The sequence below is a fragment of the Quercus robur genome, chromosome 12 (assembly GCF_932294415.1).
Source record: "Quercus robur chromosome 12, dhQueRobu3.1, whole genome shotgun sequence".
NCBI classification, from domain to species: Eukaryota; Viridiplantae; Streptophyta; class Magnoliopsida; order Fagales; family Fagaceae; genus Quercus; species Quercus robur.
In genome coordinates this window covers 12,374,793-12,518,971 of record NC_065545.1, presented here as the reverse complement: position 1 = coordinate 12,518,971, position 144,179 = coordinate 12,374,793, and the positions used below count along the sequence as shown (strand labels likewise).

Genomic DNA, 144,179 nt, shown 5'->3' with positions numbered 1-144,179 from the left:
ACAAATGAATATAAACAAATTTTTTTCCATGTAGCTTGGTTCATTTATTACCCTAATTTAGGGTCCATTTGGGATAAATTATTTTCATCAACTGAAATTTTTTTTTTTTAAGTAATATGAATGAAAGTATTATATATGTTTGTGCTTAAAAGAAATGAAGTTTTAAAATACTGTCATAAGTCGACAGTGAAAATAACTACATTTTATTGGGAGTTTTAATGGAAAGGGAATAGAAAGTCCCTACCTGCATGAGATTTGCCTACCTTTAAATGACTCCACATTAATTACCTCATTTCTACTTACCTACCTACATGAGATTTGCCTACCTTTAATTTTTTTTTTTTTTTTTTTTTTTTTTTAAAGATGGGGTAAAAGCAGAACACACATGATTCGGTCCCAACCTGTTTCCATCCCTATTTTTTTTTTTTTTAATGAATGTCCCCGTCCCTTTTTTTTTCCAACAGTATTTTCTCAAAACTTTTAACCAAAGATTAATTACTGTTCACAACGGGTGGGCTCACAATGGGGTAAATCGCTGGCCCAAAGAGTTTTTTCAAAATACTAGTGTCCGGACTTGAACTAAAGAGCTCCTAGTTAAACCCAAGACAACCACTTTGAGATCGAGTACCGAACCACTCAACCAACCCCATTGGGTTGTCCCCATCCCTATGAACCAACAAGAAGCACACTTTCACATTAAAACAAAAAATAATGTACAAAATAGTAATAATAATAATGGGATACCTGCCCTTAACGGTTCGAACCTATCTTGGCATCCGTACAAGTTCAGATACTTAAAAAAAAAAACTTGTGAGTTCGTCACTTGCAGAGTTTCCTTATAAATATGCCACCATTTTTGACTTCCATACAGACCATACTTCTTTCTCTCTCTCGTAGCCGTAATTTTTGAAGTTATTAAAAAACATGGCTGACGATGCAGTATTAGACGCCATTACAAACGAAACCAATGAGGAAGTTTCTCAAGATCAAGAGCTCAAGGAGAGGAAATTGTCATGGCAAAAGTTACGCAGATATGACTCTTTGGACATCGAGTCCCGCAGCTTTCATGGTCCTCATCATGGCCATCACTCCAAGGTATTGACACCGCCACCACTTCCCAAAAATCTCCATATCCCACATCACACACATCAATTAGCAATTTTTCTTGCATGCCACAAGTATAGGAAGAAACACTTATTTTGTATTGTTTGACATATAAATTTTACATCTTTTGGGTTAACTTTTTTCCTTTTTTTTTTTTTGGTTTTGTTTAGGCTATGGATTGGTCAACGATCTTGCATCTAGCATTTCAAAGTATTGGAGTGGTGTACGGGGATGTTGGTACATCACCACTATACGTGTATAGCAGCACCTTCCCCAATGGTATCTCGCACAACGACGATATCCTAGGAGTACTTTCTTTGATCTTCTATACCATCACCTTAATTACTCTCATCAAGTACGTGTTGATTGTTTTAAGGGCTAACGATAATGGCGAAGGTATGATCCTACTATGAAAAAAGTTCTCTCCATGTTACAATATAAATTTTTGGGTGGTCTGATTAAAGATCACCCCCGAAAGAAATAAATTATTGTACCAAAATTTTGTTTTCTCGGAATATATTTATACTATTACCACAAAGTTTCTCCCAAAAAAAAACTATTACCACAAAATTTCTTGTTTCAAAACTCTTTCACAAAATGTTTAGGCTCGGGCTTTAAGAATTTCACAAAAAATATAACTCCATTTTTAAATAATTTTTGATAAAATTTCAAGTTGACTTTTATTCAATCTGATGCCAAATTAATCAAAAAAATTTAACACGCATGATTTATAAAGTTTAACTAGTTGTTGACATTCTCAAAAAACAAAAAAAAAAAAAAAAAAAAAAAAAGGTAGCTGTTGGGAGTAAACATGATGGTGAGACTCTAACTACTTAACTCAAAAGCTTAATAAACACGATGGTGAGACTTTAAGTTTAGTCTCAGTAATGTTATATTAATCACCAACTCTTTTTATTATTATTTAAGGTAAAATTTTATTTACATGTGTATATTTAACTGTATTAATTTTCATAGAAATAATAACCATTATTTTATTACTAATTATATAATGAAAATCAATTTCAGGTGGGACGTTTGCCTTATACTCTCTCTTATGCCGCTATGCCAAGGTTGGTTTTATTCCGAATCAACAAGCTGAGGACCATGAAGTGTCAAATTATGAGCTTGAAGTGCCAAATGGTCGTGTACGGATGGCATCGTGGCTCAAGTCTACGCTAGAGAACAGCAAATTTGCAAAGCAAATCTTATTGTTTGCCACAATGCTTGGAACTTCCATGTTGATTGGGGACGGTGTTCTTACTCCTTGTATCTCAGGTTTACACCTATACTTTCTAATTTTTTTCATTTCTACATTAGTACTTATGATTATACCATGCATACGGTGCTTTCATTTCTACAATTAGTTTATATTTACCATTCCTTTTACATATTATATTCGTAGATGGTTAGTAATAAAATAATTATGTATATATCTGTGATATGAGATAAATATTCTTGGTATCCTATCTACCATTACTAATTCATGTTGACTAGAACATTAAAAGTAATTTTTCCATGTATTGCAAAGGTGTTTTTTTTTTCCTTAAATTTTTTTCAATAGACTCAGAAATCGGTATTTTTTCCTGGTGATAAAATTATCAGATATGTTATATGCATGCAACAATGTCACATTTTTTTTTAAGTAAAAATATTCTTCTTTTATTTTTATATTGTTAAATTAATTAATGCAAAGCTAAAAGCATAATTTTAGAATATGTTCAAAAGATCAAAGTAGGAATATATAGATTCTCAAAAAAAAAAAAAAAAGTAGGAATATAAATATATATATATATATATATATTTATATATAAACCAAAGAAGAAAATACCGTGGTTCATCCATAATTATATATGCCTCCGTTCTTCATGCATATAGATAAGGTCCACCTTGTTTTTTTTTTTTTTTTTTGAAAATGGTCCACCTTGTTTTTAAGTTCTTGTAAGTTGAGCTGATTGTGATCAAATTAAATAATGCATTATTATACAGTTAACCATTATTTGTGATCAAATAATACATTATTAGTCCACGCGCAGGCACGGATTTCTTAGTGTAGTTATCGATTAGAGAGGGTCCCCCAAAAAAAAAAATACCAAATATATTGATTGGATGAGTTAAAAGAGAGGAAAAGGAACTGTTCCATTATCTTATACAGTCCTTTAAAAAATGGGGCAAAACCTGATTTCTCTAGAATTGACATCTTTATGCCTATTTTCTAAGAATAAAAATAAGAAGTAATGTCTATTATTTCAAGTAAAAAGAAGAAGAAGAAGAATTAATGATATAATGGTAAATTTATATATATAAGAAAGACACCTCAATTCTTTTCATTTCATTCAATTACTTTTTAAGTTATCATTTTTATTCGATATATTAATTCATTAAATTAATAACTCTCAAACACAGTATTATAGCCTTTTGCAACATGTACTTCACTTTTTGTTGTTTTACTCTCTATTTATTTGGCTTTTAAATGCAAATTACAATCTTCTCTTTTGCAATGTTTGTGATGGCAGTTTTATCGGCTGTGGGAGGAATCCAGATAGAATCAACTAAAGTAACACAAGGTAACCATTTGGTTATGTGGCACATCATAATTTCTTTATATTAGCCAATATATGTATATATAATTATATATACATATATAATTATATATAAAAATATTAATTATAAAATATAAAGTAGGTATTCCCAACAATTTTTCTCCAAAAAAAAAAAGACCTCGCAAATCAAAATGCCTTATGTATACCGTCCACACCTTACTATATTATATTATATAATTATAAAGAGTGTATAATTTGATGACTTCAATTTTTTATTTTTCTAAACAGACCTCAAGTTAAAAATAAAAATGATAGAAAGAAGAATAAAAATATAAATGAGGATAAACTGTCAAAGAAGAAATACCAAAAATAAATAAATAAAACCTTAAATGTAGGAAAGTGAGAAATGAACAAATAAGTTGGTAGAGTGAGGTTCTATCTTAAAATCAAACTATCCTTTTTTTTTTCTTTTTTTTTGGAGAGAAAAATCAAAACTATCCAAAACCACAAATGTAGTGGTGAAGAAGTCATAGTTATAATAAAATTAAAATTATATTAAGAAAACTTTAAATTTAAACGATTCATATAGTGAATAGGGAGTTAAGAACAGTTATAATAATTTGACGAAATAGACTTAATTTTATTATTAAAAAAAGTCTTTAAGTCCATGGAGCGCATGAGATAAGACTAATAATGATTATATTATTATTATTATCTCAAAAGCAAAAGATATGTTGTATATATGAGGCTAAATTTTTTAAAGTAGAAAAACGAAAAATAGAAATCTTAAATGTAAAATAAGAGAGAGAGAGAGAGAGAGAGAGAGAGAGGTTGTTATTTCAGACTATCCATAGCCAAAAATGTAGTGGTAAAGAAGTTTGTTATAACTTATAATAAGAAAAATAAATCTTTATTAAAAAAATTTTAATTTAAACCATTCATAATCACTTATACTTTTCTGATTAGAGCAATCAGTTCCGAGTAAATGGAGGGCAAGAGATGAGACTGATAATACTAATTTCTAAATTGCCAATCTCATGCAATTTTAAATTTGTCAATATCATTAAATTTGACAAGAAACTAATTTCTAATTTGTCAAATCAATATCACTAAGAACTTTATAACTTATTTGGTATTTTTTAGTGTTTTTAACTAGACATTCAGGGTTAAAATCCCTACTCTCCAAATTATCGGAGAAAAAAAAAATCAATTAAACATCATATGGAAATTGAAGAGTCTAAATTATCTAATTTTATGTCGAATGCCAATATGTATTAAGTTTAACAATCAATAATGTTCAACTCTACTTTCTCAAAAAAAAATTAAATAAATAATGTTCAACTCTGCAATAGCAATATTTTGATTGATATGTACGTGACAAGACATTTTATTAATAACTATTTATTTTGTCTTACACAGATATGGTTGTTTGGATATCAGTGGTTATATTGATCGTGCTTTTCGCGGTTCAAAGACTTGGAACTGATAAAGTAGGCTATACCTTTGCTCCGATAATTTGCATTTGGTTTACATTTATTGGCGGCATTGGCGTCTACAATTTCATCAAATATGACCCTACTGTAGCTAAGGCAATAAATCCATACTATATTATAGATTATTTTCGGAGGAATAAAAAAGATGCTTGGGTTTCCCTTGGTGGTGTTGTCCTTGCCATAACAGGTTGCAATTTCTTTCCTTTGTAAATTGTAATATATATTTTATATATATATACACACACATACATACATACATATATATACCTTCAATAAGCTGAAAAGTTGGTTAATGTAGTGCTACTTGTAAAATTATGCAGGAACTGAGGCTTTATTTGCTGATCTTGGTCACTTCTCAGTTCGATCCATTCAAATAAGCATGTGCTGTGTGACCTATCCAGCTCTTATATTGGCATACACTGGACAAGCATCCTTCCTTCGCAAGCACAATGATCTTGTTGCTACTGCCTTTTACAAATCCATACCAGGTAATTGCTAGCAACATATCCATGGCCATATTGACATTCTTTCTTCTCTTTCTCTCTCTATATACATTCATTGGCATTTGACATATATAGTTAACTAGTTCTGAGTGTGGTATTTATATATGATGCGCAGGACCTCTATATTGGCCAACGTTTGTGGTGGCTGTGTTAGCATCAATTATAGCAAGCCAAGCCATAATATCAGGGACTTTCTCTATAATACAACAATCCCTCTCTCTAGGGTGTTTCCCTCGAGTGAAAGTAATCCACACATCAACGAAGTATGAAGGACAAGTTTATGTACCTGAAGCTAATTACCTTCTTATGGTGGCTTGTGTAGCAGTCACTTTGGGTTTTAGGACAACAACTAACATTGGCAATGCCTATGGTAATCCACAACCTACATATATAATTTTTCCTTGTCTTTATTTATTTATCTTATTTTATTTTATTTTATTTTTTTGGTTGAAAAGCTTATTTGACATTTATTAAAGAGTTAGCAAAAAAACAGTTATACTTAGAAAAAGTAGACTTTGAAAAGTTATACATAAACAAATAAGTTAATAAACTAATAGAAAAAATAAAATAAATAAAATAATAGTCCAAACACAGCAATATAAGATTCAAATAGAGTCTCATATATATGAGTTGCAACTAAAGAGTTGTTAATTTACTTTGTGCAGGGATAGCAGTGGTTTTTGTAATGACCCTCACATCATGCTTGATAGTTCTAGTGATGATCATGATATGGAAAACCCACATACTTCTCATAATTCCATACATTCTTATCATTGGCAGTGTAGAGCTTGTATATTTAAGTTCAGTCCTCTACAAATTTGACCAAGGAGGATATCTTCCCCTTGCATTCGCAACAGTCCTAATGACTGTAATGTATACTTGGAACAGTGTTTTCAGGAGAAAGTACGATTATGAGCTTAAGCATAAGATTTCCCCAGAGACGTTAAAGGAAGTAGTTGCTAACACAAGCCTTTGTCGAATACCTGGACTTGCCCTGTTCTACTCAGAGCTTGTTCAAGGCATCCCACCAATTTTCAAGCACTATGTGGCGAATGTGCCCGCATTGCACACTGTCCTTGTTTTCATCTCCATCAAGTCACTTCCCATAAGCAAGGTTCCAGTGAAAGAGCGTTTCCTATTTCGCCAAGTAGAGCCTAAAGAGCTTAATGTGTTTCGCTGCGTTGTTAGATATGGATACACAGATGTGCAAAATGAGCAAGAGCCCTTTGAAAAGGTTTTGATAGAAAACTTGAAGTTCTTTATTGCAGAGAATTTATGGTTGTCCAAAAATGTGCAGAATAATAATGTTGAGAACGATGGAGATACACTGGATGAGAGGCATGTTGAAGAGGATCAATCAGAGGAATTTGAAAGACAGATTGAGACTGTGGACAAGGCATGGCATGCTGGTATTGTTCACTTCATTGGTGAGACTGATGTGGTTGCTGCAAAAGGAGCTAGTGTTGCAAAGAGAATTTTGATAGATTATGCTTACACTTTCATGAAAAGAAATTTAAGAGAGAGTGAAAAAGTGCTTGATATTCCTCACAAGCGCATGCTGAAAGTGGGTATGACTTATGAACTTTAATGGATTAGGATGTGAAAAATAATAATAGCAGTGTGAAAGAAACTTTCTTTTCTTTTCTAAATGTGAGAAGCAGCCAGTTATATATATCTAGTGTGCAAGCAAAAAATAAAAAGATTCACTACAACATATAGATCATGGCAAGTGTAATCAAATGGTTCTCCTGTAAATTAAGTGTGCGTATGGCTTTATTTGCTGATTCTTGTAAAAATTTTCTAGAAATAAATTTTGATGATTGTGTCCTTGTGTGGAACTTCTTTGTTTCTTTGTTACACACCAATAGTTTTTTTTTTTTTTTTTTTTTTTGAAATATACTTGCTTGGCCAATATTTCCAATTAAAAGTAAGACTTAACATTTATATGATACGTAAAAAAACGGAGGATTAGTCATGTATTCAGCTTTTCTCAAAGATTTTCATGTCAGATTAGGAAAATTATATTCAACTTATTTCAAATTTATGTTTTTTTTTCCTTATTTATCTATTCTTTCATTTCTCATACTTTCATTATGAGTATTGAGTTTATTAAGGGTACAAGTTAAAAATTAATAAATACTCAATTATAAATTATAATGCACATTTTTTAAAGAAGAAAAATTAATTGATGTACTAAGGCATTGGTTTATGAACTAATTTGAATCATCTTGATGTTTTGTTTTTTTAAGCAGTTTGTGGTTTTTTATTTTTATTTTTTTTAATTTAGCTTAAGACCGGCTTCCTCTTGGCATGAGCCTATGACTATAGTTATTAAATCTAATTAGGTTTAGATTTATGTATATTTTTGTAAGGCCAGAGAATTTGTGATCCCGGCCCACTTTACCTTAGGGCTCAAGGCCTGTGCCGAGGAAAGACGTTGCCGAGGACATGCAACGAAAGTCCAAATGGCCTCGAAATGTAGCTGAGGACGATCCTGTCCTCGGCATTCCAAAACCTAGAAGGAAAGAACGGCACACCATCAAAGGCAACCCCCAGAGTGCTCCCAAAAGAAAGAGCGGGTACAGTAGGACGTGCACAGGGGTACAGTGTAGGAGCGGTTCAAGGAAAAACTATCACCTCCGCATTGAATGCGCCAATAAACGTCCTGGCCGCATTAATGGAGAAAGGACCCCTAAACAGTATGGCTTCGGTTACTGCAACTAACAGAAGGTGGGAGAAGGCGGCTGATGGGACAAGCACTCAAGTAGTTACCGGCCTAATCAACAGATAGAAGGTTCAGGATCAACTGAGAGGGATTATATAATGTAAGAATCCCTCTATGAAAGGGGGGGAGGGAGAGAGAGGTGAGCAGCATTATGTAGTCTCTAGGACCATTGTAACCTAGCATAAAAGGAATAATAAGAACATTAAGCTCCTCGGACGGGGAGAAGGTCCAAGAACCGGAGCCACCCAGGCCGTGCCGAGGAGAGAGTTTTCTTGGATAAGCTCAGTTCACCTCTATGCGATCACCATGAACATCATGACTAACGACTATCTGTTCACCAAGGCCTAGCCTTCTAGTCCACTCTCTACAAATTCATTGTATTGGGCCCGTTGATCCAAGATCCCACTCACCGTTTAGTATTGGGCTAAAAAACGAGACCCTACAATTTTAAAATCTCACATATTTAATTTTAAATGAAACAAGTTTGACTAAAAAAAAAAATCATTATAGTGTAAAAGATTTTGCTAAAAAAATTATCAATTCATCATCTTTAAATGGATCTTAATCTCGTCAAATTTGAACAACTTTTGAACTATACTCAAATTATAACAAAATTCTATTGATAGAGGTCAACAATAAAATATAAATGGTGTCTTTTTTGAACCCCCAAAAAAAAACCAAAAACAAAGCTATAGTAATGTGGTCAAATAATAGGAACACATAGAGATTTTCTTTCTATTATATATATTCGACGGGGCAAGAAAAATTGTGATAAAATTATAGAGAATGGTTGAAATAAATGATAACGTGGATGCTCCGTACGAATTACGAAGATGATGATAGAATATAATATAGTGAAGCCCGTGTTTTAATTGCTTCTTGGCAAACGTGATTCCACCTAATAATACGTGTTCCCATAACTATTGTGAGCTATCGGGCTCTTTGACCGATTTAAGATATTTCCAGTCAAGGACGGTCATAGTTTTTTTATGCAAAAAGGAAAGGAAACAATAGGGTTCACTTTAAATTAACACTAGTCGCTAATTCGTACGATACACGGAATAGTTAAACAAAATTTATACACATTCATTTTTATTGGTATAATCATTTGAAAATAATTCTAACTAATACTCAAATGTAAGAGACACATTGACTTACTATTTAAAGTAGCATTCTGAAGAATTTACACATATTGTGTAACTAAGTCTTAATTTCTCATCAACAATAAAAACATGGAAAGAAAATAAAAATTACAACAATTAATTACATTATCTTTCATACTATACTTTGTAATTGTACGGAATTAAGTCAACTCAATTTAAGTAGTTGTAATAAAATTAGCTTCTACTATTCTCTATTCTATAGAGATATGAACCTATTGGATTTCTTAAACAATTACCGGTATTGCAATAAAATGATTTATTATTGAAAATAAGAAACAATGAAAATCTGTCTATAGCTTAAGAAACACAATATACTAAAATTAAAGAGATAAAATTTTCGGAGGATAAAATATTATAGATAATTTTAGAAACAGATTATACACTTAAAAGGGTTAGTAATTTATAGCACTTACCCCCCACTATTAGTATACAGACACCAAGTGCGGTCGTCATAACCCTTTGAAAGAACCTTCCCCAATTGGACCCTATCAAAAAAAAAAAAAACACCCAATTAACAAAATTGATCCAAAAGGGTCTAAAAAGCACACAAAATCAATTCAAAAAACAAAAATATGAGACAAAGTAATTACTTTCCGCTGCCAATGAAATCGTCTTTTGTATTGCTGTTCCAAACTGCAACACTTATCTCTCTAAGGCCTTCAATTAACGAAAACACAAACTTCTCTTGGAATACCGGAGTATTATGACCATCTATACACACACACACACACAAAACAAAATCAGCATAACTCACTATAACTCTATATAAGCCTCAAAAATATAAAAGAGAAATTAAAAGGGTTGAATTTGATATTTACGTTTGGAGATAGAGAGTTTGCAGAAACTGTAGCTTTATATTTCTTAACTTGAGAGAAGGGTAAGGTTGCTAGGGTTTTGAGGTGTTATAATGTTTTTATTTTTATTTTTTATTTTTTAAATATTATGCTGATATGAAAAATTGTGGTACCAATAGAGGTTTCGGTTTTATATATATATATATATATATATAGATTAACTAATCTAAGTGTGTGCTTAATGACTTTGGACTTTGTACAACGACTTAAATATGCAATGATGTAAAATGACTAAAATATTTTTCTTTGTATTTCACACTAAGGACATATTTGATATGTTGTAAAAGTTCATCATGTAATGAATGACATAGTTATTCGATTATATGGTATAAATTGAAAAATAAATAAACTCATAAAAATCACATGATGAAAGAAATATATGGCATAAGCGTAGAATATTCAAACATATATATATTTGTGTATCTTTATGCAACAATTTTATTTATTAATTTTTTTTTTTTTACCAAACATCACATTTCTAAAGTGGTAACTCTATAATTTGCTGACTAAAGGAGTTGTGAGTGTTCATGATATCATGATATGCTAAAGGTACTATATATATATATATATATATATGGCGTTGATTAGTTAAAAAAATTCAAATCATCTATTCTATATTTAGTTGATTAGTTGGACTGGACTTTTATATAGTTTAAAAATACTCCTAGATCTTACATTTAATAGTGACAAAATTTAGGGACAATCTAGTAAAATATATCTCTAACTTCATTTAAAACGCCTACAAAATAGGACACTCTCCTACTGATCCATGTTTTCAAGACAAACTTATTCAAAAATTATAAATAAAAAAATAAAAAAATAAAAAATAAAAAATAAAAAAAACTTCTCAGTCCACTTTGTATATTTCCTTCAAGACCACGTTCTAATTTAATTTTTCTGTTTTTTTTTTTTTTTTTGGTTTCCTTAATTCCTAATCTCACATTGTTGTATTTTTTTTTTTTTTTAATTTTAGTTTTCTTAATCCCTAATCTCACCTTTTTGTTTTTGTTTTACCTTCTCAAATCTCGTTTTCTTTATTTTGAATTTGAAAAAAAAAAAAAAATCCTACCATAAAACCATGACTATAACTTCTCATTTATATTCCTTAAATTTAGGTACTACCACATATCCTAATTGAAACACCACACGTTTTAATTTAAATTTAAATAAAAACAGTTTCAAAAATTTAGAACTACACCAATATATACTAGTCTCTGAGGCTCTTCTATTTTTTTGGTAAAAATTAATAATTTGCATTTATTATAATTTGATATTTCTACTTTTTCCAATCACAAAAAAATAATAATAATAATAATAATAATAAATAAAATAATGAGTACGTGGGGTGAGTTGTGTAGATTGGAGGAGTTTTAAAATTAACAAAAGAGTAATTCTATTTTGTAGGGAGTTAGTGAGTAAAAGTAGGAATTTAAATCAACGTAAAAGTAGGAGTTTATTAGAAGTAAGAAGACATTTCAACGTAAAAGTATGAATTTATTATTTTTGTCAATTTACTATTTCAACTCCATTTTTAAGTTTTAGGTTGGGGTATTTTTTTATAGTAAAAAAAACAATAACTAACTTTCTTTTGCCAATTTACTATTTTAACCCTATTTTTAAGTTGTTGATTAATTAATTTAAGGGTATTTTTGATAGGAAAAAAAAGCAATAACTAATTTTCTGAATCCTCTTAATATATACAGATAAATAAATAAATATATATATATATATATATATACTTCTTTTCTTTTAATACTATGCAATTTTGAAAAGAATTCTGCCTACATGCAGCAAATTGGTGCTATCCCACAAAGAAGATAAGGGTTCCATAGTTGGTTCATAATGATTTTTGGTAGGTATATTTTTTTTTGGTAACTTTCTATTCTTTTTTTTTTTCTTTTTCTTTTTTAATTTGTATAATAGTTTTTGTTGAATCCATGATTTTGCTGAAACGCCTTTCCAAGCCAAGAGGGCCAAGAGTTTCAAACATCTTGCTCATTTTGCACTAACAAGTAACAACAAGAATGAAAAAATAATAATAATAATTTGAAATGACATCGTTAAATGACAGCTTTAAGTTTTTTTTTTTTTTTTTTTTTTTTTTTTTTTTGGTTGTATCATCATCTGAAAATTGAAATAAATAGAAAATTATGACACTATACCAAAAAAAAAAAAAAATTAGAGCCTCATCGCACACGCAAATCGCATGTAATGAGACTAGTGAATACAATACTAGAATTAGAGCATCCACAGTAGCTGTGGCAAAATTATGTCATTTTACCACATTAAAGACTTACTTTATTATTTTACCACATCATTTTACAACATCACATTTATCAGATGTTTTATCATTCAATTCTATACATTAAAATAATATATACTACTCATTAAAATAATATATTATCTCAGCCACCAACAACAAACAAATACCAATCACCAAGCAACAACATCCACCAACCACCACTGCCGCGCCACAACAACACCGACCAGCCACCACCGGCACAACCACCACTTCACCACCACACATGCCCAGCAAGTTAGCAACCACCACCACCACCCCACCATCACACACCCAGCAAGGCAGAAACCACCAACAAAACAGGAAAAAAAAAAAAAAAAAAAAACCCAGCAAATACCAATCACCAAGCACAACCACCACCCAAATGCCAAACCACCACCGATTCAACACCGATTCAGCACCGATTCAAACAAACAAATAGCCATCGATTCAAACAAAGAGGAGAGGGCCATCACCCCCATAGCCCACCACCATCAGATCAACCCAAATTGCAGCAAAAAAAAAAAAAAAAAAAAAAAAAACCCACAACCAGAGAGAGGCAGAGTGGCTGAGCGTGAGATCGATGGCGGCCTCGGGGTGAGATCGGCGAGATCGAGCGTGGCTAAGCGTGGGTGAGATCGAGCGTAGCTGGAGCGTGGGTGAGATCGAGTGGCTAAAGTGAGATTGAGCGTGGCAGAGCGCGCTGTCATCGTCGGAGCTACGCCGTCGTCGCTGACGGTAAACATTCCGGACCAGTCGAAGAGAGAGGGAACCGGTACAGGGAGAAGAGAGAGGGAACCGAAGAGTGAGAGAGGAGAAAAGAAAAAATGAAGAAGAAAGAGGGAACCGGAGAGTGAGAGAGGAGAAAAGAAAAGGGAATATAAAATAATAAAACTTTTACAACATCTGTCCGTACCGTTGCAAATTTGCAATGGTACTGTAGCCATGTTGTATAATTTTTGAGATTTGGCACATCTTATAAAGCTTCATTTTTGTGTTTGGTGTGGCAAATGTGCCAAATATTTAGCATTTGGCACATTTGCCACACCTGTTGTGGGTGCTCTTAGTGGGGACATTATGAAAATGTTGATGTTAGAAAAATCTCCCCCCACCCCCCAAGAAAAACTTAGATACTTACTTATAAAGGTTTGGTAATCAAAACCTCCACATTTAAAATATAAAAAAAAAATGTAAAAACTATCATCAAATACTGTAATTTAGCCTAGAAAAAATCAACCCAGGGAATCAAATTTCCCCAAATCATTTCTCCCCATCTTGTAAGTCACTTTCTTGTGTATCATGATAGTGAGTAGTGATAATAAATTACAAAGGACCTGAATCACATTCTTTTTTGGGGACATAACCTTTTGCTTGGCTCAAAAAAAAAAATTTTTTTTTTTTAAAAGGTTAAATTCTTGTAAAAAATTAGCAATATTTTTGGTGCTTTTCGTGCTTATATAAGAACAATTTCTTTTCTGAAGGCTCAAGCTTATTCTTATGTGTCTTTCTAACTCGATAAAATGATTTCGTTGGGATCGAGATGATGTGGAGGGAATGACAATTGATACCTCTATCATTGGCGAAAGAAATCTTCAAAAAATGGACAACTTAGATGATTGTGAGTTCATTGATGATGAGTCCAACAATGAAGATGACAATGAAGTCAAGTACAGTGATGATGAGTAGTGTAATAGGATATTGTTGTTGTATGTGTAATTATGTTATAGAAAATTATTGAAATTGTAAATAGAATTTGTAAAGGTCTATTGCGTGCAAAGTTGGAGAATCTTGCATATATATGTGAAAACTGTGTTCCTCTTCATGTTGTTAAGAAATTAATAACAGTTTTAACATAAGTAATTATCACATGAAATTGTTATTTCTTCATGTTGTAAAGAAATAACAGTTTTAACATATATTATTAACGTTAAAATTGTTATTTCTTCATGTTGTTAGTATAATATTATCTTCATGTTGTTAAAATTGTTATTTCTTCATGTTGTTATTTGTTCATGTGATTGGTTGTTGGCTATAATTATCTTTATGTTTGTGTTATGAAGGTGTTGGACATAGTTATGGGGAAGAGGAAACGGCAATTGCCCCGCTTGTTTACGTTGGCGAAGGATCATCACATGGACGACAAAGGGTGGAGGCACAAGATGAGGAAGCTCATATTTCTTAGGAGGCAAGACCAGTTGCCTCTGATGACGATGAGACAAAGGCCCCTGGTACTTAACATGTCTTCGAATAAAAATCCTATTGATTTTTCTTTTCTTTTACTTTAACTTTTCTAGGCAGACTATGCTTTTAATAGTTCAATGTAGTGTGAAAATAGTTTACAATGATTGAATTTAGTTAAATAATATTTCTAGATATTTAACTAAAAGAAAGTAATAAAATACTCACAAGCAAGTTCATCATACTCATCCTTGCCCACAACATAGATGCTGACATCCTCAAGTATTGTGTAGACAATATAAACTGATTTGGTGCATAAAACAAAATTCCCAGCAAGTGAACTTAGTGAAACAATTTTCTAATAAACTCAGTCATAGAAATAGTATTTACATGTGCTGTGAAGGCTAAATTGTCCTTAAAGAACTAGAGAATGTGGTATTGTTATTCATTTGCATGTGGATACTTGCCTACTCCTACACTCTAATATTTATATTCAGTAGTATAAGATTTGTCATATGAGCATGATTTAGGCTTCTTTCACACAAAACTACCCAAGAATTTTACAAGACCAATTACACTTTGTCACATGAAGGTAATGGAGTGATCTTAGGTTGTTTTACTAAATAGGGGCACTATTCTGGTAAACTTAATACACCTTTGATGGTGAAACAACAAACTACCATTTACAATAAAGTTAGTGCAATTTGGATATATATCTACTTCAAATAGGGTTTGGTTAGAATTGACAACATAATCTTTATTTTTCTTATTTATTTTTATTCCTAATTTCTTTTAGGGTCAATATATATATATATATATATATATATATAGATTTTCATGGTGTGATATTTTTCATTACTTGTGAGAATTGATAATTCAGCCCTAATATTGGTGGTTTTGTATATACAGATGATTATGATCAATAAAGCCCAACAGCGGAAAATAGGCTTAAAAGATGTGGTCCTTCAAAGCTATCTGAGATATGGGCATTGGATGGATCCTGGAAGATCTCGTTGCCGTTAAATGATCAAGGGCAACCGATTGGTTCGGACGGTAAAACGTTCATTCGGTGGTTGGGAACTTTTTGTTACAATGGGTTATTATGCCCACTTGTCCCTACTAGGTGGCCAAAAGTCCCTAAAAATTATAAAAAGAATTGTTGGACGGAGATTGAGGTAATATGAAAATAAAGTATAAGTAACAGTCATTTACAGCCAGTTGTCGTAATTAAATGTCATATTCAATAGGATCCATGCTTGTGTTTTGCTAACTCCACTTTTGCATTTCAGAAACGGTATCTCATTGACCCTGATATTGTTAAACCACCTGATCAAATGGGATGGGCAATGTATATACTCAGGGTCCTCAGGAGAAATCGGAGGACTAAGTTGAAGAAGGTTCACATTAAATGCAGGGTGACAAAGGAACAACTATTGGCCAAGACACCGCCGAGGGTAATAGAGGACCAATGGGCGAAGATGGTTACCTATTGGTTTGATGAAAAAACTATGGTACTGCTACTTTATTCGTCTATCTCATTTTAGTCGTAAGTTAGTCAATGAAATCATGTTGGCCATGTTTCACTCTAATAGCCCCTCCTTTTAACCTAAATCTTCTAGTTATGTATAATATAATTAGTGTAGCTCAAAGCACTTTCTAGTAGATGTGATAGAGTTGTTTTGCCCTCATCAACAACATAAACTTAAGATTACTATTATTTAGAGATTGGTTGGGGACTATGACCACTACAAGGGTATGCAAGCTCATCATATTTATGCCAGGAGTCTTAATAAGAAATATATTTTAAAAAAAATTGTCATAGTAAACAAATGAAATAGCAATTTTATCCTAACTCACTTATCTTGCTACACTGGCTAATCTATGTAGCTTAGGCTGTGGGCAAAGGCTTACATACTCCTTAGTTCATTTTCTCTCATTTTTATGTTCTATTCCATGCTTGGGTTATGATGCATCTTGTAGGCCTTTAATACTAAAAACATGCTTTTTAACTAGTTTATGTTGGTACTTACAAGATCACAACGCAGTTCTTAACGTATTACTTAAATGCACACAATACATAATCACACCAATAAACCATCCAGATGAATGGGCATAACCAATTTAGGTAAACTAATAGCAAACAATGAACAAGTATATTCAAGTCACACACATGCTGCAGAACCGAATTGTATCAACTCCTATTTTAACACTGAGGATGAGGGTAATTAGAAACATAAATATATTATGAATGCACAATGACAAGCACAGAAGAGACAAAAACTTACATTAAGTAGTAAAATACATTAGTCAAGAGATGTTTAGTTTTCATATACTTTGACGGTAATGTGGTTGCAGACATTAAGTAACAAGAACAAGGTCGAGGTTTACAGAAGGAGATTATAACGTCTAGGGCTCAAAGTTTTGCACAAATTTCTAATAACATGGTAAGAAATGCATTACAAGTGCTATTGTATTCGTGTATCACATAAATTGATTTTATGCTTTTGAATCGCACTAAATATTGAAAATACTCTTTTACTTTCTTGTTGGTGGTAGATATAAACTTAGAATTCATGAACACCTTAGTCAATGCAAATGATAAACAACATGAAAAATCTGAGAGCAATTGTGTTTATTGTATGACATTTTGTTCATCATGTAGGCAAAAGCTAACGGGGCTCTAGTCGAGCACGCAGACGTGTATCTAAAAGTATACCGTAAGAGAGATGAGACTGCTGTTACTCCCCACGTGCAAGAGAACATAGTAAGCACAATTTGAATAGAATATTAGCTTGCCTTTTGTGTTTGTATTGTTTATGGTGTGTAATATGTTATTTGGTTCTTGTGGGAAAACGTACAAAATAGGATGGAAGAACTTTTGAGGCAAGAGGGCATGCAACTACAAGGAGAGCCTGGTAGTGGAGTTCTCTGGTCCAAAGACGATGCCTATGCTCAGGTGTTTGGTCCAGAGTGCCTAGACGTGTACGTGGGGTGGGATTTGGAATCACCTCATCTAGAAGAAGTGCCATGAATGCTTCATAGTTTACCTCAACTCCATCATTGCCAAGCAAAACAACCCAAAGGATTTCGGAGTTAGAGAACAACTCCTCTAGACTAACTGAGCAACTAGCCCAAGTACAAGAACAACTCTCCCTGTCAAAAGCAAGGCACCAAGAATCAAAAGTAAGGCACCAACAACAAATGGCCAAAGTGATGATGCGCATGAATGCAATGTTCGCCCAACTTAGCCAAGTTGCATATGATTTGGATATGTCTCAGGTACCAAATTGAAGGTGTATTTAGCAAAACTACTCTTTTTGCAATGCATTGTTATGTGATATTAATATGATGCCTTACATATATTCAGGGAGGCAGTGCTTGATGGGGACTCTCCATGGGAATGAAACTGTGAATCCTCTGGTAAAACAAATACAACTATTCATTATAATATATACAACTGTATTGGGAAAAAAATAAAAATGAAAATCAGATATACTTCTTCTTTGTTGGTTTTATTCCAATTTGAAGGTCCAGAATCAATATATATGAAGCAAGAAGTAGGGAAGTAGATGTATTATAAGACATAAAATCAAATTAGAAAATTTCAATCATGCCTTATTACACTTGCTAAATGTAGCTGATAGTTCCCAATGCAATTTACATTATTTATTTAATTTTTTTAAAGGAAGGATAATAATAGCAATGTGGTTAATTAGAACATGGTATACTCAACATCGAGTATTGTTCTCATTTTATTGTTGAAACTTGAAAGAATTTAAATTTGATGATTAGTGAGCTTAAATATGAAGGGACCTTACTGGAAGGTAGCTTTCCATCTAAGAAATTATAACATTTGTTGTTATACTTATAAAACGGCAGTGAATATGGATTATGTAAATGTATGTGTATATATGAATTTGAAGAGAGTGGAATCTATGATACTGTATAGAGTTTGGAAATATTTAAACCTTTAAAAGTGCAGCTAGTGAACTATGTCTCACTCTCAATCTTGTTTTAAGATGCCATGCTTTTAAATGGATACAAGCAAAAAGAATATGTTAACGAGCTCATATATGATAATGACTCTAAAAATTTAAGGGATGTTGACCTTGTTAATAGACTAACTGAGCAAAATAGTTGGTTATTTGTTTAGAGTTTGTTTGTTTTAGCTTAAAACGTTAGCTTATTTCCGATGTTCTCATTGTCACAGGTAATTGGCTGTACCATGATGCTTGTTGGGAACTGGCTGATGAAGTACCATGAAGCTTTCTGACAATTTTTTGTGATGTAAAAAATCCTTGAGGGATATGCATTTTGTGATGTAAAAATCTGTTGTTGGGAACTTGTTTCTAATTATTTGTTTATGTAATTAATCTTTTGGCAATGAACTTGTTTTGTTTATGTAATTAATCTTTTGGCAATTGGTTGGGAATTGTTAAGTGTTGGCAATTTGTTTTGTTGGTTCCAATTGTTTCCATCTGAGTGTTGGCAGGAATTACAGGTCTTATTTTAGGCAGGAATGTGTTTAGGAAGAAAAATATAAAATAAAACCTATAACCGTGTTTCGCAAAACGCGACTACAAGAAAACCCAATGTCGGGGTCTCTAGCCACGCAGCTCTATAGTTGCGTTTTCAAAAACGCAACTCAACCCCATATAGCCACGTTTTTACACATCCAAAGATGCCGGACCTATAGCTGCGTTTTGTTCAAAACGCAGCTATAGGCCTGGTTTGGGCTACGTTTTTTACCCCTATAGCTATGTTTTCCACACCTATAGTTGCGTTTTGTGGAAAACGCAGCTATAGGCCCGGTTTGGACTACGTTTTAGACAAAACATAGCTATTGCTCCTTAGCCTATACCGGGTCTATAGCCGCGTTTTCTATAAAACGCAGCTATAGGTCCCGCATCTGTGTGCATGTAAAAATGCGGCTATAGAGGCTAGAAAACACAGCTCTAGGTCCTGCAGGGGCTATAGTCGCACATGATAGGCTGCGTTTTTAGGGTCTATAGCTGCGTTTTTCAAACGCGACTGTAGCCCTCTTTTTTTTGTAGTAATGATAGGAACTCAAATATTTAAGCTCCCTTATAAGGACTATTAACTTCTTGTCCACATAATTTGTGGGAGTTTAACAATATATTTAGGGTAATCTTCGATCTATTTGGGAACAATAAAATACATGAGAATGTTTCCCCTTGTTTTTTCTTTTTTTTTCTTTTCTTTTTATTTTCCCATTCGATTGGCTTGTTTTTGGAGCTTCAGTGGGAGGTGCTATCTGTGTCCAATTTGACTAATTTCGTTGTCATTGGAAAGATTGTGAACTAAACTTTCAAGTGGTTTTGGCAGTTCATTGCTTAGACTTCTGGTGAGAGAGTTATGTGCCTCCAAAGTTGAGTGATTTGAGTGATTAGTATGAGAGATTAAAATATCCCATTTTTTTCGCTCAATTATTTTTAATCCAAGCCTTTAATGGATGAACCGGCTGGGAGTTCCACGTTGTAGAGGACGACCTTTACTTTGAGAAAGTGCTAGTTTTTCGGATCCATGTTTTGCAGTATGGGAAAATTACGCGCGAACATTGCTTCAAAATCATCAATTTCTCTCAAGATCCAAGTGGCAAAATATGTCAAGTGTTTTGTACATTTTCGCACGGTTTCAGTGATACATATCTTGCTTACCCATGGTTTGATTTCAGTCCATAAGTTGTTGTATCGAAATTTTTTATGTGCTCTTCGCGGTGGCAATAAATTTGTTCCGATCAACAATCAGATTTTTCAATTAAAATGCAATCAAAGTTTGTCATCTCTAGGGTTTAGCCTAAAATTGGTAAAGTTTACCATTTTTAAGTATTTTGAGCTAAAACGAATGTGCTTTGACCTCAATTAACCGCCTTTGGATTTTTAAAAGGCCTTTTTTCCGTTCAATTGACCCAAATTAATTCTTGATAAAATCCGTGATTAAATTAATTAATTTAAAATAGGGTTTTGATAGTCTTGAATTTTACTAAGGGATTTTGAAAATTCTAGTAGGGTCAAAATGGGGTGATGACAATATCACAGTGCTACTACTGCGGAGTTTAAATCTTCATGAGATTCTTGGAGTTGAAGGTTTTGGTTGTGAAGTGTGGATGCGTCATTGTTAGTGCGTCCATATAGTTTAAGAGTTTAGAGGTTCTGAAACTACAAAAGGTTGCTATAATAAATTCATCTATTGTCTTTGAAAAGTCTAGGTAGACATTTAACTTAAATTATAAAATATTCTCTTGATTATAATCGATTGCTTGTTGTTGGGGAATGTCTCTCATAGTGATTTTTATCTTGGATAGTCTTAAATGAGTTTTCCACTTTGTCATGATCATGTGTCTTGATTTGATTGTTTTGATTATTTATGTTATGGTTTTGCTGACCTGTGGTGATTAATATTGCTATTGTAGTCATATAATTGAATCAGTTAGAAATTAATCTCAATTAATTCGAGGCATAATATTCAACCAGGGTCTAAATGTGAATAACCTAACAGTATACACCACGTGGTTAAAATTATTAGACTTTAACCGAGAATACTAACAAGTAACAAAAGCTTCGATTTTTTTACAATCTTGATGCATGCCCTGGAGGTTAATTCTTTAAATTGAATGTCTAATAACTAAATTGAATTTCAAGTCAAAGTTACTATAATCAAGTCAAAAGCCTAAACGTGATATCTATAAACTCAAGGTAATTACTTGTGTGCTTACACATCTTTATTATTTTTATACCCCTGGTTTTCTTTTTTTGGCTAGAGAACACCTACTTGGTTTTCTCTAGCCGAAAAAAACAAAAAAGAACACCTACTTGTTATCCATTAGGTAATGCGTTCACGCCATTGATAGGACCTTGAGATCTACTCTTATATATTTGCTTAAGAATATCCGTATATGTGAATGGGGAATATATTACTCTCAAGAAATACTACTTTATAATAGTATAAACTAGTCGCTAACCCGTATTATGCATAAGAATCTACCTATTTGTGAGGTAAACTAAAATAATTTTATGAAAAATTTAAGAAACTCCACCATTGCATGATTTGCTCTTGTATAACTTTAATTTGTGTTACAATTTGATAAAAAGGTCATTGTTTGAACATGCAATGGCGTACAAAATATTTGTTAGACAATTTAAGATATTGCAAAAAAATAACTCAAAAATTCAGATATTAAAACTTCTGAATGACTAAAAAATATTAAAGAATCAGATGATTCTCTGTTTAGAAATTATTGAAACAAAATATATATATATATATATGACTAAACAATAGAGAAATATAAGAGAAAGATGGGTTACATTCAAAAGAATAATTTCAATTATTGTAAGCTTTTTTATCTTGTAAAAAGTGGTTAAAGAGAATTTGGTGGTTCATGTACGAAAATTACAATTTAAAAAATACATAAAAAACCATTATATATATATATTAACAAAGTAGAGGAGAAGAAAATAATATAAAAAGAACTCATACCTCAACTCGACTTTAAAATATATATATATATATATATATATTGGGGTTTGCTTTGCCTTTATAGTGTTCTTGATTAACCTCACAAATTTGGAGATAAATTATCAATGTTTGAATTTGAGTTTAAGTTGGACTTGTTAAAGAGATAGAGTTTCACTCCTTGTTAAGTTTGGATTAAATAAAAATAATTTTATTTAAATAAAATGATAATTTTATTTAAATATTGTGCTAACATAAAAAATTGTGAGAGTTTCAGAGGTTTCGGTTTTATATATATATAGATAATGTTCTCTCGTAATATTATTTTATTCTTAGGATATTTATAAGTTAAAATAATATTTTTATCCATTTAAAATTTTAAAACCCATGTACATTATTAGATCGTAAAAATTAAAATCTTAACTCTAAAATGAATTAAATGAAAAATACTTAAAATTGAGATATATTCTATTCCATTTTGTGTATTTGGTTATGCTTTGAATATTATTATTGGGCAGAATTTAGATACAATAACTTAGATGTAATATATTAGGTTCCTCAATTGAATTCGAACACCTAATTGTGTTGACCAATAAAATATAAACATTAGTATCATTTCCAATAACAATTAAATTTTATTCAGTTGTGTATGTGAATATAATTAAGGATTTAACGTACTGCATCTAAGATAGTATACTTTAATTATACCCATAATTATTAATCTTCTGAAAAATTTTATAATACTCACACTTTTTTATAACGATACATATCAGAGAGATTCATATGAGGGAGAAACGAAGGGGGAAAAAAGAATAGAATAGGAAGGGAATTAAGCAAGTCTGAAGTTTATAATAATATGTACGACATACGGATGGTTATGGCCTCCCACTAATTGATTATTAAGGACGGTTCCAAGGTATTTTAAAGTTCAAAGTTATGGCCTTCCTCCACATTCAGCTTGCTACTCCAGGTGAAAGCTTTCTCACTTCTGTCATCTCAGAATTAATAATTTTATCATTTCTTTTTTTAATGAGTTTTTTTTTTTTTTATTATTAACTCTCAATAATTAGTTTCGAAGAAAAAAAATCTCAATAATTGAGGTACATTAAAGGATGGAGTAGTAGCTTTCTCACTTCTGTCATCTCAGAATTAATAATTTTATCATTTCTTTTTTTAATGAGTTTTTTTTTTTATATTAACTCTCAATAATTAGTTTCGAAGAAAAAAAATCTCAATAATTGAGGTACATTAAAGGATGGAGTAGTAGACTGGTTTTGTTATAATCTATTGAAAAAAAAAAAAACTACGTTTTTTAATTGCATTGCAAATGGGGCCTGTCCTAGTTGCTTGCCTGTGATTTTGTTTATACGTACGCGTGTGTATGGTAATCTCTCTATAACATAATTTGAGTTTGTCTTGAAGTGTATATCAATGTTACAATTACAAGCTACCATTCTTGACTCTGCCAAGTTCATTTGCATATAAATATCCTCACTTTTAAGTTTTTAAGTACCAGCTCTCTTAACCAAACATACCTCTCTTAACTCTCTCTCTCTCTCTCTCTCACTTGGTAATATTTATAGATTGTCATAGACATGTCTGAAAATTTAGTAGAAGCCATTACTGAAGTAAGAAATGAGGAAGTTTCTCAAGAGGTTAAAGAGAGCAAAGTTTCATGGCAAAAGGATTTGGACATCGAGTCCCGCAACTTTCCTAGACCTCATCATGGCCATGACTCCAAGGTTTGCCGCCAGCAACTCTTCCCCCTATGCTCTTCTAATTATTTGTTTTGCTAATTTGATAGATACAATAAAAAAGAGAAGATTTGAACCCTGGCTGGAGATGCATGTCTCAGTTAAAGATACAAAAAAATATCAATTGAACTATAAAACTATTGGCTCTCAATTAAGTTTTCAAGATTGTAATGATTAAAAGTAGCTAGTAATAGTACATTAGTCATTGCTAAATATGTTTCAACTGTTTTTGCATAATTGGAAACTTTCTTCTTGCATGCATGGTAACTGGTAAGGAGGAGTATTTGACATTTTACATTTACTCCCATTTGTTTAGGCAGTAGAGTGGTCAGTGATCTTCCACCTAGCATTCCAAAGTATTGGAGTAGTGTATGGGGACATTGGTACATCACCTCTATATGTCTTTTCGAGCACCTTCCCCAATGGTATAAAGCACAACGACGACATCCTGGGAGTGCTTTCTTTGATCCTATATACCCTCACCTTACTTTCTCTCATCAAGTACGTGTTGATTGTCTTGAAGGCCAATGATAAGGGCGAAGGTATGATCCTTCTCTAAAAATGGTTCTTTTTCGTATCAAGGTCAAAACTATAAAGATAAATGAGTAAAATACAATTAACATCCCTGAGATTTGAGTTAATATCAAAATCAATTAAGTTCAAAACTTTTCAAAATTGACCAATTTAATCCCTAATCAACTTTGAGGTTTGAACTAATGTCAATTAAGTTTAAAACTTCTCAAAACTGACGTAATTCATTCTTAATCACCGAGAGAAAGAAGAGAAAAATGAGTAACAGTTTAGGATCCAAGTTGGGTTTAGGGACCAAATTGGTCAGTATTGAAAAGTCTTGGATCAGACTGGTATTAACCTCATAGGTGTTAACTATACTTTACCTTAATCTATATCTATTTATTAAAAATTTGCAAAACATGGTCCTAATTGTCACTTTATAAGACCATTCTCCTCACCCCTCTTCTCCTCCTATAAATGTTTACATCATCCAAATAAATGAGAGTGATATATATATATATATATATATATACACATTCTCCTTCCTCTTACTTAAACATCTAAATAATTAAGGGGAAAGGGTAACTACTTCCCTCCCCTCTCCTTCCCCCGAATATCCTCTACTCTTCTCTCCTTCCAAACTTTCAAACACACTCTTAAGTTTGTGTTAAACATTTCAATTACAGGAGGGACATTTGCCTTGTACTCTCTCTTATGCCGGTATGCCAAGTTGAGTTTCATCCCAAACCAACAGGCTGAGGATTATGAAGTGTCAAATTACCAGATCAAGTCGCCAAACCGTCGTGTACAGAGGGCATCGTGGCTCAAGTCTAAGCTAGAGAAGAGCAAGTTTCCCAGGCATTGCTTATTGATCGCCACAATGCTTGGGACTTCCATGCTTATAGGGGATGGTGTCCTCACTCCTTCAATCTCAGGTATGCACATTCACTTTCCATTAATCATTTATGCAATCTACATTAGTGCTTGTGATTAAGTGATGCATGTGGTATTTCTAAAATTATCTTATAGAACATGTGTATAATATATCTCTTAGATATATATGTATAATCTATTTTTGTTGATTCTACTTACATGTGAAAAAGAGTTTTCCATATTATTTTTGTTGATTATAAAAATGCAAGTACTTTACTTAGATATAATTTGTTTTTCTACTTCTGATTGTTTAGCTACTTTACATTGAAGTTTACCACCACTTTTGAACCGAAAACGGCTTAGACGTATTGCTTCTTTTTTAAAATATAAAATTAAAAAAATTAATTTTGATACAAAACAAAGACTTTAATTATACAAAACAAATTACAAGAGATCGCCAGCTAAAACTGTAACAACCGATTAGGGTTACATGACAAAAGGTATCTGACCATCAAAACTACATCCCCCCACCCACTTCTTTGTTTTCTCTTTTAAACGCTTGCATAAAAATTTTATTGCTTTTCCTTTTTTTTTTCTTTTTTTTTTTTCCCTTATTTGTTTAGGAAGCTAAGAACTCTATATATTTTTTCATGTGATAGTGTCATAAAGGAAATCTTATATGCGCTAAAAGTCTTATATCTCAACTGATATTTTTATATTCTCAACAGAAATATTTAAGGTTTAAATCATCTTTTCTTAACTATCAAATTATTGACAATAAATAAATAAAAATCTTGGGTGCACAAAATTGTCACATCATATGACTATTTTTTTCAATCAATAAGTAACTTCATCTTCATCTTTCTTCCTCTTACAAAGGGAATAAAAAAGACTTCATCTTTTATCATAAAACTATACAAGTTTCTATCCAAGTTTTGTAACGTGTAAAAGAAACAAATCAAGTCATTTTATAACGTGATTCATACCTCCCCTTTTCATGCATAAAAAATAAAAATAAATAATAAAAAAAAGGCCTCCTTGATTCTTACGTTCTTGTAAGTTTGGCAGGTTTTGATCAAATAGTTAACACAATACCAATTTCTCTTTCGTCCATTCAGTTTTTTTTTTTTTTTTTTTTTTCCGTTGGCCAGATAACATGTATCTATTAACAATCTGTGACTGTGTGTCTATTATTACTGCCATTGTCGATTCCATAGAGTTTTTTTATTTTTTTTTTTGAGATATCGATTCCATAGAGTTTGTTGCAACTTGCAATGGATTTTTGCCTTTCTAACTTTTCTTTTTCAAATTACAAATTAATCCTCTCTTATTTCTCTTTTCTAATGTTTGTGATGGCAGTTTTATCGGCTGTTGGTGGAATCCAGGTAGCCATACCAGCAATAACAGAAGGTACTCTTGTGACCATGCGGCACATCATAATTCTTTTATATTAGGAAAAAAAAAAAAAAAAACAAGTCAATGAAACAAATTATAATTACGATTCCATATTGAAAATGTTTTAAACCAGTTGGAAGAGAGAGAGAGAGAGCAATATAGAAGCCAAAAATAAAGATGATTTTAGATTGCACATTAATATAAACTGCCCATTTGATTACTTTTTCATGAGCAATAGTTTGTTAATAACTAGTCATTTTTTTTGTATACAGAGATGATTATTTGGATATCAGTAGTTATCTTGATCATCCTATTCATGGTTCAGAGATTTGGAACTGATAAAGTGGGGTATAGTTTTGCTCCAATACTTTGCATATGGTTTGCCTTTATTGCTGGCATTGGCCTCTACAATTTCATCAAATTTGATCCAACTGTTATTAAAGCCTTATATCCAAAGTACATCATAGATTATTTTCAAAGGAACAAAAAAGATGCTTGGATTTCCCTTGGTGGTGTTATCCTCACCATAACAGGTTGTAGTTTCTTTCCATTGTGATATATATATATATATATATATACACACCTTATAAAAAGTTTGTTAGTGTGTAATGTTACTTGTCAAAATATGCAGGAACTGAGGCTTTATTTGCTGATTTGGGTCACTTCACAGCTCTATCCATTCAAATTAGCATGTGCTTTGTGACCTATCCGGCTCTCCTTTTGGCATACATAGGACAAGCCTCCTTCCTCCGAAAGCACAGTGATCTTGTTGCTAATACCTTTCACAAGTCTATACCAGGTAAACCATACATGTCCATACACATTCTCTCCCTTTCTCTTTTGGCCTTCAATACTTGTTCACGCGGTGCTTAAAATATGATGCAGAATCTCTATTTTGGCCTATGTTTGTGGTGGCCGTATTAGCATCAATCATAGCAAGCCAATCCATAATTACTGGGACTTTCTCTATACTCCAACAATCTCTCTCATTAGGGTGTTTCCCTCGGGTGAAAGTAGTTCATACATCAGCTAAGTATGAAGGACAAGTTTATGTGCCTGAAGCCAATTACCTTCTTATGCTGGCTTGTGTAGCTATCACTTTGGGTTTTAGGACCACAACTAACATTGGCAACGCCTTTGGTAATCCCCATATCTACATATTCTTTTAGCCTTTCTTTAATCTAAGCTATGCATCCACAGAACAATGGCATTGAATGTCAAAATGGTCAAAAATGGGGAAATTTTAAATCTAGCTAGGAACATAATATTCTTCACAAAATTTTTTTTTTTAGAATTATTAAAATTACCCATTGTGATTGATACATGATAAAATGATGTCAATGGTGGACTAAAAGTTTTGTTACTCTAATTACAACAATTCATGTCAACCATTTAAAAAATAATTGTTAAATTCCCTATTCAAAATAATAATAATAACTACCATAAAGCGTTATTGAGTTTTTCCATCTCATTACTTACCCTTTGACATTTTCTAAGATTCAAATAGAGTATATATAAAAGATGTTAAACTGATACCAATTATGTTCATTGTGACATTAGTTTGCAAATTTTTGTAGTAAAATTGATAGTAATTTTAGGTTTTTTTTTTAAATAAAAGATATATATTGCAACTAATAATGAGTTGTTATTGCCTACAGGGTTAGCAGTGGTTTTTGTAATGGTCCTCACATCATTTTTTCTAGTTCTAGTAATGATCTTGATATGGAAATCCCACATAATTCTTGTTATTTCCTACGTTCTTACCATTGGTAGCGTGGAGCTTATCTTTTTAAGTTCAGTCTTCTACAAATTTGACCAAGGAGGATATCTTCCCCTGGCCTTTGCTGCAATCCTAATGACTGTAATGTATGTTTGGAACAACGTGTTCCAAAAAAAATACTATTATGAGCTTGAGCATAAAATTTCTATGGAGAAGTTGAAGGAAATAGTTGCTGATAACAGCTTTTGTCGAATTCCTGGGCTAGCCATGTTCTACTCAGAATTTGTTCAAGGCATTCCTCCAATCTTCAAACACTATGTGGAAAATGTACCAGCATTGCATTCAGTCCTTGTTTTCATCACCATCAAATCATTGCCCATAAGCAAGGTTCAGCTGGAAGAGCGTTTCCAATTTCATCGAGTAGAGCCTAAGGAACTTAATATCTTTCGTTGTGTTGTGAGATATGGATACACAGATGTGCATAATGAGAAAGAGCCATTTGAGAAGATTTTGATAGAAAGATTGAAGATGTTCATAAGAGATGATTTTTGGTTGTTTCAGAATATTGGTGAGAAGGATGGTGAAATACTTGATGATGGGTTGGTAAACAAAAAGAATGAAAAGGAGGATGTGAGGGAGGTTGAAGAAGATAAGCAAAAAGAGGCAGTGGAGAGAGAGATGGAGGTAGTGGACAAAGCATGTCATGCAGGTATAGTTCACTTAATTGGTGAGACAGAAGTTATTGCTAATAAAGAAGCCAATATAGGCAAGAGAATTATGATAGGTTATGCTTACAATTTCTTGAAGAAAAATTTGGGAGAGAGTGAGAAAGTGTTTGATGTTCCTCACAAGCGTATGATGAAAGTAGGCATGACTTACGAGCTTTGAAGCATAATTTGAAGGTAAAATTAAGGTGTCAACATTGTGGGCATAACTTTATGGATTTATAGAACAATGTAAAAGCGAGTGTGCATGTCACATGCACAAATATCGCTATATTTATATAGTAAAAATTGTTGTCAACTTGAACCTCATTAATCTTCTTTTAGGATAAAACCTTTTGCTCATAATAACCTACAAACTAAATACTCGTGGTACATTTTGTGCTTATATGTAAAAGTTTCTTCTTCTCAAAAAAAAAAAAGGTAAAAGTTTCTTGTTGAAAGCTCAAGCCTGTTCTTACAAGTTAGAACAACATAAATTTAATATCACTACGATTCAAAAATTGAGAGAGGAATTGTATTTATATGTGTAATTATATGATAAGATAATATATTCTTGATATTCACTATCATAGGACAAAAAATTTTCTCCAAACTAGTTTGGAGAGATAAAACTCTTCAAACTCTTCTTAAATTGCACTATGATATGAATTTTGAATTTTGAATTTATTGGATATGAATTTTGACAAATCCACTATTAAATTGCATTTTCTTATTAATTATATCATCTCTACTTGCAAAATTTAAAAAAGATCAAAGATATATAAATAACTATTTTATCAATCAAATATTTAAATTTCAAGTTTTTGTAGTTTTAAATAATGCATAAAAGATAAGTTATGGATGAATAGTAATTAACATCCAATTTTGAACAAAATTTGAAATACATGTTAAGAACATAAAAAATATACAATTAATTCAACTAGCTTGTAACTTGTGCTTATGTGCAGAAACATTGAACTATAATAGAAAAGGAAAAATTGAATAATTGTGTCAATCTTTTTGTAGGATTACTAAATTATTATTATTGAAAAATATTGATTAATAATAATATTGTTGGTGTTGTTAATATTTGAATAACAAATGTGAGACCTAACTTATATTTCATCAATCTTTCACTACCATTCAGATCTATGTATACAAAAATAAGATAAACATAAATTTGCTACTATACAAATCTATTTATTCCAAAATAAAAGAAACACAAAAAAAAGACCAAAAAACAAAAAAAAAAATCTAAGCCGATGGATCTTACTCCATAGACGTCTTCACTCCAAGAAGATTAGACTTCTTTAGTCTTCACTCCAAAAAGATTAGTAACGACTACTTCTTTTACTCCTTTCGAGTTTGTCTTTGGAGTCTCAAATAAAAATGTTAATGCATCAAAGAGTGTGAATAAACACATCCTTTAAATATTCAAAGAGTTCTACCACTTTTTCAGCAATATACTGAAAAAAATTTGTCAACCCATTGCAATAATATATTTATTTGAAATATAACAATGGAAATTGCTCTAGAGCTGCAACATTAACTTTGATGAATTGCAAACTAAGTCAAATTCTTAGCTGCTACATTAACAAATTGGTAACACAGTAGATATCCATTTCAACTTTAAAAAAAAAAACAAAAACAAAAACAAAACAAACAAAGAGTTACCCAACAGCCTAGAAAACAAAAAGGGTAATAATGATTTCAAGCATTTCCTTGTGAATTGAGGTTAGTTTGTATAATAAAAGAAAATGTTAGGATGTAGGAGTAAAAGTGTAAAACTATTAAAAGCATAGCCTGCATAGGTGGCGGCATGGGGCAAACAAATATTTCTATAGGCCTTCCAAACCTCTGCCTCTTTGGTGTCTCTCTCCACATGCTGAACCAAAAGTGGATATCTGTAATATAGGCCAAAAAAAGGAGTGAAGATTAAAAGTTGTTTCGTCTTTGTACCATCACAACAATAGGCGGTGATTGTTCCATTTTCTTCAACAACGGAACCACTTTGAAAACAACATAATTAGTAGCCAATAAATAATCGTAGAAAAAAAAAGTAAGACAGTGATGCAAAGGATATGGACAAAAATGGCAGATCAGAATAAGCACCTCCAATTTTCTCAGTGAGACTTAGTCGACTACGTGTTGTGCTAGCCTTGTGTAAAAGTTGAAAACAAATTGTTATTGTGCTGCCTTACCATACTATGGTTAAGGCTCTTGAATTTAGAATTATCTCATTTATAGGGTTGTTCTGTACAGATACACATGAAGAGTTTTGTATAAACATAAAGAGTTTGAAATTTAAATATATACAGAAGCTAATGAAGAGAGGACCCTTGGTTTTTGAATTCGATATAAGTACTTTGCAACAAAATTAAGAAAAATAACAGGATAAGTGGCATAAAATTGGACTTTCAATTTGGATTCTAATTGAATTTGGCACAAAAATTAAAAATTAGATAGCACGCGTGGCACAAAATTAAAAATCTAATTGAAATCTAATTAGATTTTCTATGAGCTTTACCTATTAATAGATATATGTATATATATATATATATATATTTATATATAGATTGTTAAATTTTCAAAATATATAATCATATTAAATTTTTAGAAGACCAAGGTTTATATATATCTCTATGGTACTTGTCAAACAAAAAATATGTTGGTTTGCCATGAATGTGCATGCGTTGGTTTGCCAAAAATATAGTTTTTTTTTTTTTAGATAGTTACAATATATTACAAGGCTCTTGGCTATTAAAATTACAATTATTAGTTTAATTTTCTTAGATAAATTGATCATAACAATTATTGAAAGAAAAAAAATTGTATATGTACAAGTAGTACATTGGAGTGCAATGATCAAATTATAGTATTAACAATGTCCTAAGAGCTGTGGTTAAGGTACATTAAATATTTTAGTAAATTATATACATATATCCAAAAAAAAAAAAACACACATAATCATAATAAATTTGGGCATACAAGCCAGTAAATCATTAATAAGTGTATTTTCTTCTTTAGCTTGTGTCCTTAGCACACTTGTTAACAAGATCCTTCATCATAAAAAGTGAATTGCATAAAGATTTATTAATATTATAGATAAATGATAGTTATGGACTTGTAATCCTCTTCCTATCAAATAATTGCATTTTAATAATCGATTAGTTAAGACAATCCCCATGCTATTCAAACTACATTTGCCATATATGATCGGATGGGTAATAGACTTCTCATCCTTGTTTTTTTTTTTTTTTTTTTTTTTAATAGAAGTATATTCTTTCTTTCTTTCTTTTTTTATTCTCAATGATTGAGATAAAATAAACTATAATAAAGATAAAATCTAAGCTTTACTAGCCTATTTGCATATGCCATCTTCTGTCCTAGTTGATTTTTTCCTCAGAATGGTTAATTGACTTTTTCCTTTTTTTTTTTTTTTTTTAAATGGAATGGATAGAGTTTATTCATATATTATATTCTCAATAATTGAGATACATAAATTATACCGATCTTTTACTAACTTCTATTATACAACATGCGGCCTTCTTGCACATGCTGCCATCTTTTGTCTTACTGGATTGCTTGCGCTTACTCGATGACAATAATTGTTAAATTCAATAATTTTTAAATTGATAATAATAATAATAATAACTAGTCGCTAACCCATGCGATGCACGGAATAGTTAAACAAAATTTATACACATTCACTTTTATTGGTACAATCATTTGAAAATAATTGTAACTAATACCCAAATATAAAAGACACATTGACTTACTATTTAAAGTAGTCTTCTGAAGAATTTACACATATTGTGCAACTGACTCTTAATTTCTCATCAACAATAAAAACATGGAAATTTAAAACATGGAAAGAAAATAAAAATTACAACAATTAATTCCATTATCTTTCATGCTATACTTTGTAATTGTACGAAATTAAGTCAACTCCTTTTAAGTAGTTGTAATAAAATTGGCTTCTACTATTCTCTATTCTATAGAGATATAAACATATTGGATTTCTCAAACAATTACCGGTATTGCAATAAAATGATTTATTATTAAAAATAAGAAACAAAGAAAATCTGTCTATAGCTTAAGAAATACAATATACTAAAATTAAAGAGAAAAAATTTTTGGAGGACAAAATATTATAGATAATTTTAGAAACAGATTATACACTTAAAAGGGTTAGTAATTTATAGCACTTACCCGGCCCCCCCACTATTAGTATACAGACACCAAATGCGGTCGTCGTAACCCTTTGAAAGAACCTTCCCCAATTGGACCCTATCAAAAAAAAAAAAAAAAACACCCAATTAACAAAATTGATCCAAAAGGGTCTAAAAAGCACACAAAATCAATTCAAAAAACAAAAATATGAGACAAAGTAATTACTTTCCGCTGCCAATGAAATCGTCTTTTGTATTGCTGTTTCAAATTGCAACACTTATCTCTCTAAGGCCTTCAATTAACGAAAACACAAACTTCTCTTGGAATACCGAAGTATTATGACCATCTATACACACACAAAAAAAAAAAAAAACAAAATCAGCATAACTCACTATTACTCTATATAAGCCTCAAAAATATAAAGAGAAATTAAAGGGGTTGAATTTTTACGTTTGGAGAGAGAGAGTTTGCAGAAACTGTGGCTTTATATTTCTTAAGTTGAGAGAGGCGTAAGGTTGCTAGGATTTTGAGGTGTTATAATGTTTTTGTTTTTATTTTTTATTTTTTATTTTTTAAATATTGTGCTGACGTGGAAGCAGAAACTGTGGCTTTATATTTCTTAACTTGAGAGAGGGGTAAGGTTGCTAGGGTTTTGAGGTGTTATAATGTTTTTATTTTTATTTTTTATTTTTTAAATATTGTGTTGACATGGAAAATTGTGGTGCCAGTAGAGGATTCGGTTTTATATATATATATATATATATATAATAATAATAATAAAAAAAAAAAAGTTTTTAAGGTAACTCAATAATTGAGTTTTTAAAAAAATCTTAACTCATTGTTAAAGGAGAAATTTATATGGGGAGGTTTGGGTGGCACTGGACCCGTGGGGATTGTGATACGTGTGTGCGTGTTTTGCTTGGTGCTTTGATTGACAATGGTGAGTTTATGGGATGTGGGTTATCCGTGTGTGTGTGTGTGTTTTACTTGGTTGTGGTTGTTGGTTGCTTAAGAGGAAGAGAGAGAGAGAGGGAGAAATAGTAAAAAAAGAATAAAAAATCATATTTAAATAAAGTTGGAAAACAAATAGAGTTTTGGATGTTAGATGTGTTATAAAATGGTATAGTATAATAGATAAAGTAACTTTTGAGATAGTAAAATATGATATTTTGGAGATACCGGATGTTAATGCTCTAAGAAGTAAAAAGTAAGAAGTCCCATTTCTAATATTATATTTTGTAAACATAATTAAATCTATGTTAGCGTAAACATTGACGTTTAAAAACAAAAAGTCCTTTCAACTTCCAAGACCATATTGAATGCCACAACGTTTACCAAAACTTAATAATATGTGCAATTGTAACATGTGAAATTGTAAGTCATGAATCATCATTTTACATAGGTCAAAATTTAAGTACAATACTTTAGGTGTTGTTTCTTATGTTCCTCTCTTAAGATTCAGTCATATAGCTACTTAAGTAAAAAATACACTTCCATCTCATAAGAAAAAATTCATTTGGCAAAATTTTAAAAGGAAAATTTAAGGAATAGCACTTAAGTACTGCACCTAAGTCTTATCATTTTATATAAACCTACCACTTTTTCTCCACTACTTACAATTACATGTTAAAAATATTGCAAGAATTGTGGCACGAAAGTTGGGTCGAGACACTCCACAGGCTTTGTAACAGCCCAGCCCATTAAAAAAAAAAAAAGCTATGGTCAGATTTTTTAGTTGCTTTCACACATGCCCACTTACCCCACTCACTTCCCCACCACACAAATATCATCTCACACTCACTCTCTTGGCCAGTCTCTCATTCTTGTTCTTCTTTTCTTTTTCTTTTTCACTCAACACAGCATATATACACACACTCCTCTCCCACCAGTACACTCCTCATTACTTCCACCATCTTTTCCGGCAAAGTTCTTCAGAAAGCTCTCTAAAAACCTCTTAAGCTCCTACATCTCATCTTATTTAAGGTATGAGCTTTTATACTTTTTGTGGGTTTTCATATTTTGCTAGAGGTTTTTGTAATCTAAGTTTTGGAATGATATTCTTGTGATAATGTTTATGGGTTTTGCTTTGGTGGACCTATTTGGGTGAATGGTTGTGGATTTTGTGCAATGGTAGCCATTTGAGATTTACCCATACTAAAGATTTGGGGTCTTTGATCTTCTAATGTGAAACAATTGATGAATCTAATTTTTATTGTGTATTTGGAGCTAGTGGAGGAGTTACATTTGGGGTTTGTAATGGTGGGTTTTGTTATATATGTTGTTGTTTTGTGGGCCTCTTGAAAATGACATGTATATTGAGGAAGAAATTCATAAAGTGTTAGGATCTCTTATGGTAAAGGAGAAGCTTGGAATGACATGATGATAAGTTTGCTTGATATTGTTTAGGTTCTAGTTAATCTTATTTGGAGCTTGGAGAATTAGGCCTTTTTGTGGGTTGCAAGGTAAGTAGCTTTTTAATGGGATATTTTTAAAAATAACCATGTTGCATAAAGCATTGTTTTTGGGTTAAACACATTTTGGGAAATTGTTTATGGAAACTATATTTTCCTAGAAAGCTTTATGTTGTAATTTTTAATGTAAGTGATTATTTGTGAAAATGGCATCATATTTGGTGATGTATATGGGGAAATGCATGATTTGTTGGCATAGAAAAGATAAGCATCTTTTATAAAATTCTTGGGAATGGATTTTATGAATTTATTGCATTATTTGCAAATTATAAAGGTGCTTTATCTTAGCTTGTATTATTTGGGAAATTCTCGCAAAATATTTATGACAAGAAATTGTTTTAGAGGACTTTGAGAATATTGTGGCTATTTGATTATTAAAATATTTTGTGAAACTACCTAGAAATGAACTGTGTATTTCAAATACTTTAACTGGTGAGCTTTTGATGTGGTTTTGTCGTTGTGCCATGATATTGGTGATTACCTTGTCTGTGTGATGACCCCGTCTGTGTGACAACCTTGTCATATCGCCTTGGGTGAGATTTTCGAATTTGAAATGATATTGGATATTTTATGGCTCACAATTAATAATATGTAGTTTCATAGTTACTTTGGGAAGCCTGGTGCTACAATATGTCTATCATTCTTGTCATGATGTTAAGGAAATTTATTTTGCAGTGTTCAAATGGAAATTCCCAAATTTTAGCATGTCTGTAAAATGTTCATTATCATGAAACTTGCATTTTTCCCACCCCCATTAATTATGCTACTTACTGGGCTCTATCTCATTCCATCATTTTACAAACTTTTTCAGAGTAGACAACTATTGTTTTGAGACAACTTTTTGGTGGCTAGCAGTAGTTAAACTAACTGCTGATGGAGGTTGAGTTTTGTGACGGAGATAATTGATGATGTATAACTTAGAGTAGGCTTGACCCAATTCTTTTGTATCTAATAGGGGTTATGCCTTTATTTCCACTAATTATGAGACAAGTTGATGATATATAATTATTTATTCAAACCTCCATTCTTTTGTGTTTATTGCATAGAGCTCTAACTTACTTTGGGAGTAAATTTAATGGAATTATTATGATAATTCTTGATGTTGGTACTTGATATGATTTTATTTGGATTGAATTGTCAAAAGGAACAAAATCTATAGGTACCTTTGAAATGTTTTTCTCATGCTTTGGACCCTTTCGGGTTTGGGGCGTGACAGGCTTTATCAAAAAAATAAAACTAAACAAAATCTATGTCTATGCTAGGACCCTTTCTCTTACCTTAAACTCTTCTAGCCCTTGGATCTCTTGTTGTTCCATGCAAGTTCAAAAAATTTTGTGGGTCCTTCAAAATTTTTTTTTTTTTTTTTTTTTTTTTTGGATAGAAAAACTTGCAATTTCATTAAACGTGGGTGGTACCCATAGAAATTACATCAAAATAAATCTGCTATACAATAATAGGGGGAGTGTCCTCCACCCAGATCGTACAATCTACAATATCTCTAGCATGCTTAGCCATTAAGTGAGCTGCTACATTGCTGTCCCGTTTAGTGAAGCTTGCCATCCACGAAGTGAAAGCTATTAGCCACATTCTCGACCCCGCTATGATCTGTTGAATGGAGACTAGAGCAAGTGTCTCATGTGTCAGGCCATGAAAGACAGTCTGCGAGTCTCCCTTAATTATGACCTACTTAAGTCCCAACTCCCATGCAAAGATGATCCCGCATTCCATTGCCTTTGCTTTAACTTCTAACGCACCCAGAGGATAGTGTAACTTCTTTGAAAGAGCACCCATGATCTGCCCTCTGTCATTTCGAGCAACTACTCCAATTCCACAACACCCGGTTTCCTTGAAAACTACACCATCAACATTGATCTTATACCAGTTGAGCGGTGGGGGCTTCTAAGGGACCGGCGCTTGAGCAGGTCGAGGACCAAGGGAATTTGTTGCTTGTTTATACTCCTCGATGTACCTGCGAGCATTGTTTACAATAACGGTTGCTGTTTTGGAGGTGCCACCATAGGTAACATCATTTCTATTCTTCCAAATGCCCCATGCAGCTGTTGCAAGGATTTCCAGTGCAGCATGATCATGTTTCTCCTTCAATAGCCAAAAAAGATCTATGAAGTCCCTTGGTTTCCATAGAGGTCTAGGGGGTTGTACTTCGAGAATGGTTCATACCTCTCTAGCGAGGTCACAGCCCCAGAAGATGTGCTCTGGCGTTTCAGTTGAGTCACACAGGGCATAGTCAACCTCTATTGGAACATGGCGGTCTCTGAATCTCATTTTTTATGGGAGGATATTTTTGCAAGCACGTCAAATGAAGCTTCTAATTTTATTTGGGCACTTCAGGCTCCAGATAGCCTTCCAATTTGTGGCCATAGGTGAGTTGTCAGAGCATTGGCCATTGTCTTGGCTAGTTAGAAGTCTTTGGGCAATACGGTAAGCACTTCGCACAGAAAATTCACCATTTGCGATGGCTGACCAAATCTGATGATCCTCCGTAGGAAGGGCACTAAGTGGAATGTTGAGTATTGTTTCGGCTTCATGGGGAAGAAAAGTGTTGCAAACTAGTTCTGTTTTCCATACATGCAAGTCATGGTCAATGAGGCATGAGACCAGCTAGCCATTAGCTTGGTGGAGTGCTCTTCTCAAACTGATAACTCTAAATGTTGTTGGGACGGGAATCCACTTATCCTCCAAAATTTGAGTTCGCATCCCATTTCCTATACTCCATCTAGCCCCTTCAAAAACAATCGACTTGGCTACCATGATACTTGGCCAGGCAAAGGAAGGTCTTTTGCCGAGTTAAGCATTAAGAAAGGTGGAGTTATCAAAGTATTTGGCCTTGAAGACTTGGTAGAACAGAGTGTTGTGGTTTTTCAAGAGGCGCCATGCTTGCTTTGCTAGAAAAGCTAAATTGAAGGCTTGCAAGTCCCTAAAGCCCATTCCCCCATCAGCTTTGGATATACAGAGTTTATCCCAAGCTACCCACGATATTTTCCTCTCCTCCTTCTTTTGCCCCCACCAAAATCGACTGATCATAGCCCCCATGTCCAAGCACAAAAAGTCCGGGAGCTTAAAACAACTCATCGTATAGGTAGGAGTGGCTTGTGCAACAGCTTTGATGAGTGTTTCTCTCCCTACACTCGACAACAATTTTCCCTTCAATCTAGCAATCTTTTTCCCAACCTGGTCTTTGATTCTGTTAAAAGCTATTTTCTTTTTTTTGCCGATTAATGAGGGAAGGCCCAAGTATTGTTCATGTTGTTTAATAATTTGGGCACTAAAAAGGTTCTTGATGGAGTCTTGAGTCTCGGGGCTGGTGTTTTTGCTAAAGAACAGGGAGATTTTTTCTCTATTCATTTGTTGGCCCGAGGCTATTTCATAGTTTTGTAATATCTCCCAAACCCGATTGCATTCGTTCATGGTGGCTTTACAGAAGACAAGGCTCTCATCAACGAAGAGCAAGTGGGAGATTGATGGTGTTTGCTTACAAACAACCACGCCTTTAATATTCCCCTATATTTGCTCTTTCTTCAACATTGTCGAGAGTGCCTCAGCGCATATAAGGAAGAGGTAGGGTGATATGGGATCACCTTGGCAAATTCCTCTTAATGGCCAGATCAATCCTTTTGGTTCTCCATTTATGAGGATGGAGTATGTGTTAGTTGTGACGCACATCATTATGAGAGAGATCCATCGTTCCTGAAAGCCCAGTTTACGCATAATCATTTCCAAACATGGCCATTGCATCCGATCAAATGCTTTGCTCATATCAAGTTTGATGGCCATTAGACCTCCTTTGCCTTTTCTCCGTTGATTAGTGTAGTGCATTGTCTCGAAAGCCACGAGTACATTATCTGTGATCAACCTGTCAGGGAGGAAAGCACTTTGGGAGGTACTGATAACTTTGGGCATCACCTTTTTAAGTCGGTTAGCCAAGACCTCTGAAACAATACGGGATAATACATTGCTAAGACTGATGGGATGATAATCCGTAATTTTTTGGGGGTTATTTTTCTTTGGGATGAGGCATATATGGGTGGCATTTATATCAGTAGGCATAATCCCAGATTTTAAGATATTGAGAACACATTCAATAGTATTTTGTCCTACAATATTCCAAAACTTTTGGTAAAAGATAGGGGCATACCATCCGGACCTGGAGACTTCATTGGGTGCATTTGCTGTATGGCGTGCCAAACCTCATCGGGTTGAAATTCCTTGGTTAGGATTGCATTCATTTCTACTGTTACTTTTGGTTCAAGGGCTTGCTCCACTGCATCAAACTGTGTGGGCTGATCAGACGTAAAGATGAATGTATAGTAATCTAAAGTGTTCCTTTCTATATCTTCGGCATCGTCCTTCCGTGCCCCCTGATCATCCACAAGTCCCTGAATGGCATTCTTCCTTTGACATTGGCTGGCCGTGGAGTGGAAGAACTTCGTATTCCTGTCGCCCTGTTGCATCCATAAGGATTGTGACCTATGCCACCACATATCATTCTCTTTGTCCAGGAGACTGTTTATCTCCTTGCGGAGGAGATGGATGTCCTCTACATGCTCATGAAGTATATCAAGGGATTCCAATTGTTGAAGCTTGTCTTTCTTTTCTTTCAGCTGCTTGTTGATGTGCCCAAAAACATTCTTGTTCCACCACTGGAGTTGTTGTTGGCAACTTTTAATTCATTCTTGAATTGTTGGGACCTCAACGGAGCTGTTTGGCATTGACCATGCAAGCTCTATGATTTCCTTACACTCCGCATCACGGAGACACATTGTTTCGAAACGGAAACGGGGCTTCTTTCTTCTATTTCTAGCAGTGGGATATAAGTGTAAGACTAAGGAGCAATGATCAGAAGCAGTCGTGGACCTGTGTTGCACCCGTGCTCCTGGGAATAAGCCTTTCCATTCAGAGTTCGCCACCATCCTATCTAGTCGAACCAAAGTTCTCTAGTCACCAAACCTTCCATTGCACCAAGTGAAGCTCGGGCCACTAAACCCAAGGTCATGAAGGGCGCATGCATCGAGAGTGTTGCGAAAAGCTTGCATTTGGTCAGCATTTCTCTCTGCCCCGCCACATTTTTCCTCCAAATGTGTAATCTCATTAAAGTCTCCGAAAACTATCCATGGTAGGTTGAGCTGCTCATTCAAACGTTCTAGAAGCTTCCAAGATATATGTCTTTTCTGGGTGTCCGTAGAAACCCGTTGCTCTCCATTTCAAATTTTTCGTTGAGTCTAAGATGATCACATCAATGTGGGAGTGTGAGTACTTATGAACGTCTACATTGCTTCCTTCCTTCCTTCCATAGTAGTGCAAGACCACCACTTTTGCCATCGCTTGGAACAATAATCCCTTGCGTGTATTCTAGCTTTGCCTAAACTCTTTTCATGAAGGAAGTATTTGCTTTCGTCTCCACAAGGAAGACCAGTAGGGGAGCTTCATCTCTCACCATTCTGGTGAGTGTACGAACTGCGTGAGAGTCCCCGAGCCCTCGATAGTTTCAAGATATGATATTCATTGAGCTAGGCGGGGCTACATCACAGCCTCCGCAATATCGCCATCCATGTTGTGTTCTCTTCCTACGTGTCGGCCCATCTCTTTTTCTTTTTGCAATGGTAATGGCTTGGATTGGGCTATTGTTCTCCTTCTCATTTTTCCTTTCAATAAGCTTCCAATATCTGGGTATTGGGCCGTTGGGTTCATCGATCCAGCCTTAAGTCATTATCATATATCATAGCTGTTGGCCCATTAGTGTGGCCCAAATTGCTAGCTTGGTTTTATGTACGCATCAAGGCCTTTAAAGGTAAATCAACATCATTATCATCCATCACCATTAGCTCCTCTGTTGTAGCTAGCATCCGATGCTCTTTACCTACCCCGATGTGTTTGACTTTCTTTGATCGGAGGAATAACCACTTTCAAGTTGCAGACAATCTTGCTTTTGCCCGGTAGCGGTGACAGTTCCTTTTGCAGGTGTTGATGCGAGCTTTGCTGCAGGTTCTGTGGCATTCGGCTCATGTGACCCCGCTGAGTGGGTCAGCGTGGTGTCAGAAGGTCTAGTGGGGTCCCTAGTCACGTGGGGCTCACCAACCACCCTTGCCTCTTGGGAGGGTTGCGCTCCTTCCGTCGTTCTATGGTGGTTTCCGTATTCCGGTGGTCAATGGGAGGAGTCCGACATATCCTTGTTGGAAGTACGCTTGAGTGGCTCGCCTCTAAGCAAAGCACCATACTGGGGCGCTGGCTTCTCTTATCCGATGGTGGGTGAGTTGCCCTCTTTGCATTCTTCCCCACTGAACGCTGTTGTCTGGGACATCAACATCCATGACCTCCCCTATTTTGCTGCCAATCTTCCACCTAGTCTCTTTTGTCCTACTTTTGAGGGGCAGGTTGTAAATCTAGATCCAAAAGGGACACCAACGGAGTTTGAGTTCTTTTGGTGCAACGTCATCGTCAAAGTCCTGAAGTAGGTCCAAGTTGTTGTCGTAGCTCCATGGACACATGTCCATTACTTTCTGCTTGTCTTTCTTATCTCCAAATTCCACGAGGAAGAGGTCCTCCTCAATGTCCGAGATGCGGACACTTTTGTTTGGTTTCCAGGCCAAGGCACTTTTGTTTGTGTGAGTATTTGCATGACAAGGCAGTGTTCGCCTAGCTCCTTTGCTGCCTTCGTGCTGTCACCTAAGATCGTATACGTGATTTCTTGTGGATTATTGTAGAAATGTCTGATAATATAGTAGAAGACACTCCGGACAGCACTGAAGTAAAGAAGGAAGTTTCTCAGAAGCTCAACAAGAAGAAACTGTCATTCCAAAAGTTGAGTATGCATGACTCCTTCGACATCGAATCTAGCTACTTTCCTAGTCGTCCTCACGGCCATGACTCTAGCTCTAAGGTCGGCTGTACCAGCAACTCAGCCACATTTTTCATCCCACAAAGTTAATTGATCTTAAAAAGATTTAATGTTCAAGTTAAAATTGGCTTTTTAACTAGTTTTAAAATTATGCATAAATTACACGATAATACTCTGTATTATCGTGTAATTTATGCATAATTTTAAAATTTTTAAAAATTTTAATTTAAATGTTTTATAAATAAGGGGATAATTAATTTATCATCTTAATATTTTGTCAACAAAAATTAATTGAGATTTTGAAACCTCAAAATTATAAAAATACAACAAATTTGTACTTTTTGTTCATTTATTGTACACGCTTATTAACGGAAAGTTGAAGCACCTCATAGTTAAGTGACTAAGATTCATGATGAGGAATCAAAAATTCAAGCAAGAAATTAACGAAAATTAGGTGTATGGACAAAACTGTTCCCTTTTTTAAATTTAAATAACAGAATTAGAAGGGATTAAAATAGAACAAACCTCATATTTGAGGGAACCAAAATGCAATTTACCCATTTCATTAGTATTTTCATAGTTAATTATCTTTTAATCTTTATATATAAGACTATATATTTTTATTTTTCAATTGACCCAACTGGCGTTTTCTTTTCGCTGAATAATTAACCTTACAATTGACCAATGTTCGATCCAAGTTTAACACTATATATATGGTTTTGCACTAGCAATATTTTTCTTGCATGGAAATTAACGAAGACAATTAATATTATTCATGATATTTGACATGAAAATCTTCTTGTTAGGCCGTTGATTGGTCAATGATCTTGCATGTAGCATTCCAAAGTATTGGAATAGTGTATGGAGACATTGGCACATCCCCACTCTACGTGTATTCAGGCATCTTCCCCAATGGTATCCAGCAGGAGGACGATATTCTGGCTGCACTGTCCTTGATCTTCTACGCTATCACCTTAATCCCTGTGATCAAGTACGTGTTCATTGTCTTAAGGGCCAACGATAATGGCGAAGGTCATTAATTAAGATTCTACCAATAGTAGAAATTCTATGTTCTTATTTCTTATGGTCACAATAGGTTCTGATTATGCCAAAATCGTCAGTCCTTATGAGTGCGTTCAAATGGAGCTGGGTCTTCGTCTAGGTCCCTGTGAATACAGTAAGATTGCTCCCTCAAGGTGGTCACCGGTGTGGTGCCTGCCACAATGTCTCTGATGCCAAAGTTAGTATCAGAAAGCTTTTTGGAGAATACAAAGAATATCAGATTTACTTGTGAGTACTTTTGGATGTGTGTATCTATGTACCTAGTTTGTAGCTATTTGAAGTGTATATATACAGCTTTGTGATTCTTAGTCGTTGAGGGCCTTGATTGTGGCTTTAGTGCCTTCTTTGTAACGCCTCAAGGCTCATGAATATAGGTTTTGTTGAGGCTCCAACGGTCTGCCAACTGTTTGGTAACTGCTCAAGGTATTGAATGCTCCCATTAATGGTTTCTCTATCCTCGTCCGTGTCACACCGAAGTGGACGAGTGTATTTGATGAGATCGTCCAGGTAAATTGAGTTCGTCAGTCCCATCAGCTGCCCCTCGGGTTCTGTGGTCGTCGTGATGTGTCATGACGACCATCAGAAGATGAAAAGTTTCTTGATCCGACACGGCTCTTGGGATTTCGCCCCACATTTAATGTGCAATGATGGCGCTACACATATCGTGGCCACGTGGCGTGTCCTGACCAGTGGAGTTAATGCTCCAATTGTGTGACTTTTGGGGTTTCCTGTTGAATTTCAATTTTTTGTGCCTTGGTTTAAACTTCCCCACTTTTCTCTTTCCCTTCACTTTCTCCAACTTCCAATTATTGTTCTGAGTTTCTTCTTCTCCAACTTTTTCCTGCGTTTTTCTTCAAGCCGATGCATTTTGTGGTTGAGTTTTCCGTGCTCTTTTGAGGTATGTTTTTCTTCTCCCCCTTCTTTATTTTTTTAGATACAGGTCATGCTCAATTTCTGATCTTTCTCTCCTTGTTTTGTGTTTGGTTTGGGGTTTTTGCTTTTAGGATCCATCTTTGTATCTGGTTTTTATGGTTAATAGCTCTAAGGTTAGGGTAGCCTGCCCCTCAGTTTCTTTCTTTTTTGCGCATTTAGGGGCTTCTTTGGGTACTTCCCGTGTTTTCCTCCCTTCGGTTGCAAATTTTATCTCTAAAGGTAGTTGTTTAGGTGTGGTGTTGGGTAGTTTATTCATGTTGCTTAGTCAATCAATCGACTAGTTTGAGGGTTTATTGAGTGAGTGGAGGGCAATGTCTGAGGTGACATCGAGCGAGTTAGAGACCGAGTTGTCGTCTAATGACAATCCTGTGGGGGTAGAAGTAGATACTGCGGTCTCCATTCCTCAGGAAGTTAGGGCTTTTCACGCCCTCGGGGAGGCGTGTGGTTTGGATGACGAGACGCTGTCTAGATTTAGGGATAGATTTCAATTCCTTGAGAAGATTAGGGTTCGTCTTCCTCAAGAGGAGGAGTGAGCTTGTCATTTTTCACCTGGGGAGGTATGCTTCTACAAGACTGCCTTCCAGTGTAGGCTTAGGCTCCCCATCCACCCTTTCATCATGGAGCTTCTAGATCGCTTCGGCATCGCTCTTGGGTAACTTATGCCCAATTCATGGAGAATAGTAGTCAGCTGTATGGAAATATGGCTAGCTACTACTGAAGGGGCTATGATCAGGGTGGACGAGCTGGTTTATTTATATCGTCTAAAGGAGTCTAAAGAGCATAGGTACTACGAACTAGTGCCTTGGGAGAGGAGGACCAGGATCGTCAGGGATCTACCCTCATCATTCAGGTACTGGAAGTCTCGCTTCTTTTTTGTGTCTGGGGATGACTGGGAGACTCCCTCTAGCGAGGTGTGGGGTGATCTCCCAAGGTTGCTTCGTCAATGGGAAACCCCGCGTCTAGGTGTGTCGTTGTTTCTTTCCGCACTTTGTTCTTCATTTGGTTTCGTTTATTCTGTCATTGCTAAATTTTTGGGCTCCTTATGCAGTTAAGAGATGACCTAATCTCAAGAGCAGATACAAGCAACGCGTTGAGGCTGCCATTGAATACGCGAAGTCCATTGACGATTTCAACAATTTGGTCGATCCTCGTACTTTGGCTCTGTATTGCCTTGGCCCGGAGCCTTCTACCTACGTCTTGCGTACCATTGAGAGAGAAGAGAAGAAAAGTAAGTATTTGGTTCGTTGCTGCCACCCTTTGTTGTTTTTTTTTTTTTTTTTTTTTTAACAAGTGTTTCTTCCTTCTTCTTTTTTTATGGAGATGACGACGAAATTCAACCAGGATATGTATGCTAAGATGAGATCCAAGAAAAATGAGCCACTGTCCAATCTTGGGAAAAAGACAGTGCGCATTACCGGGAAGGGCCCCCCTGTGACTTCATCTGCCCTCGTCAGTCCAAATGTTCCCGGCACCGAAACGACGAGGAAGGCTTCTCCTGCCACTTCAGTTGAAGAGATCCTCACTCCTATCTCAAAGAGGCCACATTTAACTAACAAGGAGAAAGCAGACTCCCATCCGTCCAGTGTTTGGGACAACGCTAGACTAGCCGTGGAGAGGGCGCATAAGGTCGTCACTACTGAGGACCTTAAGATTTTCTCGAGGGTGCCTTCCGATGAGATCGTGGTTCGTCATGTCCACAAAATCGTCCAGGTAGTGTACTTGTGTAATTTCAGTTTCTCTCTTTTTTTTTCTTTCTTTTTTTTGAAGGCTTTAATTTCCTTTTCAGGTCTTGGGGGAAAGTCATCATATCACCACAGAGTACCTCACTTAGGAGGCAAAGGTCGCGTCCGTGAGGTCTAGGATGGAGGCTCTAGAAGTGGAGAACTCCAAACTGAAGAAAGACCTAATTGTCGCCATGGACAAGGCCAACACCTTCAAGGAAAAGTTCAAGACCTTGAGCGACGACCTCAGGGCTGAGCGGCAGTTAACTCTGGAGAAGGATGAACAACTTCTAGCTGCCAAGGAGAAGCTTAAGACCATCGCTGCTAAAGCCGTTAAGGCTTTCCAGTAGACTAACGAGTACAACACTATGCTCTTCAGTTGGTATTTTAAAGGCTTTGAGCTCCTGAGGAGGCATTTCGTCAAGCACCCCACCGGAGTTGGTCTAGAAAATTTGGATCTGGAAGAGGTGGATAAAGAGATGGCTGCTGATGAAGCTTCCCAGTCCTCAGTTCCTAAAGGCGATGCTCCTGAGGGTGCTCCTACTGACGCTGCTATTAATGCATGAATCTGATACTTCTCTTTTGTAATCCCTTTTTTTAAGTGCCTAGTGTGTTTTTGGGCTTTTTAATTCTACTTTGAGAACAATATTCTAATTTTGAAAACAATCTTACCCCGTGTTTAGGGGCTTACAAATGCAATGATGGTTGCCCGTTGGGCTTTTACTTCTGTTTGTAATTTTATACTTACTTGTTTGCATTCTTGTCTCTATTTGCTTTATTTTCTTTGGTTATTTCTTCTTCGTCAGTAGCTTGTATCGCTGCTACTTAGTTAAACTTTTCGTTGAGACTTGCGCTTATTGCAGGAACGTTGTCTTGTTGGTAACTTACATCTGTCTTAGGCGGAATTTTGTTACTTGGATGATTTTATGCTTGATACCCCTTTAAGGGAAGTTGTCATTTTTATGACTTCGTCAGTAACTTACATATGTTTAGGCGAAATCTTGTCACTTAGCCAATTTTTTGTGACTTACACCAATTTAAGGGATCTTGTCGTTCTTATGGCTTCGTCAGTAACTTACATCTGTCTTGGCAGAATCTTGTTACTTAGCCAACCTTTTTTTTTTTTTTTTGTGACTTACACCTATTTAAGGGTCTTGTCATTCTTATGGCTTCATCAGTAACTTACATTCGTCTTAGCAGAATCTTATTACTTAGCCAATTTTTTGTGACTTACACTCATTTAAAGAATCTTATCATTCTTATGGCTTCGTCAATAACTTACATCCGTCTTGATGGAATCTTATTACTTAGTCAATTTTTTGTTTGTTCGCACTAAAAAAATGGTTGAATAGTTCTTTTATTGCTTTCAAGAATGAGTACAATCGGCTGTTACATCTATTGGTGGTATTTCTTCAAGTGCTTGATGTTCCATGGTCATGGAAGTCTCTATCCGTCTAGGGTCTCTAGGTGATAGCTGCCTTGGCGGGAGTAATGGACGACCCGGTAGGGTCTTTCCCCTGTGGGGCCGAGTTTTCCTTGGGCAGGGTTTTTGGTTGCTACGGTGACCTTGTGCAGGACGAGGTCCCCTATGTCGAGTCGTCTGAGCTTCACCCTCTTGTTGTAGTACTCGGCCATCTTCTGCTGGTATTTTGTCATTTTGTTAGAAGCTTTCTCTCTGACCTCGTCTAGACAGTGCAGGTTGACTCGTAGCTAATCGTCGTTGCTCTCCTCACGAAACATTTCTCGCCTGACACTGGTTACTCCCACCTTAACTGGGATTACCGCCTTGGTGCCATAAGTGAGTCTGAAGGAGGTTTCTTCTGTTGGAGTCCTTGCTATGGTCCTGTAAGCCCACAAAACATTGGGCAATTCTTCTGGCCAGGCCCCCTTTACGTTGTCTAACTTGGCTTTAATAATCTTGAGTAGCATCCGGTTAGTCACCTCTATCTGCCCATTTGCCTGTGGATGTCTCGGGGATGAGAACTGGCTTTTGATCCCTATGTTTGAACAGAAGTCCCTAAAGCTTTGGCTGTCAAACTGCCACCCATTGTCTGATATGATCGTCCGTGGGAACCCGAACCTGCAAATTATGTTCTTCCACACGAAGCACTAGATTCTTACTTCAGTAATGGTTGCTAGAGCTTCTACTTGGACCCATTTTGTGAAGTAATCAATAGCGACTAGCAGGAACTTTACTTGTCCTTTACCTTGGGGCAACAGACCAATGATGTCGATTCCCCATTGTGCAAAAGGCCAAGGTGAGGCTATTGTCGTCAGTTTCTCGTATCTGGCACTTGTCACACCTCTTGACAAGCTCCATTGCATCCACCTGCATGGTAGGCCAGAAGTAACCTATTCTAATAACCTTACTTACCAAGGATATGGGGCCTGCATGGTCGCCACAAACCCCTTCATGGATCTCTTTCAAGATATACTTGGCTTCTTCTTCGTCGACGCATTTCAAGTAAGGCATGGAGAAGCCTCTCTTATATAGGGTGTCATTTAGGATCGTGAATCTGGCTGCTCTCTTCCTGACCTTCCTGGCCTCCTCGACGTCCTGTGGGAGGCGTCCGTCTTGAAGGAAGGATATGATCGGTGTCATCCAGCTATTTGTGTTCTAGATTGCAAACGTAGGGACTTCTTCAGTGCTAGGGTGTTTCTGGATTTCCAAGTCTAAGCCCATACTTGTGGATCTTTCTTCTGACGAGGCCAGTTTCGCTATCTTGTCTACTATCATGTTCTGGCTTCTTGGGATCTTCTCGAACTCCACCCTATCGAACCCTTGTGTTAAGTGCTTCGTCAGCCTGAGGTATTTTTGCATTCTTTCCCCCTTCACTTCGTATTCCTCCTTTATTTGCCCTATTACCAGCTTCGAATCGCTCTGGAGGAGCAGGTTTTTAGCTCCCAGCGCTTTCCCGACTCTTAGCCCCGTTAGTATTCCTTCGTACTCGGCATCATTATTAGTGGCTGAGAATTTCAGTTGAACTCCGTATTTAAGCATTTCTCCGTCTGGGGTGGTGATGACGACCCCTACTCCCCCCCTCTTCTGGGCTGACGAACCATCGGTCTGTATCGTCCATTGTTCTGTCTCGTCCATGAGGCTATCTTTGTCTAGAAGGGTGAACTCGGTGATGAAGTCTGCCAGATCCTATGCCTTAATGGATGTCCTAGGGTGGTACTCAATGTCGAATTAACTAAGCGCGATTGTCCATTGGACCATTCTCCTAGCTACCTCGGGCTTGTTCATGGACTTCCTAATGGGTTGATCCGTCATTACCAGGATGGGGTTTGCCTGAAAGTACGGTCGCAGCTTGCGCGAAGCTACTATTAGTGCAAATGCAATCTTTTTGATCCTGGGATACCTGGCTTCTACTCCTTGGAAAGCTTGACTGACTTAGTAAATTGGGAGTTGTTTCTTGTCCTCTTCTCGAATCAGGGCTATGCTCATGGCAGTGGCTGATACTACCTAATACAAATATAGATTTTCCCCTTCCTTGGACGGACTTAGGAGGGGCGGGTTGCTCAGGTAGCGCTTGAGTTCTTGAAACGTTGCTTCGCATTCGTCAGTCCAGGTGAAGGCTTGCTTCAGTGTCTTGAAGAATGGCAAGCATTTGTCCGTTACTTTAGAGACGAACCTGTTGAGTGCTGCTATCCTTCTTGTGAGCTTCTGGATTTCTTTGACGATCTTGGGCAATGCCATATCGAGTATGGCTCGCACCTTCTCCGGGTTTGCTTCTATTCCCCTTTAGGACACCATGAATCCCAAGAACTTCCCCGAGGCTACTCTAAAGATGCACTTGCTGGGGTTCAATTTCATCTGGTACTGTCTGAGTGTGGCAAATGTTTCCTTGAGGTCGTCTAGATGGGCAAGCTCCTCCATGCTCTTGACGAGCATGTCATCCATGTACACTTCCATATTTCTCCTGATATGCTTGCTAAACATCTTGTTCACTAACCTCTAGTAGGTTGCTTCTGCATTTTTCAGTCTGAAGGGCATCACCTTATAGCAATAGAACTGCCCTTGACTCATGATGAAAGCAGTTTTCTCCTAGTCCTCTTCAGCCATTTTTATCTGGTTGTACCCTAAGAAAGCGTCCATGAACGTCAGTAACCTATGCCCGGCTGTAGAATCCCCCAGCTAGTCTATCCTTGGCAGAGGGAAACTATCCTTTGGGCAAGCTTTGTTCAGGTCCGTGAAGTCCACGCACATTCTCCATTTTCCATTTTCTTTCTTCACTAGGACGACGTTAGCAAGCTAATCTAGATAGTAAACCTCCCAAATAAAGCCTGCCGATAACAACTTGTTAACCTTGTCTGTAACTGCCTAATTCTGTTCTAGAGCAAAGACTCATCGTTTTTGCTGGACGGGCTTCATCTTCGGGTTCACACTTAGCTTATGTTGGATGACTTTTGGGGATATACCCGGCATGTCCTCATGACTCCATACGAAGACATCCAGGTTCTCTTTAAGGAACTAGACAAGTCTCGTCCTCATCTCGAGACTTAGTGTCGTCCCTATTCTGGTCATCTTTGCTGTCTCGCCTTCGACCAACTCTACTGTCTCCGGGGCTTCCACTTTATCTTCCTCCTTCTCCTCGATCATCCATGTATGGTTTTCTTTTACAGCTAACACTGTTTGGTAGCATTCCCTGGCCAATACTTGTTCCCCTTTCACCTCGCCCACGCCATTCTCTATTGGGAACTTTACCTTCAAGCAATAAGTAGACGTGGCTACTTTCCAGCAGTTAAGAGTGGGTCTCCCGATGATCACATTGTAAGATGAAGGGCAGTCTACCACCAAAAAGTCTAGCTGATGAGTCAACTGTCTTGGGTGAGTCCCCACTGTCACCGTCAACGTCACTATGCCTTTGGGATACACCCTATCACCACGGAAACTGACGAAGGGAGAGTCAAATGAGCGCAACCTTCCTGGATCTAATTTCAGCTGCTGGAAAGCGAAGAGGCAGATGATGTCTGTCGAGCTACCATTATCCACGAGGATTCTCCTAGTATTGAATCCTTCTATCACGACCATTATGACTAAAGGATCATCATGAGGTTGCTTCACCCCCCTAGCATCTTCTTCTGGGAAACACATGTCTTGGTCCGTCCATCTTTGTTTGAATGGAGGCATCCTGTGGACGATGTTCACCTGCCTTTGATACGCTTTCTTGAGGGATTTAAACGACCCACCCGTGGATGGGCCACCTGTGATCGTCTTGATCTCCCCGATCACATTTGGTAGGCGTTGGGACGTGTAATCCTCATCACTGGGTGAAAATTCACGCAGGTTCTTGTTATCACCTCTGAATCTACTAGATTCCCCCTTTTTCACATACTTCTGCAGTTTCTCTTTTGATATAAGCTCCTCTATCTGTTCCTTTAGGTCCCTGCAATCCTCTGTGTAGTGGCCGTGATCCTTGTGGAACCGGCAGTACTTCTTCTTGTCACGGACGTTGAGGGATGAATGTAATGGCCTTGGCCATTTGAGGTAGTGCTCATCCTTAATTTGCGCCAAAATTTTGTCAACAGGCATAACTAAAGGAGTGAATTTTACCGTTCGAGGAGTTTTTTCATCTTTCCTTTTACCCCCTTCATTGATCCAACGATCTGGACGCTCCCTTTTTTGTCTTCTACGATTGTCCTCCTTCCTTCCCTTGTCTCCCAACTTTTCTACGTCCTTTATGGCAGCTAATGCATCTTCAGCATTCATGTACTTCTGTGCCTTCAGGAGCATCTCTACCATTGTCTTAGGAGGATTCTTCGCGAGTGAGACCACGAACTCCCTAGACTTCAACCCCGCTTTAAAGGTCGTCAATTGCACCTTGTCGTCAACTTCGTCCACCTCCAAGGTCTCCCGAGTAAAGCGTTTCACGTACGACCTCAGGGTTTCTTTCTTCCCTTGCCTGATGGTGACTAAGTGGTTTGCTAGCCTCTTAGGACGTTGCCCCCCGACGAAATGGCGCAAAAAGGCATTGCTCAATTGTTCGAAACTGTCAATGGATGATGTTGGTAACTTTGTAAACCACTCCCTTACAACTCCTTTGAGAGTGGTGGGGAAGTTTTGGCGAAAGGGGTAAATGCCCATTTTGGCCGCCCAAATAATAACCAGTAAGAAGTTAACCACAACAACAATTTGTAAAAATATTGTATAATATTTTCTCAAAAAAAATGTTGTAAAATAGTTTGTGGTTGTAGCTCAATAATCAAGAATGCCCTTATTCTATGGTACCGAGCGACTTCTATATAATCTCTAAAACAAACAAAGGTTGTTCAATGTGCAAGCAATATAGTTTCGCCTTGAACCTAATACTGTTAGCTCAACAATAAAGTTGAAACTAGAAATTGATTTAATTTGTCAATGTCAAACAATATACATATCGAGATTTGTTGAGAAATAATTACAAAAATAAGTTGAGAGAATCCAAGTGAATCACATGAAGTTTCGAACAGTCTAAATCTATGTCAAATGCTAGTAAGTGTTAAAGGTTACTATTATTTTCCCACTCTGTCCTCATTTGCCAACCATATTGTTAGGTTCTAAAGACTTAGGATCTTATGTATTTAGAACTCTAATGTGTATTGTTGGCAAACCATGATCAAAACAAGATGTTTAGTCATGTTTAGACTTGCTCAAAGTTGGTTCATTTATGTAAAGTTGGATTTAAGTTGATGCAAATTTAATAAAGCATTTCGGCCTGGTTTGATCGATTGAAGCTTAGGCTCGATCAATCGAAATTTGGGCAGAATGCGTTTTCTATAGAATTCCAACTCAGCCCTAATTTATTTAAAACGTTTAGGGTTTTGTATTTTTGCCCTAGGTATATAAGGCAAACCCTAGTCACGTTTTAGTGTTGTTCATATGGTTGTTTATGTAAATCTCTTGTGAGATCTGTAAGGAGCTTTCCTTTACACAAACTTAGGATTATCAAGAAGAAGATTCGTTCAAGAACTTGATGATCATTCAGTTGCTGCCATAAGAACTTAAAGAAACACAAGCGGGTGTGCTTGTACTTGCTGGAGAATCCAAGAAAGAAGGAGTCCGTAGTTTCGGAGCTTGCACGTGGTCGTGTCAGTAAGTTTCTACTGGTGGGTAGTAATAGGATGTTAGTGATCTAAGTCTTGTTGAACAACTTCGATTCTTTCATAGTGGATTCAGGTTTACCTTGAGGATAGTTAGGTTAAATCCTCCCTAGGTTTTTACCGGTTTGGTTTCCTAGGTGATCATATCATTGTGTTTTTCATCTTTTCGCTGCTTTGCATGATATGATTGTTTGATTGTGATAACCTAGATTTGGAATTTGGACTAAGTAACAACTTAGCTAATTACCTAGGTTAATTTAATTGTGTTTTTAAGGGATCTAAAAACTATCACATATGTTGTACTTTGTTAATGAATAATTATTATATTCTTCCTTTAAAATAGAAATAATTTGCAAAATTGCATGTTAAGAGGCACTAATAACTAATTCTTTTTGATGAATACAGACATGACTGTTTTTGGATATCAGTAGTTATCTTGATCATGTTGTTCATGGTTCAAAGATTTGGAACTGACAAAGTGGGTTATACTTTTGCTCCGATAATTTGCATTTGGTTTATATCCATTGCTGGCATTGGTATCTACAATTTTTTCAAGTTTGATCCAACCGTACTTAAAGCTTTTATTCCAAAGTACATCATAGAGTACTTTCGAAGGAACAAAAAAGAAGCTTGGATTTCCCTTGGTGGCATTGTCTTTGCCATAACAGGGAGGACCGTAGGAACAAAATTTATTTATTGTGTATGCTATAGCATCTAGCTTTAAAATGTAAGTTATTATTGTAAGCTATTAAAATGTGGGCAAAATGGGTAAAATTGGCATTTGCCCCTAATTTTAAAATTATGCAGTAAAATGTTCCTGTTTTAAAACTATTTAGCAAAATCCTCCTGTTTTTTAAACTCAATTTTAACAAAATCAAGTTTTGTGTAAAACTCGATATCCTCAAAATTAAGTTTTGTGTATATTTTTAAGTGTAACTCGACATTGTTAATGTCAAGTTTGAGTTGTAACTCGATTTTGTTAAAATTGAGTTTCAAAAAGAAGGGCATTTTGTTAAATAATTTCAAAACATGAGCATTTTATTGTATAGTTGATAAATTAGGGACAAATGTCTCTTTCCCGTCAAAATGTAAGATATTAGCTGGAGAGGCCCAAATATGTACATAATGGGCCGGACATGATACCTTATGCCGACCAACAAACTAACGGGCCTCTACTAAGATTAATATCATCTCTGTGGTCAACCCTGGTTTTATTTTTATTTTTTTAAGAGAAATAGTCCAACCCTAAATTTTAAATTAAACTACTAGGTAGATAGAGACAATGGTTCCGTAAATTACTCAATGTACAGGATGAATTATATGTTCTTTTCAAATAAAACTATGAAAATATAGGTACCATAAAGGAAAACAAATTCTCTGTATCACTTTTTGAGTTCTACTTTATGTTCCACCAATCACAACTTATCATGTATTTATTTAACTTCTCTTAAAGAATAGCTAAAGTTTAAAATGTTACAAAAATAAATAAACATATGGTAAGTTGTGATTGGTGGAACATAAAGTGGTACAAAAAATTTGTATTCCGTACACGAGACCCATATTTATGTAAGAAACAAGTCTAATAAATTAAATGTATGGAATACATACACTTTTAAAAATAAAAAAAAAAATTAAAAAAAAATTTATATATAAGTAAAATAGTGGAAGAGGGGGGAAAACAGTGTCCAAACCACATATATGAGATATCACAAAAAATGTCATTAGCACTAAGCTATCACTTTGAACCCCAATAATACTTATATCTTTGACAAGAAGGGAAGTTTGTTAACATAATAGTTATGTGAAAAATATGCAGGAACTGAGGCTTTATTTGCTGATCTTGGTCACTTCACAATTCGATCCATTCAAATTTGGCATGTGCAGTGTGACCTATCCGGCTGTCATATTGGCATATATTGGACAAGCCTCCTTTCTTCGAAAGAACAGTGACCTTGTCTCTCAAACCTTTTACAAGTCTCTACCAAGTAAATGATACATATCCATTGCCATACTGTTTCTTCTGTGTGTGTGTGTTTTGGCCTTAGATATAGTTGTTGCATGCAGAACCTTTATATTGCCCCGTGTTTGTGGTGGCCATATTAGCAGCAATCATAGCAAGTCAAGCTATAATATCTGGGACTTTCTCTGTAATCCAACAATCCCTCTCACTAGGGTGTTTTCCTCGAGTGAAGGTAATTTCATACATCGACTAGGTATGAAGGACAAGTTTATGTACCTGAAGCCAATTACCTTCTAATGTTGGCTTGTGTAAGCCTCACCTTGGGTTTCAAGACCACAACTAACATTGGCAATGCATATGGTAATCCACAACTCCACATATTCTTTTAGCCTATGTTTAATCTAAGCTATACATTCTCAATATTGATTGTCACTAACCATTTGAATATGCTCAATATCGGAAATAAAATTTTAAGGTCAAATGTACTTTTTGTCTGTAAATTTTGATCTATGTTCAGTAATTTCATCCCTCAAATTTAAATGTTGAAATTTTTTCTCTAAAAACTTTTAAAGAGTCTATCTTGTGATCTTGTCATTCCCACTATTTATTGTTAAATGTATTCCAAGCCATTCATTTTTATAGGAATGAGAAACTTTAGGGACGAAATTGATACTTCTTTTAATTTGAGGGATTCAGTTGAACTTGAACCAAATTTTCAAGAACAAACAATATTTTTTGGCCAAGTTTAAGCATTACTAGCTTTTCCTTTTCCCTGGTCTTATCTTTCCTGAGAATCAAGTAGAGCCTAAAACATATAAATTCCACCTAATAAATTGTTGATCCTTTGCATGCAGGGCTAGCAGTGGTTTTTGTAATGACCCTCACATCGTGCTTCCTAGTTGTAGTCATGATCATGATATGGAAAACCCACATACTTCTCATAATTTCCTACATCCTTTTTTTGGTAAACAATTTCCTACATTCTTATCATTGGCACTGCAAATTTGTCCAAGGAGGATATCTTCCCCTAGCCTTTGCAGCGGTACTAATGAGTGTAATGTATGTTTGGAACAATGTGTTCCAAAAAAAGTATTATTATGAGCTTGAGAACAAAATTTATCCAGAGAAGTTAAAGGAAATAGTTGCAAACACAAACTTTTATCAAATACCTGGGCTTGCCTTGTTCTACTCAGAGCTAGTTCAGGGCATCCCACTAATCTTCAAGCACTATATAGAAAATGTGCCCGCAGTTCACTCAATCCTCATTTTTGTCTCCATCAAATCACTACCTATAAACAAGGTTCTGGTAAAAGAGCGTTTTCTTTTTCGTTGAGTAGAGCCTAGAGAGATTAATGTGTTTCGCTGTGCTGTGAGGTGTGGATATATAGATGTGAAGAACGACTTGGAGCCCTTTGAGAAGGTTTTGATAGAAAGATTGAAAGAGTTTATTAGTGATGACTTTAGGTTGTCCCAAAGAATGCTGAGTAATGCTAAAAAGGAAGGAGATGTACTGGATGGTTGATTGGAAAATGGAAAGAGTGGAAGTGGAGATGTGAGGGAGTTTGAAGAAGATAAAGGACAAGAGGTTATAGAGAAAGAGATTGAGGCTGTAGACAAGGCATGGCATGCTGGTATTGTCCACTTGATGGGTGAGACTGAAGTGGTTGCTAGTGAAGGAGCCAGTATGGGAAAGAGAATTATGATAAGTTATGCTCACAACTTCTAGAAGAGAAATCTAAGAGAAAGTAAGGAAGTGGTTGATATTCCTCACGAACGTATGCTGAAAGTGGGTATGACTTGTGTGCTTTAAAGAATAACTTGCAAGAAAGACAAATAAAAAAGTATTTCAATTTGTAGAAAAATGAAATAAGAGAAAGATCATGGTATGTGTGGAAAATGGAACATATGGCAGGGTTTGTTGCTAATACGTGTAAAATCTTTCAACGTATAAGTTTCATGGATCATGCTCTTGTGTGATAACTCTTTTATTGGTATTTCAACTAGTAGACTTCCTTTGAGCCCTCTACGTTTTGTTGGCATTTCAACTAGATCTTCCATGTCCAAAATGAGTTTTAGCTCAAGTTAATTATAGTTGCTTCTGCTATGAGCCTTATAGCGCAGTGGCATTCATTAATCTTCTATATAAGCAGAAATATAATTCAAAATCCTAGATGTAAGAAGAAAAAGAGAAAAGGTACACATATTCTATCATAAAAATAGGAGAGAAGTGGGGGGTTTAAATTCAAAAGTCTAAACCCATTAAGTGCGTATACAACTTACTCGTAAAAAATGATAATCATTTGCTCGTTTGGACGACCGTTTACTTTCGGCTCAAAACTTATAAAAGTGACAATCTTCCGTGGATTAGTGCTTATTTATAGACACTCTTCATTGAAATAAGACAGGTGCAACCAAGCAAGAGGAGTGCAATCATCAGAACACCAGGGATTTTCAAAATGTTGTGGATATGTGACTCAGACATGGAAGAATCTAACAGCCTCCTGGTCGCCATCATGGTTGCAACGAGCGAATTGGTGTTTTATCTTAAATTAAAGGCTTTAGTAGTTGTAACTCCTGCTTATAATGGGAATCGACTAATCAACAAAAGATAAAGTGGTCAAATTTGGTAAAAAGAATTATAAATGAAAGTTTGATACAAAATATGAATGACATAGATGTATATATTTTGGCCTTAAAAAAGGGAAATTATCCTTGAAGAGCAAAGAATAAAACATAAATTAATCTCTAAGCCATTACAAAAAGCAGCCCTTTTCTCTGACATCATTTACCTGTAAATTCTTGTCGTGCAGGTTAACTTGGCACCATAATGAGCATGTCATCTATAGACTTATTGTCATACAGATTAACTCAACACCATTATAAACAATAAACAATAGAAAAACACTGACAAAAAGTCTGATCAATTATCATTGACCAAATATAATTGAGGAGCTACAAAATTGGGATGATTGTTTCCTTTACTATCAGCAAAAACTCTCCAGTGCCCTTGTATATCTCTAGTGTGGTTTTGGTACATACCCATCAACTGCAAAGTTTCGGGTGGCGGCAGGAATAGCTAAGCGAATTCCATCAAGTTCAGGTTTTGCAATCACTTGACAACCCAAGCGAGATCTGCAAAATCCCAAACATGAAATTAGATCTAACTGCCCAAAAAGGGAAGAAGAAAAAAAAAATCTAGATTGAAGGTAAAGAAAAATTCTCATAGCAAGTTAATGGAACCAACGTTTCTGTAAGCCCAAAGGCCAGATCCAACATATCATTTTCCTCATCAGCAGGGTCTTCTAACTTATTGTAATACTCCATGTCCTACCATAAAATTTATTAGTTAGCCCCTCAAATTTGAGCTTAATAAAATGTTTGACCCAACACAGATTAAAGTCCAAAAGGATGATTGTTTAGAACATATAGCCAAAACATACCATCACAATCACATGACATGTTGAACAGGCAAGTGAGCCTTCACATGCTCCTGAAATGACATTAAAAACAGAGCATTAAATTTTGTAACAATGATCGAAGAAATACAAACTCATTGACATGGAAATTATTCATCCATCAATCTTGTACTATGGAAAGTAAAAACTTCAGCCCAGAAAGAAACACAAAGAGAAAGAGAGGTAGGGGTTGGAGGCAAGGGGGAAGTCCCATGTTTTAGTTTAAACAAGGTACATCTGGTAAGTACTCAATAACTATTAACTGTCAGCATGTCCTTCAAAGTTCAGCAACTGTTCTGAAGATGCCCAAGTTATAAGAAATTACTTTCATTAAAGCCTAGGAGAACAAAATTAGACAAATGTAATGATGCAAAACGCTGAACTAAATAAGTATCAGAATCCTTGCCTTCAAGCTCTATATCATTTTCATGAGCAGCTTCCAACATAGACATTCCAATCGGGACCTTAATGTGCTGCTCTTCCCCATCCTTGTCAACAAATGTGACGGATATCCTGCAAATTAAAGCATCCAGGTAAGAAATCTAAACCTGAAGTGGGGGAAAGGTTGAGGATAGAGCAACAATGTCTCATAGGATGCTGAACGCGTTATACTTATAGACACCAATAGCATACACTATCAATTAGAATACTCATCCTCATAATGGTTGACACTTGACAGCATAACATGCACATAAACATATACTTTGCTCTTAATATAAAGACACCCAACACAAGAACAGGGGACATCATATTTGCTACTAGGACCGTTGCTTATCTAATTCCCTCCTCTCCCTGCATAAGTGGAGCTACCTTTTCTCCTTTACTGGGTATTTTTCTATCCTATCATAATACCCTTTCCCTTAACAATAGTCAACCTGATAAGCTGAGTTGGAACGAGTCCATAAGTAGTAGGCCACAAGAATAATTCTAGAAACATCTGGAGCTATGCAAACAAGCCAAATCATGTGAGAAACTCTGGCACAGTACCCATGCTACAACTAGAATTACCTATTTTGGCTGCAAGCCAAAGTATTAATTTAATAATTCTTCACACATACAGATGCATCCAACACATGCCATAGCTTGCCCAGAGTAGTGCTACACGAAAAAAAAAAAAAAAAAAAAAAAAAAAAAAGGCTTTTCTTTGGAATAACTGATGCTGCTACTTTGCATAAGCTGCTTTTGTAGATCTATATCATCTTCACTCTTTTAGGGTCATATGGCGCTAAATTAATCAGCAGGGGTGTATAATACAAGTGACAATTATAAATTCCATGTTCTTACAATCCATATAAACAAAAAGAACTTACGTTTCTTCCTTTTCACTCCCTTTCTCTGATGCATTGGCAGTAGTAGTGGTAGAAAAATTACGATGCTTCAGAAATATGGAACCCTGGAACACCTTGGTTTCTATCTGTCGTTCAAACTGTTTTGAAAAATAAGGAAATCATGCAAGTTTCAATAAGAATACCTAGTAAAAAAAAATCTCATCTAAATTGTAAAGAACCTCATAACTTCACAATTTTTTCAACAACCATCTCAACCCATGTATAACTTGCACAATTATAGATTTATATATTATTCTCATATGTTGCTTACAACTTCCAATTTATTCAGCACATTCTAACATTTCCATACAATTTTATCATGCTATTGTGTAATTTCAACCCTGAATCTTTACCAAAAATATACTGCAGAGGATTGCTAAATCTTGTCATTTAACTGGATTCATAGATTTGTTACTACTTTTCCAGAGTAATTCAGATGCTAGATTATTCACTCAGCCAAATCTTAAATTTGAAAATTTGATTCACAGACAAGACTTTCAATCCTTTACAAAGAAAACTCTAGGATTGATCTAGTTTCCTGGCAAAAAAAGGGAAAGAGACTATCTAGTTAAAAATGATATCTAAGGCTGCATTGTTTCACCTAAAAATATTTTCTGGTAAATATTTTCCCCTAATTTCAGGTGTTTGGTGCAACTGAAAATTCTGGCCAACCGTCAACCTAAATAATTTGGGGCATTTTGGTGTAAAATGATTTAAGCCTCTATTTTCAGGCAAAACACTTTACACCTCACACAAATGACAAAACTCATCAGCCCCAACCTCCACGGCCCAAGCACCCTTTCTTGTTGCCACCGATCTCGCCCCAACCACTTTGTGGCCGCTGATCCCACCCACCCACCTTGCTGCCGCCGATCTCATTCCAACTGGTTGTTCTTACCTATCTGTATGCAACAAAGCCTTCCCTTCCTACCAAGCCATTGGTGGCCACAAAGCCAGCCATCGTAAATCCTCCATCAAGCCCACCACCACCACCAATAAAACCAACCCATCAACTTCCTAAACCTCTAGTAGGACCCACAAGTGTTCCATCTGCCATAAGACCTTCCCAACTGGCCAAGCCTTAGGCGGCCACTATGAAGGCAGCACCAGCAATAGCAAAAGTAACAACAACACCAACACCATCATCACCAGCAGAAATGTCACTTTCTCAGGAGGCAGTAGCTCCCACCAAAGCCACTGTGACTTTGACTTGAACCTGCCTTCCTTGCCTGACTTCTGGATCAACAAGAAAAGCACCACTATTCAGCTTTAGGTGGAAAAAGGGGTTGAGTCTCCTTTACCAACAAAGAAGCCATGTTTGTTCTTGATGAGTCAGGAAGATAATGGTTCCTTAACAAGAATGATTTCTAGATGAAATCAACCACAATGCTTCATTGGATTTTTTTTTTTTAGGTTTTTGATTGTTTTAGGCTTTTGTGTTAAATGAATTGTTTCTGTACAGTGAATTTTTTAATTGTTTGTGAAACATTTAATATCTCAGTTCTGTTCATCACTTATTATTTCTTTATTAAGTAAAACTAGGTTCTCAACTAGCTGCCATGTATATCTCTTCCTTGTTAGACATCTACTTGGGGGGAGAGGGAAGGCTTATTCAGGTGAGCCATCCTCCCTGGTATTCAATACAGGGCAAAGAAGAGGGGTTTAACTCTGCCAAGGCAAACTCTTTCCTTTTGTTTGATTTCTTGGAAGTCAACCTTCCCGTTCACTCCACCAAGAAAGGGCTAAGGCTCAGTGCAATCTGAAACGAATCCCGAAGACACTCTGCTCACTCTCCTTTATTGCATAAAAGGCATAATTTGCAGCCAAATTTCCTTAACGTTTGATCATTTTGATTGTCCCAGCTAGGATAAAAGTCCCAGTCAAGATCAGGCAACTAGCTCTTCCGACTCTTTCTCGCTTGCAGCTGTTAGTAATTTGGATTTTTTTTTTTTTGGAATTTGTTTATTATATTATATCTGTTTGGGATTAGAGAAAATGTGGGGAAGTAGTAGAAAATATGTTCCCTGAGCACTTTCCAGAAACTATTTTACAGTTAGACAATATTTTCGGGTGAAACAAATGGAGCCTATACATAAAACCAGAGGAGAAAGATTTCTACAATCAAGGTGATCCAAACACAAAGATAGAGACTTAAATCTTCCACAGGACAAAGCCATGGCATTGTAACCTAGATATGCGAGCAGATTCAAGTCTTTATACATACAAGTACAACTACAGACCTGTAGGCCTAAGTTACAATTAGAAGAAAAGCAAAGGACATGAGGAATAATAAGCTCATTAAAAAAAAAATCCATAACAATCACCAGCCTTCCATATTGTATGAGAAAAAACAACAATATCTGATAAAGGTAGAAAAAGGAAAGAAGCAAATGATCAACTACACTCTTGCTTGCCCTTTAGTCTTGACGGTTCAAATTCTAATGGGTATAAGAATCATTGATCACACCATTGTGTCCTCCAACTAAGTCATTATGTGGAGCCACAACTCGCTTCTGCTAATCAAGATAGATCCTAGAATATTCTATGACTAGCATTTGTTATGATGGCCTATCAAGGTATCGAGTACTTCAAGTACCTTTGTCTCAAACTCCATGGCCCGTCATTTAGATTAAGCATCCAAGATTAATCAAAATGTGAACAATGAGAGCTTCGCTAATTACAAGAGAAGTGAATACCACTCACATCTACAAGCAGCGAAGTCCTTGTTCAGTTAATATCCATTTAGACCAGTGAATTTATGTATTATCATTCTTCAAGCACTTTGGTTAATGATTCTACTCCCACTTTATGATCACTCAAGCAAATGGAAAGCACAAAAACGATATTACCTAAAAAGCAACAGATAATGCAAAAAATAAAAGTAGAAAACTCATCCTTTGCAACGAGAATGGTGATACATACCCACGGTTGCAAATATTGGCCATAAGGCCTTTGTATATATCCTGCTCTAGTTAAGGGTGTCAATTTCCCTGGAAAAATGCAAACATTCAGAATTAATGATAGTACGCATCTATGTCATGCATCGAGTAAAAAACACTTATAAGTTATAATCTCAAGTTATTCATGGTATATTGAATTGTAACTTTTTTTTTAATTGGTACATTATACGCACCCCAAGCTATGGACAGTGCCCAGGGAGTAAGGCTACCTACCAATCACCTCTCCTAAACCCCACAAAAACAAAAGATTTGTGCACTACCTATGACCTTTTTTAAGTTTCACACACCCAATGGGTCTTAAACCCATAACCTCACCTCCACCCAATACTTATAAACATGTCATTTGAGTTAGAGCTCATCAAAAAGACGTTAGATTTGATTCAGAAACATATTGACTGTGTTTGCCAACAGCTTTTTCTTTTAACTTTTTAGCATCCTTCCTTCAGTACATTTTTTAAAACCTCACTTTTTTCTACATTCAACTATCCGTCTAACCAGCTTTCGACAAATAAGCTTTCAGCAAAAAGCTGCATTGCATCCATACAGACACTTATTACAAGAAAGCAAAACAAGCAAGAAATTCAAAAAACATAAATACAAAATGGGTTTTTATGAAAACGGATGTGTCATTTGAAATTGAAACAAAACTCATTGGTTTCATATATATATATAGAGCTATACAGACAGAAGGTTTATTATCCTGTAATGAAATTGGACACACCAAAAAAAGTAATCATACCTCTTGAGAGTCCTCTGAGCATCAAAATTCCAGCTCTTGAAACTTTAGATACCAACATAATCACACTTCAAAAAAAACGCTGCCCCCAACTCTGAATAAGGAAATCAATGGAATAATAATGAAGATTCCAGTAATCAGATAATATATCAAAGTAGTGACATAAATTTCAAATTTGGAAAAACAAAGCCCAATTAGGATTGTTATAGAACACAAAATTGAAGGGCAAGGATGTAATATTAAAAGGAACAAATGAATTCATTAGAGACAGAAAGAAAGAAAGAAACACGACCAAAGTGTTAGGGAACGAAACAGTACCTCTGAGGTTGTCTCTGGTAACAGAAACTGATAGCGGAGGTGTTGAAATTTGGATCCGAGTCCGAGTCGATCTGGGTATTATAATTTAGACCTCAATTGGTTCGGCAGAGCTGAGAAAAGGTGGGCAGAAAGGATAGAAAATGACTGGATCGGTTCGGGTCGGGTCGGGTCGGATGAAAAGTCCTTACTTTTTATTATGATTTTTTTTTTTGAAATTATGGTTCAACCGGAAACCGGCACCAATCCGATTCGGTTATTCAATAAAACCGAAATTTAAGAAAAAAAGCAGGTTCATCACCGATTCAACCGGAAAAACCAGGAACCGAAATGATTGAACCGGTTTTGCTAAATCAGTGATATCTAGAATTGCAGAAAACTCTAATTTTTGTTCGGATTTGAGAGACCACGAACACAATACACACGGTATTGCTTGAATTTCTTGAAACAAGCTTCTTCTTCAAAAAGCTATGTTTTTTACAAACCGTGAGAGTCACATACACCTCTTGTTTTTTTTTTCTTTTTTTTTAAATCAATGAATGTCACTTACTTTTGATATTCTTTTAACTTTTTACTTTTTCTTTTCATTTCTTTTTTTGTCATTTTAGAAGTTCTTTACTTTTAGTTTTAGTTTTACTACGGTACAAGTAAAACCGTAAAACTTCTTGTCCTCAAAAACATAAATAAAAAAAAGTAAAGGTAATGTACAACTACTTGATAAAAGTAGCTTGAATTTAGCTTCTTTCTTCTTCTTTTTTCCTTATGTTAATTATGATTAGAAACAAATAATAGTTTTTAGTTAATTAAATAAATTAATTAAAATTCACTTAATTTTTCTTTAATATGAATTTATATTATATATAAATATATATATAACTTTTTTTCTTTTTATGATTACAATTAAACATATGCGATAATCAATTTTGAGAAAAGATAATTAAATCTAAATGAATAGTGTCACTAAATGCTATGTTTTTAGGATAATTTTGTAATGTTAATATGTTTACATTTTGCTATTTTTATTTTTTAAATATAAGATGTGAAAACTCACATAAAAATTTTGTATATTTTTTACCTACATATTATTAGTAATAAACTTATTATATTTTTATTTAAATAATTTAAAAATTATTAATTATTTATTTGTAGCATCATTGGCTCGACCATCAGTTCAATTCCAGTTGAATCATAAAATCGAAAACCACTTCTCTTTTCAGTTCTTTAACTGTTCCAATTTGACCATTGGTTCAACCCTAATTTTAGGGTTTTATCAAATCAAATTGGTGCTTGGTTCCCAATTAAACTAGTTCAATCAATCAATCCAGTCCAATTTTTAAAATCATTGTTGGAATATACTAAATAGCTTAGGATCTATGTTTAGGTCAATCTCGCAACTAAACAAATACCAACCCAATTACTAATCCAATTTATGTTATATGTACATGAGCGTCTAAATATATAAGTGCTATCTCAAACGGATCTAGTTAACCTAAATAAAGAGGCTAATAATTGTGTTCTCAATATTCTCACAAAATATGATTGTTATTTCAGTCTCGCAATCTTAAAATTGCCTAACAATAAGATAATGGTTCCTAGTAATATACCTTCAAGGTTTAATTAATGTAAAACAAAATTTCATTTCACAACAAAAAGAACACACTAAAGACTAGTAAATAATCTAAGCTTATTTCAAAGAAGAGTATTATCTAACTTTAGGCATTAGAAAGCTAATGGCCTATTATGCCCTCTTTACGGTCTTGCACCAAGGTTCTACCGTTCTACCCGGCCCCCACACTTACCTAGCATCAGAAGAAAAATTAGGCATCAAAGATATACAATTACAAACTATTGCATCAGAAATAATAATTGATTTCAAATATTAGGATATCATTTTAGATCTACCAAATAATAAATATATACCATAAAATGGAAATTAGTTGTTGCAAAGCAAAATGGATCTCCTAATGCCACTTTTTGGCCAAAAATTGATCAAATTATAATCTTACCAAAACTATATTTGATTATGGCGTATTTTAGAGGTTTTTTATTATTATTATTATTATTATTCACTAGTCAGAGAAAGAAAGATCTAAACCCTAAACACCTCTATTAAAAATATTAAGAAGTGTCAATTAAATTATAAGGCTCTTAGAGTAATTTAGAGGTCTATAATAAAATAAGAATGAAGTTTTTTTTTGGGACAAACGAGAGTGTCCAAACCTCTTCGAGTATCTAACTATTCCCTCAAGTGTATACGGTCCCCCATTTCACACGTACTAGATTATTACAATGAGGAATCCCATAAGGGTGACCCCAAGATACTGGCAAAAGTTTTCAAATCTAGGATCGCGTGAAGCATTAAAAACCACTAAACCAACCCCTTGCGATTTGAGGAATAAAGTTTTTAACAAAGTCTCTATGTTATACCAATTTGGACCATGTATTGACCCGTTTTAATTAAACAAAAGCAATGGTAATGAAATATTTTGAGATGAACTTGAAACTTTGTGATATATTTAGGGACAAGATATATAGTTTAGCAAAAAATATTGAATCATAAGCATTGCTCTTGTTTTATAGAGAAAATTGGATAAGTTGTGTAGTAGCAATTGAGATCACCAGCATGTTGTTTAATCTAGCAACTCTTTTTTTTTCTTATACAAAATGAATGGGTATAAAAATAGAAATTAATATATTGTAATCTATATATATATATATATATTAATAGCTAGAACTTAGAGAAAATCCAATTAGATTCTACAATTAAAGTCTAATTTTACATCATGTGTTCTAAATTATTTATTTTTAGAGAAAATTTTATTTCTTAATTTTGGAGTCAAATGGACCACGCATCATAAATATCCATTCAAGTGAGTTATTACGTATAAAAACCAAAAAGCCTAGAATTAATGAACATAAAAAAAAAAAAATTTAAAATTGATAATTTACATTTTCTACTTAATAATATTCTTACAAGACTTTTTAAAGAATTAAAAAATATATATATATATAAGTATGACTATCAATAATATTTAAATTATATATGTAAGAATTATACTGTGCATTTTAATGTGTATCTTTTAAATATATTCATGTATATACATGAGCTTACAAGTTAGTAAATAAATAATGTGTTCACTTTACAATGTTTCATCTTTACTAATTTAGTTAAGAGATGCGTTAATGATTTCTTTCATAAAATTGGGAAAAGATGACTATGTCTTATGTAATAGAGACATATCAATTAGTATATTTAAATAAACTATGTTTGTTATTCTTCAATTTTATTTTCAATTAAATAAAAGAAATTTATATTCATTTCTTGTATTTTTTTTTTCTATGATTTCTACCAAATACATGCAAAATTAGTGCTCTACTCTTTGAGCTACATCCATATGTTGACAGGTTTACATCAATAAAATTAGTAAACGCTTATTAGTACCTAATTAATAACACACTCTCTTGTGATTTATAAACATTTTTGTTGCTGCCTTGCTGGTAATAAAGGTACACTGGGAAGGTTTTTTTTTTCTTTAAGTGTACATTATGAAGTATGATCTTACTCTTTAAATTGAATGCCTATGATCGATGGCATTTCTTGGAATATAACCCAATTTTACGAGAGAAATCATTTTTTACAACCACAATCCACCTTGTCAGAAGAACTTTATAGAAGCTGCAGTAGCATTATAGAAACGTCTCTCTATTCCTCTTGGCACTTGAGAACTATTAAGGAAATTAACGTATTCATAAACATATATACAGATATTATTAGGTAACCTAACTTTGTACTATGCCTTTTTCTTTAATTTTCTAGCTTGAAATGTAGGTTAATTGCCACAGTTTTTTCTTTTTCTCTCTCCTTTTGTGTTGGTGTTCGGTATGATTAACATGTTCAAGTGGCTATCTATGATGCAGATTGCAGAAGCTTTGTAATGGCCAATGCTTGGGTTGGCCTTTGGTCAACTAGGAATTATTATACGACTTCAAGCACTCAAAAGTTCCAAAACTTTTCTTCAGAAATCTCCAAAATTCAGCCAAATTATGCAACATCAATTTCATCCCAAATTCATTGGGTGCTTGTGTGAATTCAAATTTAATCACCCACTAAGAGTTCAATTACGGCCGAATTTGAACACTACCATCTTATCTAACATTTCTAACTAGAAACTAGAAAATGCTGAGCATCATTCAAAGGGTCTAAAATTCTTTTCCCTGTCTGGCTAGTAGAAAAATGTTGTCCAATTAATGGATCATTTTGTGTTTAGGCAATGAATAAAGTAACCACCACGGAGGATCAGGAAATAACTAAGGAGAAATCTACTCTGCTAGTCAACATGACCGAATAAATAAAGTGTATTGGCTATTAACTTTTCTCTTGTTTCTTGGGGTCCCTGACTTGTAAAAAAGTCTACTGACTTCTTTCAAGATGTAACCTAGGAATCGAAAAAAGCTATGTTATTTCTTTTTTATTTTTGTTAGGTAAATAGGGTGAATTGGGGGTTCAAACAGACACCAAACACTATATAAGGTGCTGATACCACTGAGCTTACCATTGGAACCCAAAAAATAAAAATAAAAACCTTTTAACAAGTGCTTCAAAGACTAAAGTTAATATAGATTTAATATCTCACTAAATTATATTTTTATATATTTTTAAAAAGGATCTTTTGGACGAACTTCAATGCACTTGTCCAGAATATATTCATTAGTTTGCACATATAAATTTATTGTGGTTGTATATATATGATTTTTTAAATACTCATACATATTTTGACTTGAACATATGGTATCAAACATAATTTAATAGAATATAAATGCACCTTCCTTAGAATATTCATTCACAAGAGCTTTTTAAAAAAAATTGTTAACTAATGTCATAAGGGCATATGTTAAAAAATAAGAAATATCGAACTTTGAGTTGTAACTTGTAATGCACACTTTTTTGAAAGAAAAAAATACAGCTGTTAATAAATCATTGTTTTACAAACAATATATAAGGTGTTGATACCTCTAACCTAAAAATTGGAACCCAAAAAATAAAAAACCTTTTTAACAAGTGCTTCAAAGACTAAAGTTAATATAGATTTAATATCTCACTAAATTATATTTTTATATATTTTTAAAAATGATCTTTTGGACGAACTTCAATGCACTTGTCCAGAATATATTCATTAATTTGCACGTATAAATTTATTGTGGTTGTATATATGTGATTTTTTTAATACTCGTACATATTTTGACTTAAACGTATGGTATTAAACATAATTTAATAGAATATAAATGCACCTTCCTTAAAGCATTCATTCACAAGAGCCTTTTAAAAAAAAATTGTTAACTAATGTCATAAGGGCATATGTTAAAGAATAAGAAATATCAAACTCTGAGTTGTAACTTATAATGCACACTTTTTGAAAGAAAAAAATACAGCTGTTAATAAATCATTGTTTTACAAACACAAATTCAATTTAGTATAGTTGTAACTTGTATGTGCTTTTCTTGATGTATTTAATTATGAATATTGTGTTAAGATTTAAGTTGGCAAATTTCCTGACTTCGTAATATCAAGGCCCAAGATGATGTACTTTTCTTGATAAGGTATTTACAAGTACTTGAATTTTTGCAAAGGGATATTTCGTCGCACTGTCTCTTATACATCAAGTTGGATTTGATCCAAAATCAAAAGATAAACTAACACTGTGTGGTGTATAAACTATTAACTAATAGGGCCACTACTTATGATATGCATTGCCTGTGTATTGGCCAACGTGGTGTCCATATAGGCAGCAACTATAGCAAGGCAAGCCATATGAAAATTAAGCATACCTATCCAATTAAGCAACCTAGCCAATGACTTTCTCATAGATAAATGATAATCGTGATATGCAAATCTAAACTCTTATTGGCCTTGTGCAGTATATCCCACTCATTTTAAATCAGTATCTTCGAGATTACACTGCATAATTACCCGAATCCTTTAAGAGACAAATATTACTGGCCAATCTTCAATGCAACACACAAGCCCCACAACTATAGGCATATGTTAAGGTTTTCTACAACAAGCACTGGCTGAAGCCATGCCATGTATGTCTGAATTATCCAAAAAAAAAAAAAAACAGCCATGTATGTATCGCACACTTTCATAAACTCTGGATCCAGCACGTGTCCGATCAGGTGCATTGGAACATTTTCTAGTCACGCCTACCTGCTAGATGTCACATGGAGAACTCATCACTACCATGTGCTCTCTGTCACATCAAATGTTGTTTGGTTCAGTGGCATGAAGTGCGGTTAACTTGTTTATTATGTTTAATCATTCACCAATAGTAACATTCCTACTGTGGAATTCCGAGGCACTGGCCAGTACAAATCTTCGATCCTTGTTATTATAAAAGATACAAGGAATTCTAACATTTTTATTACTACAAAGTACAGCATTAAAGTATAACTTGTTCAATGGCATCTATCTTTTTCGTTCATTGTTATTTTACCGTATAAAAACTCGTATCTTTCTCTCATCTTTTGCAGTTATGATGACAAAGATAAAGCAGTAGAGTTTAATAGGACAGAAACCCTAGCTAGAAAGCCTAAAATTAGTATTACTCTTGCATTCTCTCTTCCTTTTCCTCTATGTGACAAAAAACCCGTGTATAAAACTTCTAAAAAAGCTTGACATTTAAGACCTCCACACTTGTGGGAATATGTGGAAAAACTTCAGTATGGCCTATCCATCATGGGGTTATTAACGACAAACTGACAGTGGTCCTTAGATTCGGGGTGTTCAAAGTAAACCCTAGCTTTTGGTAAATACATATATCCTTTGGGGTAAACCTGGAATTAGCATTTCTTAACTATAGGAGTATTGGATGTTGATTGATCACTTAATTAAGCTAGGATGATGACTAAACTTCTCTGCATTAGTTAGCATCTTAATTTGTTGTTGATTACTTGGTCTAGATGACAGAAGCTATAGGTTATGTCCTTGGTTCTACTTCTGGTCTAGAACTGAGTATAATTTCCAATTCATTCAATGAATAGTATAACTGTTCAAGACAAGTAAATCAAACCAAAATTGCAAAGATCAGAAATTGTGTTCCATCTTATTAAGTATCATCAATTAGACTGCATGATCAACCAGAAGAAAAGAAAAGGAAAAAAAAAAGGAATGAAATGAGATAACAATAAAATATTAATTATTGTTCTAAGATAAATGGTTAGTGGCACCCCAAACATTTAATCACTCATGGAATCATAATTCTAACTAGTTTGTTGAAAATCTAACTAATCTATTTAGAAGCCATAACCGATTCCAAAATTTTGACATTAAGGCTTTGGTTATTACTATTGTGGAATCTATCATATCTAAATTATACCAGAAAGATGCAACTAGAGCATTTATAAACCTCAAAATCGAAAAGAGAATCATATCAATGATGATTTTACAAACAAAAGTGCCAAAGGCCTTAATAATCTACCTTATATCAATCACAATTGAAATTTAATCCAATATGTCTTTCAATGTTCCAATTGTTGTTATTTGGGGCAAAATGGCCTAACATTTCTCCATGCATCGATCATGAACAACGCTCCTCTCAAATTATCCCATTCATCATAAAGCTTCTTCTTAAGTTTTGATTAAGAACAAAATCACATGAAACAAATCAACAATTTCGAGTAAGCAATCCAACAAACCCTAAATCCTACATATATTCCCAGATTACAAACCGATAAATATACTGTTGACATGTATATTTTCTTATAACATTTTCAGCATCAGAACTCATTATTTCAGGAAAAAAAAAAGATATGAGGATTAGCTTTATTCACATAATTCTTAAGCTAAAGTAGTGAATTAAAGACAACATCCAAGATTTAGTACCGCACACAAGTGGAAAAAAAGAAATTAAAAACCTAAAACCAACCCTCTCAAACCCTCCCCTCCAACTATATGATCATGTATACAACATCATCACCATCAAAATCTTAATTAATACAAGACTAGAAATTATTACCATGCTTCATATATTTCAAAATCGCCTCGACAGAGAGCTATTACTCCTATCAATCACATTGAACTTCAAGGGAGTAGTTGGAACTGCAGCTTTCCTTGGTGTTTCAACTCCATAGTCTGATGTTTCATTCTTTTCTTCATTGTTACTTCCCTTACTTTGCTGAGCTCTCTCTCCTTCCAACTCTCTATACCTTTGCAAATACCTTCTCAAAGGCTCAGCATAGTCATCAAAACCTAGAGTTGCCAAAGCCCAACAAATATCATCCCCATTCACTGTCTTGCGCTTCTCCTTATGACACTTGTCTGAAGCTTCTCCAGTAACAAAGCTTATGAACTCAGACACACATTCCTGCATGGTTTCTTTGGCTTCTTTGGAGATTTTTGCATTAGAAGGCAGGATCTGCTTCATGATCCGCCCCACATTAGCTATAGGTAGCAGCCGATCTTGCTCTTTAATGACACCATCTTCACCTGAGGAAGTACTAGCACCAGCAAAATGGTACTTAAACCCTTCCCTCTCTGAATTATTGCCCATGTTATCAACCATCTCTATAAAGAAGGGACTTTGATCCTGTCAAACACAGACACGTAATTCCCTCACTCTGCTTGCTATATAGAGGCATATGTGAATGTCTATGCGTATGTGCACCTTATATGTAGATGGTAAAGGTTCCACCTCATGAGAAATGTACTTTCCAAGTGTATAAGTTTAATTATTTGGTTCTCTAAACTAAATAAAATATTTTACAACTTATTAGGAAGTGAGATTACTCTAAGGGCATCTCAATAATTTGAGCTTAAACCAAATATTTACAAGGTTATTTGGTACTCTAAACTAAATCCTACCACCCTTTTAATTAGAAATTTATTTATGATGGATTAATTTGAGGGCTACAACTTTTTAATATATATATGAAGTGTTTGGAGATTTACCTTTTAGAGCTAGTTTGATTACTATTCTATTCAATTTATTTGATTTATGATTAATTTTTTAAGGGGAAAAAAAACACTTAACACAGTTGTACTTTTTGCCAGCTTATTTATTTTTTTAAAGTCAAATAAACTAATTAAAATAAGTTTTCTGAACCAACTCTTAAATGAGTATTCCGAAAATACTGAAATTCTCAAAGATGCAAATCACATTTGATTGGACACTTTGCTCGCTTATTTCTTTTTGAAGTCAAATAAACTAATGAAAATAAGTTTTCTCAACCAATTCTTAGATCGTTTCTGAACCAACTCTTAAATGAGTGTTCCAAAAATGCTGAAATTCTCAAAGATGCAAATCACATTTGATTGGACACTTTGCTAGCTTATTTCTTTTTGAAGCCAAATAAACTAATGAAAATAAGTTTTCTCAACCAATTCTTAGATCGTTTCTTAAAGACAGTTCGAAAAATACTAAAAGTCTAAAATTTTCAAAGATGCAAATCACATTTGATTGGACACATTCATCAAAGTAAAGAGAAATATACATTTTGATCAAATGTGAGATTAGACATTTTGGTTCATGGGAATTCACGTTGTTTAATGGAATGGAGCACAGGTGCACATGCATTATACTTAGATTGAAGACAAGCAACCCTATGAAATAATACCAACCCAAATTCTTTGAAGTAACAAATTAATGAAGGTATTGTTCATAAATAACTAAAAAGAAAGCATCTAATTGCAATTCTCCACACCTATATTTAATGTATGTGTATACGTATGGTCTTGGGATCTTAATGACCTTATGACGTAGATTGCTTTTCTTTTTCTTTTTTTTCTTTTTTTTTTTTTTTGGCTAAACTTCAATGTCATAGACATTGAAGTTTAGCACACAAAAAAAAAAAAAAAAAAAAAAGCAATCTACGTCATAAGGTCATTAAGATCTTATCAATTATATAGATGAACTGGTCCCCTACCCCCTTTCCCCGCCCAAATTTTGGTCCTAAATCTCTTCAATGTTCCCAATAAGTTTCAAATAAGTATGTTTAAAATAATGGTGATCAATTTGAATTTGTGGATGATATATATGCACGTGTTGTGGTTACAGTCCAGATGCAACCAAACTAGGACCTAAAAAGAGGTGCTTAAATATAATTTAAAGACCGTGTTGGATTACCTACTGGTTAGAGTTTATCATGAGATTATAGGCTCTATTTGGATACTGCCTATTGTTGAAAATTAAAAATTGAAAATATTATTACAAAATAATTTTTAAATGTATGAATAATACTATGGAACTCAGTTTTAAAGGTTTTTTTGTCGAATAAAGTACTCCTGTAAACAGTATACGGGACCCACTAAAAAGGCAAAACATAACTGAAAATTTAGTTCCAGCTATCCAAACGTATGCTATATGTCACTCTATACAACAGCAAATCATTTTAACTTCTTGTCAATATTTGTAATTGTCATGGTCGGGTCCTTGAACTGTGGACTTTGTTTTATATAATGCCCATTAAGAACCAATTGCGACTTACATGTTACACAGTGCTGACAAGTGGCTATTTGAATAGGGGCAAACTTTCTTATCTGGTTCAAATTTGTTTAGGGGTCATAATCTTGATCATTATGCTTGTTAAATCATCCCCCACACTCTATACTATGGATGTGACTTTGTTATTTGTTTTAAGGTAGGGTACTAAAGCGTCTATCCGAAGGTTTAATACTTTAATTTATCTATTGAAATTGTTGTTTTGTTTATGTAAACCAACTGTGATTATTAGACGCTCATATGTTTAAGACAAATTATCATGATTTCGTAGAAGGAAGATTCGTGAAATGAATGATAGTAAAAAATAAAAAGAGATAGGTGAATTACTCGTTACCATTTTAATAAAAAAGTTTGATTGGTCACTTAAAAAATTTATTAAGGACTTAAAAGGAGATCAACAACATTTAATTTTATTTTTATTTTATGAATTTATTTAATTACTCTAGACAAATCCAAAGCAAGAAACATGAAATACATTAGTGTTATTTAGTACTTATATATGTTGATGGACATCACCTAAGCTATGATTTGATTGTGACATGGCCTTTGAACGGCAAAGCATGTGCAGTAAACGACAAGAACTACACTTGTTAAAAGGAAAAGTCATTTGTGATGGTTTAAATTAGGCTAATTAGCTAACCTAGTATATCTTATTCTTTTTTTAATAATCGCTAACCTAGTTTATCTTAACCTATGCACTTGCTTTCATTTATATCAATTGCCCTAAGGATAGGAGCATAGCTTAATTCTTAGCCAAAGACAGATGTAAAGTTGCCAAAATTAGTATCAAAGGCATGAGAAAACTCAATAATTTGATGAAGTGAAGATCAAAAGCGACAATTAAGATGCTAAATTAGGCAATTCATATTATTATTTATGCAAAGAAGGGAAAGTGAATTTAAAAACCAATAAATAAACAGAAATGAAATAAGAGGCTGTCTTTCCTCCTCACAATATAGACAAAACTTGCATATACTTGCACAGTTGCACAAATGAAAACTGAACTTTTGATGCACTTTTTTTTTTGGTTACCTAACTTTGTTGATATATCAAACTATCAAACAAATTCCTAGACAAATAACCTATAATAAAAAATAATGAATAGTGAGAAAAGCAGAAAAGATAGTGAGCTAATATATTCCTGAAATTTCATATAGACACCTTTACATATTCCCAACTTCACCCCCAAAAAATGGAATATATCCCATCTCCAATTTTATATTAAACCACATCTTGATATATGTTCCAAGATTATTGCTAGTCACCAAAAGTTGCATTGGCCAATCTTCTACATCTTACCGTACTTCTTAGCATGAAACTACTATTTGGAGAACATGATATATGTGGTCCAATGTTCAGTAAATAAATGAAAAGTTTGTTCATCAGGGAGATGATGAACAAAAGTAGAGGAAAAACAATTAAAAAGACATAAGTATGGATCTCATAACCTCCCTTTTAATGCTTTTGTCTACTTAAAGCAGGTTTATAGAGAACTTTGTTGGTTTAAAAATCTAATTTGAGATGCTTTAAGCTCATATATCATGTTTCAGCCTTTAAAGTTATGCTATGGGTGTGTTTGGATACCGCTTATTTTACTTAAACTGAAAAATTATTGCTAAAAGTATTGTAAATAGAAGTAAAAGTTAGTTGAAATAATATAGCAATCCCATGAATAGTACCAAAAAGTACAGTGAGACCCATAAATAGTAGCAAAAATAAGCTGAATAGTGAAATAATTTTCATTTTTTATCCTAACCCAAATGCACACTATATATAAGCAGAAAATGGTTTTTATTTTTTCCTTTTTCTTGGTCACAACCCTAATAATGATGCATTAACCAGCAAAGTCTACCTGTGGTATCAATCATATAGGTCTGTTTAGCCCTTTCAAAAGAAAGATAGGTCACTCTTATAAATGGTGACTAATAATGTGATGTGCCTTTGTGACCGGAACAATTAGAGATAATGTGATTCTGCCATCGTTACCATCTGGGGTTGACTTAATTTACGGATTCTTTCCAACACAACTATGGTAATAAAAAAAATTGTCAATCACTAAGTGGATGTGGGCACTTAGTCACTAAAAGAAACTTGAAAAAAAATTCTTAAGAACATTTTACATTCTGTTGCTTTTCTCTTTTGGAGCTCACCTTCCTACTTTTGTCAAGATTCCCTCTCCATCCCACTATTTCTTGCTCTAGTGGGCATCTCAGCTGGCCTAGCCTATTCTAATCTTATGATCTAGGACTTTGGTAAAGTGGTTTATTTTTTACCAATCCTTAAAAGCTAAGAAGTAAATAATTGAAATCAACCTATACTATCATATGTTTCACTTTTTTTTCAGTGTTTTTTAACCCCTATTTAGCATAACAAAAGTAAATTTGCTTACTTTTATATTTCTATAGCAATTTACCTACTTTTTGAGTACATCCTTTTTGTTATTTGTTATGCCACATTTCCATCTGAACAAATATTACCGGATGATGCATATTTTAGGGAGATAATGTATATATATGGGAGTCTCCAAGTGATGATTTAATATAAGAAAGTGTTTGATGCGTTTCATTCATCATATAGACCTTCAAATATTGATTTCTTAATGAGTAGGTATATATCACTATAGTCAGATCATGTATGGTCTATAACATTATTTATATCTCTTTAATTTACATTGTCCTTTATTTTTTTTCTACATATAATAAACTTGTCACTTGTCAGAATTCATCGAAAGATACAAGAGATGATACAAGAGTTAAACAATAATAAATCTTTCTTCCCAATAAGCCAAAGGTAGATTCTCATTCAAAATATCACTCCTCTGTAAATCCATACATGACCTAACTCTTTTTTCTTTTTCTTTTTTCTTTTTCTTCTTTTGAGAAACATCCATACATGACCTAGCTAGAACTTAAAATATAACCAATTCAAAAAAAAAAAACAAAAAAACAAAACAAAACAAAACAATCAAACATTGGTACTAACAACTTTCATTTTCATCAAGACAAATTATTAATAAAACCAAAGATTTGGTCAAATATTTACACATAGCTAACAAGACCCATTACTAGCTTTATAAATTAGAATTAAAAATAAATTAGCAAAACTAGAAGTAAGAGAATTCAAAAGTAGTCATTTTAGGAGTGCTTTCGACCAACATAAACACTTTATAGTTAAATGACCTTAACCTCCACTAAAAAACTCCAAATTAAACGAGGAATATGGTTTGCATGCTAATCCCTGTAGAATTAATTATTATGAACTTATTTTTTAATATACCCCAAAAAATATATTCTACAACTCATTTGATGACCAATGTGATTATTGAGGACCAATGGTATTTCAATGGTACGATATACGTGATTGAATTATTAATGTGATTTAATACGGATAACATTTCCAAAGAGTGGCCACTCTTCTAATATATTTTCAATTTCTTCCAAATATTTTGATATTATGAAAAATTATTCAATTCTTTTGGAGTAAAGCGGTATGAGACTCCCTCCTCTTACATATGAAAGTTGCATGGTGGGCTTATAATGAGACTCATCATTCATGTGAGAAGAGAAAATACTGCGTGATTATACTCTAAAAGTATTAATAATTACTCTTGATATAACACCTCCTCCCTCAAAGCCCTTGTTTTGTTGCTTGGCCAGAAATCATCCAGCTCAACAATGAACTTTCTGTCAGTTCAAACAATGAGCCCTACCCGGCCCCCATAACATTCCATTTCTGGATGAAGGCAGCATATATGTCATGCAGTGGACACTAAACCATATCCTCAGCAGCCAGGGGCTTGACTTGGAAACTACAAGCAACAAAGCTAAACTGCAATTTCTGTCATATTAGCTAGGCCTAGAAGAACTCGTAAAATCGTGAAGGATTATGACGTTGTAAATATATCACAATATCATGTACTTGCGTAAGATAAGCCTTTTTGATCTCTTGCCGGTCATGAAAAAGAGATGCTTTGTGCCTTTCGGACCATTATTATGCAACTGAACCGAGAGAAAACTTGTATGGTGGCCCTTGGCTATGTTGGGCTAAGTCCTTTCTAAAGTGTCCAATACTTTCCCTGGGCCTCATTTATTGCCCTCCTCAAATGGATTGGGATGGGGGCCTCTTATATTCTCCATTGGTTCATGAAAGTAAGGCTAGTTGTCACTTTAAAGATTTTACTTATTTTTTATTTGAAGTAATTTTATAAAATTTCCCTTTTTTCCATGAATTTATGAATACTATTTAGTATTTACCCATAATTTTTTTTATCGGAATTTATCCATAAATTTTATATAGAAACTAAAATCATTACTAGCATGTGTTAATTAATTGCATTGAAAAAACATATTTCTAAAGCAATATCTAATGTGTTTTACTAATGAGATATGGTAATTATCACCCGTTAAAGATTCTGCGTACAGTGCACTTGGGCTTAAGAAGAGTCCTCCACTAGAACCCTTAACAGGTGTACGTGCCACTAAATATCCCCCTCAACATCCTATAAAAAATTTTAAAAAGCTACTAGGTTTTTTTTTTTTTTCCTTCTTCTTCTTGAAGCTTAAAAGGTGTATGTATGTGCCAAAATGGTTCTAGGCTTCTTTTGGTATACCAAGTAGGACAACTTCTCTGTTTTGTTTTCTACTAATGAAAAAGAATGATGCATTTGTTGGCTACTCATAATTAATCATTTTTTTCCAAGTATATGTGATATAATTTCTCAACGAATGTAAAAATATTGTCACAGAAAAATTTGCATGTAACTAGGTTAGGTTTTCGTAATTTATATTTTTTAAACTAATTTAAGGGAATTTCCTCCAAATTACTCTATAAAAGTCTTATATAGTAATTCTTTTTCTTTCTTTTTTTTTTTTAAAAAAAAAAATATGTTGTAATTCATATATACAAGTGTACTTTTTAATAGCGTCACCAATTAAAAAATTACATGACCTAGTCTATGTAATCATTAACAAAAAAAAAAATCACATAAATTAATAGATCATATAATAGAAAGCATATCCTAATGGGTTTTTTTTTTTTTTTTTTTTTTTAAGGATCTTGAATATCCATCTAAGGCAAAAGGCCTTGTAGCTAAATTGGCACTTCCTCATTTACAAAGTACTTGGGGGTCTAGGAAAGAAAAGATTCGAGTTGCAGGGTTAGCAACATGTTATAATTATTTCTAAAAAAAAAAAAATATCCATCTAAGGATTCGGGAGAAAACATAAAATAATATCCTTTGTTCTTCTTCTACATTAAATTTTGGAAGATGTGAAAATAAATGGTATGTGGCATTCAACTACTCATAAATACAGATCTCTCTCTCTCTCTCTCTCTCTCTCTCTCTCTCTCTCTCTCTCTCTCTCTCTCTCTCTCTCTCTCTCTCTCTCTATATATATATATATATATATGTGTGTGTGTGTGTGTGTGTGTGTATAGATACATTTAAGAATATACAGTTACTGTAGATATTTAGATATGGAGGATGTAAGGATTATCCAAGGTTTGCAAGCAACCAAATTGGGATGGCTAAAAAACAGTGGCTTTGGAAAATTCCCGCTAGACATGGGATCTTGATAGGCCAAGAATGTATTGGCCCCTTGTAATAAAGTAATCAATTAATTAGCCAAGTGAATTAATTAAGTTAATTAACATGCAATACACGTGGTAGCACAAACAAATCACCAACTAAGTTAAATGCAACGGAAAATAAAGTTGACACAGTAATTTGTTTACAAATGGAGAAAACCACCAAGGCAAAAACCCCACGATTTTAAGGTCACCACTATCGAGAATCCACTATTATCACAACAAACGGTTACAAGTAAAAGAATCTCAGTACCTTATACCAACCTATAGTTGAACCCTTACCCCAATACACAATTGAACTTGTTCTGTAGTGACAATCTCTCATTTTCAATGCACGGCTCCTAGTATGTGACTAACCAATTGATGCATGGATCTAAGTACGTGACTAACACACTAACTTGAGAAGGAACTTGGCTACAAAGTTCTTCAGTTCATCTAGACGATGAAGATCAAGAAGCTCCTTGGTAACAAAACCCTACGGCATACAAACGCAGCAACTTCCTTTACATCAAGTTGCATCAAGTGTGACGGCCCTTAAAATAATCCTTATATATGTTTAGGATTGTGAAAAAAGAAAGCTTAAACACATACACATGGATATGCGTGAAATCAGATATGAAAAACTGATTTTCATAAATCTCAATAGATAGGGTATCTGTCAAGCATCTGTCAAGCATCGGACTAAATTTGCCTTTTAAACCTCGATAGATACAATCTATTGAGTTAGCTATCAAGATTTAAAATACAACACTTCTTCACTTATTTCTTGGACAGATTTGCATGACTTTAACTCTTGACTTGAATAACATGTTTCTTGAAGACTTAAATCATCCTAGATTTATCCAATTACAAGTAAAGTGAGTTTTGTCAAAGGATAAGCCAATTCTAAATGACATATGTTCTTAACATGATTCACATATGTCCTAACAGACTCCATGATCCAGATTCCAAATAGATCAATGACCAAAGTGGATATTATAGGTATTGCACTGCTCCAATCCAGTTAAACCATTGTTTACCATTTTCACTGTATAATATTAGCCTTAAATCTTAAGAAAGGATGTAACTGGAAGAAGAAAAAAAGAAAAAAGAAAAAGAAAAGAAAGGTGTAGTCAATAAAGGACTAGGTTCCATCTTTTGCTTTTTAAGGTTCTATTTATTTTGGTGTAAAATATTTTTCTCATTTTTGGGTATTTGGATTAGTCAAACCAAAATCATTTGTTGCAGCGGATAAGTAAAAATAGTCTTTGAGGCTGAAATGTACCAAAATACTATTAAAACTTTCAAAATTACCAAATGCTCCTAAAACATTTATTTCCAATGGAAGTTAGTCTCAAACACATAGTTAGTGTCCGTTTGGAAATTGCTTATTTCTAGTAACTTATTTGCATGATGTGAAACAAAAAGTTAAAAGTTAGTTTATTTAAAAAAAAAAAAAAAAAAAAAACTAAAAATTAGATTATTTAAAACAAAGTTAAGACAAAAAATAATGTGAAGCCTAGAAACAGTATATAAAATAAGAATAAATAAACAAATCAACTTATAATCTAAAGTCACGCTTTCCCAAAATCATCAAATCACCCTCAAAAACCTCCAAAATGCCTTATAAAACCTTCAAAACAATCTAAATACTTTTGAAACCTATAAAATAACAAAAATATTTCCAAAAACTTTTAAAATGACTAAAATACTTTTCAAGTCTATAAAGTGATAAAATACCCCTAAAATTTAAAAAATTACTGAAATGCTTGCGAAACTACAAAATAACCAAAATACTACCAACTACCAACACTTTCAAAATGAGAAAATACATTCAAAACCTCCAATGTAACTAAATAACTATAAAACCACCAAAATGACAAATCACCCCTTCCACCAATCATTGAAATGACGAAATTAGCTCATGAAACCTCCAAAATGACCATGATATAAGTCTTGACTTTGTTGGATCAAATATCAAAAACCTTATTTGTAATTTTGTTATAATTACTCTTTTTTTTGTCCTAGGGCTAACCATTGTTTAGCCCATAATTTGGCTCAATGGATTTCTTTTTGTTAGACTTTGGAGATCCCAATCCATTAACTCTATCTCTTTTTGGATTCTTTGATGTTGATCTCTTTGATACAAACGGATAGGTTCCTCCTTGTCCGATGTTTATCCTCAATAAAATTATTATTACCTAAAAGAAAAAAGAAAAAATCTTTAACTATTATTATTGGATCATGAGAATAAATATTAAAAAAAAATGTCAATTAACATGCTGATATGAGTACAAAAGGACATGTTGGATGAGAATTTCAGTCCATTTTCCCAAAAGAATGACTTAAAACGAAACAAAATGATCCTTTACGTAACAAGAAAGTCACTCCTCGGTTTCTACTTTTAACCAAACAAAATTCAACATTATTGCTACAGGTACGTGTTGCAATTTCATTGTACAACTTATTATTGCATCATTTTCTCAACAATAAAATAAAATTACTATTTCATCAAAAAAATTATTATTGTTACATGTTATAATTTGATTGTACAACTTATATTAAATATACGTTAGCAGTACGTACACTAAAAATTCTACACTTCCATATTCTTTTGTTAAAATCAGAATAAGATATGTGATGAAATGGCCGACAAAATAATTAATTGTACGAATTTGGCTATTTTGAGGGGTTATATAAATTATATTTGGCTTCCAAAATGAAAAATTTACTCAACACTATTTGTGACAGTGAGCATGTAGTTATGACTTATGAGATATCAACAATTGTGTGTTTTATTATTTAGCATTTTCCTATTCAAATGATTGTGTTTATGTCACATTGTGTTTAGATTTTTTTCTCACCAATATTCAAAAACTCTATGTTTGCCTGTTTGGCATGATACTTTGACTATTTAGGGCCCGTTTGGTACATGTGTTTAAAAACTGAAAATTGTTGTTTGAAAACATTTGTGGAAATACGTGTGGGTGAAAAAGTGCGTTGAAATGCGTGAAATATTGTTTAAAAACTGAAAATGGTTGTTTAAAAACACAAACCAAACACCCCCTTACTGTTTCGGATTTTTTTTTTTTTTTAGAAACTACTGTTTCGGAACTAAAATTAAAAATAGTTGACTTTAGAATATGGGTGTGTTATCCATTACTTGTTTCATTTTAAAAGAGAAGTAATGTTCAAATCTTCTCTCTCCATCATTGTAACTATTATTGAAAAGAAAAAAAAAAAAAAAAAAAAAAAAAAAAAAAAAAAATACAACCTTTGGGTGTTATGGTGTTGTCGAGCTCCAATAAAAAGATTGTTTAGAGGTTTTGGGATGCAAAACTAAAGTACATTTTTTGTACTTTTAAAGTTTAGGATTATTTTCATTTTTTACTCTAATGAAAATTTATTGTAAAAATAAAATTGTATTTAGAATTGCTCATTCTATATAATTCTTAACTCCATTATTTTTATTGATAAATTTGAATCTAACATCTGCACTATAATAATTATTCTTTATTATCACCATACCAAAACATTTCATTAATTTTTTTGGTGCCCAAATTCTTTTTTTTTATTAATATACACATTAAAACTAAGATCACTTATTTGATCACAATGATCTTTATTAATTAATTTTTTAATAATTGAAACCCACATCAACTTCCAAGTTTTGCAACCAACACCTTATTGATATTATAAAAAATAAAAATAAAACCAAAATTCCAAAAAAGTCGGACAACAGAGAAAGAAAACACGTACAGAACGTGAGAGCAACATGGGCATTTTGGTAAAATTAAGAATCCATGAACGGGGTACCTACGAACGCGTGTGGTCTCACTCTCATGGTCATTAATCAAACCGAATAAGAAAGAAGCGTAGTTAATCTCTTTTCCTTTCTCTCTTTTTGTCTCTCTGCTTTTGTTTTTTTTTTTTCTTTCTTTCTTATTTAAACTCATTTTTCCTTTTATTTTTTTTTATTCCTCTCTGTCTTTCTTCTTAGCAAGTCATTCACAATTCAACTTCTCGTACCCATGAAAGCTCTCTCTACTCTCTGACACCAGGTAAAAAAATCTTAAAAATAGTAAAATACTCTCTTCCTCTTTCTCTCTCTATATCTATATTTTTCTTTGTTTTCTTTGTTTTTAATGTTTTCATTACTTTTGTTTTTTTTTTTTTTACAAAGTAGAAGTTGACAATCGAGGTCAATAAGAAAGACCCATTTACCCAAGTTCCATTTTTGCACGTGGGTTTCAACGTTCAAGTTCTGCCATGGAGGTTATCACTACTGTCACACATGTTTTCTTTCTTTCCCAATCATTTCTTGCATGCTTTTGCTTATGCTTTTATCCAATGTATTTCATGTATTTATCTTAGTACTTGGACACTTGGGCAGTGTTTATTATGTTGATTTTGATGGGATTAGTTGAGAATTATTACTAAACAATGAGAACTCGATGTTTGGTTGGTTTTATTTTTACTTCAATACTGTCAGTTAATTTGGTTGATATATAATGTGATGGTCGTATAGATAATTATATTATATATATAGGAGTAGTTAGGTTTCTTTAATCTTTTATTCTTGTATTATTAATAGTGTTATTTTGATTATTGAATATGGGTGAAGTGTTGATGCTGGGTTTCGAAATGGATATAGATATGGTTATTTCTGTTGATAATTTAATTGCAATTTTTTTTTTAATAAAGAATATGTAATCGTTATTTCTGTATTGGTGTTATGTAAAAATATTTACATTACATATGAGATTTAGCTGGGGTATTCCATCTGTTATAGATTAAGAATTATACTGGAATTTTTCTTGTTGATATTGTGTTCTATTATACCGCGATTTCTTGTAGATGATGGGAATCGATTATTTTTAATCTGGAGAAGCTATTGTTGGACAAATGGCATTAAATTAATCTTGTTCAATTATTTTGAAGTTTGAATTAGTAAATATTTTGTTTGATGAGTATATAACTTGGTTTATAGCATTTCAAGAGTTTGCTGACACTAGTTAGAGGGATTGGTCCTGTCCTCATAGATTCATGAGGAGCAAATGCAATTTATAGCAACCAAATTGTTGGGCCAAACCCCACAGTCTCAATTTTATTGTACCAGAGCAGCAATTCATCATGTATCATTTTTGAAAATGTAGTTACCTTCAGGATAGATGAACTAGCTCTTCTTTTTCAGTTATAGACTTTTAAAGCAGACGAGGTTAGAAAGTGCTTTTGTGTGTTCTACCTTAACAGGGTATCATATATAAGTTTTAATAAATATATAGGCATTTGGTGGACATTATATATATATATATGGTTTTGAGAAATGGAATTTATCTTTACATGGTTGGCATTTGAGTAATTTACTGTTCTGACTAAGGTATCTGTAACTGCCCAGTGCTAAAGGTTAGAACACAAAACATACTTGGAATAAAATTAGTGTATTTCCATCTTCATTAATTTGAAGTTATCATTTCCAAAGTGCTCAAACATGGTTTCTTACATTTCAATCGAATAATGAAATATTAATGTACATTGTGATTTTCTCAATTCAATTTGTCCTGCATTTCTTGCAGATGCTATGTATTCAGAAGGACACTAGTTTGGAAGGCATTGAAGACAAATCTGCTATGACAGAGTTATCACCTGTAGGTGATATTTTTGGAGAGCCACTTGAGCCTCCTCGCATTGGAGACCAGTATCAGGCAGAGATTCCCTCACTTATTGCAGAGTGTGATCGGTTGCAACTTATAAATGAACTGGCTGATTCAGAAGTTGTGGCGAGTCTGCAAAAGTCTTTTCCATTAGGACTACCCATTCCACTTATGTGGGAAAATTGTCAATTTGAAAACTTCAATAGAACTGCAGAATGTGAAAACAGAAAAAATATCCAGATTACTTCAAACAATGAAGATTCAAAACTGGACATGGAATCTCTGGCTACAGTTTTGGGCAACGGTAAATTTGTGGACAATTTTTCAGTTCTTCAAACAACAGTTAAAAGTGATTGCATGGATCAGGAAGAGAGAGGTTTGTGTCCTCTTCCTGGCTCTATTGGTGAATCTTGGAGGGATATTGAATGTGACAGTTTTCTCCTAGGTCTATATATCTTTGGGAAGAATCTTGTCCTTGTAAAGAGATTTGTTGAGAGTAAAAAGATGGAAGATATATTGTCTTTCTATTATGGAAAGTTTTATAGGTCTGATAGATATCACAGGTGGTCCGAATGCCAAAAGTTAAGAAGTAAACGATATATATGTGGGCAAAAGATATTTACAGGTTGGAGGCAACAGGAACTATTATCACGAATGTTCTCCCATGTGTCAGAGGAATGTCAAGATAAATTGCTGGAGGTATCTTTCTAACATTATTGTACACAACTTATCATATGTTCATTTGCTGGTTCACAATGTTCTTATAGAAATTAGTGTTTGTATCGATGATCTGAGATTGATCTTATAAAAGGGTTGCATATATTAATTTTGTTGACCAACCCCTGTGTCATATAGTTTTATGGACATACCCACTGTTCTTTCGATATATGGTTTTGGAATTCTGTTTATGCTCCTGGCATCGACCCCATTTTAAGTTTCTTGAGTGACTTATATTTCTTATTTATTCTTTAGTTTAAATAATTCTTTGAATGTGAGTGGTATAACTTTCGAATTGCCAGAGGTCAGATGGTACTTGTCACAAGCTTGAAATTCTTTATGGATGTTACTTGGACTAGCAAGATACTTGGGAGGACTTAATTCAATTTCAAATGCTTTTCCAACCATTTTATTCGTTATGTAACAAAAGAAACAGGTCCACAATAAACGTTTTTTCTTTATTTATTTCTTTTAAAAATAATAATAATAAAATCCTTGATTCTGTTGCTCCTCATCTGCCTGAGTTGCCTTCCTGTTTCTATCTAAAATAGTATTGGCCAAAATTAAAGTGTTTTCCCCCCTTAAAGAATCTATTGTTAGTTGCTGGACAATGTAAAGACATTTTGTAAGTATCTCTTGTAGGTGATTTATTTGTGTTTAGCAGGTAGTGTTGACGGTCTAGTAATATTCAGAAACCTATAATGAACCAGTTAGAGCATTGGTGTAACTCTTTACTAGGGCGATAGGAAGGCAAATGATGTCCTTGTAGACTAGACTTAGGTGAAGATATGCCTGCAAAGGAGACAATCGTGAACCGGGATTTCAATTTCTGAATCCAAATAGTTGGCACTGTCAACGTGGAAACAGAAATGGCACAAGGAAGAGAGTTATACATAAAGATTGCTTAGGTTTTGGAGAATGCATGCCCTTGGTTCAAATGGGGATAGGATTCATTAGCTCCTAAAAATTTGCCTCAATAGGAGGGTGTAATTTTATTGGAGCTCCTTATCCTTGTCATCTGATTTATAGGCCCCTTCATCCTTTGGGTGCACTTTAAGTCTACACGATGGTCTTTCTTATTACTTCTTGAAGAATTTTTATATTTTAGTGATATGGTTTGGCTCCTAATATTTCAAGCCAATTATTAACCAAATTTTCAAGATGAAAGAATCTTAGGTTCACATTCATTAGTTTATCTTGCTTGGATGATTGTCCAGTGGTCACCTATTGGGCTGCTTTTAATGTTTTAACTAAAAATAGCTGCTGAAATTGCACTGGGTTACCTCACTGTAGTAGCTACTGTGACTGAATTTCTGCAGCTAAATTTACTACATATTTGCTAACAACAAATATGTTATGTCCTGATTTCACACAAATTGTACTGCATTGTAGGTTTCTAGGACTTTTGAAGAGGAAAAATTTTCATTTGAAGAATATATATTCACTTTAAAGAATACTGTTGGTATCAAGATTTTTATAGAAGCAGTGGGTATTGGCAAAGGGAAGCAAGACCTCACTGGCAAAGCCATGGAGCCAATAAAGACCAATCATGTTTTCTCTTCACGTCCTGAGATACCGATTGGCAAAGCTTGCTCCTCTCTTTCAACTTCAGACATAATCAAATTTCTGAAAGGAGATTTCAGGTTGAGTAAAGCCAGATCCAGTGATCTCTTTTGGGAAGCTGTTTGGCCCCGTCTTTTAGCAAAAGGATGGCACTCTGAGCAGCCTGATGATCTTGGTGTTTGTGGTTTGAAGCCTTCTTTGGTGTTTCTTATTCCCGGTGTTAAGAAGTTTTCCAGAAGAAGACTTGTGAGAGGTAATCACTACTTTGATTCTGTTAGTGATGTATTGTACAAAGTGGCATCAGACCCTGGGCTTCTTGAGGTTGAAATTGAAGCAGCTGAAAGCAGTGGGCACAAGGAAGACAAATGCGAAGCAACTGGAAAACAGGATTTTGATGGTTTGTCAAATAAACAGCACCATTGTTACCTCCAGCCGCGAAATTCAAACTGTAATCGAGATCTCTTGAAGTTTACAATTGTGGATACCAGTATGATTCATGGAATAGAACAGCCTAACGTTAGAGAGCTGAGAAGTTTACCTGTTCAAACTAATAGTTTATCTTCCGCCTCGAGTCTTTCCAGTGAAACTGAACAAGATACATCAGAAGAGTCAGAGGATGAAGCAGAAGAAATTAATATCTCAAACCCAGCAGCAGATATGATTGAGAGGGAAGCATCTGTTGACTCGTCAGATCGTGCTAGAGTGCTTGATGCCCGTGATCCGACCATTGCAGTAATGCAAAATCATGAAAGTTCAAACACAACTCTGTTTAATGACAATCACCGGGGGAAGTCTATGAATTATCACTTCAGCCAGAAGATTAATTCTAGCTGTTCAGAATATCTAGCTCCCGTCCAGAAACAGCAGGACTTTAATCTTTATAACTATGGAGAATCAAACCATAGCATTGAAAATATCTCCACAGAAAGGATGCAAAATGAAGATCAGTCCCATTGCCAGTCAACTTTGCCTTGTGCATTTCCTGAGATGGCTTTTCTAATGTGTGCACAAAATTTATCTGCCAACAGTTCTCTGGCCAAAAGCAGCCCAGAAGGGAGCAATGCAGTGAGCGTCACTGAGAATTTCTTAGGTAGAGAAGAGTCTCCAGGAAATCCTCAACCTCGGACATTAATTGACTTGAACCTTCCTCATGTTTCACCAGATATAGGAACTCAGGAACCCTTCACCACGGACATGGTGCAATATAATGACAACTCATGTGCAAATAAGTCAGCGTCTCTATTGAAAACAAGTCAGCAGCCTGAGCCATCAAACATATCTGATGATGGGACTAGTACGGAACAACAGCCTACCATGAACAGCCAGAGGCAGAGTATGTCTCTATTGAAAACAGGTCAGCAGCCTGAGCCATCAAACATATCTGATGATGGGACTAGTACAGAACAACAGCCTACCATGAACAGCCAGAGGCAGAGTATGAGGAGCAGAGCATTGACCACAAAAGCATGGGAAGCTCTTGAATATGGTTTCTTCGATACAAAGAAGAAGAGAAAGCGTGGGGAAGCTTCACAAAATAACTCAATGTCAAGGTCTTCCCGACAAGTCCGTGGCAGGACTGCTCTTAGTTCAACTTTGGATGATAGTGCTGGTAATGGCATTCTAGAAACCAGGATAGAGGAGAATATGGTTGAGGTGTGCATTAGTAAAGTCAATGTGATTGATGATTCTCAGGTTTAACACACAAAGAAAGGGGCTGGCTTGTTTCTAAGAGGTTACAGAACCCCGCTCAGCATTAAAATGTTGGTCTCTTCTAATGTTTGTGTCTCCAGCAGTGACCTCGTGTAGGAGAGCATTATGGTTGAGGTGTGCAGTAGTAAAATCAATGAGATTGATGATTCTCAGGTTTAACACACAAAGAAAGGGGCTGGCTTGTTTCTAAGAGGTTACACAACCCCACACAGCACTAAAATGTTGGTCTCTTCTAATGTTTGTGTCACTTGCAGTGATCTCATGTAGGAAAGCATGAGATTCTATCATGCAAAGCATGCCTTAAAATTCTCTTTATTTCGGCTTCCACCTCAACAAAGTTTGCATTTATATCAAAGTAATAGTTCATTAAATTAGCCAATAGAGTAAATGTGTTGTAAAATAAATGAAATAAAAGGACAAGAGAAAGAAATATTAAAGTAAAATTATATCTGAATTACCTATTCTCTCTTGTGGTCATCCACCGCATCATATTATTTCTAACACTAAATGCATATCTCTTTTTACTTTCTTTCTCTCAATGTTTCTCTGTTGAGCTGAAGCACATATTTATAGGAGGGAAAGAAAAGGATGGATGCTTGCAACTTGAGGGACAAAATCCCTTCTCATTAAGAGCAAGAGATAATGGATCTGTTTGGATAAAACTTATTTTGCTGAAACTGAAAATTGAAAACTGAAAATACTGTAACAAAATAATTTTTAAATGTGTGAATAGTTCCATGGGACCCATTTTTAATGAAAAAATTGCTGAAAAGTGTAATTTGTGGGTCTGTGAACAGTGCACGGATGCACTGTTCACGGCGGAAAAGTTAATATTTGCGATTACTGTTCAATGAACAGTGCACGAACAGTAACCGCATTACTCCAAAACGCGTGAAAAAAAAAAAAAAAAAAAAACGAAAACACAACTTCACAAACGCAGACGCAGCTTCAGTGGAATCCAAACGAACACAATGTCTCCACTAGGGAACTAGGGTGGCTGGCTAGCAAGTCACCCATGTCAAACGGACACAATGTCTCCACTAGGGAACTAGGGTGGCTGGCTAGCAAGTCACCCATGTCGAAAACAAGCAATGGAGAGGGAGAAATATTTTAACAAAATCTATATATTAATTATCTATAATTGTGCATCAATTATTTATATTAAATGAATTTATATGATTATTTTTTATAAACTTTATATAAGAAACAATTTTTATTTGGAGTAATATTAATAATAATAACAATAATAATAATAACGATAATAGATTTAGAATATGACATTCTTCCTCATGTTTTGTTGCTTTGACAATAATTAACGTGCAAGCCATCTAAAATTGAATTTTTTTAATTCACTAAAATTAATCTTAACAATTCCAATTTCCTAACTCCTTTTCTTTGACATGATATATATATATATATATATATATAAAGAGAGAGAGAGAGAGAGAGAGAGAGAGAGGAATTGATTTAATTCGAGATAGTTACCCCCATAGAAAAATATTAAAAGCAATGAATTTTTTTATTCTTCAATATCTAAGGTCAAATTACAATTATGTATTTATAAGAGATTGGCTCTAATGTCATTGGCCACATGGCCTAAGATAATTGGCTAATTAATTAAACATGTGCTCCAAGAATTATGTTATGTGTTAAATGAGCTACATGTGCTCAAATTCTAACTAATTCATCAGTATCTCAACTAACTAACTAAATGATATGTTATGATTCTAGTGCCCCACATGGATTAAGTATTAGCTTAACCATGTGTATAAAACTGAAGGATATTTGCATTTTTATTTTATCAAAATAATGTTTGCATTCTTGAATAGATAAAAAAGATGTGCATCTATATTAGTCGTTTTATCATCCAATTTCAAATTTGTAACACATATGCTATGACCAAATCACTACACCACTTTGTCATTTTATTTTAATATTACACTTTATAAGAAGATTATTGAAATATTTTTTATGATACATTGATAGATGGGGTGGGGTGATTTTTGGTGGAAATACTAGAAGTATCAACCAATTGAGTTACAAATCACTTGGCAATAAAAATGATTGAAATATTAGAGGAAACTAATAACAAGTGGCACCACACATTGTGCAAGAATGCGGCTAGTATACCATAAAAATAGAGGAAGATCACAACAAGTTTTTTTTTTGTTTTTATCCAACTTGTTATAGCACCTAAGGTTGAGTACTCATTCCGTTATAAATAGTATAGCTTCTATCTTGTGATTCTGACTTACTGGCCGCACTAATGAATAAATTTACATGCCACTAAAATAATGAACAAATTTATATGTTGGATTTTCTAAATCCCTAATACAGGCCAAAATGGCAAAATACCCATTTCTCATAAACTTTCCAACAAAATGCCCCATGTTTGAAACTATTTAGAGATATATCCCTGTTTTGAAACTCGATTTTTAGAAAAATCGAGTTTCAAATGTAAAACTTGATTTTTGGACAATCAAGTTATTGCGAAATGAAACTAAAAAAAAAAAAAAAAAAATTGTGGAACTCGAGTTCCTTGAAAATATTCAAGTGGTACTCGAGTTCCATGAACTCAAGTTCTTTGAATGGAACTCAAGTTCCACAAATTTTTCTTTTTTAGTTTCATTTTGCCATAATTCGATTATCCTCGATTTTCTAAAAATCGAGTTTCAAAATAGGGGCATATATATCTCTAAATAATTTCAGACAAATGACATTTTGCTAAAAAGTTTGTGAAAAAATGGTAAAACCTCATTTTGGCCCACTAATACAAGCATTCAATTTTTTTTTTCTTTCAAAGAAGCTTAAAAATGGAGGTAACAATTGTGAACGAAGTTGTCTCAATTGATGGAAGAAATGATTTTGTGAGTCGTTAAAAAAATTCAAAATAGAGTGCATAAAGGAATCATTAAAGAATGGAAAAGATGCAACGCAATTGCTCACTGAATTGGTCATGGAGGATTTAATTTTATTCAGCATTACCAGTGGCAGCTCTATATTTTTTTCTAGGGATCAGTAGTGGCGAAACTAAGAATTTATCCTGAGAGCGAGTAAAAAATAAAATGATTAATTTTTTTTCCTGTATATACAACTTTAATATTATATACAATTATATAAAATAGTATTCTAAATACAATTTAGTATGCAATACAATTATATTGCACAATAGTTTTAAAAAGTTATTAATTGTTTAAATATCGAGAAAACAATAACCATTGAATGCACAAACAAATATAATTAAATAACTACTCATACTTTTTTTTGTTAAATTAATAACAACTTATTATATTTATATGTAATATCAATTAAATAAAAATATATGTGCTAAAGAAGAATAGTACCAGTAACACACCTAGGATTGGGATGAGAGTAAATGTGAAATTAAGAAAAAATATCTTCATTCTGCTGTCAATGACAAAGTAAGTCAGAGTCCTAAAAAGAAGTTTTTTTTTTTTTTTAACAAATAAGAAAATTTTGAAACATTTTTTTCTTTCCTATAAAAGTAAATATTTTAAAAGTAGTGCTACTGACAAAATAGTTTCACAAAATTTTCATAACAAAATCTAAATGGCAAGTTGTTAAAGGTAAATAAAAAAGTGACGTATTAGCAACTTTTAAAAAAAAAATTGTAAAAAAATTATGTTAGTTGTGGGTGCAAATAAAACTAGTTACAACTTGTCGCTTGACCTTTATTATAAAAACATTGTGAAAGTAACATTAATATAATCATATTCAAACTAAAATTTATTTTAATTGGATCGATTTAAACAAAATTTAGTGATAGACTCATAGCATGAAACATCGATCTACAGTCTCTTTCTCTCGGGCCCATTTGGTCTGGTTTTGGCCTCCCTATCCATTCCGCGCAGATACCATCAATGAGGGGATATTAATGGTGATGTTAATGAAAAATATTTTAACGCCAAATGGTTTATACTGGCGTAATAAAGGCTAAACATTGCCATTTTTATTTTTTGGGTGGTGCATTCAGTGATTTATTTAATGGACTTGATGTACTACACCCTATTCTCACATAAGGGTGAGTCTATTTTGAGTCGAAAGCATGGTGGATTCTAAAAGATTTGTTATATGGGACTAGGGTAATGTTAGAAATACTGAATGCAATGGTATTGTATTTCTCAAATCAAAGAATATACATCAGTGCCTTTATATAGGAGGCATATGTGTGCGGTACAAGTAAAGTATAGTACAAGTACAAGTGTGCTATACAAGTAACCTAGTTGGGCCTAAAGCCCATAACACAATATACGTTAACAGCCCCCTCAAACTCAAGGTGGATGTGAGACCAACTTGAGGTTGTCAACTAAATCACGAGTGCGTCCCTTAGGAAGTGACTTGGTGAAGATATCTGCAAGTTGATCTTTGGAGGAGATGGAGAAAAGCTGGAGAGCACCATGGACAAGATGATAACGGATAAAATGACAATCAATCTCGATGTGTTTAGTCCGTTCATGAAAGACATCATTGTGAGCAATATGAATGGCACTCTGGTTGTCACAATAAAGGGGAGTAGCAGAGGATGTGGACACACCTAAATCCTTAAGAAGCCATCGTAGCCAAAGGAGCTCAGATGTGGTATCAGAGCTACCTTCTTGTGACCATGGTTTTCTGTCTTTACGGTATATTTAAGAGCAATCTTTGTCTTCCTCGGTGTTTTTTTTTTTTTCGCTGCGTTCATCTTCTTTGGCTTCCTACTGCTACCGTCAAAACTCTCCGGTATAGTCAAGCCACCGTTAGAAGTCGCATCAACACTGCAAGACCATTGCCTTCCTCAAACTACCGTCACAGAGCCAAATTTCATTCAAGGGATCTTCTCAACCTTATCAAATCTCAAGATTTCATCAAGTTTCCATCTTGAGTTTGAGAGGGGGTGTTAAAGATATATTAGCCCATTAGTATAGGCCCAAACCTAATTCTACTTTGTGTGCAAGCCAAGTCTCCTACTTGTACTAGAAGTCTATTAGTTTAGGGTTTAGTCTACTATATATACACATGTTATAATTCATTGTAACACAGGGATTTGTACTACACTCTAATATATTATTAATGTAGCCCTTTAGGGTTTCCTCCGTGGATGTAAGCCGTTAGGTTGAACCACGTAACTCCCGTGTGTTACTGTATTCTATACTTTATGCTTTCGCTTCCGCATCTATATTAGCATATTCAACATGGTGTATCAATCCTAATATTTAACATGATATCAGAGCAGGAGATCCTAAGTTCGATCCTTGGCTTTACTATACCTCCCATTTAAAATATTAAATTCTCACTTGTTGGGCCCCCATTTATTAAGGAGAAGTTTAGGCCCACAAGTGAGGGGGAGTGTTAGATTTATGGTTAAGTGATTAAATTCACCATTTCCTAACAGCTTAAGCTTTTGGGACAATCGGTAATATTTAACAGGTAACACAGCAAAAGCATTATGGAAACATCTCAGACAAAACTAAAGGGCTAACTGGAAAAATAAAAATAATGCTCCCACCTCCCTTCTCTTTAGCTCCAGTACTACTGTGAAATCAAATTACCATCTTGCTTAATTCTCTTTTTTTCTGTTTTTTAAACCCCAACAAGCTGGATTTTGCAAGGTTTCCATTTTATCCAATCCCTAGGAAATTTGCTTGACTTTAAGGTCTTTTAGTCGGTGCCCTTGAAAGTTCCCTTTTTTGCTTAAAAAAGAAGAAAACAATGGAAAAGTCAAGAGCTACTTTTTAGTCATGTACTACAAGGTTCTTTTCTATAAAGGGTCGTTTGGTTTAGGGAAATAGATTTCATGAAAACTATTGTATTTTCGGACGTAGATGTTCGTCGGAGTTCTTTTTTTAATTGCCATGTAATAGTCCTTTTGGATTTTTTAGAATATTGCATTGTGGCATTTAATGAAATTAAATCATTATCAAGAATGATATCAATTTCTTCTTCTTCTTCCTTTTTTTGGGATAAGTTTTCAAGAATGATAACAAGTTTTATCCAAGTTTCCAAAAAGGCTTATACGCTATTTGATGGCAGAGAGATATATGGTGGCCAGCAGGTACTGAGTGGAGGAGCGTAGCCCATTTGTCGTAATTGACAGGTGGTGGTGATGGGCGTCGGTGGCCCACCTGAGATGGCTGGTGGGTGTGGGTGGTAGTTGGGTAACGTTATTTTGAATTCTAGAAAATGGATAAAGTTATATTAGACAGCTTGATGAAGTTTCATTAAAATTTTTGAAGTGTTTATTTTTCTATTTTGAAATGAGTAGATTGAATTTTATCACATCATCGTTAACTTAAATTGATATTAAAATTATGATAGTCAATTTTACATTGATTTAAAGTATACAAATCATGCTCCATATCCATCATTCAACAAGAGGGACTAATACAGTCTTTCATAATTTTGTTCACAAACTCTCTTATGTGGGTGATGGGCAATAAGTTTTCTATTAGTAATGCCCGCCAATCACAACTTTGCCAAGTTAGAGAGTTGGGAACAAAAAATTGAAAAAAATGTGTATGTATAAGTTAATGGTATTTTTTAGCGTCTTCCATGCTTGCGATTCAAATTCTATCCCTCACCTTCCTACTATCTATTTATTAAGTTTAAGCTAAAATGTTACTACCAAATCTCAAATAGAAACAAATTACAATTTTTTTTTTTATTCGATAGCTACAATAGAGAAAAAAGATTTAAACCATAGATGTCATGAAAACACCAAAAATATCAACCAATTAAACTACAAGACTCTTAGCTAGATTACAGTTTTAATACTATTCTCTTTTTCTTTTCTTTTCTTTTCTTTTTTTTTTTAAGAAGATTTTAATACTACTCTCTTAGGAGTATTGTATTTGCCTATTTTGATCAATTTAGCTATAGTCTAGCCAGGTTTATATTAAATCAGGGATGGAGCTAAGCTTGGACTTGGGAGGGCAATGCCCCCCCAAATTTTTTTTTTTTTTAAATATTAGTATATATATGAGTATTAATTTTAGCAATTTTGTTTTATAAAATTACACTTTACTCCCCTAACAATATCATTGATTCTTTTAAGAGTAATACTATAGTCAAAAAATTTTCTACAATATTTTTACAAAGTGTTGAGATAGCAAATTCTTATTGGTTCGTATCTGGGCCCACCACTTATATAATTTTTTTTACTTACCAATACCACTCACTACATCATTAATTTATAATAATAAAAAAGTTTGCATCTTTAACATTTTTCTCCTTTTAAAGGCCATAAAAAATTTATAAATCTAAAATCTAAAACAAAATGTACAAACCCAAAAAAAAATTAGTGCAACAACAAAAAATACCGATAGCAAAACTAAAAAAAATTAAGCCCAACCAACAAATTAATTTACCCAAAACAAACAACACGGTCCTTTAAAAAAATTTATTAAAATAATTTTTTCCTTATCCAGCAGCAAACACACACATCAAAGACCAAAAATAAATAAATAAATAACCCTCGGCATCTAAACAGCAAAGCTAGAGGCTGGAGTTACAGCACATAGCCAACAACAGAGCCGCCCCCCTAACTCCAAGTCATGGCTCTGTCCCTGCATTAGATCGAATTATATTTCTTCTAAACTACTATTTAAGGGGTTTCTCCTGTTTGGGATCCTTATTTTTTTTGTTCAAAAAAGCCCTACACCCCTACGTTTAAATAGAGATAAACTAAAGAATAATCCGGTAAAAATACAACTCTAATTCTTACTAAAACATTGTCTAAAAAATAGGATCACTCTCTTGTTAATTTTCAAATTACTTTATCCATTTATAAATTAGATTCTCAAAATAAAATTTATATATATAAAATAAAAACACAAGTTTTTTTTTTTTTTTTTGCTACAAAAAAGACTCATCACATGCACGAAACGCGTGTGATAAGACTAGTCTAATTTTATTCCTTTATTATTATAGCAAATGTGGAGCTAAAGAAGAGTAGGCTTCCATTGTTGACGGACCATTCCCAACCGTCCTTGTTATCACAATAAAACTACGTAAATAAGTATTATAAACCACTAATCTTTTTTATCAATAAATTATTTTTTTTAGATGGGATTAACAATAATAAATTGATTATATATAATATGGGTATTGTGGACCATATTGAAATGCACTAGCCCATTAATTATTATTATAATTACTCAAATACAATAATTTACAAAAACGATGTGCATAAAATCAATATTAATAAATCAATCATTTGACACCAACAAATCGACCAATAACACAATTGATGGATAACTATACAATGCTAAAATTATCTTATCCTCAATTTCTTTTCATTATCAAAACATGTCTTTGTCAAAGACAATAGACTATCCGTTTGTATTTTTCTTCCATTCACATATCTTTTTCATGAGACAAACTAATAAAAAAGAGTATAAGCCATGGCTGTCTTGTATGTTGGTTTTATCCATGGGGTTACTTTGCTTATGTCAATTAGCAACTTGATCAGTCTAAAGAATCTAAACTATGAATTAATTAGTACGCAGCATATTCCTATCCAAAAAAAAAAAAAATTAGTACACAGCATACAAATGCTACCAAGGACGTCTTCTATTTGGTTTTATCATAAATATATACAAAAGAAATTCGGACAAACACCAACGATGTTGAAATTTTTTGTCTTTAAATTGTTGTGTTAATGTAAGCTTCATCAAATATATCGATCTTAATTCATCGGTGATTACTAAGCAATTTTTGTCGTCATTAGTATTTTGTGATTTAAAAAAAAAGAGAATTTGCATGCAAATTAAATGGTTTAAGAATTATTTTTGACTGCAAATTTGAATTTATCACATGTATGATATTCTAACTTTTGTCACCTTGTTTCCCATTTTATGGCCGGGCTCCAACATAAAATATGTATAATATATCAGCATGACCATTTTCTTATGTGTGTCCAAGACTTCAGAAATACTGAAAATTTCTTTAAGAGAAGGTGTTTAACATAAAAATAATAATAATAATAATAATAATAATAATCAAAATAATGTTTAAGTTGTTTTGCATTATATTTTAGAATCACATAGCATGGTAAGCTAAACTTTTCATAAATATCACACTCCCCACTCTAGTTTATTAAAATATATCATTTATGAAGCAAGAACCATGCATAATACAACAACAAAGTCTTGATTTTAAAATCTTGCAACCATACAAGATGTTGCATGATAGTGTTACCTTGAGAAATGTTTTTACACACACCATATACACGTTACGATTTTTGTGCAAAAGTAGCATGCAATGTAATAGACGTGCGTGTAACAGGCATTGTTGTGTTATTATTGTCTTAAAATTGATGTTGAAATTGAGCAATAGATTGTGACGGATGTCTTTCTTTTTTTATACAAATTCTTTAGAATTTAAAATAAAGTCGCAAATAATTGCTCAATTCTAAGTAGGCATGATATGGATTACAGTTCCTCAGTTGTTGGTCACTCGGTTGTCTTTTAGCTAACAACTCCGCTATAAATGTTAACTTTACCAAGTCATAATTCTCCACAGTAAGAATTCTTAGATAATTATAAGGTGATCATTGACAAATCACATGCCATATGTATGAAACGTACTAGATTGTAGCATAATTTTGCTGGACACAGTTGAATAAATAAATGCTTAAGAGTATACTTAGCTAATGTCTTTATTCATTAATATGGATTTGAGCCTAGAAAACAAAGCAGCAACATCTTTTATGTCATTAATTTATTAGTTTGTAAACATCTAAATAACGACATCGACTTGTTTGGTTCCCTTAGATCGTTTGTGACAAATAAGACAATAAGATTCGGCTCCATTGAACAGATAAATGCCACGTCTAGTGTCACGATAAGATTTTTCTTTTTCTTTTTTGAACCCAAGATTTTTCTGATTTTTGTAAATATGATGAATTTTCTTGCTGTAGTGCATGATGATAAATAATGGTATCCAGATAATGGCTAGTTTCAGTTTCTTTTTCTTTTTCTTAATTAAAAAAGCATGAAAATTGAAGAAATAAAAATTGAGATAATTTGAAAACTGACCCTTTATTTAGCAGTATATAGAAGATAAGACTAAAGACTCTTCTACTGGCCCAAAGTCAACATGAATAGATGCGTATTAAAATTTGAAGCCGACAATACAAAATGAATTTTAATAAAATGAGAAAAGAAACTACCTCTTTTTTTTATGTTATTTGGGATTAATGGAAGCGCATGCACATGAAGAATAAAATAAATCAATCATACACAAGACAACAATATTTAATGTTGTTGTAATTTGGGATTAACAAATGCGCATGCACATGAACAATAAAATAAACTAATTATACAAGATAAGTCAACAATATTTGACATGCATGGTTCAGTCAATTCCATGCCTATGTCCATACACCTTACAAGTTCTTGTGAGGTAAGGGACAATAACTAGAATTCAAGTCTCCATAACGACGTTTCACACACATATACTTAGATTTTGAAAAAATATGATTTCTATCTCATTAAAAAAAAAAAAAATCATTATCAAAGACATTGAATGGAACCACTTTCAATCAAACCTCACAACCTCTCATAAATACAAACTTCACACATACAAACTTACAATCACAAAACTCTAATGCACCCGATAGCATACTCACACAATAACGAACTCATTGGCTCACACACACGGAAATCCTTTAACTCGAAAAATACTACCACACCAGTCCTCATACAAGAGGATTGCTTTGGGCAGTGCCCTCACATGGGACTAAAGCAACTAAACCCTTTAATAATATATATTTATAAGGCTCTAGTTCTCTTCCTTAATGACAAGAAATACATAATTACTTATTTAAAAAGGGAAACTATTTCCTTCCATATTAAGGAAAATCATTTTCTTCTATATGAGTGAAAACCATTTCCTTCCGCTAAGGAGAATTAAATCAAATCCAAATAGTAATTTCTATACCATTTCCAAGAAATTTCGGCACTCAAATTTCATCAAACAATTTTCCTTCTATTTCGTGATACCACCCCCCCCCCCCCCCCCCCTCCCCCTTAATCCAAGCAATCTTTTTTAAGACAACTATCATTTCCATGACAAAGGTCAAATCTACGCGTGCATCTTGAACAAAAATTCTTACATACTTCATACATCACCTTCTCACCAAGATCAACCTTAAGTTCTAATACCAGTTTTTTGTAATTTGGAGCTAGCAAGGTGCATGCTCACAAATAATAAAATAAAACGATTATACAAGATAATAATATTAACGTGATTTGACCAACTCCACTATCAACGATATGGATTACAATGACTCTCAATCAAATCTCACTAAGCAAACTCATAGACTCTCACAAACAATACTAACAAATGTCAAACCCAAGATTCCAATTAAATGGTATTAAAGCCGATAATTTGACAAAGAAAGTATTCATTAGCGACTCCCACTAAGTAGAATGAGGAATACTCTCATGTTAGGTCAACCTATGGTTAAGTAAAGGATCTACAAATGGTGAGTCAAGGTGATTTTGCAGGTTGGTGGCTTCCATAGTTATAAAAGTAAGACTCCACATGTTCACTCTACCCATGGTTGAGTAAAAGCAATTTATTGGTGAGCATTAGACTTATAATGTGTAGCACTTTGATTAATTGTTAATAAATAAATAAATAAACAAGGCTCCCATGGTTGAGTAAAGGTACTATATTGGTGAGCATTAGACTTAATAGTAATGAGTGGCACCTAGATTTTTAAGAACAGGTCTTTCATTTGAGGGGGAAAGTACTTAAAAGTATAATCACAAGTGGCTAGGTAGAAAGCTTACAAATAAAATGGATTTTTTTTTCTTTTTTCTTTTTTTTTGGGAAAAATTCACATGTGAATAATGTAGTTAGTTAAACATAGTAAAGTCTCACATTTGATAAGAATAAATGGTTAATATAACATAATTAGGCTCAAAACCTTATCCTTATGATTATTATTATTATTATCATTATTATTATTATTATTATTTTGGTCTAGTGATGTCACAAAATGTTATATGAATCCCTCACAAAGTTTTCAAGGTGTTAATGTTTAACTCTTGCAAACTCAAAATCTCAATAATTTTGAATAATTATAATAATAAAGCTGAAGCACTTTTTTATCAAACTCCTAATCCCACAGTTAATTATCTTGCAATGGGTTGATTCTATACCTTCACCTTGGAAAGGAAAAGTAATACCGTTCTGCTAGAAAGGCTGGAGACAGTTAATGGTTATATATATATATATATATATATATAGTTATAATATACTGCTATTCCTGCAACTCAAACTCCACCCCTAAACTCCAAACACTTTGTGCATGACAATGTATCAATTAAGAGATTAATTAATTTAGTTCTACTATTCTAGATTTATTGCATTTTAAAAAAACCAACATTTTATGACTTTTATTTTCATTTTTTTGGTTAGGTAAACAAAGTAATTTATTTAGTAAAGTTAGAAGTCCACTTTGTTGGGGCCATGGATTGGACAAAGCAACACAAGACTGCAAATAATATTCAACATACTGTAGAAATTGATTTAGCTTTCCTTAAAAAATATTTCCTTGATTAATTGCAAATGCAGCTCTTTGACTTCATATTTGCTTTTTTCCTCTTCAATCCCATATCATGGAGTAAAGACACAACACAAGGTTCAAGACTCTTAGGGGCGTTTGGTAATATTGTTCTAATAACGTTGTTTGTATTTTTTAGAAATATGTATGGGTGAAAAAATATGTAAAAATACATATAATGTTTAAAAATTGAAAACATGTATTTAAACACGTGTACCAAACGAGCCCTTATTTTTTCTTTTTTTTTCTTTTTTGAACTTCACTATGTTCAAGACTTTAAGTAATAAAGAAGAAGAAAGAAGAAGTATAATTATTAAATATATATATATATATATAAATAAATAAATAAACTTCTCTTTGGCTCTCCAACAGATTTATAACCAAACCCTTATTGTATAACAGATGCTAATTAAGAAATTAAGAAATAATTTACAAGACAAAAAAAAAAAAAAAAAAAAAAAAAAAAAAAAAAAAAGAGAGAGAGTGAAATGGAGTGGCTATTATAATAATAACCAAAAATTTAGGGGCAATTGCGAAGCAATTGTCTCTTATGCATACTATATATATTTATATAAGGCCAAAGAAGACCAGGTTCCAATGTCAGTGTTATGGCAGCAAAAATCTCCCTTCTTCACCTGAAATGAAGGAGAATTCCCTGGTTTTTGTCTTCCTCTCATGAAAGCCAATTCCCTATTTTGTGTTCATAAAAAAAAAAAAAAAGCCCTTCCTTTTCTTTTAGTGAGAGCACCAACAACAAGAAATGAAGAAAGAAACAATAACAGCTTAGAAAGAAACAAAAAACAAAAGGAACAGAAAGACAAATTAATATCTAGAACTATATCAATCTTTTTCTCTCTTTCAAATGTCAAATGCTACAGGTGATGAAGGGAGCTTCTCTTCAGGAAATACCGGGGAAGAAGTTGTTCGAGAAAAGCAGCAACAACAGCTACAAAATCATCTCCATGGCTCAAGCTCAGGACCTTCTGGTGCCAACAGTAATAGCTCTACCTCCCAACAGCAACCACCAGCCAAGAAGAAAAGGAATCTTCCAGGAACTCCAGGCAAATTCCATCACCCCCACAAACCTTAGTCATGTTTTTAAAGCTAATATCTAGTTCCTTAGTTTGAATTAAGCTAGTTCTAAAATTGAAACATGCATTTACAAGTGCTTTTAGTAGTTAGGTAAGTGCTTACAAAATAGGTAGGTGCTTAAACATAAGGTGCAGATTTGTTACTTAATTATGCATGTTTCAGTATACTTAAGCATTCATGTTAGGTGTGTTTGATTCAGCTCAAGAGAATAAAAGAAAAGGGTTTATTCTTCATGAGGTTACCTTTCAAAAATATTAAAGCTGATTTTTTATTTATGAAAAGAATAAAATAAAAGTTCAATTATTGCCTTGAGATTACAATAATTGCTGACAACTGTTTACTTGATTGCGCTTTTTATTTCTCTCTTTTTGTTTCCAACTGTGATGGGCTGTTATGGGTTCATGAAATTATACTGTACATGGAATAAAATTGAAATTCCCAACTTTTACTAATATGGATCACTCTTGTACTTCTTTAAGTGAGTATTTCTAACAACATTCTACTTTGGATGAATTCGAAAAGGCTATACTAATTATTTAATTTTGATGGTTTAATTTAGATCCAAATGCTGAAGTTATTGCTCTATCACCAACGACACTAATGGCAACAAACAGGTTTGTGTGTGAGATATGCAACAAAGGGTTCCAAAGGGACCAAAACCTTCAATTGCACAGGAGAGGTCACAATCTTCCATGGAAGCTCAGGCAGAGGACAAGCACCGAGGTCAAGAAAAGAGTCTACACATGCCCTGAGCCATCATGTGTCCACCACAACCCGGCTCGAGCATTAGGAGACCTTACTGGCATTAAAAAGCACTTTAGCCGTAAACATGGAGAAAAGAAATGGAAATGTGACAAATGCTCAAAGAAATATGCTGTGCAATCCGATTGGAAGGCTCATCAAAAGACCTGTGGTACTAGAGAATACAAATGTGATTGTGGAACCATCTTTTCCAGGTTCACATTCAATATTTTCTTGAAGTACACACATTAAACGTATACTGCATGTGCATGAAATGTTAGGATGTCAAATAAGTACAAGACTGAGTATATATGGTATAGGAAATCAAATGAATTTCTTATGTAGTTTTTGCATGTTAATTTCTTAGCTTGTTGAGAAAACTGCCACAAGATTAATTTTTCTGGTACATATATATGTGGCTATGTTCACTAATTAGGTTAAAGTATCATAGTTTCATGTAGCTTCCCATATAAAGGAGATTTGGAAATGGCCGACAATTTGATTGACTTTTTTACGTACCCTTTTTTGTGCTTCTTTTTATGAGCTTTTTCCCCTCTTGCTTTTTAGTTTTTTAACTTCAAAGTTTTTATCTTTCTTCTCATACAAATATAATTGTCTATTACACTTTAGTAGTTCAAATTATGATATTTAAATAAACAACAAAAACCTAATGCAAACCCACTTGTTAATTCATGTGTGTGCAGGAGAGATAGCTTTATCACCCACAGAGCTTTCTGTGATGCATTAGCAGAAGAAAACAACAAAGTAAACCTGGGACTGATGAACAACAATATTGGGTCAAACTTAGACACCCAAATGCCTGAGCTGATGTCATCTATGCCTATCAACACCACAACAAACACATCCATTGGAACATCTGAATTCAACAACTTTGACCCCAAGAACCCACTCAAATCCCTCCCCCAAGAACCAGTCCCAATTCCATTTAAGTCCATGAACATGGGAGGTTTGTTATCAACAAGCTCAGGTACTCTCTTTGGTGGTCCAAAGACTTCCTCTTCATCAAGCCTACATCTCAGTTCCAACAGCTCCTCTGGCTTAAATTATCTCCAAGACAATAAAAATGGGTGCCAAATCTCTGGGACCGCTCACATGTCAGCAACAGCTTTGTTACAGAAAGCAGCACAAATGGGTGCCACTGCAAGCAATAATACTATAAACTCACCCATGATGCAAAACAGCCTAGTTAGTGCCAGCATGGCTGTTAATCATGACCAAATTTCTTCTATTAGACCACCATACTCATCAAGTGCCATTCAACGGCATAATATTAATGCCTCATATGATAACTTCCAACCACAGCCTGGTCAATCAAACATGGTTGGGATCAATGGTGGAGCATTCATCAACCAGGAGCCATTGCAGAAAGTCCCACAAGAAATCTCACAACTCTTTGATAGTACTACTACTACTAGTACTGGTGGTGGCTCTACAATTAATGATATGGCTATGTTTAGCCAAATGATAATGAACCAAGGATTCATGATGAAGAACACAGAACAAGCGAACAGTACTAGTTCTAGGTTGATTCATGGAAAAGCCATTGTTGAACTGAGCCAGACAGAGCCATCAAGTTTTAGAGGAAGTGATAGGACTACAGTTGATTTCATGGGGATTTGCGGGTCAAGGCCTGTGAATATGCATGGACAACAGCAGCAACGACAACAAAGGTTGGAATTGGAGGCAATAAGCCAGCAAAGGTTTCCAATTATGAATCCCTTCCAGCAACAATTCACACATGGGGATTCAGGAATTGAAAAGTCTTTTTGGGATGTTTGAACAATATATATAGGTTTTTATGGTTGTGGATCTGCATGTGGATGGAAAAAACATGTTCTTACACATATCAAGGATGGCCACGATGGAATAAATATCCTTCGGTCTTATTGTTCCACTTTATACTCTACTAATTACTGTAAACCGTGTGTCTGATTTTTTAGAATATAAAGTGGAATACTAAGAATGGGACAAAAGATTTTAATTTGACCATGATGCACCATGAAGGGTGATGATGGGCTAAAGTGGTTTCTATATCTAATTTAGCCATTATGAAACACGAGCTTGGTTTTGGAATTCAAGTGGTTCTCATGCAAGATCCATTTGGATTACTCTTCTCTTTAATCTTGAATTATGCCTGTTTGGAAGACTTAAAAAAAAAAAAAAAAAAAAAAAAAAAAAAAAATTATTAAGAATTTGGATTTTCCTTAAGTGTGTGTATGGGAGCAACTATGCGAAAAAGAGTGAGCTTTAGTGGGCATCTAGAATGATCTTCACAAGAATGTATTGTTTAAAATATGAAAAATTTGGAGGATTAATTGAAGCACAGCCAAACTTCATTATATGACAAGCACATTTGAACCTTACTTGAATCTTTTTTGTAAGTACATGGGCTTGTTCTTTTTTTATTCATGCATGGAAAAATGCCATGGTCCATTTCAAAAATGGGCCTGTTCTTTTTTAACAAAAATCTTTTGTTTATCTTTCTTCGCTTAACCTTAGCCAATATAATTAAGCTAGGCATATGCTTCCAAACAACCTCTAAGAAAAATCAAGCATTTACGTGTCAATAAGTTTGAAACCTAAAACAACAATTTTAACTTAAATATTTTCTTATATTTATATATAAATTAAATAAATGTTATTTACATTTCTATATTATAATTTTTTTTTTAAAATCCACCCTTACCAATTTTTATTAATTTAAAAATCACCCATTAAATTTTTGTTATATTTTATTTATTACTGGTAACAAATTTATCTATAAATCCTTTTTTAGATTCAATTGATTTTTTATTCTTTTTTTTTTTTTTTTGAGAAACAAGACATCAATTTTTATTAAATAATCAAGGCTGTTAAGTCAGCTTGTACAAACTGGAGAATATCTGATATTACATTTTCCATCCAGACATTTGAACTTGGGCTCAAACTTGCCCGCCTAGCCAAACTGTGGGCTACAATGTTTCCTTGGCGACATACATGGGAAAAACTAATGTTCGTAAAAGCAAGAGCTAGTTGTTGTGCATCCTGAATCAAAAGCCCATGAAGAGCAAGGGAGGGGCTAGGGTTTGAGAGGTCCTTGCAAATGGTTTCTGAGTCTCCCTCTATAATAGCTCGGGTGATGCCTAACTCCATCGCAAATTCATATTCTCTAGTTGACATTTATAATTAAAAATATTTACAAGAAACATTATCTAAAATAGAAAATCTTAATATGACTATAATAAAATAAATGTAATAACATAGAACAATAGAATCTAATTTATCGAAAGTACTATTATTGTTTCACTTAACAATAGAATTACCTAATAACCTCAAACTTCATAAGACAAGCTAGATCCACATCAATTCAAATTGATAATAGAATTTTTCACATCAATTTTACATAAAAAGTATTATATAAAATGTAAAATAAATTAATTTTGTTAAATGTGAACGTGAAAATAAATTTAGAGATAAGATTGAAAAAGCAATTTTTGGAAAAGATCTCTAACTTCGCAAGAGACTCATCCATGACTTTCATAATCTGATAAAGATCCCTCCTTGCTCCAGTCATGCTGTTCAAAGGAGGTGGTGTCCACCTGCACCGGATTACTGGAAAGTAAATTTCGATGGAGCAATGTTTGGAGAGTTTGATGAGGCTGGCATAGGTGTGGTCATTCGAAACTCCAATGGCGAAGTGAGGGCTACTTTGTTCGAGAAGATCAAGAAGCCACCTACTGTGGAAATCCTAGAGCTACTAGCTGCCAAGCGAGCAGTATTATTTTCCCTTGAAACTGGTACTATGAAAACAGTGGTTGAAGGGGATGCTGAGACAGTGATCAGGGCACTTCAGTATGGTGGCTGGGAGAGAGCTCAAGGGGGTCACCTAATAAAAGATATTTCTGCTATAAAAAACTCTTTTCAAAGTATTTCCTTCTCTAATATTGGTCGGCAAGGCAATGCAGTTGCTCATGCCTTAGCCCAGAGAGCAAGACATTCATTTCCTTTTTCTGTCTGGATGGAGCATGTTCCACGTGACATTGTTTCTTTTCTTTCATTTGATTTTCATATTCCTTAATTAATAAAGCAGCAGCACGTTTCCTTCTCAAAAAAATAAAATAAAAAGTAAAATAAATTAATTTCATTAAATGTGAACGTGAAAATAAATTTAGAGATAAGATTGAAAAAGCAATTTTTGTGGTGATGGATTTTCTATATATATATATATATAGAGAGAGAGAGAGAGAGAGAATCATGAAAAATATATTTCGCTTAAGGTCACTAAATAAATATAACAATGGACTATAGGACCAAGATGATGAGCTTTCTTTCATTTGGTAACCTTAGACCATTACTTAAAAATGATCTAATAGAAGAGTCAATATGGTGCCAATAGCCTTTAAATCAACTAACATTTCCCTTCTTGGTAAGAGAGCATGTCTAAAGACTAGAGTTAAGCCCTCTCAACAACCTTACCTATTAACCAAAAAAAAAAAAAAAAAAAGGTATTTCAGGTGCAATTTAGACCATATGCTATATCGTGACACATTAATATGCTAGAGACAAAAATAGCAAAGGAAATCACATAAGTCCATCCTTATTAATTTAAAATAAAAGAAGATATTTTAGTACTTAAGTTTTTTTTTTTTTTTTTTTTTTTTTTAAAGGTACAATTTGAAGTATGTTTTGTGCTCTAGAGGTGTAGAACTAGATTAAAAAGGAATCAAGGTACTATCAAGTACTAACAAGTGGGCATTCAAAAAAAAAATACTAACAAGTAGGATGACAAGACCTTTATAGCTCAACTGACACTTTTTAATGTTTTTAATTGGGATATTCAAGATTTGAAATCTCCTTCTCTTATTACTATTGAATTTTTTTTTTTAATTGACACGTGTGCTTGAAGCTAAAATGCGGACACCATGGCAAAAGTGAGATATATATATATATATATATATATAATAATAATAGTAGTAGGTCTTGCAATCGGAGGCCTTGAGTGGGTTAGGAGAGAGGCCCATAATTCTATAAGTTCGTTATGGCCCTCTGAGTAGAGTAGCCTGTGGCCACCCTACAAAAGAATTTAAAAAGCCCATAATGAAGCCCAGGGGTAGTTTTGTAATTCACTATAGAAAGTTGGCCGCTTTGCGCCACCATACCCATCGCAAAACTTAAAACCCTAACCCTAATTCAGAAAATCAGCTCCTATATATACTCACCTCAAAACCCCACTTTCAATTTGCCTACCAATCCCCTCTCTCCCTCTCTCACTCTCTCTCTCTCTCTCTCTTTCTCTGTGTTCTATATTTTTTTGATTCACAATTTCATGTTTTTATATGTTTTCGGTTAGGGAATTATCACTGTTTGGATTAGGAAAATGTGGAAAAAGGGGGGCAGTGATGTTGAAAAAACTACCTATTTTCTGAGGGGAAATACCCCTTTGATTATAAAATTTTACCAATGGATCCTTCTGAGCCCCCTGGCCTCACTCTTTCCTATTTTTGTTTCGATTTTTTTTTTTTTTTTTTTAAATCTTAAAAGCAAAAGCTTTTTATATTTTGGTTTTTGGTATTTTGTTAAAATCTGATTCGGAGCTACTGACGTGATGAGATTGTTTTCGGAAGATATTGATGTCGACTAAATACAATTCAGACTACAATTATCTGATCAATGGCTCTCTCTCCTGCTTTTCTTTTTTTTCTTTTATTTGTTTTCAATTTTTTTAAACTTTTTGTATTTCAATGATATTTTCTTTATCATGATATACACAATTGTACACCTCAATCGTTTGAAAGGGCCAGAATTATTATTTTTAATTTTTAATTTTAATGGAAAATTACGTTGAAATTTTGATACTGTTTAGAAGGGGTTTGATGATTTTTTTTAATCGAGTTATATCGCAAATGTTTTTTATTCTTTCTTAGGATGCGATAAGGGTTTTTTTTTTTTTTTTTTATCTCTCAAAAATTAGCAATATAATTCTATAGCTTCTATCTCATTATGCTAGAAAAGCATGCTTTGCCTCTCTGATTTGGGGAATAAGAGGATAAAGCTTGTAGTTAATAATAAATCTATCTGGAACAAGCCGAGTAGAAGACAAAGGTTTTGTCTGCGAGTGAAATCTATGGGCTGCTAATGCAAATGGTAAAACAGATCGAGAGACAGGAATTTTCTATTTTGTGTTTGAACTATATCTTAGAGATTAAACATTAAAGGTGGAAGATTAATTGTAAATTATAATTTGTCGGGAAACCAATTGAAAAACATGATTATTGAATATTTTAGGCGTTATGCTACAGAAAAAACCAGTAATCTATGACTTTGTAGCGGACTGAGGTTTCTTTTTGAATCAAAATTAGAGGATTGGAGAATGAAATATGATAATTGCTAAAGTAGTAAAAAGTAAACAAACAAATAAAAAAAAGTGTAGAAGATTAAAGGGAGAAAAGTCTCAAAATTTAGTGGATTGGAGAATGTAAGTTGATTATTGCTAATTAAAGTGGTAAAAAGTAAACTAAAGAATGTAGAAGATTAAAAAGAGACTAGATCAAGAACTAGTTACTGTCATACCTCAAATTAGATTTCAAAGCCTGGCTTTATACATCTTTAATATCGAGAAAGAAAAGAATGCATAGAAAAATAGTGAATTGCACCACGCTCATGAGTTAAAACTAGACGGATAAAACTTTTTCCTTGTGAATTTTTTTTTTTTTTTTTTTTTTTGTATTTTTATGATCAAGTAATTTTATTTACTAAATGTACAAGATGATTCAGCTTTTAGCTTTTTTGTACAATTTTTTAAAACACTTTTAACAAAAAAATTAGATAAACCAACGAGTGAATTGTGTGTATATGAAATTTATGAATGAAAAACTCGAACCCATCAAGCAGAAAATGCACAATTTGAACAAAACTTGTCATTACATGTATCCAAAAATTTAAAATTTCATTTTAACCTGTTAAAAATGGACTTTTAACAAGCTTGGAGATGAACAAATCTCACAACGTCCCCTCAGTACAGGAATTGAATCTCTACAGTATGTAAAATTGCCTCAGCAGGGCAAAATATTTATCAAAATAAACAATTCCAAATAAACTAAATCTCTCTGGATTGTCACGCCTCATTTTGGCATAATTTTCTTCCCCACTATAGTCTATACCCCTTTTGTCCTGAGGAATAGATGTCTATAATAGTATGTTAGTGCTTCAGCATTCTTATTTATTACTTGTCCCTAACTAATTTAGGTTAGATATTGTGTCTTTTTTCCACTTTGTGACACTCTTGCCATTCAAAGGTTCAACTGTGGAATTGGATGCCCCAAACGTAGCTGAATGCTTACATGAATGATATTTGAGGCTGCCTTCAAAATCTCATTCTCTGCTTCTTCTGCCATCTCCTTTGCATCCCTGGGATTAAGGAAAAGTAATGATCAAATATTTTGGAGTGTGTGACTATAACATCATTTTGAAGAAAGTCAATAAGGTTGGATTACCACAAGCTTTACCGTATCAACATTTCTGGTGGCATAGAGACCTCAATTTGGAGTAAAAGCTTGCCTTGCAACAAGTGGTGAGTTACGCGCTCAACAACCATTTTCTGAAACCCAGTCACAATTGTCATTTTCATGTAACATATTTGGTGTAACTGCTAGTGCAGCTGTCTTTTACTAGTACTTTTCCCCACTAAAGCACATTCGATATAGTGCAACAAATAGAACCCAATTATCATTTAATGCTCATAAGTCATAACATAACCCTGATTTACTCTACGATCTCGACACCAACTTCCAACTATGTAACCATGGGTTTTGGAAACACCCTGCACCAAAGCCTCTAGCTCAGACATGGGTTGAAGCAGCATCAGTGCATCACTATATGTTGCACCTATAAGTGGGCATGAGACTCGAAAACCATTCAAAGAAAGTTCAAATTGTACTATTCATGTTCAATATGACTCAAACTATATAAAAATGTTGTCAGCTCTTTTTGAAAGCAAACAATGGAGCTAAACAAAAGTAAAGGGCCACCTGATAGTTTTTAGCTTAATTTACTAACTTCATAGACGTAGAACATGCTAGTATGAAATGCTCAAAAACCACAGAGAGTGGAGCCCATAGGTCTCCAATGAATTCATCTATCATCACATCATTACAAAGTACAGCATAGTTGACAAGAAACTTATAAAATGACTCCAATAAGAAATGTACCTCAGGAAACCTTGACAAGATGACATTGGAAACAACTGCTTCAATGTCTTTATCCTCTGCAGGAATATTTATATTTTGCATGGTTCCCTTAGAACTTTCTTGCTGGTCAGCTATACTCGCAGAGATTTGTGAAATTGCAGGATCTACAAGGAATTAGAACAAGTGATGAGGACATAACATGACAGTAAAAAGATATATGAGAATCAAAAAAAAAAAAAAAAATGATAAAATGACAAATTTTTATTAGCCAGATATGCAAGCATACTTAAATAGATATTACGTCTTCTTCAATGTAGTTGTCTACCTTGATTGGTTGTGGCATATGGCGGATCAAACATTAGACGTTGCTCTTAATTAGCTGTGGATTTGCATCTTTTCTCTATTGTTTCTGGTTGTTATATGATATTTACAGTATGGCCAACATAAAAATGAGAAGAGGAACTAGAGTACTAATTCTATTTTCTATACAATAAAAATAAAAATTTTGACCATGATGCAATCACCACCAATGACCTCTATAATCATTTGGCATATAAAGAGAGGGGGAAAAACACTTGGGTGACCACCAAGCTAGAATACATCTCCGAATAAGAACGATCAGTTGGGTGACATTAACATCCATCTATTCTTCGTTCCAAAATCTCATTGCCACTGCAGAACTTACAGACCACTGACACCAGCCTCTATAGTTTGTCTGGAAGAATTTAGGAAAAAGAAAAAACCAATCAGTATACCTATGTGTATGAAAACTTCAGCTACTTCAGGGTGGGATTTGTGAATGTGATGACGAACATTTTCACCAATGTAATGTCCAGCACTAACACTACAAAGAGGGTCAACCTGCAAGCAAAAGTAGCACTTAATATGATTGCCAATATCATACATGTAGTTTTGTGTTCAAACATCCAGCTTTATAAACCATAAAGCATGAAAGATTGTAATAATTAGGAGAACCAACCTCAATATGTACATCAAGATACAGATATGAACCAGCCCTCCTTCCCCTCATCCGATGGCATCCCTATAAACAATGTAAGCACATATTCAGAAAAGCATGATCCTAACTGAACATATCAACAGAAATGGGCAAACTGATGGCAAAGTAAGTTCAATAAGTAAAAGAAATTAATCCTCAATAGGTATGGTAGGAATTCTAGAGGCCATTCCAATTCAAACTGTGATCAATATTAATAGTATTATGTTGGAAAAAAAATAATCTCCAGTACCATTCCTTGGAACTTGTAGTCAGCTTGTAAGAGTTCGATTACTCCTCAGAACTTCATACAATTTTTTATACATACAACTTCAAACAAAGAGTTAAGCAATTATTTCACATGTGTGTTCAAAGAGTTCTGAAGTGACATCTAAACAACAAGGCTTTTATTTGCTCTAAAATATCATAGATTTCCATATGTTTCATTATATTTTGAACAAACTATTACAGAGAATCCTCAACGAGAGAGAGAGCAGAGAGATCCATTCAAACATTATTATAACCATCCGGCCACCATTACATTGCACCAACCAGTTCATTGAACCAAGCTAGGGACAAAGTAGACATAGTAAGGGTGCCTAGTGACAATTCAAATTGTTTTATCATCCAATTAGGCTCAATCTAAATTCAGATAGATTTGAAAGTTTCATAAGCAAATAGAGGAAGCTAATCCAATATGATGTGAACACTTACTAAAGAATCAATCATATTCTAACCTCAAACATATGTAGTAATACAAAATGCCCACCAGTAAAAGTGTAACCACAAATCAGGTAACAAACAACTAATTTGGCAAGTAGTGGTGCTCTATAATAAAAATAATAATAATAAAACCCACAAATATATAATTATAGCCCATACAAAACAAATAACCAAATTAAGGTTAAAGATCAAGGAATACCAACAACTTTTCCAGCAACTGTATAAATCATATTTGAAACTTACCTTGACACCCTCAGTTTGAAGTATTGTTTGTTTAATAGAATCCAAATGTTCCCCTGGGATTGCAGCATCCACCAGCTCCAAAACACTAAAAGTTGGACCAAAAGAACTCATCACATTCATGCTGAACTTATTAAAAGTATATTTTCTTATACTTAGTCAAGCACAGTATATACCTTCTTTCAACATTTAAAGACAATTGGGCATTTGATAAAACAGCATACTAAAGTGGGATTATAAGTTACAAATCTTAACAGTGAGTGAAATGGTTTACCAGCCATTTACGCCTCTCAAATGATTTCCATAAATTGCAAGAAAACTGAAGAGAGGAGATTGTATGGCCAGCTACAATTATCTGAATACTTTCAAGAGATACAGCCAAAATTTGTCCAATTAAAAAGGCTTCACATAAGCATGATGAATCTAACCCTATGGGAAACAATGCAACCATTCAAAAGTTTTGACAAAAAGATACAGATGCAGAGATTCGAGGTTTTAAACATATCTTGGCTGCTAAATAATGTTTCCTAATAATTAACAAGTATGACCTCTTCCAACTAAAGTTTGACAGTCCAAATAGCACACTGAAAGTCCATAGCAAGAAACAATGTGAAAAGCGCAGATATTGCCATAGTAAAATTAAAAACAAACCTCTGATACCCAGCTTCAAGCCCAGCTTTTAGGATCATGCCTGAGACAATAACTCCAGCTAGGGGATCTAGAAATTTAACTCCAAGAATAGAACCTCCTAAGGTTGAGATAAATAATACTAGGTTAGTGAATTTCACAAGATTGAACAGCACCAGTTTTCCAAGAAAATTTTGTAAAGACCACAACAATTTTTGGAGACAGAAGACAAAATAGTGTGCATGTACTGTATCGCTTGTCATTTCTCCAAATTCCAATCTACCACAGATGGATTTTGATAAGCATGTCAGAAGATCCATTTTGAACAATATATATTTAAACAAAAGAAAAAATATAATAAACAAGTAACTCTCCCTCGATATTGAACCCAAAAGAGAGCAGGATTGGCACAAAACATCACAGGATAGCATCAGCAAACACACCATATTGAAACAGAGGAAGTGATATGAAAAGTGTAAGAACCAAGTACGAGACTAATGGGCCTTAGATTACTTGGGCTCACAATTTATTTGTAGTGGGTTTGAGGATTTCCTACTTTGGGTCGTTCTCGGCAGAGAGACTCAAAGCAACACTCAGTTTATTCTTTCTCACTTGATGGTTTTCTCTCAATTTCTCTGAACCCCTTCTTCTCCCCAATTTCTTCTATTTATAGCCAAGGTTAGTGGGAAGATTATGATTACAGCCACCGTTAGTGCTACTAAGGGTCCAATATTATCTGGTTAAAGTGGATGTTTAGGTGAGAGGGCGGTGCAGCATTTATGACCTTGGAACTTGGTTCCTGCTTGATGGATTATGTTCGGCAACTCAGTTTCCCGTGCATATCATGACTTTCCCGGACACGGCCAATTCGCTTGCCCGGGAAAGTTAAACCGATCGTCTGTTGGAACTCAGACCCCAAAACTTGTTTTCACGTTAAGGCAGTGTCAAGAAGGGCGTAGGGTAATTGGACCTTTCCGCTGGGCCTGCATCCAAAACCGGTAAGGGCCTGGGCCCAGGACCTGTATGGGCTTGGGCTTAATGCCGGTATGGGCTTTGGGGTCTCGGTGCCGTACAAAAAGGTTAACTTCATTAACTTTTTTTTATTAGTGGGTCAACTTCATTAGCTGCCTAAGCAATACAGAGATTAAATACATTAATAATCTCTCTGAATTTTCCTTTCAAAATAATCGCTCATGCTTTCTTTGAAGACATATAACCTACATCTGTGACAGTTTCTATCAGAAATACCAATATCTATCATGCGTTATGGTATTACATGCCTCAACAAATTGCAGCCCCTTCCAAGTTTCAATCACTGAAACAGATTTTCTCCACATTACAAAAATTAGATTCTGATATTGTACGGTACTGATCAAATTTTTTTTTGTGCACTTATGACGGATGGAATATAGAAATATCAAGCAGCACCAGTGACCTTTAATCAAGTCCCCTTTAGTTGTAGTATTGTTACCATCAACTATAAAAGGTTTTCACTCATGTATTAAGGGACCAATATGATACACTTAAGGCGAAACATTAAGCCACTTATACAAAACAGCAGTGTCTCCTATTGTACAACACACACAATAAACACATTTTGCAACAACTATTGACCTCAATTGAACTCAATTATGTGTTGTCCAAACTACTGCTGTAGGTATTGAAGAGTTGTAAAGATATTAAACTAATCAGCTACAGAACAATTAGCAAAATATCAGATTTATACTTTACTAATACCAAACGGAATATTCATTAGAAGAGGCAGTGCTCCTTACCAACGCCAATGAGAGCAACTACTGATGAAACAGCGTCTGCACGATGATGCCAGGCATTTGCTTTCATCAGCCCACTGCCTTGTCTTTCTCCAGCCCGTTTTGTTATCCAATAAAGCCTATGGGAATAACATTGACAAAAATATAAAACAAAGTCAATGAATAATTTTGAAACACACAAACAGAGAGATTTATCAACAAAAAAACGCACACACACACAAACAGAGAGAAATTCCATAAAGTTAGAAATGAACAGTCAACACATAGATGTGACGTTAACACCTAGAAAGACAAAGAACCAGTTGATATAATTCAAAAGAGGGATCACTAATTGCACCAACGTTAAGTGATACATTTCAACTTGAAGCTCAATGAGGGCGATGACAAGGCAAACAAGGTGTCAAAGATGCAAATTGATTAAGGAATTAACAGCTTTTATTTTAAAAGAAAATGTGGTCATGAAAAGTGACAAATAGAAAAAACAAAGTTCATCTAAACAGCCTAAATGGTTTTGTTAAGGCTTTCATTGATATAGGAACCCATCCAAATAATTATAACATTAAGAAAATGTCCAATGGAACTAAATATATTTTGTTAAAATAAAGAAAATGTGCAAGAAATTGTTCAAAAATTAATAGATATCAACAACTTTGGTACCCTTCTTTTACACAAATGGATACAATAGTCATATTCAAAGCCAGGATGGGATGATCCATTTCAACTCCATGGTGGTGTCCACTATGAAGATGGCCATGCACATGCTCATGTGAAAATGACTGATCAACTATTTCAGGATGTGATGACAGCATTCCCTGCATAATTGAATCAAGATTTCATTTCAAACTCTAAAATTTTCCACAATTAAAATTATTTAAAGTCCCTTTTAACTCCTATAGAGATTTATGTTTAAGTCGCAGAGGACCTAAATTTGAATCAAAGTGAGAAGAGAGAGGAAAAGCAGTCATACTAGCAAAATCTCTAAAGCATGCCATGCAATGCCACCAGCAGTTAACAAAAGCATACAAGAGATTCCAAGGCTTCCTAGAGTCTCAAATTTACCATGTCCTGAAAGAAAAGTAAGGAAGAAAAACTATTGTATAATTGCGGAAGCATTGCCAAGAGAAAAGGTCTCTATCATATTTTACTACATGCATAACTACCAATAGCAAATGGCAATAAAACATTTTGCTATATATACATAAATTGAGATTAATGGAGTAGCGTGTAGGTACAAATCAAGAGTGACCATATGGGTGTTCTTTGTCTTTTGGAGCCTTTGCAACTTTATATGACCATAGAGCGATGCCACTAAGAACCTGCAAGATAAGAAGATATGATGATGGTTACCAAAAAGTAAATGAAGTAAATGTCATTATCTTGAAATAGACATTAAGATACAAAGAGACAATCATGCATAAATTTTCTTCGAAACAACTAACAACTAATTGAGGAAATAAAATTTGCACATTAGTTATGCAAAATCAAGCTGCTCGTTAACATGATGTAATGATACAAAATACGATGAAGACAATATAAGAACATCATAATGGATACACAAAGAATGAAGCAAACAATCAAGAAATTACATTTTTCATGAAATTTGCAATCTTTCAAGATCCTAGCATACTCTAATTTTAATGTAAAATAAACATTAGCAATTACCATGTCCATGCTTACTACTCATCTCTAATACATTGAAACATTGATCATCAATTTATGGTGAGGGACCTAGATAGAAAAAAGCACATAGGAAATTAAATGTGATTCTCCATTGCCTCAAAGAATTGTAAACCTATTCACAATGCCTTTTAACTCCAATGAATATGATCTAACACCAAATAATATAGGCAATAAACTTAAGCTCGGCTAAACAATGTTAAGGCCACACTTAAGCCACATGGTTTTGCAAGATCAACACCTACTTTGGCAACAATCTCAAAATAACAGTGGACATGCACCCGAGTGTTAGTACAGTTGTCTATATGAATAGTTAAACCTTACCATTAAATGGTCCCTTTGTTAACGTGTAAAACTATTTGAGATAAGTGATATCTACCATTACTTATTTAGGTTTTCTGTCAATTTGATCCCTGCCCTGGAGCTTGAACTTGTGTAATTTGGTCTCTGAAGTTTGTATTTATTATCAATGCAACTTTTCCTTCCAAATTCATTAACCTTGCACCATTAAATGTCAAGTCACATGCACATGGGTTGAAAATTTTACCGAAACTTCTCATTAAAAATAATATAATAAAAAACTTTGGAGAAAATGGCAAACTTCCCCATTTTCTCAATACACACACATATATATACATATATCATGGAATTTCACTAAGACAATGTCATTTTCAATTTCAACTCAAATGCATATCACTTCTTCTTTTTTTCTTTTTCCTTTTGAAATGGTTAGAAATACTTACACAATATATATGCTGCGACCCCAGCAGCTCAAACCCCCAACCCCCCCCCCCCCCCCCCTCTTCCCCAAGCATTACTTGGCGAGGTACAACTCACCCAACTGGGGTTTCAAACTTTTTTTTTTAATAAGATATGTCACTTCATGTTTAACAAAAGCAAGGTTAATATCTTTTAGAAGGAAAAGCTCCATTGATAAGTAAATACGAACTTCAGGAACCAAATTGAAAACAAACCCACACTTGATGGTGGTAGCAACGGTGGTGTAGTGGCAATGGAGGTGTAGCTGATGGTAGTGTCAGAAATGGCATGATGGTGGTGTGGTAGCAGTGGTGGTGGCACTGACAGCACAAATGAATGAAGGGAGTGGTGAAACTTGTTTTCCAGTTCTTAAAAGCCCCCAAAAGAAAAAAGAAAAAAAAAAATAGCCCTTTATATGTTATTTTCTTTTAAGGATCCATAGCCGGCTGCAAAAATTTGGGATTACGGCTCGTTGTTGTTGCACCAAACATTTTAACATTTTCTGAAAAATGATATCCATCAAAACAAACACAATGTTAAAGATAATTGAAAACTAGCAATGCTATTAACATTGGCCTCCTTTTTTTTTCTTGGTCAAATTGTTTGTTTCTAAAGTGGAAACTACGAAAACTACAAAACAAAAAAAGATCTTCTGTATTTACCCGCTCATACAAACATTCCATTATGCAATAATATAAATCACCCACTTTTTTTTATTTTCAATATTAAGTTGCACAACATACACAATTCCATAGCTCCCGCAATTCACCACAACAAACAACATGAGAAAGCAACAAGATATAATAATAATATCAACCATTCAACACAAAAACAAAACATGGGCAAGCTTTAAACTTTAAAGTTTACCACATCGGAAACAGAATGTGCAGCATCAGCAATAATGGCAGTGCTACCAGAAAGATAGCCAGTGAAGGCTTTTCCAGTAGCCAAACCAATGTCAGCAGCTAGACCCAACCGGAATATACTCTCACCCTCCTTCCCATATTGTTGGTTTTGCTCCTCCTGATCATGGCCATGGTGGGAATGGCCCAGATGCCACCTTTTGGGGATTTTGTAAACTGGGTGATTGTATCTGTGGTTTTCAGAGTCAGAGTCAGAGAGAGTTTGGAGATGGGAATTCAGAGTTTGGAAAATTATGGGGTTTGGGTGGAATTTCTTGTTCTTGTGGGTATTGGTGTGTGACAGTTTTGAGATTGAAGTTCTGTATATGGATTTGAGATTGTGGAATCTAAAACCCATTTTTTTGAGTTTTGTGTCTGAATATTTGGTGAAATAATTTAAATCTTCAAAGGATTGTGGAAATGATGAAGAAGAAGAAGGCGGGTATCTGACTGAAACACCGTCTGAGATTCTTGAGGAAGTAAAATAATATTATAAATTAAAGAAAGTGAATAAATAATTGAAACAATATTAAATTGGGCAGTGTTCATTGTAAAGTGTGTGTAATACTAAAATGACATTAATTTAGAATTTTTTTTTATTTTTTTATGAAATTTTTACAACTTTTTATTATTATTTTTTTTAATAAAAGTAGTATTAAAACTTTCTTAAAATAACTTATTACCAATTACTTCAACTTTTCTCTCTCCCACGTAGGAGTGCTCTCTCGCTCGAGTGTTCTTTTTTCTCTCGAGTGCTTTTTCTCTTTCCTCTATAGGAGCGATCTCTAAGGCCCTAATTTGGAGCTTCTAATTCTGATTAGGTGGCCTCAAAATCATTGGAAAGGTTTTGAAATCACACGGTAATATCCAAAGTCATAGAGCAAGAGCTAATAGAAGTCTTGAAGAAAATGCAACTAACGAAAGAAGAAGAGTTGCAAATCTCAATCTCAGAAGAAGGTAAGCACAAGTAATAAAGGAGTGCTCTCAAAGCCTGATGGGGAAGCTTTTGACAAACAGAAAGCAAAACTTACGTGCTCTAAAGAACACTTTAAGGATTGCTTGGAAAATAGGCCAGGATTTGAAGATCGTGGAAGTTGGAAATGATATCCTTCAATTCAAGTTTGTCGATGAATATCAACTAAGGTGGGTCGAAACAAATGGGCCATGGAACTTTGAAAATAATCTCTTATTTCTCAAAAGATGGGAGAGGGGAATGACGGCAAACAATATCTCTTTTACCCACTCCCCTTTTTGGGTACAAATTTGGGGTTTGCCTTTTGATATGATGACAGAGAAGATAGGAAAGGAGATAGGCAGCAATTTGGGGATCTTTATGGTAGTGGATACAAGATCATGGATGTCAGATCAAGCAAAATTCATAAGAATAAAGGTGAATCTTCCACTGGAAAAACCCTTAAGAAGGTGTGGAAAAGTAGCTAGCCCAGAGGGGAGAGTTTCTGCATCCAATTTTGGTATGAGAGGTTGCTGATTTTCTACTTTAGGTGTGGAGTAATTGGGCATGACGAGAGACACTGCAAAAAAAGTGGCCAACCAAATCAAACTCTGCAATATGGTGAATGGTTAAGGGCTCAAGGAGGAAGCAAAGCTAGATTGTCAAAAGAAGAACAAAGAAGAAATCCAATAAACCAAGAAGATTATGACATGGCAATGCAAGAAAGGATGCCAGTAGGGGCGGAAGACAGTGGCTATTCTACTTCCCGGACGATGCACACTCCGGGGAAAATCTTGGAAATGAAAAAAGAGGAAGTCTTGTCTCAGTGATGTTAGAGAAAGGTGAGCATGCCACGCAAGAGGTATGTCAAATTCAAACTCCAAATAGTAGAAATGATGGGATAGGAGCAAGGAAAATAGGGGAAAATATCCAATGTAAAAAGGGGAAGGAAAAAAAATCAAAATATAGGGCCAGCCCATAGCTGTATGTCAACAATAGGAAGTGAAATTGGGGTAAGTGGGGTAATACATATGGGCCGAGAAGAAACACAAAATAAGGAGTTCTAGGAAGTCACTAGCCCAGATAGAATGGACTTTGGGCTTAGTATAAAGAAGGAAAATAATGATGAGGAATATAAAGTCGAGAAAAAGAAGGGTAATTTGAAGAAGCTAGCCCGTAGTCAAAACAAAGAAAATGAAATAGGAAGGGATGTAGCTAGTAGTATAGTAGGTGTAAAGCAGACTCTATGGGCAGATGAGGAAGAGGCAGATGCAGGAAGGCAGAAAAAGCTTTGTGGTAGTGAATCAATCCCCCTTAATCTATCGGCAGTGTCTGCAAAGCAACACCGCCGGGAGCCATGAATACCTTAAGCTGGAACTGCCGAGGGCTAGGGAACCCCCTGTCAGTTAGAGTGTTGCGTGATCTTGTGCAATGATGGTGCCCTAAACTGGTATTCTTGATGGAGACAAAAGCTGGAATGAGAAGGATGGGGAGAATAATGGCGAAGGTAGGTTTATTAAATGGAGTAATTGTTCCTAGCTAGGGAAGAAGTGGTGGAATAGCCATGTTATGGGAAAGTGATCTAAATGTGTAGCTTAAAAGTTATACTAGGTACCACATAGACGCAATAGTGACTGATCCTATATCTGGTTTTAAATGGAGAATCACAAGTTTCTACGGCAACCCGGATACAAATCAGAGGAAGGAGTCTTGAGAGTTACTACAATCCCTAAATTCTTAATTTCAGATGCCATGGGTCTGTATAAGGGATTTTAATGAAATCTTATCAAGCTTCAAGAAATGGGGAGGCCTAGAGAGACCCCAACTGCAGATGGAAGGTTTTAGAAGAGTAGTTAATGTATATGGCTTTCTAGACCTTGGGTATGAGGGACCAGATTTTACTTGGTGTAACCAAAGGTCAGCTAGGGAAATAATTTGATTAAGACTTGATAGGGTGCTGACTACAACAAAATGAAAAGATCAATACAGAGATGCTTGGGTCCTCCATGTAACAGATTCAACTTCAGATCACTGCGCTCTAGTTCTAACAAACCAAAGGAATATCCAAGGAAGGGGAAAGAGGAGATTCCATTTTGAGGCAGCATGGGTTAGACACGATAAATGCAAGGAGATAATTCAAGATACTTGGAAGAATCATTCAGGTTTTCAAATGGCTAGTGAACTTGCTGAAGGCCTGAGAGTTTGCGCTGCGGGTTTGACAAGAGGGAACAATTCTGACCTTAGGCATGATGTACGAATGATAAATGAGAAGAGAAAGCAGTTGCAAGTACTAGTCCAAGTTGACAGGGATGGAAATAGGTGAGAAGAAATTAATGCACTAAGGAAGGAAATCAATGAAATGCTAGATAATGAAGAAATCAAGTGGAATCAAAGATCCAGAGTCCAATGGCTGACCCTTGGTGATAGAAACACAAAATATTTTTACCACAAAGCATCTCAGAGAAGGAAGAAGAAGGAAATCGGGGGCTTACTGGATGGAGAAGGGAATTGGTGCAAAGAGAAAACAAACATTGCAAACATTGTTGTGAGTTACTTCAAAGAGTTGTACTCTACCTCGTTCCCAACTAGAGCGATGGAAGTAGCAGATCTGATACCGAGAAGGATTACTAGGGAGATGAATGGAGACCTAACAAAAGAATTTCAAAAGGAGGAGGTTATTCAAGCCATCAGACAAATGCACCCAACAAAAGCGCCAGGCCCTGACAGTATGTCTGCCATCGTTTATCAAAAGTATTAGGATTTTATTGAGGAAGATGTAATAAAAACTGTCCTTAATATTCTTAACTTCAATGCCCCCATAATTGAGTTAAACAAGACAAACATAGCCCTCATTCCTAAAATAAATAATCCAACAAAGATAAGTGAATTCCGACCAATAAGCCTCTATAATGTTTCATACAAAATCGTGTCAAAGGTTCTTGCAAATAGATTGAAACCCCTCCTCTCCACTATCATTTTTAAAAATCAAAGTGCTTTTGTCCCAAGTAGGCTCATAACTGACAATGTCCCGGTTGCTTTTGAAATCATGCATTATCTAAAGAAAAAAAAAAAAAAAGGATGGCAAAAAGGGGTATATGACAATTAAATTAGACATGAGTAAAGCCTACGATAGAGTGGAATGGTTTTTTCTTAAAAATGCTATGACAAAAATGGGCTTTGATAATAAATGGATTAAATTGATTATGAGCTATATAAATTTTGTATCCTATTTTGTTCTCATAAATGGTGTGGCCCATGGATGTATAACTCCCACGAAGGGACTGCGTCAAGGCGATCCCTTATCTCCCTATGTGTTTCTTTTAGGCGTAAATGCACTTTTAGTCCTTACATTTTGACTTTTTTTCCATTTTAGTCCCTACATTTTATTTTTTCCACTTTTAGTCCCTAAAACCAATTAACGCCCTTCATTTTAGTCCTTAAAGCCCTATTCCATCACCAATTAACAGGGAAACTAACGGGATCAATAATTTTTTTTTTTTTTTTTTTACACGCTGGTGAATAAAATAAGGAAGAAATCAGATGATGCCAAGCAATAACTCACGTGAGTTATTACGTGAAGCACTTACCTTCCACTAGAGCGTAGGTAATGAAATGAATCACACAGCAGTTGACACACCCGCCCCACACGTGTGTACTCACCTACCTCTGGCGCGCAGGTAATAACCTTTCCCAAATCATACTTAATCCCTAGTGAAGTGAAGCTCTCTACCTCTGCCAAAACAGCCATCATCATCAACCTAAAGAAAAATCCCACTCCTCTCTCAAACCACCATCATCATCAACCTAAAGAAAAATCCCACTTCTTTCTCAAAGCCCATCTCTGAAAAATCCCACTTAATACCCACACTTTTCATGGAGTGGAGAAAATGAAAGCTGGGAGACCTCTGTCTTTGTGAAAAGGTCTTTTCTCTGTCCTTATTTATAGCTTTACAAGAAGCTTGTTGGCTTTTTCCTAGTAAGGGCCACAATGTTTTTGTATATTTTGGCTTTTTGACTGTTTGTTGGTCCTTGTCTATATGTGTTTGTTTGTGGTTTACATTGTAGTCCATGTGTTTCCCATGTATGACAAAAGTACTTTCTCTGTTCCTTTTAGTATGGCAAAATTATTGAAGTAAGTGTTGTATTGTTACTTAAATATTTGATTAAGTGTTGTGATCACCTAATACTTTATTAAGTATTGTGTTATCTACATGAAGAATAGAATATTTTATTAGGTATGAGTGTTATTTTGTTAAATATGATATATATTTTGTTCTAAATAATATATATTTTGTTCTGTAGCTAGCATTGTTTAATTGGTTTTGGTGTTATGTTGCATGCAGAATGGATGAGCTATTTAGTATATATGTGCATCATGGTGGCCATTTTACTGAGAATGGCCGAAAATATGTGGAAGGTGCAGTAGATATAGTTGATAATTGTGACCCTGACAGGTGATCCAAGGTTGCGATAGAAAGTATATGTAGGGACTTTAGGTACACATCTGTTAGCAGGCTGTGGTATAAAATGCATAGAGTGGACCAAGAACTAGCAGACTTCCATTTGATTGTTGATGATAGTGATGCCATGTACCTGACAGAATTAGTGAGGAGTCATCAAGATATTCATGTGTATGTAGAGCACCGAATACATGACCCTATATTAATTGATGAAGGACAGGTTGCTGGTGAGGGTGTGCAGCCATTGGCATTGGAGCAAGACTTTACAGGTTATTATGACAATGATGATGGCAGTGAAGATGATGGGGATGATTTTTACAATTTTTATGATAGTGATGACATGTATGCTAATGATCAAACTTTTAACAATGAGGATGAGCTTGAGGTTAATGCTGATGTTCCTACTGAGGTGGCTGCTTTTTAAGTGGGTTCAAGGAGAGTAGGTAAAGAACCTATCATTGAGCACCCACCTGAGGTCGTTCATATAAGTGATAGCAGTGATAGTGTGGGAAGTGATGGTGGGGGAAGTGATGGTGGGGGAAGTGGCCTAGAAGATGATGTAGAGTTGAACCATGATGTTAGGGACTTTGTTAAAAATAGTAGTGACAGTTGGGATGGTAAGGATGATGCTGAAGTTAATGAACCAGGCCAAATGGGTGTTGGTGTAATGAACTCTAATTATGAGAGTGAGGAATTGCACAGTCTTGTGGAATCATCATCTGATGATGAGCTTGGGTATGATAGTGATGATAAGTCTGAGGATGATAATAAGACACATGTGGGAGATGAAAGGGAACAGAAAAAAGAGCAAGTGAGGAAGTTCCCTGTGTTTGAGCTAGTGGTTAAGGCTGAGCATATTTATTTTGAGAAAGATATGTTGTATACTACATCTAAGCAATTCAAGGAAGCTATAACAGATTATGCAGTTTCTGATGGATGGGGGATCAGATTTGTTAAAAATGATCTGCAAAAGGTAAGAGCTATCTGCCAAAAAGGGTGCAAGTTTGTTGCCTATCTAACAAAGGTGCCAAGGGAGAGGAGCTACCAACTAATGACATTGACATTGGAACACACCTGCTCTAGAAGTTATAAGAATTCTAGGTGTACTTCATCATACATTGGGAATAAGTTGATGAAGAAGGTGAAAAGATAGCCTAATATCAAGCTAAAAGACATCCAAGAGGCTGTCCATGACAAATATACCCTAAACATAAGTGTAGGAAAAGCAGGTAGTGTTAGGGATAAGGCTCGAGAATATGTTGATGGGGCTTATACACAACAGTACAACCAGCTGTGGGAGTACTGTGAGGAATTAAGGAGGGTTAGTCCTAGTAGTACTATACTTATGAAGGTATATACCTTCCATGATGGTAATTTAGCAACTGAGATGGATTTAGTGTGTGAGGTGCCTTATTTTGAGAGGTTATACATATGTTTGGAGGGCTGGAAGAATGGGTTTTTGTCTGGATGCGGGCCATTCATTGGTTTGGATGCCTGCCATTTAAAGAACAAGTCAGGGGGACAATTGATTACTGTAGTATGTAGAAATCCTAATGAGGAGTATTTCCCACTTGCATATGCAGTGGTAGAGGCTGAAACCAAGGACTCTTGGACTTGGTTCATCAATCTGTTGCTTGCAAACATAGGTCAAGATAGGAGATGGGTGTTTATGTCAAACTAGCAGAAAATGTGTAGTTTATTCTCCATTTGGTTGTTATTTTCTTCATTTACTCATTGTATCTATCTCTAAGACATATTTTCCTTTGATACTATTTGTGACAGGGGTTAGTGCAAACTTTCATTGATAACTGGCCACAGTATGGACATAGGATTTGCTGCAGGCACCTCTACAACAACTTCAGGAAGAACCATCCTGGTGTTCTGATTAGAGAATTGTTTTGGAGGGCAGCCAAGGCAACTTATAAAGAAGAGTTTGATAGGGTGATGGATGAGCTAAAGGGCATTGATGTTGGTGCACACAGTTGGTTGGATGCTCATTCAACAACAAAATGGGCCAAACACATATTTAGTGAGGATGCCTTGACTGACACTATAGTAAACAATATGTGTGAGAGTTTCAACAGTAGGATTCTTAAATTCAGGTCTAAGCCTATAATTAGCATGGTATGAGTCTTTATGATCACCTACAGTTAATTAGGTTCATTGTTTGGTACTGTTTTTAGCAGGTTTTGCAATTAATATCTAATGTTTCATTGTACTTGTATGTGCTTGCAGCTTGAGTGTATCAGGCTAGATCTCATGACTAAGTTTCAAGACAACAAAGAGAAGATTCTAAGAGTAGAGTCAGATATTTGTGCCAAGATTTTGAAGAGGTTGCACAAGGAAAAACTAGTAATAGGTGGTTAGCTTGTTGGGCAAGGCAGACCCAGTTTGAAGTAAAAAATGGTCTGCAAAGTTTCACTGTTGACTTGGCCATAGCACACTACAGTTGTAGGAAGTGGGATATAAGTGGCATACCTTGTGCTCATGCAATCACCTGCATATTTTTCAACAGATAAGGTGCTGAGCAATATGTTCACCCATGTTACCATGTCTCTACATACAAGGCCTGCTATGAACCAATCATAACACCAATCAATGGACAGAATATGTGGAGACCTAGTGGTGTGACCCTAGTTCAACCTCCCATCAAAAAAAGACCACCTGGCAAACCTAAGAAGAAGAAAGTAAGGGAACTTAATGAGCCAACAAGGAGAGCTGGCATCTCTAAGCAATGCAAGACTTGTGGTAAGTTAGGGCATAATAAAAGAAGTTGCAAGGGTGAGATTGGAGGGAACTCCTCACTGCTAGGCACCACAAACAGAACCAGTGCATCTAATAAGATAATATATGGACATGTGTGTGAAATACAATTATAGATGAGCTTGTCATAGTAATTTATTAGATTGGCCCCAAAAACAAAACCAAAAAAAAAAAAAATTAAACAATAAAATGAAGAATTAGATTTACATTATCATTTAAATTTTACAGTAAACTCATGCTTAGGTGACCTGCTCTCTCTCTAGCTGGTTGGTTTCTCACCTAACCTTGGTTGATTTTACTTTACATATGTGCTTTTTCATGACTCTCATTGGCCATTGCATGCCTTGAGACTTGTTCATAACACATCTGATATGTTTGTTAGAGAATGGCTTGTTTTGCTAGCCATTTCTTAAAACAGATTTTTCTAATCCTATGAACACGCACAGCATTAATCCAACTATTAATTGCTTTTCAAGTACATCTAATAATATGTGTGAATTTCCTGTTTGTAGGCCAGCATGCATAGCTTCAACTCCACTCCAGGTGCACCACCTCAGTCCAGCATGCATAGCCGAGCCACTCCAAGTGCAGCATACCAGTCCAGCAAGCCCAACTTCAGGCCAGGTGCACCATCTCAGGCCAAAACAAGCTCAGCCACTCAATTTGCACCATCTTAGACCAGGATACACCAATCCAATCCAAATGTAACACCTCATGCCAGGACCAAAAGCATATTCATCCACTCATATACACAGTAACACAGCTCCACTAAAGCTGCCCCACACCAGTTAGGCAGCACCACACAGAATCTAGGTGCACATCAGAACTCCAGCAACAGCAACCCAAAGCCAAGGCAAAAAAAGACAAGGGTGGTCACATCAGAGACTCTAAAGGCTTCTAAGAATGCATCCAGATACATGAAAGCAATCAGACATGGTGAGAGTCAATCATCTGTACATGGTCCAAGGAAGTGAAGAGAGCACAAGTTCATTTTTCCTTTGCTTGTTTTGTGTATTTATGGTGATAGGATTAACTATGGAACAATGTCCTTTGTTTTGTAGAAAGTGATAATTGTGACTGTGTTTTGAAATTTGTAGAATTGTGACTGTGTTTTGATATTTGTAGTATTGCATTAAGTGTTTGTATTGGTTTGACTGTGTTTGCTGTAAGTGTTTGTAGAACTGTGACTGTGTTTTGATATTTTGTACTTTGACTATTTGACTAATTTGTGACTTGTGAGTGGTTTTTTAATTTTGCTGAATGTGACTTGTGAGTTGTGAGCATATTTTATTTGCAGCGGAAATTTGTATTGCAGAAATCTAGATTGCAGCAGCAATTTGTATTGCAGAAATCTAGATTGCGGTAGAAATTTGCAAAAATTTGTATTGCAGCAGAAATCTGTATTGCAGCAGATAGTGTGCCTTTGTCAATCTGTGCCTTTGTCAATCTGTCAATCAAGCTCAAAAAGTTTGGTTCAAAATTGGTTTTTGGTTGACTAGGATTTTTTTTGTCAATCTGTCAATATGCTGTAGATTGGCTAGTGTGTGTAAACAATGTACTTCAAAGGATTCAGTAAGATCCCTTTTGATCTGAGTCATGCCTAATGTGTGGGGTAATATTATATGAGAATTAATGGAGTTAGCTGTAAAGTTAACTCGGTCATGCCTAATAGATCTTTTAAGTAGATCTTTTAAGTAAACCTCAGTTACATGCAAGTAGGACATGTTTAATAGATCTTTTTTAAGATGTGACTGAACTTCAGAAGAGGGAATTATATGACTAAAAAGTCAACATAATTTTAGACCAGTTAAGAAATTAAAAGTTTGTACATTGTTAATAATATGACTATAGTCCCTAGTTTAATAAGGTTTATATAAATCCGAATGCCTAGGTATGCAGAAGACAATCATTTAATATTGGTAACACGTAGAATTTATGAACTTTTAAGTAGCCTGTCTATGCCAACATGCCTTGAATTGTCATCATTTACTCTCTTTGACTTTGAAATTGAGACTTACTATAAAATTTCATATTCACATCTCTTTTTTCAAATTGGTAATTTAACTTTGTATTTTTTATTTTATTAAATTGAAACCAGTATGAATACAGTTCATAAACACATTCCAGTAGCCCCATATTGATGAATACTAAACAAATGTTAAGCACACAAAAATTCCAAATCATTCAATGTGGCAAAAAAGTTACAAAGGAGAGACTGGATCATTATTAATATTTTACCATTGAACAACACAGTTAGAAAACAGGGGTATTCATTTCATTCCAGGAATGGTACAAAAAAAAAAAAAAAAAAAAAAAAAAAAAAAACCAGCAGGTGTTTCCATGCTAACTGCCTAACCAAAAAATTTACACACTACCAGCCCTATGCATTAGCAATTACAGGATATTGAAACTCTCCTATCTATGTAACATGCTAACCAAACATAAACACTTCCACACTTCCCAATTGCTGCCTAATCAAACTTCCACTACCTGTCTAACTACCCATACAATTAAAGAGACAAATCCCACATATCACCAATAAGAATGCCAAAGCCACAGTGTAAAACTTCTCTCTCTTGTAGCATCTTACAACCTCGGCCTCTAGTCTGATAATCCGTTGCCTTTGCTCTGGGATGAGCACCTTACCACGTTCACATATCTCATCATCACGCCATTGGCAGAATTTACACTTTCGCCCAACCTGAAATGCAAACCAATTTCTTCATCCATCAAGCTACTTAATGACCAATAAGGACTGTATAATTAACATGAAATTGAAAAAAACATTGTTGTTTATATATAACCATAGCAATCCAATTTTTAAGAAAACATTAACATTGAAGATCAATAAACTAACCTAACCAACAAAAGAAAAATATTCCCCAGTTAATTCTATGTACATTACCATACTGATGATAATTCTCCACTTGCACACTGGTTTCCTCTTTATAAGTACAAACATACCATTAAATTCTCCACTTGCTTAAAAATTTGGCATGTTGCCAACCCAGGTAAACATATAAAGTAATTAGTCTTATCAGCAGAACCATTATCATACAATTGCCAATCTCTTACATAAATAAACAGTGTGATTCCTTGAATTTTTCCTAGCAATTAGCTATCAAGATACAGTTACAACATCTACTGTTAGAAAACTCACAGATAGATCAACACAATTCCCCACCATTTTTTACACCACCAAACAGCTTAGTAAAACAAGAAAAGAAAAAACCTAAAATTATTGCTTCCAAACCTAAGAAAATGAACTAAATGCAAAACACGAAAACCTCAATGAAACCCCAATGCAAAAAACAATTCCTCCCTTTCTCTTAACCCTAATGAAATAAAAATAAAAACACGAAAACCCCATGATTCAAAATCAATTTTCCTAGATTTTCCCTCGTTTTCTCAAAAAATAATAGACATTGGAAAAAAAAAAAACCAAAAACAAAGAAGAGGAAGAAAACCTCATCTCACTAAAACAGCATAACATCAATAACCCACCAACAGTAACAAAGCTTGAACTACCCAGTAGAAAAAACATGATTAATTAAAAAAATACTCAAACATTGAAATACCCAATAGTTTATACAGACATAAAACCTTCTGCCAGGGTTGTCTGGTGTCCACGAAACGACTAACACTGGTTTTTCACCACAATAGCACCTAAATGGAGCTCTCCTCCTCAAGCTTGAACTAGTTGAAGAACTTGCTACCATCTGATCAGGGACTTCGAAATGGTTGAAGATCTTGAGATGGTTAATGATGATGGTGGTTTGAGAGAGAAGTGGGATTTTTCCTTAAGTTGATGATGATGGCTGTTTCGGCAGAGGCAGAGAGCTTCACTTCACTAGGGATTAAGTCTGATTTGGGAAAGGTTATTACCTGCGCGCCAGAGGTAGGTGAGTACACACGTGTGGGGTGGGACGTATCAACTGCTGTGTGATTCATTTCATTACCTGCGCGTCAGTGGAAGGTAAGTGCAGGTAAGTGCTTCACGTGATAACTCACGTGAGTTATTGCTAGGCATCATCTGATTTCTTCCTTATTTTGTTCACCAGCGTGTAAAAAAAATATATATATATTTTATTGATCCCGTCAGTTTCCCCGTTAATTGGTGACGGAATGGGGCTTCAAGGACTAAAACAAAGGGCGTTAATTGGTTTTAGGGACTAAAAGTGGAAAAAATAAAATATAGGGATTAAAATGGGAAAAAGTCAAAATATAGAGACTAAAAGTGCATTTACGCCTTTCTTTTATGTACAGAAGGGCTAACCGCTTTGATTGTGGAGGTAGAAAGGAGAAAGAAGACTTCTGGCATTTCTATCTGTAGGGGAAGCCCAACAATAACCCACCTCTTATTTGTCGACGATAGTGTAATCTACTGTAAAGCAATAGAGCAAGAAAGCAGAGAACTATGTGAAATTCTGCATAAATATGAGGAGGTAACAGACCAAAAAATGAACACAGAAAAATCCTCAGCCTTTTTTAGTAAGAATACAAATGAGGAGACAAGAGAAAGGGTGAAGGAAACACTGGGCTTAATGTAGAATGCACAACTAGGAAAATACTTGGGTCTACCTTCGATGATTGGAAGATCAAATAAACATATATTCAATGAAGTCAGGGAGAGAGTGGGGAAAAAGATGACTAGCTGGAAAGAGAAATCATTATCGATAGGAGGAAGAGAAATCCTTATAAAAGTTGTTGCTCAGGCAGTACCCACATACACAATAGGCTGTTTCCTACTTCCCAAAGGTCTTTGTGAAGATATTGAGGGGATGATGCAAAATTTCTGGTGGGGCAGAAGAATCAAGAATAAAAAATGGCATGGTTAGCTGGTCAAGAATGTGCAAATCAAAATTAAAGGGCGGAATGGGATTCTGTGATCTTTATGCTTTCAACTTGGCTATGCTGGCAAAGCAGGTTTGGAGGATGTTAAAAAATCCCGCATCGCTAATGGCGCGCATGTACAAAGCAAGGAACTTCCCCAATAGGGATATCTTAAATGTAAGCATAGGCAGCAACCCATCTTATGCTTGGAGAAGCATTCACAAGAGCATAGAGATTATTCAGCAAGGAACAAGATGGAGAGTGGGAAATCGAAAGACAATCCATATATGGGATGATAGATGGTTGCCAACACCAACAACTTATAAAGTCATTTCCCCAAGGAAAGATTTTGGAGACTTTCCTATGGTTTCGGCCTTAATTGACCAAGACACGAGAAGATGGAAAAAGGACACTCTAGACAGAATTTTTCTTGCCTTTGAGGTGGAAAATATTCTCAGCATCCCAATCCCTCACTACCCACAGGAGGACCAATTAATATGGGTGGGAAATAAAAAATGAATCTTCACAATGAAAAGTGCATATTTTTTTGCTAGGGAAATAGTAGAGAAGCCTGAAAGAGGTGAATCCTTAGTGGGAGACATATGTGCTCCCCTTTGGAAAAAGATGTGGCACCTAAACATCTTGGCCAGAGTGAGAATTTTTGCCTAGAAACTATGCATAAAGGCCATCCCATCAATGCTAAATATTTGCAATAGGGGAATTCAAGTGGATCCTACTTGCCCTATTTGCAATGGGGAACCTAAGACAACTGAGCATGCAATCATCTACTGTGAAGCTGCTAAAAGAGTTTGGAGCAAATGGAATGAATGCCCAATCTATTTGAATGAAAGCAACAAGGAGATAATGGATTTGGCCTTATATTTGTTAGAAAAAGGAACTCAGAGGGACATGGAGATCTTCTTTGGTGTAGCCTGGATGATATGGTACAATAGAAATCAAGTTGTTCATGAGGGAAATGGTGTTTTTGAGGATCACATTTGGGAGACAGCAATCCAAATGATAAAGGATTTCAAGCAGACTAGAAACTGGGATATAAACAATCCTCAGAGAAATGAGAAAGCATGGACACCCCCCTGTGGGTTTCTTCAAAATAAACGTGGATGGGGCTGTTCCCTCTATTGAAGGCCACTTCGGTGTGGGAGTTATAATCAGAGATTGGGAAGAAAGGTGGTGGCAGCAAAATGCATTCCTCTATCGGGACGAATGGCTATGGAGGAAACAAAAGCCATAGCTATGGAACAATGAATCATCCTAACAAAAAATCTGGGCTTGGAAAAAACCATTTTCGAAGGGGATTCAATGCAGACGATTCAAGCTATTGAGGCTAAGGAAGTGAGAAGTGTGGTTGGTCATATTGTGAGAGGTATTCTGCAAAATCTTCCTAGCTTCTAGGAGGCAAAAGTCAGACATATTGGTAGTGATGGCAACAAAATAGCCCACGAACTTGCACAACTTGCAAAACAATCTACTGAGGAACATGTCTAGACTTCAATTATTCCTGATTGGATAGAAGACATGGCTAGAGCTGAAGGAACAATTTAAAAGTAGTCTAAGTTGTGGTCTAGGTTGTTGCTGTGTACCTCCTTTTGCTATGCTCTATTATGTAGCTTGTGCTCTGTTTTTCAGTGTAACTTCACTTGACTGCTTTGATTGAAAGTTTTAGTTTGGTTTCAAAAAAAAAAAAAAAACAACAATTACTTTAACAGCATTTGTTAACATAACCTAAAACAGTGTATGCACACACTATTAGGAATTTTTTCATCAACTCATTAAGCTGAACTTAGTTATTGAGTAGGGCAGTGAATTCTAACTTTTTCCTTTTTCTTTTTTTTTGGTGAAAATTATAACCTTATTTTTTAAAATAATGTGGATTTTCTTTTTCATAGGATAACAATTAAATTTTTGGTGCCCTGATTGCCAATTCTTTTTATTTTTTTAATAGGAATTCCATTTTAAATCCTTTATTAGATGACAATAAATTTTATTAACTAAAATAGTTAGAAGCACAATCATTTTCATTTCTTTAATAAAGGGAAGATCATATTTCTTCTTCTTTTTTTCACCTGTTAAAGGTGATTTTTTTTTATATAGATATGATGATATTTTAACTTATAATGTCATATTTATGATAATTATTTTTTATCATTCAACCAAAATATCAATTGATATTTAATATCTGTAATGTTAGGACCAAAACTTGCTCATATGGCAAGTCATAAGTAGTGAAATTGTGAACACACATGGACCCACCATTTGTACTCTACCACTCATAACTTGCAACATTAGCAAGTTTAGCAAAAATTATAGTTCTAACATTACTCTTTTAATATAGGCGAATCTCAAGACAACTTTCTCAAGATAAAACTTTCCCAGTTCACAAAATGTATGAATATTCTGTCCATTTATGCATGGGCTCAAGCTTTTCAATGACAGCTTTAACCAGAGCTATAATCATAAAATGTTGAAATTACAACTCTTGACCTGGCTCACAAGGTAACGGAACCCATAATTTTTATTTTTATTTTTAATGCTGAAAATCAAAGCAAAATAGTAAATCAAATACGAATATGATCAATTTTTTTTTTTTTTTTAATTGTACTTTTGGAAACCAAAGTTTTTGAGATGTGTCAACTCTTTATATCAACAAGCCCAGTTTTCCAATTTAAGTTCGGGGTCAAATAAGCCCAGCCCAAGCTTTACTCGCTTATTATATCGGAGGGAGAAGAAAATATGAAATGTTGGAAGGCCTTTAGATGCTTTAACCATTTAATAATCAATAAATTATGAACATCTTGGATCCCTGCATTGCAATGGCGTAAACAAAATCTACTTCATTCTAACATTGTCCTCATCCCAAAACCCATTCCAAGCCTGAAACTTCCAACTCCACCTCCACTATTCACAAATCCAACTCTATATCAGAATATAGCCAGTCAGGTAAGTTTAATAAGACCAAGATGGAATTTAAGTACAAACTCAATGCCTCCTGTCACGCCATTTTCTGTCTCCATACCTATTATGGTCCCGGTATCCAGAAAAGTTCCCCCGTTGTCTAGACCGGTCGGGCCTATTATTCCATCCGGGGTTCATTCTGGGTTCCGGGAAATTCCTTCCCATCATGTAGTCTGTACTTCTAGTAGGACTATTATCTGGACTCCATGACTCATATTGTTCTTGAGCCACATATTCATTTCTGTCCAAAAAAGGACCCGGCTGCAACACAGGCTGCCTAGATCCTCCACCCAATGAATTATAGTTATTTTGATTAGCTTGAGAATGATAATTTGGAGGCAGACCCTGGCTAGCTCTCCAAGAATCAGAGACAGGGTCCATTTTTCCAATTGGTGGCCTAGAAGGGTATAAAGGTGCAGGTGGCTGAGGCTCAGACAAAATGGTTGATCGATGCAGTGATTGGGAGTGTGTTTGTGACCGTGTTGGCTGTGGCGGGAAGGAAGCATGTGCTCTCCCGGGTGTATTCAGTGTGACAGATACAGGTGCTGGTTTTATATTACTTATGCTTTCAATCTGCAGTGCAGAAGGTGCAGCTGTAGTCGAAAAGTTATGCAAGGGAGTGCCCATGGAGGAAGAATTCCTCGAGGTTAAAACCATTTCCGATGCTGGTGTTGGTCTTGCTGGGTGCAGAGAAGGCAATTGCCTTCCAGGTATGTTGGCAGTTGTTTGAGGTAGTGAATAAGTATGCATTGCTGCTGCAAATTGTTGGGCCATTGATGAGGACTGTTGGGGTGGAATGAGATTAGCTTCTGTAGCTTGAGGCAGCATCAAGCTGGTGGTAGCCACTCCTGGCGAAGTGTAGGCAACTCTGTTAGCTACTGAGCTTGGCTGCATAAATGGATTCTTGGCAACTTCAGGTCTCCATCCACTCTGCAATATTATTGGGGACAAAAGATTTAATAAATTAGATAGCGAGAATTTAAATTCCTAAAATTTAAATATATAAAAAAATGAACCAGTAGCAATAACTGTATTATATATTTTTTTTTTTTATTACTAAGGTTTTTTTATTAACAATAAATTATTATTTACTAATTATTAGCACGAGATCCTATGAATTCGATAATACACAGGGATTTACCATTGCAGGAAAATTTCGATGCCAGAAATGAATGAACTTTGTTCCTATTTTAGACTACACATCAAATTCCAACCGGCAAAGACATTTTTGGATGTACATAAATATCCATATAAACTCAGTTCAGATGGTTTATGGGGAATATTTCATGAAATGTATCCCAAACATGGGGTCCACAGATATGGACCCACACTCGTAAATTGGGATGAATCTTATCCCCACTCTCCACACCAACTGGTCGTGCCCACTAAAAGCATGAAATTTCATTTCATTATTGGTCTGATTGATGCCTTTACAAGAGGCAGCACTATTTGCTCACAATGGCACTGACAAAGTTGAGAGCAAATAGTGTCACCCTTGCTAATTTAGCAATAATTATTAATTACGTGAGATATCTGCCAAAAGTTGGAGCATGAGCCCGGGTGACCCACCGTTCCAGAATTGCTCGAAGGAGTTGGAGATGGAAGTGAAACTTCGACCTTCTCCTCCACTCTTCCACTATTAAAACTGCCCACTAAACCAGCCCCGCCAGCCTTGATCATATCAAGCAATTTCACAGTTTCTTCACTTGATAAATTGCCAGCATGGCCAGAAGTCAAAGCAAATACCAATTCAGGGTTTTTTAGCAGCACTGCAAGCAACTCTAAATCTGGTTCGGCTGTACTTGAAACTTGACTCGAAGGGGTTGCCAAAGAAACAGCATTGTTTACAACTTGATTAGTAGCAACCTGTGTTTCCAAACTGTCAGCATCGGGCGGCTGTTCAATTGGTACCTGAGGGGTCAATGTATCATCATAGTCCATTTCAACGTCCCACGGTTCCTTGGGGTTAGATGGTATTTCCTGGACTGCTTGGTAGATAGTTTCTTTCTCACGGCGGTTTCTGTTTTTCTGGACTTCAACCTCTTTGCTATTCTCACCACCACCAACACTCCAATGATCATTGAGTCTTATTTCTGCAGAAAGGAAAAGGACACAAAAGGCTGAATTTTGCAGAAAAGGTTATTGAAACACAAAAAACAATCCCGAAGTTAAAAAATAATTCACACGAAGCCTGGAGAGGATGAGAAAAACCAAGATAATTTCCAAATAGTAAAAAGTACTGCGTTCATGATTACTGCACAATATATACGTGGAGAAAACTTGGAGTTAATTAACTGGCCGTTGTCTTCTATAACGGGTAGGAGAAAAAACAATAAAACAAAATGAAGATAATGGTAAAAGTATTGCGTTTATGATTACACCACAAAATATAGCGGAAAATCTTGGGACTTTATTAACTGGGCGTTGTCTTCTATAATGGGCAGAAGGAAAAACAATAAAACAAAGTGAAGATTAGATTAAAAGATTATTGACGTCTATAATGGACTGCTTTGCACCTGTAAAGGTTGTGCATCCAGAAAGCTTATGCGGCCATTCCCTTTAAAGGTCATAATTTTAGCTAGGGGTGATGTTAGGAATATATTACAAATTTTACTCCATATATCTTACAAACTGATGTTTCCCCAAAAAAAGAAAAAAAAAACCCTTGTCTCACAAATCACAATAACTAATTCAAAAACTCATCATATATTATCTTGTTGAAGTGGCAACAATAACATTTATCACAAATCACATTCATTGCAACATTAGTTTGTAAATATTTTGTAGTAAAATTTGTATGAACAAGGCTAATAGTGATTGATCCAGGTGTCATATTGCCAATGGCCTAAAGGATATTAACAAATCAGAAATTGCCAGCTAGATTAAAAAGTTACTGTTAAATTTTTTTTAGATAATTAACTAGCCAATTGTTAGTGAAAGCAAGCCATTTAAGTTAATTGTAATTAGACATGATTAACATCTGAAAACTGGTAACAATTTACAATTAAGTGGGATGAATCTTATACTAACATCTGAAGACATCCATACCAAGGTACCAACCCCTCTAATCATTAATTGATGCCTACTATAAATTAAAAGGCTTAGAAGATTTTGCGGCCCTATATACCGCAAACATGTACATTTAGTCTCACAGTCAATGACATCCCACAATTTGGCTTCAACTACAAGACAAAGAAAAACCACTATGGACCTTAGACATCGTTTCAACCACAATTAAAACCCAGATCAGTGCTCAAATTTGCAAGAAGTTGAAAACCACACTCATCATTGAGCAGAAAAGTGATGGGACATTCAAAACACTGCATGGGAAAGGAATGATTCAATTTCAAATTCCTGGTTTTTAACTATTTACCTCAATGGTAAAACACAAGCTGTCACTAAAATCATCAGATAAATAAAAGAGGAAGGGGGGACCTCATCTGAAGATGCGAAATAAGCTTGTAAAGTCTCTATAAACTCAGTTATATGCTAGGACAAAGAGAATGGAACAATTTTATTTTCATTACGTGCGCATACAATTTTACAAATTTATGCCACCAGCCAAGACATCTTCTCCACTAGAGAACTTCCCAGCAATGATACCATTGAAGCAACGGCATGCTCCCAATAGAGTTTGCTCCATCACAAGGATTTGCAGCCGTGCATAATTTACCGAGTACTTACATCAGCAGAGGCAGAATTTTTACCCCAGTTGAAATATTTAAATGATACTCATGCTGAAAGTCTAAGGGAATGGAGAAAATTTAAAGACCATATTCAACTACTACACATGTCACATAAGAACGTCTTTTGCCCAACAATCCAATAAATTTTTTGATGATTTATAAAATCCTCAGAAGATACACTGGTTTAATTGGGTTAATTAGTTCTGATCCATTGTCGAGCAAGGTCATTATGATTCAGGAAGCAATCCGTGAAGTCCAAGGTACAATAGCACATGTATTTAAAAGGAAAAGTCTAAGCCATAGTGTAGACAAAAGTACAGGGAAAAAATAAGCCAAGAATTTAATATTCTGACACACATGAACAAAATAAAAAATAAAAATAGGAGGGTCAGGGGTGCCCAAAATTTTCAAACTTGTGCGCATTTGCCATCAACTTTTTCTTTTAGGTTTTTTAGCTTATTTACTTGTGTAAACATTTTAAAACCTCCATTTTTCTAGGTACAGATATACTTTAACCAACTTTCAGCAAAGTATCCTGCCCCAAAATGGTCCCAATACTTTAATTTCATTAATATCAAGAGACTGTTGAGGTATATTTTTCTTTCTAAAATTACTTGAGAAAAACGTAGGAACAAGAAAGAAAGTGTATACAACTGAAACAAGGCTTAAGTTTAATGAGAAGTGCTTCATCCCCAACATTTTCACAACACTTTCACAATAAATCATAGGTGGTAAGTTGTTATTAGTTTTAATTTGAACTCTACCCCTGAAATTACATTTTTGCCCACCAATAATAACTTGTAACAACTTGTCACTTAAAATTTGTTGTGAAAATGTTGTGGACGTCGTATTTCTCAAGTTTAATACAGAAAATAGCACAGTTTGTGATTCTGATCCTATTCATAAAATTTTAAAAAAATTAAATTTAAATAAATAAATAAAATTTTTTTTGAAGCAAATGAAAGCAGTTGCAGGGGGTACTGGGAAAAAATAACATCTGCAGTTGAAAATGAGCATATGAATCTCCCTCCAGTGAAAATTGTGGGAGCACTTAAGATATTCCTCTGTATTGTATAAGATTTGGGGAACTTCTCAAAATGGTCAGGTAATTTCGCTGTCAAGAGATATTCTTTCTACACAAATTATTGGCAAATAGCAAAAAAGAACCAACAAGAACTAAAAGCAGATGTACCTGGTGGTGTCTGCCATTGGATTTGAACCCTCCTGCACTTCTCCCATAAGGGCTCCTTTGAATCCATTCTCGACTTTGGATCAAGAGGAGCTTCCACCTTATTAGAAATTTTAGACGGGAGGATGACAGGTTTCTTTTGTTCCTCAATATTAGGCCGAACGGGAACTTTATATACTGGATTTAAAGTGCTGGCCTGAGTGGTTGAAGGTTTGTTCAAACCTTCAGTTTTTGATTCTTTACTTTCATTTGTAGAACCATTTTTCCCATACTTACTCTGCATAAATTGAGCACGCATCTTTGCCTTTTGGATATCATCAGCAGACATTGGACGCCCTTGATTCACAGGTGCTGATCTTGTGGCCTGTGTGCTTCTGCCTGCCATTTTTTGGCCTGGCTGTTCCACCAACTGAACTTTTCTGCGTTCTCTGGTTTCTGTTACCAGCTAAGGATATAAACTCTAATTCTTCCATAAATCTAAAAACTGCATATGCAACATTCAAGTGCTTCTCTCACTTTTTCTTTTTTAATTTTTTTGGGGGGTGAGATTAAGACAGAAACATTACAGAATACAAGAAAAAGCTTAGAGGATTATTTCCAGTCTTTTAATTTAGGATATTGATTACGGTCAAATCGCAGGGGTAAGATTGATTTCTCAAATTTTGAAACATCAAATGAAATATAGTCACAGTTTGTCAAGCATCACAACCATCTGGCAAGTTGAAATAAATAGAGGCAGCTTCTTCAAGTGTCATAGGGAAGAAATCGAGAGGAAAGGGGAAACATTTCTTTTCTTAACCAATTTAGATGAAATTATTAAATGAATCCCCATATTGGCCTTTGCAGCCAAGTGAACCCTCCTTTTGTAGGTGGAGATGAGTTGCATCATTATAGGTATTGGGGATTGTGAACTAGGGGTTGTGAGGGAATCAGTAGCCAATAATTTAGCAATCCAATCCACCACCTCTTCTCCAACATGAACTGATTAAACGGTAATCACTTTCATCAAATTGAGGTTACTACAGATTGGTATAGAACTAAAATTGCTACTTTATACTTTTGTGCTGCTTGGATATAGGAAGGTAACTCAAAAACAAAAATTACACAAGAATAAAATTTTTGAACTTGATTTTCTGTTTTTCCTTCAAAAACTTCCAAACTAGATTTTGTCCAAATGATAAATGTGAATCCCTCTTTCCCTTTAAAGAGTTGAACTGCAAAACATTTATTGGCAATACCATAAGATTTGACAATAAATAATCAATTTCACAATCTAAATGTCCACCTTTTTTTTGGAGAAGAGAGAGAGAGGGGTGAGGGGGGTTCACAAACTAGAAGGCTAAAAATAAACAGCCAACAAACCATACTTGAAAATTCAAGAAAGGTGACAGCATTGTGCAAGATAATCATACCACTCCTGTCAATATTCTGTATTTATAAGAGGGTTATACTTACATGAAAGAATTAGCATTTGAATCAAATGCACCTTGTGATTGCCAAAATTTGACAGATTAATAACCAGCTATTACCTAAAACTTCTAAAACCAAGAAAATTATATAACAACCCTTCTTATCAACATAACTTTAGTTAATTCACATTCTTTTGAGAGTATACATGTACTCACAAAAAGGAGAAATCTCCAAGAATGTAGATAACTGGTGTACTAGCAATTATATAAACATTATTACTTCTCCAAAACAAAAACTAACAATTATATAAACAAGTTCTACAAGGGCTTCAAATGTCAAGGTTTCATCAGAAGTTGAATATATCTTTAGAGATGAAGTTTGGACATAATTGGTGAGGAAGCCAAGAGTCTTGTAGCTCAACTAGCACTTCCTAGTATTTCCAACATCAAGGTTTCATCAAAACTTAAATAAAACATCTTTGGAGAAGAAGTTTGGAGATAATTGGTGAGGAAACCAAGTGCCTTGTAGCTCAACTAGCACTCCCTAGTATTTCCAACGAAGACGTCCAAGATTTCAAATCCCCATCCCCCATTGTAACTATCAAAAAACATAATTGGTGAGGAATAGTGTAGGTGGTGCATATATGGACCAGACAGTCACTGAACCAGTGTATATGGACCAAGAGTTTCAAATGTTAGTAAATAAAATTATCCAAGGTTTTTTTGGCAAATCCTCCAACCATCAAAGGAGAAATAAATAACATATAATCAATAGCAGAAAATGTATTCAAATTACATTTCCACCAGATTAATATGCCCTTGATTAATCCCTGTTGCCAATATTATAGATGACACAATAATACAAACATTTCGATTAAGAATGCACCAAGATAAGTATTACTAGATATCCTCGTGTTTGGGGACAACTTAGATTAAAAGTCAATACTAATGAGAGAATTCATTCCTAAACTGATGAGTTTCTTTGTCCACCATTCTTTTATAAGCCTTCAAAAGCTGTAAAAAGTCCTTTTTTTTAATTAAAATATTGAAGGAAAAAAATCGAAAAGAAAACAAAATAACAATCCAAAGGATACGGGAAGAAACACCTAGGATCTGCTTCCTATTTGAATCATCTGAAGATGCCGTTAACAGTTTCAGTGCTTGTGGAGGATCCAATTTCCTGAAAGAAAATTTAAGCTTAATACCTCCAAACTACCCAAATATAAGTTAAAGAGAGGAAGAGAGGGGGGGGGGGGGGGGGGGGGGGTGGTGCAACCAGCTAAATTACATCAGAATGGAAAATATATCTGCACCTTAAATTCTCTGAATTTCCGTACAAAGGAGCAAGAATGTCTTCCTGTACAGCAAGAAGGGAAAATTTGAAACACCACACAACATCAACCCTCTTTTAGCATATACATATAATAAATTTTGTGAAGTGCTTACAGGAATTTTCATATTGGAGTGCCATGATTCTTCCTCCATAATATCCCCAATACTGCCAAAAAAAAATTTAGTGCCATTATTGGATACTGATTTCACAAATCTTGCAAGTGTAGGAGGTAAAGACATGCACTTGCCTCTGCTTCAGCATCATGTCATTTTGTA

At 34.5% G+C, this 144,179-nt stretch overlaps 10 protein-coding genes, 1 long non-coding RNA gene, 2 other non-coding genes and 1 pseudogene across 18 annotated transcripts in view; 8 read left to right on the top strand and 6 right to left on the bottom strand.

Moving 5' to 3' along the window:
• Positions 1-864: 864 nt before the first annotated feature.
• Positions 865-7,478, top strand: LOC126708822 (potassium transporter 5-like). The gene is made up of 8 exons (XM_050408784.1): positions 865-1,095; positions 1,275-1,500; positions 2,131-2,379; positions 3,618-3,668; positions 5,064-5,324; positions 5,458-5,625; positions 5,756-6,010; positions 6,306-7,478. Exons 1-8 carry the CDS (start codon positions 925-927, stop codon positions 7,226-7,228), a joined length of 2,304 nt encoding a protein of 767 aa, XP_050264741.1. The 5' UTR covers positions 865-924; the 3' UTR covers positions 7,229-7,478.
• Positions 7,479-23,827: 16,349 nt separating this feature from the next.
• LOC126708821 (potassium transporter 5-like) lies at positions 23,828-29,600 on the top strand. Of its 2 annotated transcripts, XM_050408782.1 has the most exons (8): positions 23,828-24,053; positions 24,382-24,607; positions 25,265-25,513; positions 26,811-26,861; positions 27,119-27,379; positions 27,478-27,645; positions 27,732-27,986; positions 28,505-29,600. In XM_050408782.1, exons 1-8 carry the CDS (start codon positions 23,907-23,909, stop codon positions 29,452-29,454), a joined length of 2,307 nt encoding a protein of 768 aa, XP_050264739.1. In that variant the 5' UTR covers positions 23,828-23,906; the 3' UTR covers positions 29,455-29,600. The 2 variants fall into 2 exon arrangements, with proteins under 2 accessions (XP_050264739.1, XP_050264740.1); XM_050408783.1 differs by lacking the exon at positions 27,119-27,379.
• Positions 29,601-35,247: 5,647 nt separating this feature from the next.
• LOC126708824 (uncharacterized) lies at positions 35,248-37,007 on the top strand. Its single transcript, XR_007649272.1, has 3 exons — positions 35,248-35,426; positions 35,850-35,905; positions 36,726-37,007. It is a non-coding gene; the product is annotated as an uncharacterized LOC126708824 (long non-coding RNA).
• Positions 37,008-48,193: 11,186 nt separating this feature from the next.
• On the bottom strand, positions 48,194-49,085 carry LOC126708137 (uncharacterized). The gene is made up of 3 exons (XM_050407952.1): positions 48,858-49,085; positions 48,691-48,812; positions 48,194-48,563 (listed from the first exon to the last, which is right to left on the bottom strand). Exons 1-3 carry the CDS (start codon positions 49,083-49,085, stop codon positions 48,194-48,196), a joined length of 720 nt encoding a protein of 239 aa, XP_050263909.1.
• A 1,872-nt stretch (positions 49,086-50,957) lies between these two features.
• On the bottom strand, positions 50,958-52,571 carry LOC126708136 (uncharacterized). Its single transcript, XM_050407951.1, has one exon. The coding sequence runs from the start codon at positions 52,569-52,571 to the stop codon at positions 50,958-50,960; it is 1,614 nt and encodes a 537-aa protein (XP_050263908.1).
• A 1,289-nt stretch (positions 52,572-53,860) lies between these two features.
• On the top strand, positions 53,861-57,336 carry LOC126708135 (potassium transporter 5-like; annotated as a pseudogene).
• Positions 57,337-58,175: 839 nt separating this feature from the next.
• LOC126709661 (uncharacterized) lies at positions 58,176-64,486 on the bottom strand. The gene is made up of 8 exons (XM_050409974.1): positions 64,324-64,486; positions 64,009-64,099; positions 63,232-63,299; positions 60,292-60,407; positions 59,388-59,494; positions 58,967-59,016; positions 58,771-58,853; positions 58,176-58,658 (listed from the first exon to the last, which is right to left on the bottom strand). The coding sequence occupies exons 2-8, from the start codon at positions 64,064-64,066 to the stop codon at positions 58,544-58,546; spliced, it is 597 nt and encodes a 198-aa protein (XP_050265931.1). The 5' UTR covers positions 64,067-64,099; positions 64,324-64,486; the 3' UTR covers positions 58,176-58,543.
• Positions 64,487-72,113: 7,627 nt separating this feature from the next.
• Positions 72,114-72,994, bottom strand: LOC126710058 (nuclear transcription factor Y subunit B-4-like). The gene has a single exon (XM_050410441.1). It carries the CDS (start codon positions 72,876-72,878, stop codon positions 72,348-72,350), a length of 531 nt encoding a protein of 176 aa, XP_050266398.1. The 5' UTR covers positions 72,879-72,994; the 3' UTR covers positions 72,114-72,347.
• Positions 72,995-84,285: 11,291 nt separating this feature from the next.
• On the top strand, positions 84,286-90,499 carry LOC126709179 (uncharacterized). Of its 3 annotated transcripts, XM_050409295.1 has the most exons (5): positions 84,286-84,439; positions 84,565-84,653; positions 85,955-86,731; positions 88,142-90,044; positions 90,216-90,499. In XM_050409295.1, the coding sequence occupies exons 2-4, from the start codon at positions 84,648-84,650 to the stop codon at positions 90,008-90,010; spliced, it is 2,652 nt and encodes an 883-aa protein (XP_050265252.1). In that variant the 5' UTR covers positions 84,286-84,439; positions 84,565-84,647; the 3' UTR covers positions 90,011-90,044; positions 90,216-90,499. The 3 variants fall into 3 exon arrangements, with proteins under 3 accessions (XP_050265252.1, XP_050265250.1, XP_050265251.1); XM_050409293.1 differs by having other exon boundaries at positions 88,142-90,499; XM_050409294.1 differs by having other exon boundaries at positions 84,291-84,439; positions 84,562-84,653; positions 88,142-90,499.
• A 12,698-nt stretch (positions 90,500-103,197) lies between these two features.
• On the top strand, positions 103,198-106,443 carry LOC126709816 (zinc finger protein GAI-ASSOCIATED FACTOR 1-like). The gene is made up of 3 exons (XM_050410160.1): positions 103,198-103,654; positions 104,245-104,641; positions 105,131-106,443. Exons 1-3 carry the CDS (start codon positions 103,456-103,458, stop codon positions 106,224-106,226), a joined length of 1,692 nt encoding a protein of 563 aa, XP_050266117.1. The 5' UTR covers positions 103,198-103,455; the 3' UTR covers positions 106,227-106,443.
• A 3,370-nt stretch (positions 106,444-109,813) lies between these two features.
• Positions 109,814-109,907, top strand: LOC126710646 (small nucleolar RNA R41). The gene has a single exon (XR_007649708.1). It is a non-coding gene; the product is annotated as a small nucleolar RNA R41 (small nucleolar RNA).
• A 114-nt stretch (positions 109,908-110,021) lies between these two features.
• LOC126710649 (small nucleolar RNA Z155) lies at positions 110,022-110,099 on the top strand. Its single transcript, XR_007649709.1, has one exon. It is a non-coding gene; the product is annotated as a small nucleolar RNA Z155 (small nucleolar RNA).
• A 1,212-nt stretch (positions 110,100-111,311) lies between these two features.
• Positions 111,312-120,810, bottom strand: LOC126709104 (metal tolerance protein 2-like). 2 transcript variants are annotated; one of them, XM_050409193.1, is made up of 12 exons: positions 120,272-120,807; positions 118,215-118,284; positions 117,936-118,033; positions 117,626-117,780; positions 116,972-117,087; positions 115,221-115,317; positions 114,573-114,657; positions 113,592-113,654; positions 113,368-113,473; positions 112,634-112,776; positions 111,932-112,023; positions 111,312-111,833 (listed from the first exon to the last, which is right to left on the bottom strand). In XM_050409193.1, exons 1-12 carry the CDS (start codon positions 120,662-120,664, stop codon positions 111,716-111,718), a joined length of 1,536 nt encoding a protein of 511 aa, XP_050265150.1. In that variant the 5' UTR covers positions 120,665-120,807; the 3' UTR covers positions 111,312-111,715. The 2 variants fall into 2 exon arrangements, with proteins under 2 accessions (XP_050265150.1, XP_050265151.1); XM_050409194.1 differs by having other exon boundaries at positions 111,607-111,833; positions 111,920-112,023; positions 120,272-120,810.
• A 15,261-nt stretch (positions 120,811-136,071) lies between these two features.
• Positions 136,072-144,179, bottom strand: part of LOC126710437 (homeobox protein LUMINIDEPENDENS) — an 11,224-nt gene continuing 3,116 nt past the window's right edge. For both annotated transcript variants that reach the window (XM_050410891.1, XM_050410892.1), the window contains exons 7-13: positions 144,152-144,179; positions 144,018-144,069; positions 143,885-143,928; positions 143,666-143,751; positions 141,166-141,597; positions 137,857-138,380; positions 136,072-137,217 (exon numbers count right to left, since the gene is read on the bottom strand). The exon at positions 144,152-144,179 is cut by the window's right edge and continues 102 nt beyond it. In XM_050410891.1, the coding sequence (XP_050266848.1) occupies positions 136,312-137,217; positions 137,857-138,380; positions 141,166-141,597; positions 143,666-143,751; positions 143,885-143,928; positions 144,018-144,069; positions 144,152-144,179 (2,072 nt within the window). In that variant the 3' untranslated portion in view covers positions 136,072-136,311. The remainder of the gene's footprint in view (positions 137,218-137,856; positions 138,381-141,165; positions 141,598-143,665; positions 143,752-143,884; positions 143,929-144,017; positions 144,070-144,151) is intronic.

Excerpts from the sequence above, each read along its gene's own strand:
- LOC126708822 (XM_050408784.1), top strand. The coding sequence starts at position 925 with ATGGCTGACGATGCAGTATTAGACGCCATTACAAACGAAACCAATGAG. Across the intron at positions 1,096-1,274 it reads ATCATGGCCATCACTCCAAG|GCTATGGATTGGTCAACGAT; the intron begins GTATTGACACCG and ends GGTTTTGTTTAG. Across the intron at positions 5,325-5,457 it reads TGTTGTCCTTGCCATAACAG|GAACTGAGGCTTTATTTGCT; the intron begins GTTGCAATTTCT and ends AAAATTATGCAG.
- LOC126708821 (XM_050408782.1), top strand. The coding sequence starts at position 23,907 with ATGTCTGAAAATTTAGTAGAAGCCATTACTGAAGTAAGAAATGAGGAA. Across the intron at positions 24,608-25,264 it reads GGCCAATGATAAGGGCGAAG|GAGGGACATTTGCCTTGTAC; the intron begins GTATGATCCTTC and ends TTTCAATTACAG. Across the intron at positions 27,646-27,731 it reads CTTTCACAAGTCTATACCAG|AATCTCTATTTTGGCCTATG; the intron begins GTAAACCATACA and ends AATATGATGCAG.
- LOC126709104 (XM_050409193.1), bottom strand. The coding sequence starts at position 120,664 with ATGGGTTTTAGATTCCACAATCTCAAATCCATATACAGAACTTCAATC. Across the intron at positions 117,088-117,625 it reads TCCATTTGTGTAAAAGAAGG|GCTTTATTGGATAACAAAAC; the intron begins GTACCAAAGTTG and ends TTATTCCCATAG. Across the intron at positions 112,024-112,633 it reads TCTTGTCAAGGTTTCCTGAG|AAAATGGTTGTTGAGCGCGT; the intron begins GTACATTTCTTA and ends ACTGGGTTTCAG.
- LOC126709661 (XM_050409974.1), bottom strand. The coding sequence starts at position 64,066 with ATGTTGGTATCTAAAGTTTCAAGAGCTGGAATTTTGATGCTCAGAGGA. Across the intron at positions 63,300-64,008 it reads GCTCAGAGGACTCTCAAGAG|GGAAATTGACACCCTTAACT; the intron begins GTATGATTACTT and ends GCATTTTTCCAG. Across the intron at positions 58,854-58,966 it reads CATGTCATGTGATTGTGATG|GACATGGAGTATTACAATAA; the intron begins GTATGTTTTGGC and ends ATTTTATGGTAG.
- LOC126708137 (XM_050407952.1), bottom strand. The coding sequence starts at position 49,085 with ATGACACCGATCATATCCTTCCTTCAAGACGGACGCCTCCCACAGGAC. Across the intron at positions 48,813-48,857 it reads ATGCAGGCCCCATATCCTTG|GTGGATGCAATGGAGCTTGT; the intron begins GTAAGTAAGGTT and ends CCTACCATGCAG. Across the intron at positions 48,564-48,690 it reads CATTGGTCTGTTGCCCCAAG|GTTCGGGTTCCCACGGACGA; the intron begins GTAAAGGACAAG and ends CATAATTTGCAG.
- LOC126710058 (XM_050410441.1), bottom strand. The coding sequence starts at position 72,878 with ATGGTTGATAACATGGGCAATAATTCAGAGAGGGAAGGGTTTAAGTAC.
- LOC126709816 (XM_050410160.1), top strand. The coding sequence starts at position 103,456 with ATGTCAAATGCTACAGGTGATGAAGGGAGCTTCTCTTCAGGAAATACC. Across the intron at positions 103,655-104,244 it reads GAATCTTCCAGGAACTCCAG|ATCCAAATGCTGAAGTTATT; the intron begins GCAAATTCCATC and ends GGTTTAATTTAG. Across the intron at positions 104,642-105,130 it reads TGTGGAACCATCTTTTCCAG|GAGAGATAGCTTTATCACCC; the intron begins GTTCACATTCAA and ends ATGTGTGTGCAG.
- LOC126709179 (XM_050409295.1), top strand. Across the intron at positions 86,732-88,141 it reads GTCAAGATAAATTGCTGGAG|GTTTCTAGGACTTTTGAAGA; the intron begins GTATCTTTCTAA and ends ACTGCATTGTAG.
- LOC126708136 (XM_050407951.1), bottom strand. The coding sequence starts at position 52,571 with ATGGGCATTTACCCCTTTCGCCAAAACTTCCCCACCACTCTCAAAGGA.